At 38.5% G+C, this 144,179-nt stretch overlaps 1 protein-coding gene across 1 annotated transcript; it reads right to left on the bottom strand.

Moving 5' to 3' along the window:
• Positions 1-42,788: 42,788 nt before the first annotated feature.
• Positions 42,789-111,242, bottom strand: efhc2 (EF-hand domain (C-terminal) containing 2). The gene is made up of 15 exons (XM_028799760.2): positions 111,097-111,242; positions 105,912-106,100; positions 97,450-97,600; positions 89,713-89,936; positions 82,024-82,275; positions 80,771-80,878; positions 80,402-80,540; positions 73,813-73,978; positions 69,333-69,475; positions 59,970-60,166; positions 52,425-52,558; positions 50,661-50,858; positions 48,121-48,213; positions 46,546-46,648; positions 42,789-43,012 (listed from the first exon to the last, which is right to left on the bottom strand). The coding sequence occupies exons 1-15, from the start codon at positions 111,136-111,138 to the stop codon at positions 42,917-42,919; spliced, it is 2,235 nt and encodes a 744-aa protein (XP_028655593.1). The 5' UTR covers positions 111,139-111,242; the 3' UTR covers positions 42,789-42,916.
• Between the last annotated feature and the right edge of the window lie 32,937 nt (positions 111,243-144,179).

Genomic DNA, 144,179 nt, shown 5'->3' with positions numbered 1-144,179 from the left:
TAACATTAAGTAAGTACACTGGTGTTGTAATCTTACAGTCCAATACAGGTAATGTAGAGAGTGCATGCAATTATGCCAATGCAATTGGAATTGTGTAAATATTATTACTACCAAAGTGACAGGTGGAAAATAATAATAAACTGACAGATGCTAAAGTGATATAATATTAAAATAAAAATGACTTTAGAAGAGCCTGGAGCATTTAAAAAGAAAATAATATCTTGGGATGAAGGCATTAAATGTAACAAGTAGGATTTTAGGATTTATTCCTTTTGTAAACTGTGCATCAAATTGTGTGAGTTTAGAGCCCGTGAATTTAATTCTGCCATTTATTTTTTGCTGTTCCAGTCCATTTGAAATGCAAATTAATTGTTGGCCTGCCTTTGTTGCTGTTTTGTTTTCTAACTTCATAGAACATGCGATATTTGTCCTTGCAGGTTGCAAGCTGGGTATTGTGATGCAATGGAATTAAAGGTCTTTTAGGGCAATCCTTCCCTATCTGAGCTGCAGGTAAAAAAACCATCCTAATTGATGCATGTTACTAAAATAAATCATAAATTTCAGGTATTTATTTCCTTGAAAGTTTTTTTGATTATAGATCCTCTGTAATCAAAACAAGTGGTATGGTGATCTGAGCAAATCTGTCACATGTCAGTCACACCGATGTGACAAATGTAATAAACAAAAATTTCTCTTTAATGAAGTAAAAAGAAAAATTAAAATGTTACAACTTCTAAAACACTTAATCCAATCCCCAAATGCACCCAAAATTAAGCCTTGCATGAATTTTATATTGTGGCGCAGTGGGTAGCGCTGCTGCTTCACAGTTAGGAGACCCGGGTTCGCTTCCCGGGTCCTCCCAGTGTGGAGTTTGCATGTTCTCCCCGTGTCTGTGTGGGTTTCCTCCCACAGTCCAAAGACATGCAGGTTAGGTCCACTGGTGATTCTAAATTGTCCCTTGTGTGTGCGTGCCATGCAGTGGGCTGGTGCCCTGCCTGGGATTTATTTCCTGCCTTGCACCCTGTGTTGGCTGGGATTGGCTCCCTGTGACCCTGTAGTTAGGATATAACAGGTTGGATGGATGGATGAATTTTATAATGTTTAAAAAATAACAAAATACATACTTTGCTACAGTTACAATAAGTAGTGTGACTAGTAGTGTGACTAGTAGGAGCAATTACATCTTGCCTGAAGAAGGGGCCTGAGTTTCCTCGAAAGCTTGCATATTGTAATCTTTCTAGTTAATAAAAGGTGTCATTTTGCTTGACTTCTCACTACATTCATAATGGCTAACACGGTACAACACCCTAGTACTACAGACATACAAGACATTGATCTGTTAGTATAATGTTATGTAGCCTAGTGTGCATTAAAGATTTCTGTTTTGTCCACATAGTAGAAACCTTTTCTTAAAGAGCCCGAAGGACCAGTTTTCTATGCACAGAACCCTTCCCAGAATGAAATGTTTCTTTGTCAAGCAAGCAATTGTTGTATGAGGAACTACACAGCCCAGTACAGTTCTATTTTAGAACCTTTATTTTTAAGAGTGTAGAAGTAACAGAGCTTCAGATGGCATAGCATGGAAGTAGCATAGATCAATTACCTGTGTTGATCATATAATACATGTAAAACAACATCTTAATAAAGAAACTAGGACAACTGTGTGTAATTTGTTCGTAATTAGCTAACGCTTAATTCAGTATTTACTGAATATATTTATTTCAGTATTTCTTGGACTGCCTTGCACATTCTAAGCATATGTTCACATTTGTTATCTTGTATGGTTCTTGGGTATGTAATTAACCAGTTGCAGTTTGTAATGCGGGGTGCCCGCCAAATATTTTAAAAACTGTACTGAAATTAATTAGAAAATAATCATGAATTAAATTTGTTTATTTGCACAACGTGCCTGGTGTCAGCGCATGTCAACTTGTATTTATTTAATTATTGTGTGACTACCTATATTTCCTAAGTGAAGGATGTCGGCCAAAAGAGAGTGCATGTAAGTCTTTGATCTTTTGACAAGCAGGTGAACTGAAACTGCCTTTTAATTAGTTGCTTTCAGATTTTTCCAGCGATGCAGCTGTCTGCGCCCCGGAAACTCCCACATTTATTGGAAGCGAATTAGTATTGTTTTAGGTTTTTTTTAATCTAATGTGATTGGACAATCATTGAAGCACTATTTCATGTTCATGTCAATGGTTCACAGTTCACTTCTGCCATTAGTGTAACTACAGATAAGCGAGCATGACTTTAGGGATATAGCAACTTCAAGTGTAATTTCAAAAATCAAGTAAAATTTGATTATTCCTTTAATGAAATATTCCTTCATAAATCGTTCTCTTGAAGAATAGAAGCAGATAAAGGAGCTTGGATCTGGATTGACCTGACTTAAGAATTCAGCAGCAGGCAAGTGATCGAGGACAGGCTTACACACTGACTTTTTCCAGGTCTTGGTATGGCAAATGGATTTGTCTAAGTGGAAGTGGTGTAACTAATGCCCTTTTTTACTTTCCCTGTTTGCTATTTCCAAGTGTCGGTACCAACGCATTGTGGACAACGGCAGGGGTACAAGACCTAAAACATCGTTCTGGAAAATGCAAGCTGCATGAAAGTAGCCGCCGTCATCTGGAGCAGTTTTTCAACCAGTGTTCCGTGGCACAGTGGTGTGCAGTGAAAGCTGCACAGGTGTGCCATGGAAATAATAGTTTAATGAACCTGAGAGGGAGAACCTCCTTGAGTGGTCGAGCCATGTCTGAAGAGGACAGGACTACCTTGAGAAGCTGGCATAAAAGGAGGTACATGACCCATCTGCCTGGGTGTGCGGTCACCAGCGTGTCTCTCAGGACCAGGGGCTTTGGGCACATAGGGGTGGGGGATGGAGGTTTGCTGAGACATGCCAGCAAAGTACTTGGTAAGTGCTGTGTCTGTGAGCGCTGATGTCTGAGCTGCTTTTTTACTGGCTTCTCTGGTAGTCCCACCCCTTTGGACAGTTGAGCACATTTATCAGATATAAAGTGTTTGTGGTTAGTAAGATATTGGTGTGTCTTTGGATGTTTTTGGTTACAAAAAGTGTGCACCCAATGAAAAAAGGTTGGGAGACATGGATCTAGACAATAGCATGAGGCTAAATATTTTTGGCAGGCTTAGTGAAATGACTCAATTTAAGCAGAAAGTAACTGAGAAATGTTTAGGCCTGTAGGAAAGGAGGGCAATATTTGTGTTCAAAGAAATGCAGGTATCCTGATCATAATGGCAGAAGAAGATTTAGGTTGAGCTTGTCCTGTGGGTGGGTGTAGTACAAGACAGGTAGGGAGCAAGTTATGTTCAAAGATGTGTCTGTGGATATTACAATGTGAATTTGTGCCCAGGTGAGGTAAGTCTGTCAGACTTGAATAGGACTGGGCAGACTGGCAGCAAGTATAGAATAAAATTAGGGTGGGAATGACTCTGTGGGTGTAATAAATGATAAACTGGAATGCAAAACTTGAGAAAAATCTGAGGACTAGTGATTGTATGATGTGGATTTATGGAATACAGTGGAAATAGCCAAGGACTGGGCACTCTTAGCAGAAGCAGAATAAGATTTGGATTGGACTTATGCTATTTATGTGTTTTATCACAGACTGCAGTACACGTTATTGGAAGATTACAGAGATGGGAGTGCGCACATTATGGTGTGGGTTTTAGCAGAATGGAGAACTGGGCAAGTTGGCAGAGGACTGAGCAATTTAGAGACAGGTGTAGTATAAAATTTGGGTGGCAGGTGCACCTATTCCCTTCCACCTCTATAAGGCAAGTTATGGGAAGAATAAGGCAACTGTGGATGTCACAGACTGAAGTTTTGAAGCACAGTAGAAATCAGAATGCTGGCATCAGATTGGGCAGCAAGGTGGAAAGAGTATAATATATTTTAGCTTGGATTTGTCCTATGGGTCTGGTACTGGATGGGCCAACATGTGCATTGACACTATGATGAGGACAACAAGAGCATATGGAATGACTTGTTAAACAGATGTGAAAGGCACTATATAATAGATAACTGCTACTTCAGTTTGTCCCCTTACAAACTTGCGCCCATGCCCAAATTGTTTTCACCAGCTGCCACGGCATGTAACTATACTTTCGTCATCAAAAAGCAGGAGTCAAATTCCTTGTATTCTTGTATTCACTTTCCCAATAAATGTGACTTTGATTCTGATTTTGATTCTAAATAAACACCAAACAGCTGGCCACCAGCTGATGGAGAGAGAGAGAGTTAAAAATTTTCATGAAAGAGCATAAAAAGTGGACTTTTTATTAATTAATTTTTTTTAAGTGGACATCCATGGGTTTTTGTTCTGAGCCCAATTTACCCAGCACTCATGGACACACTCACATTCACTCCCAGTGGAGTGATTCCATCTGATTACATCTTGCCTGAAGAAGGGGCCTGAGTTGCCTCGAAAGCTTGCATATTATAATCTTTTTAGTTAGCCAATAAAAGGTGTCATTTTGCTTGGCTTTTCTCTACAGTAGTTATTTCAAGATATCCTTATGATTATATCAATTTCAGATATCCAGAAAAATAGATAATTCTATATGAAGTGTCCCTAAGCATTAATTTAAGCTTCTCATACATTTTTACAGAAACACACTTTAAAGCATTCTGAAATCCATTTCAAATATGTGCATCATATGGTATTGCAAAATATATGAAATTTAGTTTAGGTATTTCGAAACATATCATGTCAGCACAGGCCATGAAAATACTGTACCCATACATAAAGTATTATGCTATCGTAATTGTCTAGTACAAGTTACCTAGACTTAAAAGCTAAATATTTAAAGAACTTTGCACAAAGACCTTTACATGATAAGTTCACTGTTTTGTTTATTCAGTCATATTCTAATATTATAACTATTTATTCAGTCTTCCCAAGGAATAGTCACGAGAAAGTTTTATTATGCTACCCAAATGTATTGTATGCCACAACTGAAAAACTGTCAAATACTTCAATTCCTGTTAAAGAGCATTTTCTTACCCCAGACATCTGCACTTTGCTGCAAAGCCTGGTGACAGGGTTGAACACCTGCAGAGCCTTAAAAGTTCTTACTTTGCATGAGAATGTCCAAAGCACACTATTAGCAAGGCACATACGTAGGCTAAGCGGCCAAATACATAATGCAACAAAAAATGTAACAGTGATTAAAAGCCTTTAAAAAAATATGGCTAGAATAACACATAAATGCAGCACAAGTCCACCAGGTGAAACATGGCTTAGGTTTCATTGGTGATAATAAACAAATTTGAAACCCACAGAAATATCTCAAACATCTAATCAAAACCCAGAAAGAACACGTTGTAACAGTTTAAAAGCACCTGGAAAGTAGCCGACAAAAAACCACTCACAGGCACAACTCTTCACATTGCACAGAAATCGGTGCATTCAGTGTAAAACAAAGTCAAAAAATATATTTTATTTTCCAGATGTACAGGGCAGGAAATGGGCACCAGTAAAGAAACTTGCCATCCAAAACTCTTGGAAGAAAATAAGAACATATGCACAAAACAGTAAAGCCCACACAAGAGCAATTTTTTTTTTTAAGATTTATAATACTTGACTACTTTTTTGGGGCAGCACGGTGGCGCAGTGGGTAGCGCAGCTGCCTCACAGTTAGGAGATCTGGGGACCTGGGTTCGATTCCCGGGTCCTCCCTGCGTGGAGTTTGCATGTTCTCCCCGTGTCTGCGTGGGTTTCCTCCGGGCGCTCCGGTTTCCTCCCACAGTCCAAAGACATGCAGGTTAGGTGGATTGGTGATTCTAAATTGGCCCTAGTGTGTGCTTGGTGTGTGGGTGTGTTTGTGTGTGTCCTGCGGTGGGTTGGCACCCTGCCCGGGATTGTTTCCTGCCTTGTGCCTTGTGTTGGCTGGGATTGGCTCCAGCAGACCCCCGTGACCCTGTGTTCGGATTCAGCGGGTTGGAAAATGGATGGATGGATGGATGGATGGACTACTTTTTTGTGTAAATTGCAGTTGCCAGGTCCCTCACCGTTAAAAAAATGGCAAAACCATAAAACTGGCCAAATGAACTAAAAGTAAAAGTACCCAGGAAAATATCTGCACAGTCTCTCTTCAACAATCCATTCATTTATCCATTTGCAAAACAGCTTAGTGCAGTTTAGGGTCGCTCTACCTTTCTCTTTCGCTCTTATAAGATAGATATGTATTAACATGAACATTGCATATCAGATTGTGATTCAGACTACGAATACCATGAATGTAATTACCCCGATCTATATGCTGTCAAATGAATGAACCACACACCGTGGCGCAACGTTAGGGGCTTCGCACCAAGAAGTTGTTTAATTATTTTCTCCTTGTACAGTGCTCCCCAAGCACCACTGCCACCAATAATCAGGCAAAAAACTACAGTAGTAATCACAATTCTCCTCCACACCTCCCAGCATGCTCTGTCCTCTACCTCCCAACTCTGGCTCGCTTGCTGGGTTCCCATCAGTCCTTTGAATAGGACTTGACCCGGAAGTGCTTCTGTCCTTCTGACCATGTAACTGACTGGCACTGACATTTTCTTAAGCCCTGAAGTACTTTGGGGCTTCTGTCCTCATGACTACCTTGTACTTCCAGGCTAAAAGGGAAGTATGAGTCCCCAGGTTCTTCGACAGCTCCCCCTGGCAGCACCCAACAGGGCTGAGAAACCGAACTCCAAATCCCAGGATGCCCTGCGGGAATCCGGGGCACAAACACACCGCAGGGGAGCTGCCATCTAGTGTTTTGGGGAAAGCAGTGTCAGCAAGTAAGTGCCTTCCCCCATCCTTCCATTCCAGGGGCATACTGCAAGATTGTCTCACTCTACTTACTTTATGGGTGAAAAACACTTACTCCATTCCTAGTACCTATGGACCTTCAAAATCATTATTTAGATTCCTAGCATGACTATAAAAATGTAGTTTTTTTCTATCACTTGTAAAGAAACTTCAAAGGAACAATGACTCATTTGAAGTAGTCAAAAAATAGATCATTATTTGCTTGTTTATGTAGACATTTTATAAGAAAGAGAACAGAAAGAGATTGCCAAAACAACCAGACAATAAAACTGCTTTTAAAAATTTAAATGAGCTAACCAAAAAGAAATAAACAAATGGATTCAATCAAGTGAAAAGGGGTGTATTTGCAATACCCTGATTTTTCAAGAGCAAAATACATATATTATCTAAAATTTTTATTAATATACATCTTTATATTATTAGATACATGGTTAGTGTAAAAAAACACAGTTTTAAAGGCAAAGCTCTGAATCATTATAGAAAATCAACAAATGACAATTAAATATAAATATGCAAAACATGCAGCTCCAGAAGACAAAGCACAACAACAAGGGTAAAAATGCACATTTTACAAAATGGAAACAAAATAAAGGTAGGTTTCAAAATGGAAATAATTTTAAGAGTGAGGCCATGTTGGAAAAGTGTTCTTAAATGTTCAAGGATGTTTCCTGCCTAATAACTAGGCCTGAATAAATTGGTTGCAGCCTTCCCAAAAACCTACATTAAAAGGAATAGGTTTAGAAAATGGATAGATACATAGCTGAACTAAACAATTACCTAACGGATGGATGGATGAACTTCAGCAAGGGTTAAGGTTAGTGGTTATGTACCACTTGTGGCCTGTAGGGGGCATACAGGCTCCCCAACACCTGAAACAGACAGACACAGGCACAAGTTCAGCAACACACAGGCTTTTTATTGTTTTGTGGGAAAGTCTTCCTGAAGTGTTTTCCAACCTTCAGCCACAGTTACAAAGCCCTTCTTTCTCTATTCGTCTTTCTCTTTGCGTCTCCACCTCCACTTCTCCTCCAGCAAGCTTCGTCACCTTCCTCCCAACTGTGACTCCTGGAGCAGTGGCAGCTGGCTCCTTTTATGCTCTACCCAGGAGTAATTCCAGTGGCCCAATAGTGTGGTCTGGAAGCACTTCCGGGTAAGGAGAGCATGATGAAGTAGGGCTCATGAATCCCTGCAGCACACCCTGGTGGCACCCACGGAACCTAATAGTGGCGAGCTACCAAAACTCCAATTCCCAGCGTACCCTATGGGAATCCATGGTGCTGTACTAACCCGGGGGGGACTTCCACCTAGCAATAATGCCACACACTTTTAAACTATTATATAATCAATTAAGAACTTAATAATAGAGCACATCAGGCCCACCAGGCTCTCTCTAACATTGCTGAATGGCTGAAGAATGTGTCAGTCCCATCTTGGGCCTCATACTCCCACCTCTATGGCTGTAGCACCCAATTTTGAGCAATGAGGTGCTTATCAATTGGGAGATTGTCAATTGATAGTCAAGTACAGCATGTTTAAATGACCAGAACTGTTTGACTGTGAATATAAAAAGAGGAGACAGTTAAAAGGGTGGGCAGTCCAAAAACACAAAGGCTTATTGTTAAAATAGCATTAAGAGTGCTCCTCACCCTGCTGTATTGCTGGCTGCAGTTTTTCATAGCTAAAACTGATGTAAAAAAAAGTGTCTCTGGTGAAATGCACATTCTGTAAAGCAGGCGTAATAAGTAGTGATTTTTTTTAAGCTGTTGAAGTATGCAGTCAAATTGATTTTGTGAGGAAATCAGTTTTAGTGAAGAATGTGAATAGTCATTAAATCCTCAGAAATCTTGTAGGGCTCAGGCTTATTCTGTATGTGTATATACACTGATCAGTCACAACATTAAAACCACTGACAGGTGAAGTGAATAACTTGGATCATCTCCTTACAGTGGTACCTGTCAATGGGTGGGATATATTAGGCAGCAAGTGCATTGTCAGTTCTTGAAGATGATGTTTTGGAAGCAGGAAAAATAGGCAAGTGTAAGGATCTGAGCGACTTTGACAAAGGCCAATCTTTGCATGGCTTGACGACTGGGTCAGAGCATTTCCAAAATGGCAGATCTTGTTGGGGGGTTCTGGTATGCAGTGCTTACTACCTACCAAAACTAGTTTAAGGAAGGACAACTTGCGAATCGGTAACAAGGGTCATGGGCACAATCTGATGAATGTGGGGAGCGAAGGCTAGCCCATTTGATCTGATCCAACAGAAGAGTGACCTACTGTAACATAAATTGCTGAAGAAACCTAATGCTGGCCATGAGAGAAAGGTGTCAGAGAACACATTGCATTGCCGCTTGATGTGTATGGAGCTGTTGACCAGTCAGAGTGCCTATGCTGACCCCTGTCCACTGTCAAATGTGCCTAATATCAGCCAGAGCTATCTTAACAGCATCATAGGCCACTGGGCAAAGTAGTGTGCTGGGGCCCCTGTTTTGATAGCAACATCAGAAACATACATAAGGCATCAGAAACCTTGTGGGCCCCTGTGCTCCTGGTGCCCCCAGCTATTGCCCGTACGTTAAGACAAACCTGAAGTGGGCACGTGAATAATGTCACTCAACTTACTTAAAGCAATTTGTCTTTTAACAACAGAATACTACAATTTATTAATATACATAAGAAAAGTAGAAATATGAAATTTGCTTAAAATAGCAATAAAAATGGGACACAAGACAGATGAGGCAAACATTTAACACAGAAGGGGCTGTTATTTGTTCATTTTAAAGTTTTCTGAATTTTCCTGGTTTTACAAGCCTTTTCATCTGGGCTTTTACTTTTGGAATTTTAGTGTGAGGTCACAGCAGCTCATCTTTTGCTCTGTTGGACAGGTGTTGGGATGAGGTGGCTAAACTTTTCCTAAAAACATTTCCAAACATCTCTAAATTAGCTAAAAAAAAACTTGAAAAGATAGATGTTCGCCTGATGCTGTGAATCATCAGCTTGGTACAAAGTAACAATTCCATATGAGAAACCAGGACTTTGGCTGCTATCTACTAAAGAGTTTTTTTATTTATCTTGACACAGATACCTTTAAGGATATATTCACTGCTGTATGGAACTGCATGTTGATTATACTGAATTCAAATAAAAAACTTTGCTTATGGTGGTGGGCACTTTTTGTCTTTGCAATGAGGTCCATTGTCCATGTGAATACTGTCACATTGTCTTCCTTAGCTCTCACTGTTAGGCTCTTTACCATGTCCTCTGGAACACCATAGGGAACAGAGTGGCTCTGGCACAAGTATTTAGCTACTGAACATTCTTCTTGAAGTAAGTATAACTGGCACAGAGTTTAAGCTTGGAACTTGGAATCTGGAGACAGCAATTCCTCCTCAGGGTACTAGGAGGAATTTCAGAGCCTCTAGCTTCAGGAGCTCTACAAAGAGTATCTTTCAAGACAAGGGACAGTGCTTTCTTGCTGTGTGATGAATGGTTTTGCTCCCAGTTCTAAGAATAATTAGAGAGATGGATAAACTAATTTCAAAGCAAGATGTATGATTGGATCAGGGTTTCTTCTAGTTACAGACTCAGAAACTACTTATAAGTGCATTATTTTGTCTATCAGTATGAAAAGAATTCAGCTTACTATTAAGTTTTAAAATGAATTTTTATTTTAGGTGTATTTTTGTCTGAAAAGATCTATGCAGACATATCAGTTCACCTTTAATGAACTTCTCTTATTATCTGATGAAACTCAAAAAAGAAAGCTGACCTGGTATGCAGGTAAGCGAAATGTTAATTCTGTTCTTTTCACACAAGACTTGTATTCCACTGAAAGACTAACAAAATGGAGTAAGTCCAATATTCCAGTTCCCTGAAATGCAGAAATGTTCTGTGTTTAAACATTATTATTTTGGAAAAGAATTCAAACATTGCTCATTAATGTCTAGTATACTTCATGTCATACCGGCAAACCGGTAACACTTTATAACTTTTTTTAGCAAATCTTTAACAAACATTAATGCATTATTAGTTCATGTACTGCATATTCAAACAGTTATACATGTCATTAAAGGATTTTGCATGTACTGGTTACACTTCATAATAACTTTGAACAGCAGCATTGATTTGTATAGCACATTTTCATATATCAAAGTAGCACAAAGTGCATTACAATAATAGAACATAAGACATTTGACTAATGAGAGGAGACCATTCAGTCCTTCAAGCTCATTTGCTTAGGTAACAGCTAAGCTGTCCCAATATTTCATCCAGGCACTGCTTTAACTACATGTCCTGGTAGAGTGTCCCAGACTCCCACAACTCTTTAAGTAAAGAAGTGCTTCCTGGGTTCAGTCCTAAATACACTTCTCCAAGTGCAATAATTGTTAACAGAATGACAAAAGAAAATATAAATTAAAGAACAGATTTAGAGAGAATCAAATGCCCAGCTATGAACAGAAATTATGGTCAGATGCCCAGGGAGGACAGGAAAGTAAAAACTCTAGTTGATGGGGTGTTGGAGACAATAAACCTGTGGAGTTCCATGGCCAAATGGCCACTCAGCCTCTAGGTGTTCTACAGTCCATGAATGTGTCCCAAATTACAGGATACTCTTTAGTAGCAGTGGCTAAAGAGTACCGGAAAAAAGAAAACACACAAAAGCAGTGATCAGTTTATAAAACAACAAATAGAACTGCATTTTTATTAAAGTAACCAATTTCCTCCTCCAGTCACTATAAAAGAATACTAATGGTGCTATTAATTTCTTAAGTGATCAAGAAAACGTCACTTTAAAGAGGTGTGGTTTTAGCAGATTTTTAAAGTGTTCAGCTGGACTGGCCCATGGCATATCTAATGGTAAAATATTCCATATTTTAGGTTTGTTTAAACCGAAAGTTCTTTTATGCTTTATTCTTGGAATATTCAGCAAGCTGATTTTAGAAGATCTATGATTACAATAAGAAATGAAAGGGGCATATAATTTGAAGTGCATAACACTGGAATTTTCTATTTCTTGACAGCTCTTTAATAAAGCTTTATTTTCTTTGAATATTTTTTTTTGGTTCTCTGCATCTAATACACTCACTGATCCATTTGGTTATGTTACAGACGCCCAGAACCCAAGTGTTTGCAGAGATGCCAGGGCATGGGGTGTCCATTTTGGTGGCAGTGATGGGATGAGTTGAGGCGGTGAGGAATGAAGAACGGAAGTGGATTAGGTGCTTGACTGTTTTAAAAGAACCCATGGACATTTTAGAATTTTGAGCTTTTTAATGTACTATTACTCACTTGGACAGAGGCAGTGGTGCTGTAAGAATTATGTTTCTAGACTTCTCTAGTGCCTTCAACACAATCCAACCTCTGCTCCTTAGGGACAAGCTGACAGAGATGGGAGTATATTCATACCTGGTGGCATGGATCGTGGACTATCTTAAAGACAGACCTCAGTATGTGCGTCTTGGGAACTGTATGTCTGACATTGTGGTCAGCAACACAGGAGCGCCACAAGGGACTGTACTTTCTCCGATCCTGTTCAGCCTATATACATCGGACTTCCAACACAACTCGGAGTCCTGCCACATGCAAAAGTTCGCTGATGACACTGCTATCATGGGCTGCATCAGGAGTGGGCAGGAGGAGGAGTATAGGGACCTAATCAATGACTTTGTTAAATGGTGCGACTCAAACCACCTACACCTAAACACCAGCAAAACCAAGGAGCTGGTGGTGGATTTTAGGAGGCCCAGACCCCTCATGGACCCCGTGATCATCAGAGGTGACTGTGTGCAGAGGGTGCAGACCTATAAATACCTGGGAGTGCAACTGGATGATAAATTAGACTGGACTACCAATACTGATGCTCTGTGTAAGAAAGGACAGAGCCGGTTATACTTCCTTAGAAGGCTGGCGTCCTTCAACATCTGCAATAAGATGCTGCAGATGTTCTATCAGACGGTTGTGGCGAGCGCCCTCTTCTACGCGGTGGTGTGCTGGGGAGGCAGCATTAAGAAGAAAGACGCCTCACACCTGGACAAACTGGTGAGGAAGGCAGACTCTATTGTTGGCATGGAGCTGGACAGTTTGACATCCGTGGCAGAGTGACGGGCGCTGAGCAGGCTCCTGTCCATCATGGAGAATCCACTGCATCCACTAAACAGTGTCATCTCCAGACAGAAGAGCAGCTTCAGCGACAGACTGCTGTCACTGTCCTGCTCCACTGACAGACTGAGGAGATCGTTCCTCCCCCAAACTATGCGACTCTTCAATTCCACCCGGGGGTGTAAACATTAACATTATACAAAGTTATTGTCTGTTTTTGTACCTGCATTATTATCAATCTTTAATTTAATATTGTTTTTTTGTATCAGTAAGGTGCTGCTGGAGTAAGTGAATTTCCCCTTGGGATTAATAAAGTATCTATCTATCTATCTATCTATCTATATCTATCTATCTATCTATCTATCTATCTATCTATCTATCTATCTATCTATCTATCTATCTATCTATCTATCTTCTATCTATCTATCTATCTATCTATCTATTGCTGCTTTTATTGTCATTTAAAGTTCTTACTCTTACCTCCTGATTTGTAAAAGGGGGCTTGAGTTTTGTTTTAAGTATAGGTTGTTTTTATTGCATTTATTAATTATTAATAAATGCCACCAGTTGCACTGGGATGAGAGAAACATGGAGCCTTCCTGTGCATCTGGGGCCTTGTGGTGGGAGGTGTGTGAGAGACAGTTGGGCAGTTTTAAATAAATAATATTGTACGGTGTTCCAATTGGGTTCAGGTGAGTGCAGGCATGATTCGCTCCATGGCTAATTGGGGGTACTGGGCCAATTGCGCCTCACCAATGTGTAGCACAGGCGGATTGGTTGGGTGCCTCAAATGTGCATCAGAGGAAGTGGCTTGTCACACCCTGCACCCAATTAGAGGGGATAGTTGAAAAGGAGCCTGCACAGAAGGAGAGGGGGGTAAGAAAATAGACTGGCCAGTGAGAGAGAAGATGAGGGGATTATTAGAAAAGTAGAAGAGAGAAACCGAGACCAGGAGAGTGAGAGCGCCCATGCAGGAAGGAGCGAGAGACAGGTGGTCAGGAGTGAGCTTCAGGGATGCTGGAGCCTGAGCCAGAAGAAAGGGCGCTCCCTCCTACTGAGTAATTGCCTGGAAGTAGGAGCGGCCCCCGCATGCATTGTCTCCCACAGACGCCAAGGGACAGGCAGCAGGAGACATATGCAGCTTGGACTGGTGCCCTAGGATTGTTGAAGGCCTAGTAAAGGGAACCCAAGCCAGGATGTGATGGTGGACTGCACCTGTTGGTGGGCGTCTCCTCCTTCTACAAGGTCAAAACAGGATATGGGGAGGAGGCACTAGGTTTAAAAGGGCAGCATTTGGGTTCATAGCTTTTGTGGACTGTCTCAAGATTTTAACCTTATTGTTTTTATGGAATATATTTATTAATGGCTTTTTAACCTCCACATGGACACAAACAGTTTTTATGGGTTATTTACTGCCCATGTCTGAATTCTGTCCAGGTCCACTTGTAATGATTTTGCAGACTGAAGATTATTTGCCAGTCCTTATAGTTTAGTGGCATCTGGAAGTTTAATACCCTTTGCTGGTTAGTTTGATTTTTTTTTTTGACATTTCTTGGAAGGAGACAAGACATGATTGTCTCAGAAAACACTTTCACATCCTGCGAGACGAGTCTTCGTGCCAAGCGATGTAACCGCGCCAGTGCCGGAAGACCCGCTAGACAAGAGCTTATGCAAAGAGATATGCAAAATCCTGCGTGGTTATGTCAGACACATTTCTTGTAGAGAGAAAGAAACGATATTCACTCACGGGCAGTTATACACTGCATTGTCACAATGTAATTCCAAACACGGAATCAAAGTTTAATGCGATATTGATGAAAAGGTCAAAGCGAAAAGAGATCGAATATATAGACATAGGTGATATGACAGAAGTGCACCACATGAGATGCAGCAAGCCAGCAGCTGATCGAGCAAAGAGGAGGTAAAAAAACTGTATGTGTTTCCTATTGTATCACCATTTAAGAGGGGGTGTCGGAGGAGCAATCGCATCTCCTTGGGGTGCGTTTAGCCCCCTTCTTCACAACATGAGTGGCAGAGACGCAAAGTGGTTGATGCATAGCACAGGCAAGCGAAGCGAGCAGGGGTGAAGCCCCCTAGTTTTATATATTTTAAAAAGTCTATAAGTGCTGGTACTGATCTCTGTGGAGCCACATTTACAACAGTACCAAATTCATAACACGTTCCCAGCACTTACTGTGTTTAAGCCAGTTTTGTACCCATGTGCCTCATGCCTGTGTATCCTTTCAAAATCTTTGTGAATCTTTAGCACTTCATTAATATTTCGTATAGTTTCTTGGAAATTTTCAACTTTGTTACAAGTGAAAAATGTAGAAAAAACTCTAAGAATTGAGAGCATTTGCTATTTCATTTTATCCATATTTTATTTTATTCTTTCCATGACATGCACATAATACACTTCCTTTACTCCTTAATTGTTCTGCTGCTTCTGAAATACCAAAAGTATCTTACTGAACTGACATTTTGGCTATATTTAGCCTTACCTGCTTTTGACGTTTCTATTGCTCTCATGGGCTTATAAGGCCTAAGGTTAGCTGTAGAGTTCATTGACTTGTATGCATTTCAAAGCCATTTTTTTCTTTTGTAATGTCTTTCTCGACTCCTTACTCATTCACTGAGGGTTTCTTTTAAATTTAAATTGTCAAAAGAATTGTTACATTTAAATGGTCAAAACAAGTTGAAGAGTTCACAAGATGCTTTTTTATACTTACTGGTTAATAAAATATGTGCTGATCAGCAGTTTAAACATTTCACTCATTTCTTAGTGTAATGAAAATAGTAGTAAATTAATTAGACATGGGTCATCTATTTGGGAACTGTATAATTCTGATGACCTGATATTAGGTGAAGGCACGATGAAAAGATATACAGTATAAGAAGGATTTGGAGTTCATTTTAAAATGACAAATTGGGGGACTTGGGATGAGAGGTCATGTTAGGAAGTTTAAATAGTGCACCAGAGAGTAATATAAGGGATTGTTTGGCTATCACCAGGTGTTTCCATGGGCATAAATAAAACACCAAGAATGTCTTGGATGGGTGATAAACCAAGCAGGGACCATAAATAAAGATGGAAATCCACATCAACAAGTAGAAAGTATAGAACTGGAGCTTTGCTGATGTACAGAGTATGTACTTTGTACTGACATCGTCCTTGTTGGAGGACTGTAATGAGAGCTGCATGCTGTGTGCTGCTTGTGCATAATCCTTGATTAATATTTAGTGTGTGCTCTTAAAATATAGCTTCAGCTTGCCGCCTAAGCAGTTGGGTATTACTTTTTACAGCCCTTTTTTCCATTTACTATTTTTGTTTTTTTGTTGTTGTTGCTTTACCAGCCCTGGAGTAAGGGAATATTATAAATGATGGCTATGTGAATCTCAGTAGTGCATGTGGGTAAAGTTGTAGCAGCACCTTTCTTTTGAAGTCTTTTGGCCAGGCCAAACCATTTTGTAGCCAGTTTAGCAGTGAATTTGTGGGAGGCTTTAGGGAGGAGATGAGTCTTGATCTAGACTTTCTCCCTAACCGAGAATTGCACAGGCTTATGTCTCTGGTTGTACAATTGAGATTGTCTGGACTGGGATATCATCACCCTCCCCTTCACCCGTTGTGAAATATGACGTAAGGTCTGGAGTTGATTATGAACAGATGTGTCTGGTTTTGGTGAATTATGACCGAGTATCCTTTCAAGCAGACCAATTAACTGCCTGCCTAGAGCTAACAATACAGGGGTTTCACCTGTGACCTTGTACACCACCGAATTCAACATGAACCAGAGCTTGGTCAGGCAATTAGTTAATTCCTGATGGTGGTAACCGAAGAAGGATGCGCGATCATTGTCTTCAGGTTCCGGCTCAACCCACTCGATTTGATTTTGGGTGGTATGCCGTTGTCTTCAGGTGGACCACCTATTGCTTCCACAATTCCGTAGCCTCTGAGCTGGTAAAATGTGGACCCCTATCAGTCACACTGTTCCTCAGCACCCCCCATCATTTGAATATCTTGTCTTTCAGGCTGGAGCATATCTTCTTCACTGTTGCATTGGCCATGGGGAACAGCTCCACCCACCATGTGAAATAATGCACAACCACCGTCAGGTATGTCTTTTGATCTTTGCTGGTTGGAAAGGGTCACATTAAATCCACACCTAGGCACTCCCCGTGTGCAGTGATGTTTACAGGTTACAACAGTCCTGAGGGGGGAGTCCAGGTGGAGTCTTGTATTACTGACAGATATTACATGTCTGAACATGGGACCTGATGTCTTTGTGTGACGTCAGGCCAACATGCCACCTCCAAGATCTTAAGCAATGTCTTTCTGCATCCAAGGTGACCACCAATTGGGCTGTCATGATAGTACTGTAGGAACATTTCCTAGTTAACCATCTTTTGCTAGGTTTCTTCTAACTAAGTTTTTTTGTGTGTTGTGTTTTTACTTTGGCAACTTGATTTCTGTTTTGTTTGATATGAACTTGCCCTGTTTTTGACTAATGTTTCATCTCCTGATCACTATTAAACAGGACTTCTTCCTCTTTTCTGAGTAACATAACACTTATACCAGCTCTGCTTTTATTTTTACTGTATGCTTGTACTTTTTCCCCAGTCATTTGCCCTCAATTATGTCTTTTTTGTCTGCTGCATTGAATGAGGGCTTTCTGGTACTGTGATCAGATGGGCTAATGTTATGTCAAGAGTCCTAATGCATATAAAACATCCGTTGTCTTAGCCACTAGTGCAGTGGCATTCATTTTACTCTTTGGCTCCCTTTTGTGAGTTGCCAGCCTGTTTAGTTTTTACAATTTGACAATAAGCTGCTTTAAAATTAAATACCTTAATTTCATTGCAATATATGTATAAACACTTTAGATTTATCTTTTTAGTGGCATTGTGTGAATTTGAAATGTTTGACAGGTAACATGGTACCTTTATATGGTTTTAGCTATACTTTCGTGCGGGGAATGAGTTGTGAAGAGGAAGGAGGAAGGATAGAAAACAGAAACAATGTTAGTGAACAAGAGTGTGTTTAAGAGAGAGACAGAGCGTGGGTATCAAGTGCAGTGGCTTTAACCACAGGTATGTTTCACCAAGGAGTGATACAGGCTTATGAGAGAAATAGCCCCAGATGAGACAGAGAGAACTAGTGAAGTAAGCGGCGTATTCTAGTTTCAAGTAAAGCCGGGAAATTTATCTTAGACCAGTGCAATGGTGTTTTAGTCAGCTAAAACACCAGCACAGCAAGCTGTAGTATCCCCCCATTGCCAGCACGGTGAGGCAGTTTGCTCATAGTTCATATCATTATTTCACCTAAGTTATTCTTCATTGCACCACTCCTCTTTTTCTCTGGCTTTGAAATTTTCATCGTAATAAACTGTTCTTTTTGTTGACTATATTTGTAGACTTCTGTGTCCTACTTTCTTCTACCCACAAAGAGTTCATTACAACAGTGTACCTTATTTATATTACAAATAAAATAACAGACGCAATTTTAACAATCAAAATATATCAGCTGTACACTACTGGTATGTTAAGGGATGGTCTGCGTTGTTTTAGATGTTGAGTATGCTGTTTTATTAATTAGCTAAATAAAAGCTGTAATAGATAGTACATTGTCAAAGTTGATTTGAGAAAAGACTTTGTATTGTATTGCTTGTAGTCTGTGTCTATGCATGTTCTTACGGTGATTGTATACATTTTGTTGCAGAGTCTAAATTCCGGCTGTCATGGTCAGTCAGCAAAGCTCAAGCATGAATAAGGGTGAGCCTAGAATAATGCATGCATAATTATTCATGAAAAAACACTTCAAATAGTAGACAATTTATCAAGCAGTGATTGGTAACAGATGTTCCTATGAAGTTGCACCTCTGCCTCTCACAAAACTTTTTAAGTCTGTCTTACTTTTAAACAAGGCGCTTTCGAAAAGTGAACTTTCTTTGATAGAGCCTCAATAAATGTTTTTAGGGCTGCTGGTGCAATTCATGAGGAAGATTACGATCTCCATGTAAATATTATTACATAACCCACATGTCAAAAGTGTTAGGCATTTGATACAATTTCCAGGTATAATTATATTTAGGTGATTCTCTCCAACATGTCCGTGTTAAAAACAACTTAAGGAAGAAAATAAACAGATAATCTTCAGGCTGCTGCTGCTGCTCCTACCCCAAGAACAATTCCCTTAACTATGTACAATGATATTGAAAATTTAAAGTTCCATCTGTTTGATCTTCACAATGCAGTTACAGATGGTGGCTGTTAAAGTAAAAGGGATGTGGAGAAGGAGAAATGTTTGTTTTCGTTTCTTAACGTCACAAAAAAACTGAGCTTGCGATTCTGGTCCAATACACTGCAAAAACAAGTCCAGCTCACCTTCCCTGCATTTACATTTCAGCCGCCATCTCAGTCTTAAAAGCAGCTGTACATGGGTCGCTGTTGATGCCAAATGGTGTCAATTCATCATGATCTAGCTATCTTCGTTTGTCTTACGAAGAGGTTCACCACTGGCCAATGTGTCCCATGAGCCTTTTCCAGATGCTCACTAGTGGTTATCAGGTTGATTTGTGATTTGGCACTTAATCTGGCCTTTTGTTTCCACAGTTAAACATCACAAATATGTTCACAGGCCTTAAAGTGCATAAACATAGGGGGAGGGCAAGGAATAAACCTGCCAGACTTCTAGATTCTGTCCTCAGCACAAGAATAATTTTCAGATCAGCACAAATAGATGAGGGTGGTAAACAGTAATTAAAAAGTTCAGAAGGGATTTCTGGAGTTTCGGGTAAATATAGTTAGCACACCCTGTAAGTGACTGGCACCCTAATTACCTTGGCCTAGTGCTGCTAGTCAGCATGAGCAACTGCACCTCTTTTGTTTTTGTGTAATTAACTGATGCCATTTTAACAATTACAAATAATTACAATATTGTTTTCATCTACTCATTCATTTTCTGTACCCACTTAAGGTCAATACAGGGTTCCAAGGTACAATAGCCTACCTCAGCAGCCTCAAGTTGAAAAGGTTACAAGCAACACAATAACATTAATATTCACTTACAGTACATGGTGTTACTTTCACTTAAACCAAAACAAGGTTCTGTGAGTCACAAATTAAATTTTTTAAAGGATCATTCATGAGTGTATTACATGGCAGGCAAGAGTAAGTATTCCCATAATTTAATACATACATATATTCTCAAACATGCTTACTTTATTTCATCATCATGTGGGACTGGAGATTACCTCACACAGGGCTAATTCAGAGTTGCCTGTAAATCTAACATGTGTTTGCTGGGGAACAGCACACCCACCACACGACAACCCACATAAGCAGACACTGGGAGAGTGTTAGAACTAAAGCACGGACTGGGCCTAGGTTTGGAACACATTGGATCTGTAAGGCAGCAGAAATTAGAATATTAGAAGAATTTTGAGCATTTTAGCCCAACAAAGCCTGTCAATCCTGTTCACTGAATTTCTCTGAAATGATATTAGGTTAAGTTTTAAAGGTCCCTAAATTAGTCTCAACCACCCGTTGTAATAACTTACTCCAATGTTTATTTAAAGTTTCCTGTGTGAAGGAAAAAATTTCTAACAGTTGTGCAAATTTACCATATCACAACTTTCCCACTGTCTCCCATGTTCTTGTAGAACGCATTTTACGACAACAGATTGTATCCACTGTGCTAATTTCCCTTCAAAATTTTAAACATGTCACTTGTGTTGCCTCTTAATCTCCATTTGTTTAAACTAAAAAGTTCAGATTCTTTAATTTTTCTACATAGCTCATAACTCTCAGTCCTGGAATTGGCCTTTTTAGTCTCTTCTGGACTTTCTCTAGTGCTGCTATGTCTTTTTTATAATCTGGAGTCCAAAACTATGCGTTTTAACTAGATAAAACCATATCACTACTGCATTATATAACTTAAGCATAACTTTGCTTGACTTGTATTCCACACACCCTGATGTATAACTTAGCATCCCAATAACTTTTTAAATGTCTTTTATACACTGTCTGGATGAGGGCAGTGATGAGCCCATTACAACTGTTGGGTCCTTCCCATTAGGAATAGTTTTCAAGTTTCAAATTTCCCATTGTATGTTCAAAGCTAAGATTTTTACTTCCTATTTATATTAATTTACATTTTCTTAAATCAAAAATAATCCTGTTGTTCACTGTATAAAGCTAATACACTAGAATTCCTTTATTGTTTACACTCATTTTAAATTATTCTTATATGGCAGTTTCACTTGACTGGTAAGACAGTGATAATGGTGCTGTGTTGAAATTTGTTTATTGGTTGTCACAGCAGTTACCAAAAGGTGATCAAAATCTAGATTTTATATTTAGTTTTATTATTTTAATTTATACTTCTTATTTATATTCAGTAATGTTCATGTTATGAACTTGGTGCTCAAAGCACTGAAGATTTTCAGAAATGCTTCCAAAAATGTCCACTGTGGGGATTTACCATCAGACCCCAACTAGATACAAGGGCAAACACAGGATCTTTAGAAAATAAAAGGTATATTTCACAGAAATGTTCTGTTACATTGTGAAGCTCCGAGGAACACAAAATGCAAATGCAATACAAAAAGCAACCAAGTCTCAATACAGAAATCAATTGGCAAAGTCATAAAAAACGAGCAAAATGGTCAAAAATCCAGAAAATGCAATAAGCACAAGGCACAGCAAAATTTCAATAAACACTCACCACTCCCTAGCTCCTTTACAGGGCTGAAGGCAGTCCCTGGCAGTTATGGGCAGGAGGTCCCTGCCTCTTGGGGAACCACCCAGAAAAACACATGGTACATAACAAAGGCTTAGGGAAAAAACAAGGAACAATGCAAATAATTAATAAAATTAACATTAACATAAATAAATAACTTAAAAATAAACAAAAAAGACATGAAGAAATTATTTAAAACCCAGCCAGGGAAGAAACCCTGGCTGAAGCTTAGCAGTTCAGTTATGATAATACATTATATGTACTGTATATTATGCCATAATAAGCTGTACCATCCACCTAGTTTAGTATCATCTATGGACTTTACCTTATATTCTTGTCAAGACCAATTTTATATATACTAGGGGGCTGTGCCCCCTACTTGCTTCGCTCGCCCACCCCACAACCCCCACTTCACGTCTCAGCCTCTCGCATTGTGAAAGGGAAGGGGGAGGACTGAACGCACACTAAGGAGAGGCGGACGGATCAGCTGCTGGCTGTTTGCTAGCTGCTACCGAGCTGCATGATCTGCATATCGCGCTGTGTGTTGATCGTTTAAAAGCCTGTAGAGCAGCTGTCCTTTTGTCTCACTTCCTTGTCTCGTGGGACGTTAAAGTGTCTCCCCGAGATGATCACGTCAACCCAAAATTTTTTTATATAATATATATATATACTGTATATATTTAAAGAATCACTTGCCCCATCTCTTATCCCTGAGAGACACCATTTTTAACATCAGCTATTTCTGGAAAAAAACACCCTTCCATCTACACTGAACCTTGATTTCCTGCTATTTTTGTAGTTTGCTCACCAGCTTCTAAAGTCATACCTTATCAAAAGCCTCCTGAATATCAAAATAAATAATCATCATTTGAACCTCTCTGTACATACGTGCTTGTTGTATCCTGATAGAATTCCATCATGTTAATGAAATACAGCCTTCCCCATCTAAAACCATTTTGACTCTTCACTAATACACCTGTCATTGCCATATGTTGCTCAACTCTTGATAATTCCTTGCATTAATTTACCTGGGGTGTAAAATAAGCTTATTGTCCAATAATTATTTGGATCACCACAGCTGATCTTTTCTTATGAAACGGGACAATATTTGCTACCTTCCAATCAGTAGTAATATCCTCCATGTGCAGTAATTTTTGAAAAACCAATGTCAAGGGTTTATATAGATACTTGTTAAACTTAAGGACTTTAGAATAAATGTCACTGCATCGCAGTGATTTGTTTAACTTCAGCCTTTTTTAATCCAAGTAGAACTTGTCTTGTCGCAAATCTAAAAATCAATGACCAATGTAAGTATCAAGTTTTCATAATGTCTTCACTGAATGTTATAAGTGTGTTTTGATTCTTTTCTTCATTTATTGTTTTTTATTTCAGTAATTTTTCTCACTGTTATTAAATTTTCTTATTTTTTGTGACATCATCACCATGCCATTTTGTGTTTGTTCTTTTAATGGGTGTTGCCATTTGGAGACTGTTGTTTCATCGTTGCTATCATATGATTTTATGGCAATGACACATGCTGTTGATCCTGTGGATGTATCATGTGATGTCACTTGGGTGTGACTTGATATCATCTCACTTCCCAATAAAAGATGGCTGTGTAATAGCTCTGGTGTCCAAGCCTTTGCATTAAATTTGAAAGAACAAGGAATAATTTCTCAAGTGTTGGTTTATATAGGGAAAGGATAACAGACATGTTTAGCACTGATGATTGACTTTGAATATTGCCTAGGTTTGATAATATATTTCCTGACTCGATTTTTTGGTATGTGACTTTAACCCTGTCACCTCGGCAGTGACATTCATGTCTCTGTTGGCTCTTCCAATGAAGTCAGTAGATGGATTGGGAGGGCATGGGAGGTCATGAGGTCCCTAGAAAAGGATGTGTGGTGCTCCCCGATATCTATGCAAAAGGGTGAAGGTCCAAGTCTTTAGAGTCCTGGTGCTTCCCGTCCTTGCTATATGGTTGCGAGATATGGATGCTATCCAGTGACCTGAGATGAAGACTGGACTCCTTTGGTGCTGTGTTGGAGAATTCTTGAGTACCACTGGTTTGACATTGTGTCAACTGAGTGGTTGCTCACGGAATCCCGAATGAGCTACATTACTCGCTTAGTGAGGGAGCACCAGTTATGGCACTATGGCTATGTGGCACGATTTCCTGAAGGTGATCTGGCTCATAGGATTCTCATTGTTGAGGGCCCGAATGGCTGGACCAGGCCAAGGAGATGCCCACATCTGCCTGTGGCAGATCTGGAGGGTGGGACGGGACCGCACATCTGCCTAGGGGGTTGCCAACCAGGATCCTGTTTCGTTGTGTGGTGGGTGCAGCAAGGTGCTGTACAAGCACGTGCTCCACAACCAGACCTGACGTGACTTTAACCTGGCTTCTCAACAATATTTTGTATTGCCCCTCAAGTCTAGTTCATCTTCCAGGAGAGCAACCTGAGCACAAAAGAAGCACAATGCCTGAACAAACTCATCAGGAAAGCCTGCTCCATCACAGCACAAACCCTGGACACACAAGCTGTTGTGGAAAAGTGGATGGTGACAAAATTTGATGCCATCATGAAAAATCCCCTCCATCCCCTCCAGGAGGGGCTCTATCGGAGCACTTTTAGCCACAGACTCATTCTACCACCTTATCCTAAGTGCCATTGCGAGATCTTTTGTGTCCGCTGCTATTAGACAATTTAATGCTCCCTCACAATGTCTCAAACTAAATGCTTATACTCTTTAAATTCGTTTTGCAATTTCTGCACAATAAACATTTTTTATTTGTTTGTATCCTTGTATTTATGTTTCTGCTGCATCTAAATTTCTCCTTGGAGTTAATAAACTAATCTAATCTAATGTAATAATATATATTTTAAAACAGAAGAGGGAAAACACACACACAGACAAATGACATTGCCTCACTTTTATTGGGGTCAGTCTTTGGCTGAGATAAGCATTAAGCTCTGTTAACTATAAGCAGCTTAGTCAGTCAGACAGGACATATTGTAAGTGGTTTATCATGATGGAGGAGCAGTGCCTGGTTGAATGTTAGTTATCACCTTAAAGAATTAAGCACATCTCTAGTATAGTTAGTGAAAGGTTGAAAGAGTAAACTGTCTGCTACAAACAACACACATGTCCGCTTTGGGTGACTGCAGGAAATTGCGTGTGCAAACTGTGCCGTAACCATTTCAATATGAAAGGACACCCATCCGTGTTGGACTAATGTTGTAGGCATGTATACTTCATCCATCCATCCATTATCCAACCCGCTATATCCTAACTACAGGGTCACAGGGGTCTGCTGGAGCCAATCCCAGCCAACACAGGGCGCAAGGCAGGAAACAAACCCCGGGCAGGGTGCCAGCCCAGTGCAGGGCGCACACAACCACACACCCACACACCAAACACACACTAGGGACAATTTAGGATCGCCAATGCACCTCACCTGCATGTCTTTGGACTGTGGGAGGAAACCGGAGTACCCAGAGGAAACCCACACAGACACAGGGAGAACATGCACGCAGGGAGGACCCGGGAAGCGAACACAGGTCTCCTAACTGCAAGACAGCAACGCTACCCACTGTGCCACCGTGCTGCCCTGTATACTTCATGCCTGATTCTATATAATGTTTCTAAAACATCAAGCATCTACTCATGACATACTTATGTATTTAGAGAAACAAAACATTAGCTAATTGTTTGATCTGAATGAAGTGAATATGCTTAAATAACGTTGTGCAAGACGCACTTGAAAGGTACAGATCAATATTTTTTTTTTTAGACAAAACGGTATTAGTTATAATTTAAAATATTATATAGGAGGAGCCAAAGCCACGCATCAATCAATCAACGGTTCAATGGCTATTAGAGGGGGTGAGAGATTTCATCCTGAGCAAGTTTAAAGTACTGCTTCCAGTTTCTCACCTAACTGTGTCAACTGCAGAAATTGTGAACTAGTTCACACATTTAAAAAATTACAAGTTTTTAAACTGCTAACTAACATAATTATTCTCACACCTGCTTTAATCCAATTCAAGGTCAAGACAGGAACCAGCGCCGGAAAGAGAGTGCCAGTTTTTTGTGGGTGAAACTGCAGAATGTAAACGTCAAAATGAACGTTCAGCCGTGCCAGTGCTGTCCCTCACTACAGTATTAGTTCTGCCCATTGCATACATAACAACAAAGAGGCACAGCTGGATGTTCATTGCCAGGTGCTGAACCATACACGCTGCTGTTCTGGTACAGCCAGGGTTGTTGCCCTTGCTCAGTTTATTCCTTGTTTAATTAGTATTTTTGTTTGCTGTTTAAATGTAAGTTTTCATATGGTATTATTGATTTTGTTTGTGTCTTTGTTTTTTCCATGTTTTATTTATTTTATTCATTATTAAATGGTCCGCAATTTAGTATTGTTTTATCATTTATTAGTTTGTACTGTTTTTACCAATGGTTTTGTGTCCTATGTAGAGCCCAAGGAGGTGGGGCCACCTGATTATACAGCATTAGAAATTGTTCTCACAACAGTGTCACCATTGCCAATTTTGATTCTTGATTTTTTGTTTTGCTTCTTTTGATATTTGGAATTTTTTCAGTTTTGTTATTGCCTTGTTATTATATTGTTCTGTTTTCGAATATTTTTGAATAGATCTTTAAATATAAGGAACCGGGCAGCACAGTGGCGCAGTGGGTAGCGTTTCTGCCTCGCAGTTAGGAGACCTGGGTTTGCTTCCCGGGTCCTCCCTGCGTGGAGTTTGCATGTTCTCCCCGTGTCTGTGTGAGTTTCCTCACACAGTCAAAAGACATGAAGGTTAGGTGCATTGCCAATTCTAAATTGTCCCTAGTGTGTGTTTGGTGTGTGTGTGTGCGTGGGTGTGTGTGCCCTGCGGTGGGCTGGCACTCTGCCCGGGGTTTGTTTCCTGCTTTGCGCCCTGTGTTGGCTGGGATTGGCTCCAGCAGACCCTAGTGACCCTGTAGTTAGGATATAGCAGGTTGGATAATGGATGGATGGATAAAAGGAACCTTCATTTAGCCCTGAGCCAGAGGTTTACAATTCACAATTCATTCCTTTAATTATCTAAGAGGTTTAGCCCCATTTTGAACATGTGCAGGGCCAGAAAGCCTGTGTTTGGAGTTTGGAACCAGTCAACATGAGAGTATGAGAGTGAGGCCTAATTTGTGTTTTTTAATGGTACTAAAGGTTTTTAGGTTCTTTACAATACTTTTTTTAGTAACCATATAGAAATGCAGCTTATTATTAAAGAGGTAACTCACATCTCTGGGTTATTTGCATCACATCATTTTGTGTGTTGAAGCCTATTTTTGTTTTCTGGTTGCATTGTACTGTATATGAAGCAATGCAGTACACACTTAATATGTTTTGTTGCTTTGTATTTTCACAATAAAACAGCTTAAATCATTAATTAATTTATTTCATATGAATTGAGCAACAAATCAACAGTGACTGCAAAATGTCAACCATACGTTCTTAGGGTACAGAATGATTTAAGAAAGTGAGAAGTCACAAGTGGCAAACAAAATGACAGAGTGCTAGTAAGTCAGTGCTGGCTCTCTGCCTCCATCTGCTGCCAGAAAGATGTTTTGCAATTTTATTTATTTATTTATTTTAACAAAACCAGAAGCTAAAGAAGGTTTGGGACAATCTGATGGCTGTTGTGTTTGTAACCTTTTTTTGAGCATTAAGTTATTATTATTTTTTCCAGTTCTGTGTTATACCCTGATTCATGCAAGGTATGCAATAGACATGCCCAAATATAGCATGTTCTGATATCCAGGCAAGTAGCCTCAACAGACAGCATCTCATAAGTGTTACAGATAAAGACTTAATGCAAGCAATTGTTAGCTCAACTCAGATGAAAGGAAAGTGGACATCTTGAGATAGGGAACCCTGTGCTGTCATACAAGTCTTTCATAGCACAATAAAGACCCAGTAAAAAGTAAAACCCATTCAACAAACACAAGGGGAGTCATGTATAACACTGTGCGTAGAATTCACACTAAAACTAGCGTATGGACAAAACTAGAAAACTGGAAATGTGCGTATGCACAAAAAAATCCAGATGCATAAAATTGTGCAGACACCAAGGTCCACTCGCTTCTCTTTTACAAATCCCAATGAATGTGAAATTTAACACACGTGCACGTGCCTACAGCCCCACCCTGACTCCTCCCCAAATTCTGAATATTTGAATATGCAAATCAATATAAATAGCCCCCTTCCATTCTGTTTTTTGTTAAAAGACAATGGCAAAAGCACATGGAAAAAAAGAAGAATTTCAGCGAATGCAAAGTGGAGGCAAGGAAAAAATACTATTTGTTGGCTTAAGCAGTGGTATAAGCAACACAAGAAAGATGATTGAGTGATACTGAGTGGTGGCGATACTTGAAATTTCAAGTTCAGAAAGTCGCACAAAGTGGTCAGATATAAAAGTCGACATGAAAAGGCAAGTCTCAGCCCTTTGTCTGTATTCTGTTTCAGACAATCTTACAAAAGCTGACTCTCAAGCCAAGGACACGAATCCACGTGGTGATGGTGCTGCTGCCTCTGCCTCAGAAACTGCTGGGCGACTGTCTGGCTGTTTACTGACTGACGCTGTTCTGGAGTCACAAAATGCAATAGTGGATACTGTCAGATATGTGGCCAATGAACTAAGGAATATAACGGCTGTACTATGTAATATTGACCACAAATTAAATGAATTGGTTGAAAAACTTAATGCTGCATCTGATTACCTGTGTTTACATTCTGCTAATTACATTCAAACAAAGTTATAACGCTGTCCGATTTGATTGATCATTTGATGGGTCAGGGTTAGGTTCATCATACCGCATTTCTTCCGGCACAGGTAATCCACAATTGTGTGCCACATTATGCAGCATGCGACACAATGTGACAGACGTTCAGTAGACTATAGAACAGCACATTAGTAGAGTGGAAATGCTCTTTACATTTGACTCTCTGTCCTTAAAAGGAATGCTTGCTTTTGCTGCACTAGTTGGAAAAAAGCGCATTCGACAGTGCAGGGTTGCCGTTTTTATAGGCTCTCCTGCTATAGATGATGTAATGCCAGATTATTCTTTTGGTCCAGCGCTGTTGCAATAGCAATGTGCATGCAGCTTACATATCAGAATGACAAGCGGATAATATCATCCAAGACAGTTGGCATGGCGCAACTCAGTGATGATTGAGGAATACCCGATTGATCAGCAAGTTCACATTGAAAAGCTCCTGTAGCTAAAAACCTGAGAGTCGACAGAACTTATAAAGGAGCAGGCAAAGCAAAATTCCTCAAAGTCTGCCTTTGTAAAGCCGCCGCCAATTCAGAACACAGCTCCAAGAAGTATAGCTCTTGGAAATCGAAATCGAATTAGAAGCCAGTCATCATCATCATCTATAAATACGTGCTCTCTTCTAATTCTTCCATTTGCAATGTCTTCTAACACTAAAGCAACTATGGTAGTTGGAATAGTTTGGCCATTCCTTGCACCATTATATTGTTACAGAATGATTAGTCAAATTAATTAAATTTGTAAATGATTTGCAATTAATTTCAGTGTATTTGATAAATTCTGCATCATGGATGCAAATATGAAAAAGAAGGGAAATGACACAGAAACAATAGCACTGCTTCGATGCTGGGTGCCGCAAGTTTGCAAAACCGAGCAGAAATGTGTGCACACAAGGTGTGGGGCTGCTGTGAAAAAGTGCATGACTTTACTCAAATTTTAGTTTTTATACATCAGTGTGCATGGAAACAGGTGTACACAACAAGGTACACAACATTTCTGTGCGTACGCACTGTTTATACGTGAGGCCCAAGATAATCTGCATGTAGACCATTGGTGGAAAGTTTTCTTATTCTGTTCTCTGAATCAAGTGACTCTCCTTTAATACCTAAAGAAACAGAAATCATTTATTCTGAATGATTCAAAGATGTCAGGTTCTAATAATATTTCAAATATACTTTTTATCATTAGGTCATTTTTTTACACTTTGGGGTGTTGGATATTTACTTATGTCTTTTGTTTTTTTAATGGTTTATGCTCCATGCATTGTCATAATTTACACGTGGCTACCTTCCTCTAGTCTAGCTATTGTTGAGTGTGTATGCACATATTTGCATGGTGTCACAAGGAATTAACAATATAAATAAAAGCAATCATTGTGTAGAATTCAAATGTGTTTTGGCCAAATCTTATTTTTTTTGCTTGAATTTTTATGAGTTTGCTTAATGATAAAAAGTGTTTTCGTCCTTCTATGCACTCATAATACATACTGAATCAATACAATGAGAAACCTGTTTATGGTCCACTCTGTTAGGAAACAAACCCTGCAGAATTTTGGGGATTTCTTACTCAAGGCTTATTTATATCTATCTATCTATCTATCTATCTATCTATCTATCTATCTATCTATCTATCTATCTATCTATCTATTCTGCAATTACAACCCTTTTTAAAAGCAGGCAAATAAATTTTTGCTTTTAACAGGCGGGATTTTAAAGTGGAAGACTGTACAATGGGGAAGGTAAAGCTTCAAAAAAAAAATCTTTGCTATCAGTTCAGCTTTGACATATAAGCCATGGTTACTATTTGTTGGCTGATAATTCTACTGATTTCCACATTCTGACTGCTAATATTCAGAAACTATCACAAGTAACTGTCCTAACAAGCTTTCTGAGAAAATAAATATAACCTATTCTGTTACAGTTCCTTTGTATTCGCTAATCGGTTCAAGTTGGGCAGTTAGATGTGAGAGACACAAATGGAGAGGCTCAGGCAGGCAGGAGCTTTTCCCATTGACTTCTCTACCACATCCCCTTTAGCACAGCATGCAGAAGACTGATACAATGATAATTCTCAGGATCATTTGCACAGGTTCTGCCTGGGGAATTTGCATTTATTGTCAGTGCAAAGTATCAAATCTGTGAGGTACCCTGAGCTGCAAAAGAACAGTCAAGGTGTGTAAATATTGAGTGTAAGTCAAATTTTAGTCCAGCAATACTGTCAAGGGAACAAGCCGCTCTTCAGAGATAAGCTTAGTTTTAGAATTATTTTGATAGTGACACTTTTGTTTTTGTTAGGATCTTATCAATTGTTGTGTGACAGAAGAGTTTGTCACTGCAACCTGAAATGTCATTTTTGAGTATCATTTTTGGATATTGTTTTCTGTAATACTCATTAGGTGAAATCACAGGGTTTTCTGTTTTAATTATTATTTATAGAAATGATTTACCTCGTGTTTTGTCATGGAATCACTCTACAATCCAGATATTTGCATTACGGTAACTGCCAGTGACCAGCTGCTGGTTGTCAGCTACGAATATGCAGCGTTCCTCAGAATCAGCTCCTTCAATCAGTAAGCAATAGGAGTTCTCCCACACTTGTGCAGTCAGGGACTGCATCTAAGTATTGTAATAAGTTGGCTTGCTGGTAATGTCAGCTGAGCTGTGTCTCTCTCTCAGGCCCCACTTGTTTTTCACATTACCACCACTACCTGTGGTGGGCTGGCGCCCTGCCCTGGGTTTGTTTCCTGCCTTGTGTCCTGTGTTGGCTGGGATTGGCTCCAGCAGACCCCCGTGACCCTGTAGTTAGGATATACCGGGTTGGATAATGGATGGATGGATTACCACCACTACTCTTCACCTGTCAACAGTGCAAATCCTGCTAACTATGCCAAGTGTTTTTTGATGAAATCAGTCCAAATCCAGACATTTGCACTGTGCTAACTTCTGGTTGCCATCTGCCAGTGGCCAGCTGCAAGCCCAAAATGTTTTGACTCCAAAGGTCCTAAGAAGAGGCTCTTTTAGGCCATGAGCAATAAGAGTTCTCAAATGATCTTGCAAGCAGGGACTGCCTCTCTAAGCACTGCAAGTGGAGAGCGTCCTTGTAACATCAGACAAGCTTTCTCTCACTCAGCACTCACCTTTTTAGTGGAGCCCCATCACTTCAACTTGCACACTTCTTATGCTTCATTGATTCGCCGCCATTGTAAGCATACATCTTTGTATTTTGTGAAGTTATTTTGCTTGTGTCGGAAGTTGTTTTCATGGTGTGGTTCTGGGAATGTCTATCTACCATACTTCGTTTTTGTCTTTTTCATTGTAATTATGGCAGTCCACATCTAAATTAAAGATGCCTTACTACCACCAAAAGTACTGGACTCTGAGTTAGATATGGCAAATTCAGATTCTCCCACCCAAACTTGTTAGGACTAAACATTCAATGACTATATGACATGCTTAATTTTACCTACTTTTTACTCCTGAAATCTCACTCATTCCAAATCCTTTTGTACTTTACTTTCTTAAATACTCTTTCTTAGTATACCTGTGAAATGAGATGCATGTGTAGCAGATTCTGGTCTTGTTTAAAGTAAATGTTGACTTGTGGGGACTTTATGTAGGGTAAGGTGATTGTGTAATGTGAATTAAAAAATGTATGGTTTATTGGGGAGTAACTATTACAGAATAGTGTTATTTTTTATTTCATAAGTGTTATAAGTGCGATAAATTAAGATAAATGTGATTAATTTATTTTAATGTTCTTCCCTTTTTTTAATATTCAGTCATTTTCTAAACCACTTTTTCTTGAACATGGCTTGCAGGAGGTGCTGGAGCCTATCCCAGTATGCATAGGGCACAAGGCAGGAACAAACCCTGGACTGGGTCCACAGGGCGAACACACACACATACACACACCCCAGCCACACACTAGGGCCAATTTAGAAATGTCAATCCACCTAACTTGCATGACTATGGACTGTGGGAGGAAACCGATCCACCCGCAGGAAACCCACACAGAGGCAGGAAGAACATGCCGACTCCATGCAAGGAAGACCCAGGACATGAACCCAGGTATCCTAACTACGAGGCAGCAGTGTTCCCACTGTCTTATACAGGTCCATGAGCAGCATTTACCATCACAATTCACTTTTAAGGGATATCAAGACTGTGATATGTTATCAAATATAAACTTTTAGCAGTTGTGATGGATGGCCGGCTAAATATTCCGGCCCTCACCCCCAGGCTGCCAGGTGGAGCTCTCCCGACAGCAAGGAGGTTTCCCGAATTCCAGCAGGGCCTCATGGACCTTGTAGTTTGTATGCACAGCCCTGCTGGATACCATGGGGGCCACCGGGAGTCGCTGTAGGGAGGCTGACAGACTGTTATGCGCCCTATAACCTGGAAGTACGTCCTGGTCACATGAACAGGAGAAACGACGTGCTTCCAGGTTGAAGAAAAGGACTTTTACTCTGACCCGGAAGTAATAAGGACTTGTGGTTTGTTGGACAGGAACACCTCCGGGTCAGGGGGGTATAAAAGGACTCTGGGAAAGCCCAGACACTGAGCTGAGCTGGGAGGAAGGGTGGGCGAAGTGTCTGGGAGAGGAGGATTGGTATTTGTAGTGATTATTGATTATTGTATGTATAGTGTGGAGTGGAGAGTGCTCTGTGCACGTAATTATTATAAAATAAATAAGTCTTGGACTTTTACCTGGACTTTTACCTGGTGTTTTACCTGAGGGTTCAAGAGGTCGATAAAAGCCTCTACTGCTACACAGTACATCATCAAAGATGTGGGTATGGGTCATTGATGTGCATACTTTAGCTGCCACTATGGAGCATCAAAAACCGATCTTCAAGTCTTGGTGGACACACTGGGTCAATGTCAGGAAAACTGGTGCAGGCCAAATGCATAAAAATTAGCCACGCAGAGCAGCACAGATCAAAACAAACCCACTAAGGACCCACCAAGAGTCAGAAAACATATGGGACCCTGTGAAATAATAATAATAATAATGATGATGAAAGATATATAACTATTTACAAGGTATTTCAAAAAATGGAAGGAACACTGGTGTGGAGACATGACCTGGCTGAGCGGAATCCCAATTGGTATCAGGGAGGAGTAATGGAATAACCAGTAGAAATAGTGTTTTATGGGCAAATTATTCCCTGGCACGAGAGGTGGCAGTGGTCCTCTGGCTGGCTCCCAGTTCGGACACATGTAGGGGTCCTTGGGTGTTGCCAGAGTCTACCATGGAAAAGGAACTTGTGTGTGCGATGCAGGCTCCATCTGACCCAGGAGCACTCCTGATTTCAGAGTAGGGAGGAAGTTAGATGACACTTGCGAAGGAAGATGAAAAGGGGACAGAAGATATTTGTGTGCTGTTTGATAGATTAAAGACTGAAAATGGTACTATTGTTAATTACTGTTTAAGTTGGAACTGTCTGTGGTCGAGCTGTGTCTGGTACAGGGCACTATGGTGCCCCCTGGTGGTCAAAAGTTATTCATAGTTTTTTTTTTCTGCTAGGAACAAGTCGGCATATTCCTTTTTATTTTAAGATGTTTTATTTTTAGTGTTTTTGGTGACATCATTGCAATGCTATGTGCCATCTGTTGGGATGACAAATGCAATACATTTTATCACTACATGCATTACAAAATACATTCCAGTAGATGGTACATTACAAAAGTTAATGGCGAGGACTATGTCGATTACTTAGATTTCAGTCTGTCTTAGACGGATAGTATAGCTAGCATTAAAATAATACCCTGGCTTTTCAAAGGAGTCATGAACAAATTTAACTCAAAAAAGCTCCAGCAGATTACGAAGTATGCAGCTAAAGTTATTGGGGCTGATGTAGATGATTTGACCAGTGTGTGTCAGAGGGCAATGCTAAAGAAACTGGAAATCATCTCAACTGATGACAGACATCCATTACATGTAGAAGTAAAGTAAAGTAAATCAGGAAAGATAGTTGCTTTGAAAACCCACACAAATCGCTCCAGAAACTCCTTTCTTCCTAGTGCCATATGCCTTTTCAATAAGAAATATCGGAGATAGTGGTTAAGGTTTTGCTATATATCCTATATAACTTTTTTTTTTGTGTGTAAATATGTATTATCTAACTGCCTTACCTTAACCTTTCTTGTTTCTATTTGTCTGTTTTATTTCATTCTGTCTGTTATTAGATGCAACTGAGAAGGCAAATTTCATGTTTTCCTGTGTAAACATGACTAAATAAAGAAACCTAAACCTAAACCTAAACCTAAACTGTTGTCACTGTAACAGTCAATGTGTTAAAAATATCTTTATTGTATCCAATATTTGCAATGTAACATTTACTCACAAAACAAGAAGACAATCAATTTCAAGGTTAGCTCAAAAATGATGATTCCAGAAAGCTATTTCAAATTAACCCACTATTGCCAACTTTTCTCATAGTTTTGTGGGAAATGGCGCAGGTTATAATGTGCAGCAGATGGATTGGCTGTCCTGTTAGAGGATTGGCACAACTGACAGTTCTTGACTTGAATTATTTCATCCATCCCTGGGCACAAATATAGCTCACGAAGACACAAAATGCCTTGGTCACCTTCATGAGCAAGTACAACCGAGGTATGAAATGGGTTAGACAGGAACAATGAGACAAGCACCATGGGACACATGCTCATCTTCTACACTGAATTCATCACACAGTCAGTATGGATGTATAACTGTGTCAACAGCAGTAAAAAAAGACGGTCAACCATGAGAACTCTTAAGGGAAGACAATTCACTGCAACATGCAGAGGCAGAAGCAAACTCACCTGGCAACGGGTCAGCTAAAGCAGGAGACAATAAGACCACAAACTCAGTTTCAGTGTCAGAACTGTCTGTAGCAGCAGCAGGCTAGCAGGACAGGCAGTTAGTAGTGTAATTTTGTGACTTAGAATTATAAGAAGCAAAATATGTGAAGTCTATCGATCACATTGCCCAGTATACAAGCCACATACCTGCTTGATCAGACCCTTTGGAAGAGAGCAGAGTAGTCAACGCCTGATGAACTGTGCATAGTGTAAATTTACAACCCGATATGCAAGTCCTCTTTTTTTTCAACAGCCCACACACACACTTCCAAGCACCACTTTTTCAACTGTAGAATACTTCATTCAGTTCAGTAGCAGTAAGAGTCCTGAATGCCAAGGCAACCATATGACCACGATCAGCAAGGACAGCTCCCAGACAATAAAAATAAGCATCTATTCAAACCACAATCAGTCAGTCAGAATCAAGCAAAACCAGTGCTGGACTGTCAACAGCAAATGTTTTGTAGTTATAAACTTTTACTGAGACATTTTTTATGTGTTAAAAAATGCTTAGAGTATAAGATTATTGTCAGCTTGTGTTTGGCTCCAAGAAATGTGATCATCCAAATAATCAGCGACATTTGGCAACTCCTGTAGAATTGTTGCAAGCATCTTTTGAAAGGCAAACAGAGCTGCTGCTTGGGGCCTGACAGAGCCTAAACAGCCTTGCATAAATAATAAAGGCAATCAGATTATGGCTGTTTTCATATGGCTGAACGTACCGTATGTAGTTTTTAAATCTATTGTGGAGATTACAGCTACTCCTATCAGCAATGCCAACATTTCATGAAATTGAGGAAGACAATAGCTCTCTGTAATGATAGGTTTATTAGGTTCTTGCAGACCAATGCACATGTGAATACCACTAGGCTTCTTTTGGACCTCAACAGTAATGGAAAGGCATCAACCCTTGCAATAATCCCTGCTTGAAGAACTTGAGTTACAGCAGTTCTGCACTGACATCATGTCGAAAAGACAGAGGAAAATGATGCAGTTTTTTCATATTCAAGTGGCAGATTCTAATATTTCAACTTTGTATATTAAACCATTCATACATCTCAAGATAACAGGAAGTGTTGGAGTTGTGGAGAGATGCATCACCGTAATGGAATTTATGGTAACAGGCAGTAAGACAGTACTGACATTAAAGCACAAATGTTGATGCTTTATTAAATCCATGCCCAGCAAAGCAATACCATATTCCACTATGAAGACTGATGAAGAGCAAGTGACATTATCCTTGGTCACCGTGACTTGTAAATTACTGAAATACCTGGACATACCTTGATTCGGAAGCATGTGTGTGGTCCTCTGTTCCCAGACAATAAGGAGAAGTGCATTTTTACACATTTCCAGCCATTCATCTTCCGATGCAGCAGCAACCAGCATGTAATTGTGAGACGTCATCCAGACACAGTAAAAATAGAGGACTACTCACATCAGTTATCGTAATCTGGTATTAAAGGCAAGTAACTCGTCACCAGTTTGTTAAATCCTCAGTTTGTAGATTAAATAGACTTTATGTAACTAGTTGTTAACACAAACATTTATTGAACTTTGCATTTCTTCCCAGTCTCCACTAAGTATGAAACTCTTCCACCCACAATTTGAACATTTGTCACTACCTGACTCAACAATCGATGAGCAGTGATTCTAGTTGGTGAATGAAGACACTCGGCTGTGTGTGTTTTGAGTCTTTTGCGTGTGTGTGAGCTTGAATTTGAATAAATACAGCAAAATCATGCATTTTTCTGCCTGTGTATATTTGGAAAAGAAACTCCACAGTTTTAGAACTACATCAGTTTACCTATTTCCAAATAGCAAATACCTTGAAACATTATAATGACTTCCGCCCTGAAGTTTTTTTTTGTTTAGTGCTTTCCACAATGCCACATTCACTCTGTAGTGGCATCCTGTTGGCCACAGGTAGAGCAAAACTTGCATTCTGTTCACTACAGAGGTATGCACTGCTTAATGTCCACAATACATACATGATATATTCTTTGAAACAGAATGTTCTGCGAATACCATATTATATACAATACTTAGCAAAGCTATATGGAATACTGTAAGCAAACCTGTTTTGACTAAATACAGAGGCATAATGCTACAACTCTCCAGAGGGTGCGATACCCAAGACTGGGTGCTGGCACCCTAGAGAGTCAAAGCATACACTGTTATTGGGTAATGATTTTATTCTTAAGTAAGGAACAATAGAAGATACCGTACAGTACTGGCAGCACAATTGCTTTGTATAAAAGAGACATGAGATACCACGTATTGCGTGTGCAAAGCTATTGCATTTGCTACGTTCTGTTCTCCGATCAGGATTTCTGAACTCTATTATAATTGTATTGGACTTTGGATGTATATGCACTCAGACATTGTCCAAACAGATATTATGTGGTGTGTAGCTGTACATTAAAACATACTGGAGGAAAATAGATCATACATGCAGTCCTTGAAGGTTACTTAACTGTCTATCTATAATAAACACCCCCTACTTCACATATCCATATTTACCTGCAGTTGCATAACAAAGGTAATCACCTGCATACCAGTAAAATCAATTCTATTTATGTCTCTTGTTCTTATTGCAATAGAGGTGTGTGGTCTGTTTTTTAAAAATGCAACATGCTACCCATTCTTCACAGCAAAACTAAGAATGCAGAAAGCTGCGTGTCCCCCACCAGGCTGACTGTTACCTAGCAAATGCCCTTTCCGTTTCCTGGATTCCTGCAGATGAGCTTGATGATATGCAAGTGTGCAAACTCCATGCGCAGTGGAGATTTAAATTTGTTTTCTTTCTTCACTACATCTTGGGGACTGCGATTAACAAGATTTTACCAGTCAAGCAACCATAACACACGGCTGAAGGCTCAACAAAATGTCTACATGTGATAGAAAACTGGTTTAGCCTTTTCATTAGAGATCTTTTAGTTACTAAATGACAAGACAGGCGCATGAGTAATTAATGTAAATAAATGCTCCCAGACAGAACTAAACAACTTTCTTCTTATGTCATGAAATTCTCTGGAAGCGAATCGCAGTTCATTTTGTAGATTTTTGTTTCTTCAAATTGTAATATTGAATTTTGCTGTGAATTGAACTTCACTCATCACTATTAGTGTGGTATACATTCAGTTTTATTTTTCTTTTCAATTTTTATGAACCAGCTGAATTAACAATAAAAAATTTTTATACACTGATTGTACTATAATGATAATTACATAAACAGAAAAAAAATATTATAATTAGAACAACATTTTTATTGGAATGGATATCTTTAGATTATGTATTCTATATTATTCAATCTACCATTCTATTCTTTGCTAAATCTTTGAAAAGACGACACATAGAGTGCATCCGGAAAGTATTCACAGTGCATCACTTTTTCCACATTTTATTATGTTACAGCTTTATATCAAAATGGATTTGTTTTTTCCTCAGAATTCTACACACAACACCCCATAATGACAACGTGAAAAAAGTTTACTTGAGGTTTTTGCAAATTTATTAAAAATAAAAAAATTGAGAAAGCACATGTACACAAGTATTCACAGCCTTTGCCACGAAGCTCAAAATTGAGCTCAGGTGCATCCTGTTTCCCCTGATCATCCTTGAGATGTTTCTGCAGCTTAATTGGAGTCCACCTGTGGTAAATTCAGTTGATTGGACATGATTTGGAAAGGCACACACCTGTCTATATAAGGTCACACAGTTGACAGTTCATGTCAGAGCACAAACCAAGCATGAAGTCAAAGGAATTGTCTGTAGACCTCCTAGACAGGATTGTCTCGAGGCACAAATCTGGGGAAGGTTACAGAAAAATTTCTGCTGCTTTGAAGGTCCCAATGAGCACAGTGGCCTCCATCATCTGTAAGTGGAAGAAGTTCAAAACCACCAGGACTCTTCCTAGAGCTGGGGGAGAAGGGCCTTAGTCAGGGAGGTGACCAAGAACCTGATGGTCACTCTGTCAGAGCTCCAGAGGTCCTCTGTGGAGAGAGGAGAACCTTCCAGAAGGACAACCATCTCTGCAGCAATCCACCAATCAGGCCTGTATGGTAGAGTGGCCAGATGGAAGCCACTCCTTAGGAAAAGGCACATGGAAGCCCACCTGGAGTTTGCCAAAAGGCACCTGAAGGACTCTCAGACCATGAGAAAGAAAATTCTCTGGTCTGATGAGACAAAGATTGAACTCTTTAGTGTGAATGCCAGGCATCACGTTTGGAGGAAACCAGGCACCGCTCAGCACCAGGCCAATACCATCCCTACAGTGAAGCATGGTGGTGGCAGCATCATGCTGTGGGGATGTTTTTCAGTGGCAGGAACTGGGAGACTAGTCAGGATAAAGGGAAAGATGACTGCAGCAATGTACAGAGACATCCTGGATGAAAACCTGCTCCAGAGCGCTCTTGACCGCAGACTGGGGCGACGGTTCATCTTTCAGCAGGACAACGACCCTAAGCACACAGCCAAGATATCAAAGGAGTGGCTTCAGGACAACTCTGTTAATGTCCTTGAGTGGCCCAACCAGAGCCCAGACTTGAATCCAATTGAACATCTCTGGAGAGATCTTAAAATGGCTGTGCACCGACGCTTCCCATCCAACCTGATGGAGCTTGAGAGGTGCTGCAAAGAGGAATGGGCGAAACTGGCCAAGGATAGGTGTGCCAAGCTTGTGGCATCGTATTCAAAAAGACTTGAGGCTGTAATTGCTGCCAAAGGTCCATCGACAAAGTATTGAGCAAAGACTGTGAATACTTATGCACATGGGATTTCTCAGTTTTTTTATTTTTAATAAATTTTTGCAAAAACCTCAAGTAAACTTTTTTCATGTTGTCATTATGGGGTGTTGTGTGTAGAATTCTGAAAAAAAAAAAAGAATTTAATCCATTTTGGAATAAGGCTGTAACGTAACAAAATGTGGAAAAAGTGATGCGCTGTGAATACTTTCCGGATGCACTGTACACCATACAATTTTGTTCTGAGTTTATGTGAAGAATTTGGAGGCCAGAGGAGGCCAGTGTAATTGTACAACAGGGGGAGTCAACCTGGCAGGGTTACATGCTCCCCCGACATGCTAGGTGGCAGCATCTCTGGGCAAGGTATACTGGGAACTGTAGTTCTATAGGGCAGCCTTGCCAGGTTCTGTGAGTGCCAGCAGAGATCTATGATTCCTTGTTTGTGGGTCTTCCATTTGACTCCCAAGTCTAAGAGTAAAAAAAAAAAACAAACACACTCATCCAGGTGCGTTGGAATCATGTGGAAGATGGACAAAGTTCACCTGCAGAAGAGGAAGGAGAAGCAAGAGAGAGTTGTGCTTGTGTTTATTATTACAAACATTTATTTAAACCTAGGACTTGTGTTTCTGCAGCTATGTCTGGAGTTTGGGGTACTGCACTGCCCCCTACTGGTCACAATATATATATAATATATATGTATTTTTTTAAACAAAGCATTTTACATAATACATGTAGTATTTTCTCTTTTCAGTATGGATATATTTGCTGTTTCTACTAAAATATGTGAGATTTCAAAAACCGTGAAAGCCCTGAGAAAAGCCTGACCTTGCTTATAAATCCCTCAAGGGAAACTAACCATTTAAAAATGTCAGTCACAGCATCCTTTGTACTTTTAGAAGTCATATAAGGCTGCTTATAGTCCTGGGCACATAGGCGCCAGTGTTGGGACAAAGTTACTGTGACATGGGTGACCAACATTTTAGTAAGTGTGAAAGCTAAGAATGAAAACTTGATAATGCCCAAGTGATGTAACGTGCTGTTTCTGTCCCAGTAAGGGATTCAGGGTTGATTACAGGAGTCTAGTTACACCATTCTGAACCTGCAGATGATGCCTGCTTTTTTTAAACTACATTACAAACTCTTGACGTCCATGTATGTACTCTTGGTATTGGTCACAATTGCTGTTTTCTCATTGGACTAAGGCGTGAAACCTTAGGGTTAAAGCCAGCTTTTCAGATATGTTGACATGCATCACGGCTTTTCTGGCTGGAAACATGGAGCTGTGAGATTGGTGTCTAAATGCAGGACACTAGCATTCCAACTTATTAAAAGCTTCTGTCCTCAATCTGAACCCTATTCTCAGAAGCTGTTTTTTGTTTTTTACAGTAATAGCACCAATGCTAATAGCATTAAGTCAATCACTGTCTCATTTCTAAAAAGACATTGGTAAAAAGAAAAGTGACAGAGATCTTCTACAGGCACTTTTTTTATTGAAAAAGATTCCTAAAAGAATTTGCTGTACAGTATGGTTCTCAATTCAGTTCCTTGCTCCATTGGTGTGCTGTGCCCAGTAACCAAATAATACACAAGATGAAACATTTACAGGTCGGGGGGGCCACCCACTTGACATGTAATGTTGTTTAATCTTTACAATGTAATGTAAGAAAGAAGGAAGGTCATTCCTTTAGAAGGGTTGTACCTATTAAGGTGGAGTGTTCTCAATAAGAGAAACTAAAGTTTAATAAAAGTGTTAAAGAGTCGAGTTTATTTAAATAAATGATTAATTTGCTCATGGGGCAGAGTGGTTACAAAGTGGATAGGTTTAATGACCTGGAAACTGCATGTGTGCAGACACACATTTTACTTTTATCCAGGGAGTCCAGATTTTTTTTACACCCTAAAGACATGGCGACTCTAAATTGTCCTTGGCTGGGCTGGTCAGCATGTGTGTCTTGTGATGGATCATCTGCATCTCCATCCAAGGTTGCTTTCTGCCTTGAGCCCTGAACCTCCACTGAACATGAATCAGGTATCACGGAAGAATAAATTAATGGATCAGCCACTGATAACAAAACACGATACTAATCCCAACCTTTATTCTTTATTTAGTTTAGCATAATAAATCTTTTGGGAAAGTCATACCAAACAACTTAAAAAATAAATTAATAAGACAGAAAAATATCACAAAGTAAGCACCAAATTAATGTACTCTGCTTGCTTTCTTGAAGATTTCCACTAATGGAACATGGTCTTTACCCAACAGGTCTAGATGGCTGTGTCCCCAACAAGCCAATAAACTAATAACCTTGCTTGCATTCAGACTGTAAACAATACATCTTGATAAGTGTAGATGTAAAAAAGTGTAGGGAAGATGTTCTTGAAACAGCACAAAGATTGAGGATATTTGCTCTCATTGCTCTGAGACCAAATGGCTCAATCTGAACAGACAGTTGAAATAGTCCACTTTAACTTACTTTTACTACAGGCTATAAAAACACAGGGCAACACTGTAGTGAGACTGGAGGTGGGCAACATGTCGGCAGGAACAGCAGGGGATATTCACGTCTGGGTGGTAAGAAGCTTAACCTGACAATTTTAATTTTGGCAAGCTATCTGAAATGTTGCAGGTGCCACCTGGATACATATTATATATTGTACAATAAAAAGAAAGAGAGAAAAAGATATAGAGATATATACACACAGCAGTAAACCATTTCAGGTCAAAATATAGTTTTATTAAATGGAAAATAGTCTAGTAAAAGCAGCCAGGTAATAATCACATCGTTAAAGGTTTTGTGATGCCATTACACAGAAAAACTCTGCAAAAAGATTATTAACAGCTCAGTCTTGTTTTCCAAAGACATCCTCTATTAGAATCTTGTAGCTGATACTTATCACTGCATGAGGGCTGGATTCTCCATTCCAGTCGGGAACAAACTGAAAAGATTAAAACAGCAGGAAGTACGTTAGTGCATTAATGCATCAGAAAAACTGCTATGTGGTATTTTCTTCTTATAAGAAAAATTCTAAGTATGCAAAAGCATGAACCACAAGACCCCTGTGGATTTACAGTTACCATTCATTTGTATGAAATGTCTCAATGTCTTTTGTTTATTTTGTTCTGGACTTCATATTAAAATATAAAAAATAACATCACTTAAATATTATCTACCTGTGCATGTAATTGGACCAAAACTGAAATATCTCTGTCTTTCTTGGTACTCTCAATAAAAAACATTTTGTTGAGATATTATTAGATATGATTTGAACATAAAAGAGATGATTCAGTCCATATAATTTAACCGCTTAGCTAATAGCAACTTTTTCAAAGTAAAGGAACAAATGATGAGAGGTATGGGGTCCACTGGGAAGTCCTGAAGCGAGAAGTGGCTTTACTGATGTTTAGAAATGTTGGGACACATTCAAAGACAATACTGTATTTTGGTTGGTGGTAATGCAGGTGGCAGTGTGGCATAATGGGTAAGGCTTTGGACTTCAAACCCTGAGGTTGTGGGTTCAAATCCTGCTACTCACACAGTGTGGCAGTCACACAGTCACATCACCTACTTGTGCTCCAAACCATAAAACAAAAAAAATATAACCAATTCTATCTCAAATATTGTAAGCCGCCTTGGATAAAAACCTAAATCTTTTGTGTCAAATGTAAGTTAATCTTCAGAAGGCCTCTATATGTACGGTGGTGTGACAACTTCCAGAGGACAGCATCTGAAGAAACACTGCTACAGACACTGACTTTAATGCGTCATCATAGTGTGATAGAACTTATATTTATTGTCTTACATACTGCATGTTGTCTGTTCATGGGTACATTGTTCAGTTCCACTCATTCGAATAAGATACACTTGAATGTTGTCATAATTTAAAGACTGCCCCACGGGTGTTCCACTGACCTAAAGCAGCAGCATTAATATCATTTATGCATCTTGAAGGTAATATTTAGTTCAGAAACTTGGCAATGGTCAATAGAGGTGTACAAGTGTTCTCGTCTTTGGTGTTATAAACAGAAATTAAAAGGCAGTCAATCTCTGTTTCACAAAAGGGTCATAGAAGCAGAACCATCTTGCTTTTGATTTTATTTCACCAAAGATTTATGAAGTTACAGTGAAAGTGAAAAGAAGTAAATTACAAAAAAAACTACCTATTTGCGATAAACAAAATAAATTTATGATATATTTATAAATGATCCAAGTACCAGTAATTTTATCAATATAGGCTTGATTCAATGGGACTGACAAAGAAACACTCTATCTGTGAAGCACGCGGTCTACCCACTAAGTTTCTGTAATTCTACTTCCACTTCTTTCCAACTATTTGCATATACATTCAAGTGGCAGTGCTAACTATTCAAAATAACAAAGCTATCCTGCAAGGTGGAACAATAATCATGTCTCTTCGATCCACATTCCACAAATTGAGAGGCATTACCAGAGGCTATGCTTAATCTGCTTGAGGTTACCTATGTCTATCACTACTTCTGAAAAGATTTTAGTTTGCCTTTTTTTTACATAAAAAGGGAAAACACAATTGAAAAATATCTGGATATCCTGCTTTATTTTTTTATTTAAAATAAGGACACTATATATACTTGAATATCAAGGCTGTGTTACAATAGAAAGTGACCGGAAGGAACGCCACAAAGTGTAATGTAAAGAGGTAAATGCAAAGATAATCTAAAAAGATAGTAATTGGTTATACCATTAATTAAACTGTAACAAAATACTTCTTAGTTTCAGAGTCACCTAAAAAAAATATATAACTATATATATACTGTATATATGTATCAAGGAAATGAGGAAAACATTTCACTTTATACCCTAAACAAAATACTTGTTATCATTAAAATCAAAATTACAACATGCAAGATATTTATGAGCAGATGTAGAAAAGGGTAAAATGAAAATTAGTAAAAAATATATGTATAAAATACCTGGAGTGGAGAAGAACATTACAAGGGTTGTTAAGCCAGAATCTCATACCAGAAACCATAAAAAAGTGAGTTCATAGTCCATTTAAGCCACAAAATCTGTACATATCTTCACAGTTGTTATTATCAGATAATGTTTTTCTCTCCAAACTCTGTGCCAACACAGAAACAGCAGTAGCATCTCCACCTCCTTCAGTGTCTGAAGAAGGCGAGTCTACCACCCAACATTTCTCACCACATTCTACAGGGGCACCATTGAGAGCATTCCGACCAGCTGCATCACTGTCTGGTTTGAGAACTGCAGTGTCTTGGATCATGAGATCTTACACGGACAGTGTACACAGCAGAAACGATCGTTGGCACCTCTCTGCCCTTCATTACAGACATCTTTATAAAGTGTTGCACCCAAAAACCCCCAAACCCCCACCCTGGTCTCTTTGTTCCACATCCATCTGGCAGAAGAAACTGTAGCAACAAAACCAGCTCTGACAGGTTATGTAACAGCTTTTACCCCTTCACTGGCTGAACTCTGGGCAGTTTTAATAATATCATATATAGACGGCAAGGTTATATTAAGTCAACCCCCATATAGGTATTCTGGTGCAGATCTTTGAATTTTTTTTTATTTCAAAGCTCCAGAGTCTTGGGTTTGAATTCCAGTCCAGTCAACTCCCTATTTATTTGTGGGCTTTTCCCTGCTTTTCTTCACCTACTCCAAAATGTAACTGTTAGTTATATTGATGTCTCTAAATTGACACTGTATATGACAATGTGGAGGTGTTTATATGAGTGCACCCTAAAATTAGCTGGCAACCCATCTAAAGCTGGTGCCTACCTTATATCCAGTGCTTCCAAGATATGTTCTGGCTTCTGTAAACCTGAACCGATTTAACCAGGTTGGACAATAGATGGAAATAATACATCTAAATCCCAACCAAACCCAATAAAGTGTAAATAACCTCTCTACCATAATTAAATTAATATATCAGATTTTGCTAATCAACGAGATATATGGGTAACATTTACTGGTGAAAAATACAGTGTACATTAACTTGACATATTCTTTTTTTCATTCTTTTTTCACCTAGCAGATGATCATGTGGAGTCTGAGCATATCTGTGTAGCTTGGGGAATTAGACAGAGCTGACAAAACATTGGTCCTGGTTTGTCTGTATTCATCCAGATACCTATGTTTCTTATACAAGATGATTCTGGAGTCACAGATTAACATAAAATGCATTCTTTGAGATGAGAGCAAAAACAGAGTAATCACAAAAAAGAGAAAGGTTTAGATTGAGCAAACTTCATCCAGACATTGATTGGGCAAGAACTTCACCCAGGTCTGTGGACCTGTAAGGTGAACTTTAACGTGTGCATCCCTGTTTTGCACTTATATATTTCTCTAATTCATTAGGAATGATAGCTGCTGTGAAAAGACAATATTACTGAAAAGAATCAAGAGCATAAAAAAACACAGTTAAGAATACTGACTGATGATCCACAAAGAATGTCACAACTGTCTTACCTTAACTGGTTTTTCTGATTGATAGAAAGGTAAAGGATTGTCCCTCCAATTTATTTCTGACAAAAACACATTGTAATCTAGTTGCTTGTCTTCACTTTCAAATCTAATTTTAAAAAATAAAATAAAAACATGGAACAATTAAATAATATAATTTTTATTTTATTAATAATTCAGTCAAATTCTGTGTTATGCTGCAAACATTTGTTTACAAACACCACTACTAATGGTGCCAGTTTGCCACATTCTTACATGTAAAAACTAGATATGTAACAGACAAGTAAAAATATTAAAATAGTGTTTTTATTTTTAACATAAACAAACAATTGGATTTTCACAGAGAGAAAGAACAAATGTAAAATAAATAAATAAAGGACATGATAAAGAAAGAAGATCTGCTGCCCATTTGGGTCTTCCTATTCAGGTCATTGCTGTGAACATCTGGTGAGGTGGCTTCCTCACACTGCCACCTTCCTAATACCAAAAAGTACCTAACCCTCTCAACTCTCATCTTCTCCTTTCTTAATATTTCTGGCTACCAAATACATAGGTTTCCTTAATTTTTAAGAGACTTCAAACTGTTGATTGTTCTGTGCACAATTTCTAATTGTATTCATCTTGCTTGTTCTTATTTTATTGGTGTTTCTCTAATTTGTTTGTTAACTTTCATCTAATCCTAAAACATAAAATGTAAGAGTAATGGCTGAATCTAATGCTAAACTTTCAGAACCATGTTGTCCCCAGAGGGAAATTTGGCAATTTACGTTATGTGTATAAATGGAAATCCAAACCAATGAGAGGCATCTGGCACACAACTGCCCCAGTGCTTGAGGTCCGGAAAGGAGGACTGGCTTGGGGCACAAAACTGTTATTATTCTACAAAATTATCTTGTTGTTGCTTAAAACCCAATTTATTTGAGAATACAGCAACAGTAACAATTTTGATTTAACTCTCCCAGTCCATTTGGGTGGTATTGGATAGTTGCTTTGTGTAAAGGCATCTGCTAAGTAGAAATGTAAATAATATATTGTATACTTATTAATTAATTTTCTTTTGAAAACAAATACTGGTCTTATTTGTTTCTGTAGTAAAATGCTTCTGAATTAGCTGTTCCATATGTATAACAAATTCATTCATATTAATGAAACAATTGAAATGACTTCTTTCTACTGTCACATAAACAAATATTTTCAAATATTTCTTGCAAAAACAAGTTTTAATTTTATTCTAACTATGAAGGACAGTTGCCTCTTAATTACCCAAATTAACTAAAATTAAATCACAAAGATAAGCCATGGGCATACACCAGGACAGAGCAAAACACCAAATATATTATTATATATTTAAAAAAGACATTTTGTAATATATTTTGTGATATGTTGTTCAATGAATCAATGCATAACCAGTTGAACTCAGCATCCAGGATGCAGTTTACTTAGTTAATTTGTAAGAAGTAATGTATTTTGTTAACTCAAAAAGATGGGTTCTTACTCAAAAAAAAATAAAGAGATATATCCTTGAAATTACATTTCCATAAAAGATAAGAAGTAGGACGAAGTCATGAGGCTTTGACTTACTTTGTCAGAATGGCTCTCAGAAGATCATCAGCTACAGGTAGCTTGAAGGCTTTGCAAATTGTCCTGCATTCCTCAGTGGGAAGCATGCCTTTCCTGTGAAAACATTTGATATAGTCAGTATCAGGAAAATGTTTGCATTCATAATAGACATTATTCTAAGTTTGGTATCTGGTGAGATTACAGAATGACAGGCATCAGTGTAGTTTTTGCCTATTATTTATGATAGATTTTGGCAGAAAATCCCTGAAATGCAGACTAAAAACTAAGAAATTCAATACCAGCTTTGGAAGACAAGCATGGAAAGCTTTATGGCACCAATGTCACAGACTAATTGCAAAGTAGTGTGGAAGGCAGCAATTACAGCTCAGGCATGTACATTGGACTCATTAGAGCAAGCAAGTGTCAGCAGCTCTGCATGCTCCATTAATTGGTCCTCTTGTCCCTCCTCTAAGGGGATGCTGAATTATTATCTCAAGATTCTAAACAAGATAATGCCATGTTGTCTGCTAAATCAACAAGCATATCTGGTATCTGGCTTTCATGTTTGTTTACATAACCTTGTGTACAATGCACAGCTTAGGTTTGTCAAATGTTTTCCTAACAGGCATCCAAGTAAGGTCTGATTTTAAGGAATGTTGAGCTAAGGCACTCTGAGGTACATCTAGGTAAGGACAGAATCATCAAACTTAGGTTCTGGAAGGCTCTAGTAAGGAATTCCTTATAAGTCAATTTTAATAAGACTGAAAAAAACTTAAAGTGCATTCATTTTAGTAATTTTATGCATTAATTCAGACCATCAATGGTAAGAATTATCTTCAAAGAGCTCACTGCTCACTTTATTATTGAATATTTTAAGATGGTTCAGGTCTTTAAGTGCTGAAGATGTAAGTGTGACCAAGATTTTCTGGACAGGGGATTCCTCTTTATTGTATATCTGTCAAAGAGCAGAACATTGCTTCCAACAATGATAGAACATGAGTTTATATATATATATATATATATATATGTGTGTGTGTGTGGGGGGGTGTGTGTGCGTGTGTGTGTGTGTGTGTAAAAAATACCATCTTTAGCAAATGTGATGAGCTATGTACAGTTACTTTGACAGTAAATAGTACATGTTAAAAGAAATATTCTTTTTCAAGGCAGTGAAAGACAATGGCAAAGTCATTTTTCCAAGAAAGTCAAATGTAGACATGTAGAGAGAAATACATTGAGGGGAGAAGACTTATTAATAAATAATACAAACACACATAACTAAAAGGTTTTATGTAGGGGTTTATTTAAATGTATTGATATTAGTAGTTATAAAACCAGCTTATAGCACTCAGACATTTATTAAGAGTTTGTTCTATAATCACTTTGGTGTAAATTCTGTTCTACCATTTACTATTTTTTTGGTTAGGTGGTTTAACTATATTTTCAACAACTAAAATTTACCACATAAAAATATATGCTTGTCAAGGTGAACATATTCAAATGTTTATCTACAAGGCTCAATCATAGTGACTACAAAGGTAAGAATGACTGAAAATGCTATTTATTTCCATACAGTATAGCAACACAAAAATGAAAGCAAAAAATAAGGCGGCAATGTGTTATGGTGTTGCATACAAACAAACCGAGATGAGCTTTAAAATACTATGCTGTATAAACTGTAATAATACTTAATTTGGGTTGGAAGCAACAGATAATTCTATAGTTTAAAGAAATCAAAAAATGCCTAAATACAAATCAATGACTAATTGAAAAAAACTACAGTAAAGGCAAAGAAAAAAATAACATTAACTGGAATAATCACTTATTCTACCATTTTTACTCCTTTTTTATCCATTAAATGTCAACACAAAGAGACACAGACTTTTCAACAATCCAGAATTAACCTTGGACAGGACAGCAGTCTATTGCAGAAGGCAGGAATAACTGATGCTTGTTAAATGTGACATTGTCAAACATTGAATGTTTAGCCTGGATAGGAATGAGGAGAGGAAAAAAAAAACAATGGAAAACTTGAAAACTGGGGTGATGCACCTTGAGGAAACTTCAATGACTTACTGTAAATGCAGTACAGATGATAAAATTAGGTGTGTAATGTGTAAACTTGTAATTGTAAAACAACATATTCAAACTCACAAACCTGACTGTCGTTGGGGGATGAAGCAGCATTAAGCGCAAAGCAGGAATCAACCCTGGAGGGGTTCTAGAACATTGCATGGCCAACTCTCTTTAACAAGGGGGCAGGTAGAATGACCAAATAATAAAACACATGTCTTAAAGATGTGAAAGGAAAACCTGAGTATCCAGGGAAAAGGCCATGAAAGTCTTGAGAAAAATGTGCATATTCTACACAAACAGTGACAGGGCACTGGGGAAACAAAATAGGGACACTAGGTTCATGAGACCTTGTAATATCATCATTGGTTATTTTAAATATATAGGTACTGATATTATAGTACAATGAAAATAACCATTCATACATTTTCCACCCACTGTGTATTCCTGTTGGACGTTTCATTAATCATTTACAAAGCACTTTTCTTTACCTGGTTTTATCTTTGTGTATGAAGTAGTTCAACAGTCTGGGGAAGTCCTCAAAACTTTTTCTCCTCAGCTGCTCCTGAGCCATAGTGAGCAGGATTTTCATATCTATTTCAGGCTGCTCCCGACTACTATAGTGGCGCCCAACAGTCATGATCTCATGTTCACTAAGTTGACCCTCTGCCACCTCTGCAAGGAGATTCCTGTTGACCAATTAAATGGTAGGAAAAGAAATGTCAACAATATTTTACAAGACATAATAAGTGAACTGACTGCAAGCCTTCTTGTCACAATATCTATAAAAGCTGTGTTTTCTTGGCTGATAGATGCACATGTAAAACTTAAGGTTAACAAACACTGGCAGATACAGTATAGTAAAAATGTGAAAACCCTGCATTCATATACAGCCAGCTATGCATCCATAAAATAGTATTTTCATATAGCATCACATTTCAATAATAAAATGGCTTGCACATGCAAAATTTAACAATAAAGCAGTAGTTTAAAAATATTAAAATATGAAAAAGAATATAAACACAGAGTAAGGGGAGCTTGTATTGTGTTGACAGTGGACATAACACATCTGTTTTCAAACCTGTGAAATTCTGTTCAGTGTAACAGGTGGTACTTAATTTAATACTTTATATAAAGTATTTTCTTTTATAAATTTCTTTATAAAATTTGTATGCTAGAGGATTTGAGTTGATTCAGAAGATCAGCACAGTCAAGGACCACAACAGTAAAGGTAAGAAGAAGATGAAGTAAGGCAAGATTGAGCTAATGCTGGAAACAATATGATGGCTCCTATAAGGGTAACGGTTTCAGCAGACCCTATAGGATAACTGGGGTACAGACTAGAAGCAAGGAGGAGCACCATCAACAAACAATGTTAATATTTAGATTTGTTTATATCTGCTGGATCTGCCATCTTTACAGGGCATGTTATTTTCTAAAAGATAATATTAGGAGACCTGTTACACTGAAGTAGACAAAGGACCAGACACAAGAAGTAAAATTTGAATTTGTATTAACAAAGTTGCTATGGAAATTAAAAACAAAATGCTGATGTAAAACTAAAGATGACATTTCATTACACATGTTGACATTATGATTTTGACTGTGTAAAATGCAGTGACAGAGGCACTCTAGCAGTAGGTTTCATGTATACTGTATGTCTGGACTACTGTCTCCATAACTGTGCTTTTGTAAGTATTTTTATTTCTCTTCATATTGCATAAGCAAACAAAATCATACAGAATACTTCTCCACACAACACAGGGGTTTTCTTTTCACTGTTCTGATCTGGTTTAATAAAAATCATTCTTTCTATATTAGTACTACTTAATTATTGTGAGCTGGCAGAAGACAAATCAAGACATTTAGAAGAAGCCATGTTAAGCTTAGACACTCCGCATCTCTGAATTGGATCAAGTGGTTTGAGGATGTTAAGCTATTTGGGAGAGGGACGAATTCCCCTATGTTGGTGGACACTACAATAATTTTTTGTGGATTTTATCTGTGTGAAAGAATGCTTGCAAATTACTCCTTCCAACTATGTACTTGTCCTTCATATCCTGATGGGACATATGGTGCTACTGCAACATTGACCAAGATAATAAGCAGGGAACCAGCACTGGACAAGGTGCCAGTCCATCACAAAACTAGTGATGACGATAAATTAAAATAACATTTTCATCAATTATCCTTAATTGTGGTTCAAATATTGCTAGATAGCTCAGCTGCTTGGAACATTCTCAGACTCATCATACCTGAAAGGACCATATAAAATAGTTCCTGTGTTTGATGGATCGTTCCTTACAAATGATATTCGGATATCCTTCAGTTTTGGTTCAGCAATGTTTTTTAGCTTGCTTATTATGGTAGCTATATCAGCTTTGGGAAACTGTAAAAGGAAAAAAAGTAATACATATAAATAAGTAATGCAGAAACGATTAATTCATTGCTTGTGTTTATTGCTTAGACAGCGTACTGACACAGTAGGTAGTACTGCTGCCTCCAAGCTCCAGAATTTTAGGTTAGAATCGTGGCCTGGTCACTGTTTGCATACAATTTACAGATCCTGTCTGTGTTTTCATCTAGGTACTCTGGTTTTACTCAAATACTCTAAAATCTTACATGTTGATTGAAGGTTAATTGAAGACTTTAAGCAGGTCCAGTCAAACTGAGCATGTAAATGTGTATCGGCCTCTTCAGCTGAGGTTCTAAGTAGTCTAGAAAATACCCATGATTTCTCAGTTCCACGTGAGAAAAGTAAATTGACAGTTTTATCAGTTCAGTAAATCAGTCATTATTGGACAGAAAAATATGCATAATGCTCATCTTCTGAAAGTGTAAAAAATTCACATTTTGTTTTAAACAGCATTTTCCAAGATGCTTAATACTGTGTTGTCAACTGCTTACTATAAAATGAAATGCTTTGATACATTATGCGGTTTACTTATGAAACTGTTAGTTTGCCTTATTTATTAATTGAGAAGGCAATTTGTTAGGCATGGGTTATAGAAAAGCTTTTCTTTTACTTTGCTAAGTCTTTTCTTTCACTTTGCTATTTGCCCTTTGAATCAGATAACTGATGACAGGCTATTAGGATTTTCCCCTATATCTAGTAACTGGAGATGCTAAGTCTTAACCAGGATTAAAATCAAATCTAATAACATGTCATCACTTATCCTGTTTATAACAGTCCTAATTTATCTCCACCATTTATTGTTTTATATTACATTGAAAATATGTTGGGCTAGCAACCATGTTTAACAAAACAAGTGAGTCATCTCAGTTTTGTTTTTTTTTTTCTCAATTGCTCCATATAAAGGTTTGAGGGGAAGGAATACTGAATGGGAAGACATTACAAGACAGATCAGTAGGAAGTCTTCATGATGATCCAATCTCAGGTATAACTTCACATAATGTACATTTACATCAGATCAACTGAAGTTTGGGCATTGTCTTGTTACGATTACTAAAATAAAAGGGAACTGCGGGTCACCATAATTCACTTAGGTTATCTATTACATGTGAGGGTCAAGAAAAGGAATCAAAAATACAGTTAAAACATATAGTGCTGTATTGAAATATATTTTTAAAAAGTATTATCTCATTTATTTTAAATATAGGTACTCTATTTTGTTTTGTATGAAATGGTCTCAAAGTAGCTTGTACTGCTGCCTAACATCTTTCAGCGATGAAGTGCAGACCCTGTGCTTGGTAACTGGGTATGTGGAGTTTTTATGTTCTCCCTATGTTTGCATGGGTTTATTCTGGGTATTAAATTTTTCCTGCTAAATGCCACTGAAATGGGCAAGTTAGACTAACTGGTGAATTTACATTGACCCTAAAGGTGAGAGTGTTTGTACATGAATGTACCCCCTGACTAACTGATGCCTTGTTCTAGGTCTTTTTTCACTGCCTTACTTTTGAAACTGCCAGAATAGATGCCAGCTTCTGCAACTCTATACTGAAATCAGGGTGTTGGAAACAATAAATAAATTAATGGTTGTTACTTTATTCCTTCTCCCTATAACCACCTACTTTACCATTTTTATTGCAAGAGGCACCCTACCAACAATACTTTCAAATAAAAATTTCATTTTTTTCCCTATAAATATATGCATAGATTTTAAAAGAGATACTGTATGGCTGAAAATTTCCATGTGTCGTTCAATGCATCTATGAAAATGCAGTCATATTGCACATTGATTTCATTTTATAGATACTTTACCATTTTTATTGCAAGAGGCACCCTACCAACAATACTTTCAAATAAAAATTTCATTTTTTTCCCTATAAATATATGCATAGATTTTAAAAGAGATACTGTATGGCTGAAAATTTCCATGTGTCGTTCAATGCATCTATGAAAATGCAGTGATATTGCACATTGATTTCATTTTAGCAGAGTAACTTTATAGTATTAACTAAATACTCTCACTCAAATTAGAACTTCTGAAATTTTACAAATGTTCTCAGAACATTTAGTTTATCCATTAAGATTGGTTAGTTAATGACATATTTGTCTTAATATCTCTTCCAGAACTTTTGTTTAAGAGTCCCCAAGGTATCTGCACAGCTTGGTATTTGACTCAGGAATCCAGTTACACTTTATGCAAAGAAGTGCTTCCTGGTTGCAATTGCGAATGACCTTCCATTTCCTAAATTCTTGAGCAATGTATATAGTGTAGAGCTTGGCCCGGACACAGACAGGTGGACACATTGACGTCACCCACAACACGTTTATTATACATATTATTTACACAAGTGCACCTCAAAACCCACCAAAAGTCCCCAAAGTCCTGGCCAACACAATGCCTTATCTCTTCAGACCGCCTCCTTGCCTCCTCCAGAGACCTCGTCCTCCTCCTCACCCGACTCCAGCCCTGAATGACGGGAGGCGGCCCCTTTTATAAGCACCCGGATGTGCTCCAGGTGATTCCTGGCAATCTTCCACCGACACGCCCCAGTGTGGCGGAAGTGCCGGCTGCATCCCCGGAAGCACTCCGGGTGTCCCTGCTTCTCTTCCCCCAGCACTTCCTGGTATAACGGAAGTGCTGAGGCTCAAGGCTGCCAAGGCATCGGGGCGCCCCCCAGCGGTGACCACGGGCCCCTACAGGGTCGAGCTTCAAAGCTTGGTACCCGTGGCCCCCAAAGCAACCAGGGCGGTCGCCCTCTTGTGGTCTGGAGGAGGCGCAAGCCCTCCTCCGGTCCTCCTGGGCGTCCTGGCTGGGTACCACCCCCAGCCGTGTGCCACAATAGTTAACAATTTAATAGACAAAATTATTCATGTCTTAGTCTTGACTTCAAGAAACAGCAACTTTCATCTGTTTAAGACTAAAGTACGATGTGTTCTTTAATTTTAAAATGTATCTGGTTGCTCTTCTCTTCATAGCTTCTAGAGCAGCGCTTCCCGATTGGGGGTGCTCGCACCCCTTCTGTTGCTGGGGGTGCCAGAATCCATCGAGGAAGAAAAATGAAAATCATTACTTGTACAAAATCTTAATTTATTTATCCATTCCTAAATAATTAAATGGGCAGGCCATTTCGTATCAGTGCAATACGCTGCTTGTTAAAACGGATGACTTCCGCTCTTACGCGCACTTAGTGCTGCGTGGGTATTATATAAATTTCTTTATAAAGAACATCATTTCATACTTGTATTTTGTGTGGTTAAGGTGTGGAAGGCTGCTCTGTCCACCCTCTTGTTAGCTGTGAATAAAGTATCCATTATTCATAAAGCTTCAATTGGTGATCTGTTTTTTTGCGTTAACCTCATATTTTTTCATACTTCTTCTAAAACCAAGGTGGTGCGAAATCGGTCTCGTCCGTCACAGGGGGTGCGAGGGTAAAATGAATTGGGAAGCGCTGTTCTAGAGTTGCCATGTCTGCTTTGTATGACAGTGAAAATAAGAAAACATTGTAATACTGTGGAATATGTTTTTCTTTTCACACTGACCCTATCTTTAGGCTTTTTGCTATGTGAGAACATACACTCCAAACTGTACTAATATATACTGTAGCAGCTTCACCTGAACTCTAGAATTGTCAGCTATACAGTAGTATACCCATAAAGCAGTTGGGGCTGCAGCCAGTAAGATAAACCCTTGCTCATATAATGTTGTTTCATTCAAGACTACACTATACACAGACCCTATTGAGAATGTCTTCCCTTACATCTGCTGACCTGGAATTAATAAACAGTTCCAAATTCCTAGGAGAACCACCACGGGAAAAATAGCAGTGAAGGCAAAGTGTTCTTCTATTCAATATAACTGAAGTCTAATACCATAAGCACTACATAAAGAACCTGGACTCTTCCAACTGTAGGAGTTTTAAGATGACCTTCATTCTTTGTCCTGGCGACACATTTATTAGTTACAAAACCTTATGACATTCTCAGGTGGAAAAGAAGATCCTCTCTATGGATTATTATCTCCTATCTATTACACATGTCCATCCTGTGACTGCTGAATTATGTCTTCTAGTTATCCCTATTCTAAATAAAACTTTAAAAATCACTCAATAAATAAAAACAAGCACACTATTTGTATGATGAAACCATTTTTTCAAAGAAAAAACAATGCAATTGTTAAACCGTAACCAGATAAAACAAATGCTAAAACATATCCCAACTGTTAAACCCTAACTAAGTTAAGCAAATCTAGTAATGTCAGTTCAGCATTCCAGTCTACCAGTTTGGCATTTCAGTCTATACAGTAATGTCAATATAATCCCTCCTGTGGGTGTGCCTCCATCATCAGACTAGCATGGAAGAAATTTAAACATAACATAAACATAATTTCAAGTCATGAAAATTTTGTGAGTTCCAAAATTTTTATCCACATATCACACTCAATTTTTTGTTTAACATTAAGCAGTGTCAGAAGTTCGCAATATGTTATAACAATTTTACTTCTACGCATGACACAAATGATGAACTTCACTACTAGTGTGATGTGACATGACAAATCTCAAAACCAAAATTGAATACTTTATTAATTCAAGCTTGTGTCTATTAAATTCAGTTATCCTGGTCAGGTTTATGATGTTTCATTAAATTTGGTATTTTCTATTTGGTACACTTTATTAATACTTCTAGAATTAAGATATAAGATGCTTTTATCTTCCCCAAAAGCACTGCATTTGGATACCTTGTTCATGAACCTATTCCAATATTTCCTACCCTTTTTAGAATAAAGGTACAGAAGAGAAAGGGCACAAAGAGACATTATTTGTATTGACTGGAAGGATGAACCCATTCCTAAATTGTTGTCTGGACTGGGAACTATATTTCCTGGGTCAATAGCTATCCCTTATGGGGTGGACATAAACAACTTGAGCCCTTCAGCATGTTGCAAATGCCGTATCTTCTGTTTTGGCTCAAATGTCTGTTAAAATGCCAGCTATAAGAACAGTTGCACTTCAAAATCAGATGGCTCTGGACATCATCATTGGCTGATCACATCCGCAAGGCTGCTACTGATGCAAATTCACCAGAGTTTGTACTTTCTCCTGGCCTTGCTTGATATTATGAATTTTTTATTTTATATGGCTTCTTACTTGAATGCAGACGATATTTTTGATTTTTATTATTACTCTGGCTGGTTTATGCATTTTACTGTTGATGTTTTGCTGTATAAAGGGTTTATGTATGCAGGTAGTTAAGGAGTCTACTACAGGGAATACCATGTTTCAAATGACCTCTGGTCATCCCTTACCACCTCCCCAGTGCCCTGGACCACTCCTCCCTTTTTATTTTAATGAACCACCATTTCCTCTTCTCCCAATTATTGACCCAGAGTATTATGAATATGTTGCTTTGAGCCCAGCTATTGATGTATTGTATGGCCAATCTCTTTCAATATAGGTTTTGGCCCAAAGCCAAAAAAAGAATGGAATGTGGAGTCTGGTCAAAAGATTCTGGGACTGTTTGGGAATTTCTGGGACCCCCCTGAGGGCCTGCTTGTAAGTCTTTCTGTGTTTCTGTAAATCTTAATCCAAGATGTAATATGAGGACATTCATTAGGTAGCTTATTCAGCTTGATTTTCTGTTATTCACTTTGGGGATGGAGCACCTGACGTTTAATTTGGTAATGCTTAATATAAATAGACTTTAGCTTATGTCTGCATGTGAGCGACTAGGGGGCTTACAGGTACACTCTGAGATAGCGTCTTGCAGTTTGTTGAGGACATGTTTTCTTCATTCCAAGAACAAAGTTTATTTTTGTCAGCATTAATAAGACACATATTAACTAAAGTATAAACTGTTAAAGGATTTGCAAAATGTACATAAAAGCTTCCTTGTTCTTATGCCACACACACACACACGAACATTGCAGCTAGGGTCATTGTGTGTGTGTGTGTGTGTGTGTGTGTGTGTGTGTGGGTGTGTGTGTGTGTGTGTGTGTGTGTAAAATAAAATCCTTGCTTTGGACAACTGACAATTACAGTCTGTGATTTATTCTTATTTAGGTGAATTCTTACTGAACACCTTCAGGTATTAATGAAAAAGCTCATTTAGCTATGGGCACAAGGCTATTAATGTATGTACAGTATCTGATCTATAGTGACTCTTTTGATGTCACTGTCACTTTGGCTTTATATATTACCAATCAATTAACTAACTTTCTAACCCTACCTTTTTCAGTTTCATAACATTAAGTAGAAAATTGCAGCCTGTCCTGCCAGTGTCGCATTTAAGGAATATGCCACATCTGGTCAGGACAACATTCCATGACAGAGCACTTACTTACTCAAGCATGCCCACACACACTCTCTCTCCACATGGACATAAGGTAAACTGGTGCAATCCATACAAACAGTGACCAGGACCAGGAATTGAAGTAACAGTTCTAACCACTCCTCCACCAGAAAACCCATGGTTTACAGGCCATTAATAATTCATCCATGTAAACATTTCCTAAATGTTTTTATTTCTATGCAGTTTTATATTAAATATATATATAAGGTGCATGAGGACATGAAATGCTTAAATAAAAACAGTACACAGATTTTGCAGAACAGAAATTAATTCATGTAATAATAGCCCAAGGTTAGGGAGTTTTATTTTTCTTTGATAAGTTTAGTCTAAATAGAATTTAAGAAAAGGCAAAGTGTTAATCTAATAAAATGTAAAAGGCACCCACTAACATAGCTAAAAACTACTATGATTTGCATTTTCTACCATTAATTTACTCTAGCTATAAACCCTTACCTTAATTACCACTTTCCCAACTATAAAAAATAAAGTTATTTCCATAATAAAATATAAAAGTGAATCAGTGGCACCCACTTTTCACAGTTGTTTAACCTATAACATATTAAACATAACATTGCCATGTAGACCTCATCATAAAAAATAGGATCACTTAAGTGTAAGCCATTTAGAAATATCTGATTACACAGAAATAACAAAGCACCGACATAATTATTCTACTTGTGTATTCACCCCAATGGCATTAGAGTCAATTGTCTACTGTAGCTATCATTTTACTTTTGGTCTTAAATTAAACATACTATACTAAAAATGGATGATTTTGTTTTAAAGAGCTAGACTAAATTAGTGTACATGAATACAGTAGGTGACAATTACAACATAACTATACAGATAAATTCTTAATCCTGGTACCAAATTCCAAACTGTAATGAATTACTAAATAATTTGTGGAAATATCAGCTTTGTGAAGTGACGAAAAATTAACAGTATAAAAATTAGTCTAGCTATAAGTGTGATCTAACTATCATATTATGAACATTATATTGACAAGAAATAAGATGAAAAGGGATGTGATTATTTCACTTGCCTCATCTGGGTGTCTTTCCATGTAGTTAAAGGTATACTCATCAGCATTCATCAGCTGGAAGTTTTGTCCATAAAAGCATACTCTAGCCCCCACATATAGATCCTCCGCCTTAAAGTATTCTGAGAGCTCACTCTTGAAAAGTTCTTGATCTGGCTTCTTGATCCGATTTCTTTCCAAAAACTTTCCTCCAATTACACCTGATGATAAAACCAAAGAAAAAAATGAAGGTAGCTAGTAAATGTGTTATTTTGAGACAAGCCTTATGAGTCTACCTGTTGATAAAAAAAGTACAGCTACAATATGGTTGAGTCCATTATGGGGGGCATTTACTGCAAAGTTCCTAACTTACCAGCTGGCTTACGTCCACTGAATTAAACTCAAACAACTGATCATATAAATTAATATAGTGGGATGTTGCACCTTAATGGGATTTCATCTCAAGTTATAGAGTCAATCTGTTAGTTTTTAGTCTGGAAATAAATTTTACTTTACCCCTAGCCAGGCTCTAAATAGTTTTAAATAAAGACTCAGATCTACCAAAGTGTTGGTTAGTGATTAAGGGCCTAAACTTGACAAGACAGGTGACAAAGAATGAAAAGATTTCCCAAGGACAGGGAGATAAGAGAGAGTGTGAGAGAGTGTGGTCAAAAAGCCAGAAAGGCAAAAATCCCAATTGCCAATGCCCAATATGTACACCATAAACCAAAGTCCAATATAAACATATCAAAAATTCTGACTCCCTAAAATAATTTGAAATAACTAACGCACAATGTTTCTTTTTTAGAATATTCAGAAAGTTGGACACATTTTATATATGGTGGAAAGTAATGGCTTAATACATCACATGACACCCCACATCATGTGACCAGTAGTGTTTCCGGCGATATTCGCTGAAGTGTTTTTTGCAGCAAATATGCTGTGTTCACCAAATATTTTCATGAAAATTTGCCATACTAACTGCTTAGACAAGCATTTTTTCCCTGAGCCCCATGATGCTTTGTGAGGCCATCTTGACATCAAAGAGCTGTAGCAGCCATGCACAGAACTTTGAAGCATATGTGCACTGTAAAGTCACTGCCCATTCTACTTTGTGCATGTGTGTTGTCACAAACCAATCAGTACTCCAGCTGGATTTGCACCCCACATGCAATTAAAACAAAAAAAATAATTTATTTATAATGCATCTTTTGTAAAATATAAAATGAATGCTGCATAATCACATACTTCACAGCAGTGAGTATAGTTTTTCATAGAACTCAACTATTAGTACTAAAAATGTATCTTTTTTTTCAGTTACTAATAATTCCTTTTGTCTCTGTTTCCTCTTTCTGATGTCTTGTGGTGGCACTCTGCACCTCTGCCACTTGGACAAAAAAATCTGCAGATGCCTGTGATGCTGAAATGAATGGTGGATGCTACTGCTAAGATAACACATTCACCAAATCTCCTAGGACCTTATACTTAGTGTAAGAGGAGAACAGGCATCCTGGTCAGGAAGGTAGAGAATCCATTACCCAGAGCAGAAGGACAAATGGATTGGCTGGTTGGACAAGACAATAACTTTGTGTCCATCTGGTATTAAATAATGGATGGACCAGCAATAGTCAGGAATCGGGAACAGTTCCATTCCCCATATGCCAAGTGGCAGTGGTCCTCGCATGGGAACACAGTTGAGACGCTCTCAGGGTTGCTTGGGATATGGAGTCTGGAAATGTAGCCCTGTCATGGTCCCTGCAGATCGACAAAGGGCACTGTCGGGGAAGAACATCCCTACTTTTTCTATGGCTTGGAAATGCTCCTGAGATGACAGAACCTAACACCAGAAGCATTACCGGTTCCAACTTAAAAGGAGTTTGATGCCTATTTTATTTAAGTGTGAGTTGGGAAGCAGCAACCAACACCCTGATTCCAGAAGGAGGGAAGAATTGTATAATTAGGAGTATTCATTGTGTATCGTTGGAGAGGTGATCATTACAAGGTGCTTCGGAAGAATACATTTATTTTTTATTCCAAAAACATCTGGGGCCTAATTTATAACAACATACTCAGAATTCACACTAAAACATGCGTACAGACAAAACTGGAAATGCGTGTACGCAAAAAAAGTCAAATGCGTAAAGCTGCCAAGTTCCACATGCTTCCCCTTTAAAAATCCCAAATGAACATGACATTTAACGTACATGCACGTGCCTACAGCCCCACCCCGACTCCTCTCAGAATTTTGCATATTTGAATAAGCAAATCAATATAAATAGCCCCTTCCATTCAGTGTTTTGTTAAAAGAAAATGGCAAAAGCACATGAAAAACGAAGAATTTCAGCAAATGTGAAGTGAAGGCAAGGAAAAATATTGTTGGTTTAAGCAGTGGTATAAGCAATAAATGGAAACTGATGGAGTGATACAGAGTGGAGGAGTCACTCAAAAGTTCAAGTTCAGAATATTATACACTGCTCGAAATAAAAAAGAAGTAATGGTCAGATGTCAAAGTCGACATGAAAAGGTGAGTCGCAGCCCACTGTCTGATTATTCTGTTTCAGATAATATTAAAAACGCTGACCCCCGTGCCGAGGATGTGACTCCAGGTGATGGTGATGGTGCTGCTGTGCCCAGCACATCAGTGTAAGGAAATCTTATGTATCTGGATGACAAGTAGATAATACCATAATATACAGCTGGCATGGCACGACTCAGTGATATTTGTGAAATACCAATCGGTCAGAAATAATAATAAATAATTCCTCAAAGTTTACCTTTGTAAAGCTGGTGCCAGTTCAACACACAGCTCCAAGAAGATAGCTCTTGGAAATCGAAATTGACTTAGAAGCCAGTTATCAACATCTATAAATATGCGCTCTCTTCTAATTCTTGCATTTGTGATGTCTTCTAACAACGCTAAAGCAGCTATGGTATTTGGAATAGTTTGGCCATTCTATGCACTATTATGTTGCTACAGAATGATTACAATAAAGTGAATTAAATTTGTTAACAATATGCAATTAGTTTCGGTAAAAGGGAAACCGCACAGAAACAGTGCTACTGCTTTGACGGTGGGTGGCACCCGCTTGCAAAACTGGACAGAAACTTGTGTATGCATGGTGTGAGGCTACCGTGAAAATGTGCTTGGCTTTACACCAAATTAAATTTTTATACATCTAGAAGTGAGTATGGAAATGAGTGTATGCAACATTTTTGTGTATATGTACCATTTATACACATACATATATATATTGCATCTTTGCAGTGTTTGCTTTCCTGTCCACTCTGGTCAATGACCGTAGATTTACAATCAAGTTGAACACTGATTTTAACAATTAGTGACTTACTACACATATGTGTAAAAGTGTGCTATATCAATAACTGTTGTTGTTGTTAAAACATAGTTATTAATTTAGCCTCAACCATTCTGTGTGTATCCAACTCTAAGTGAGGGAACCATGATGGCCCAGTGGTTAATTTAGTGCTACTCCCTCACAATACCAGTTGCCTGAGTTTAAATACCCCCTGTCAATATCTGCTTCGAGCTTACACGTTTGTCTATAAGGCAGGACTTTACTTCTGTTTTCAAAGGGAATTGTACATGTACAGTTAGGTCCATAAATATTTGGACAGAGACAACTTTTTTCTAATTTTGGTTCTGTACATTACCACAATGAATTTTAAATGAAACAACTCAGATGCAGTTGAAGTGCAGACTTTCAGCTTTAATTCAGTGGGGTGAGCAAAACGAATGCATAAAAATGTGAGGCAACTAAAGAATTTTGTTAACACAATCCCTTCATTTCAGGGGCTCAAAAGTAATTGGACAAATTAAATAACTAGAAATAAAATGTTCATTTCTAATACTTTGTTGAAAACCCTTTGATGGCAATGACAGCCTGAAGTCTTGAACTCATGGACATCACCAGATGCTGGGTTTCCTCCTTTTTAATGCTCTGCCAGGCCTTTACTACAGCGGCTTTCAGTTGCTGTTGTTTTGTGGGCCTTTCTGTCTGAAGTTTAGTCTTCAACAAGTGAAATGCATGCTCAATTGGGTTAAGATCAGGTGACTGACTTGGCCATTCAAGAATTTTACATTTCTTCTGCTTTAATAAACTCCTGGGTTTCTTTGGCTGTATGTTTTGGGTCATTTTTCCATCTGTATCATGAAACGCCGCCCAATCAATTTGACTGCATTTAGCTGGATCTGAGCAGACAGTATGTCTCTGAACACCTCAGAATTCATTCAGCTGCTTCTGTCCTGTGTCACATCATCAATAAACACTGGTGTCCAAGTGCCACTGGCAGCCATGCACACCCAAGATAATGTTTTACAGATAATGTGGTATGCTTTGGATAATGAGCTGTTCCACGCCTTCTCCATACTTTTTTCTTGTTATCATTCTGGTAGAGGTTGATCTTGGTTTCATCTGTCCAAAGAATGTTTTTCCAGAACTGTGCTGGCTTTTTTAGATGTTCTTTAGCAAAGTCCAATCTAGCCTTTCTATTCTTGAGGCTTATGAGTGGCTTGCACCTTGCAGTGCACCCTCTGTATTTACTTTCAAGCAGTCTTCTCTTTATGGTAGACTTGGATATCGATACGCCTACCCCCTGGAGAGTGTTGTTCACTTGGTTCGCTGTTGTGAAGGGGTTTCTCTTCACCATGGAAATGATTCTGCGATCATCCACCACTGTTGTCTTCCGTGGACGTCCAGGTCTTTTTGCATTGCTGAGTTCACCAGTGCTTGCTTTCTTTCTCAGGATATGCCAAACTGTAGATTTTGCCACTCATAATATTGTGGCAATTTCTCGGATGGGTTTTTTCTGTTTTCGTAGCTTAAGGTTGGCTTCTTTCACCTGCATGGAGAGCTCCTTTGACCGCATGTTGTCTGTTCACAGCAAAATCTTCCACATGCAAGCACCACACCTCAAATCAACTCCAGGCCTTTTATCTGCTTAATTGATAATGACATAACAACGGACTTGCCCACACCTGCCCATGAAATAGTCTTTGAGTCAATTGTCCAATTACTTTTGAGCCCCTGAAATGAAGGGATTGTGTTAAAAAAATGCTTTAGTTGCCTCACATTTTTAGGCAATCGTTTTGTTCACCCCACTGAATTAAAGCTGAAAGTCTGCACTTCAACTGCATCTGAGTTGTTTAATTTAAAATTCATTGTGGTAATGTACAGAACCAAAATTAGAAAAAAAGTTGTCTCTGTCCAAATATTTATGGACCTAACTGTATGCCATGCTTTCTAGGAGTTCTGTTGATTAAACTTGAAGAGTAGAATGGGTATTCAGTACAGCAAGCAGACTTTATACTGTAAGTTGCTTTGAACAGAAAAAAAACCTACAGTGCATCTGGAAAGTATTCACAGCGCATCACTTTTTCCACATATTGTTATGTTACAACCTTATTCAAAAATGGATTAAATTCATTTTTTTCCTCAGAATTCTACACACAACACCCCATAATGACAACGTGAAAAAAGTTTACTTGAGATTTTTGCAAATTTATTAAAAATAAAAAAAGTGAGAAAACACATGTACATAAGTATTCACAGCCTTTGCAAGGTGCATCCTGTTTCCCCTGATCATCCTTGAGATGTTTCTGCAGCTTAATTGGAGTCCACCTGTGGTAAATACAGTTAATTGGACATGATTTGGAAAGGCACACACCTGTCTATATAAGGTCCCACAGTTGACAGGACATGTCAGAGCACAAACCAAGCATGAAGTTAAAGGAATTGACAGGATTGTCTCGAGGCACAAATCTGGGGAAGGTAACAGAAATATTTCTGCTGCTTTGAAGGTCCAAATGAGCACAGTGGCCTCCATCATCCGTAAGTGGAAGAAGTTCGAAACCACCAGGACTCTTCCTAGAGCTGGCCGGCCATCTAAACTGAGTGATCGGGGGAGAAGGGCCTTAGTCAGGGAGGTGACCAAGAACCCGATGGTCACTCTGTCAGAGCTCCAGAGGTCCTCTGTGGAGAGAGGAGAACCTTCCAGAAGGACAACCATTTCTGCAGCAATCCACCAATCAGGCCTGTATGGTAAAGTGGCCAGACGGAAGCCACTCCTTAGTTAAAGGCAAATGGCAGCCCGCCTGGAGTTTGCCAAAAGGCACCTGAAGGACTCTCAGACCATGAGAAAGAAAATTCTCTGGTCTGATGAGACAAAGATTGAACTCTTTGGTGTGAATGCCAGGCGTCACATTTGGAAGAAACCAGGCACCGCTCATCACCAGGCCAATACCATCCCTACAGTGAAGCATGGTGGTGGCAGCATCATGCTGTGGGGATGTTTTTCAGTGGCAGGGGACTGGGAGACTAGTCAGGATAAAGGGAAAGATGACTGCAGCAATGTACAGAGACATCCTGGATGAAAACCTGCTCCAGAGCGCTCTTGACCTCAGACTGGGGCGACGGTTCATCTTTCAGCAGGACAACGACCCTAAGCACACAGCCAAGATATCAAAGGAGTGGCTTCAGGACAACTCTGTGAATGTCCTTGAGTGGCCCAGCCAGAGCCCAGACTTGAATCCGATTGAACATCTCTGGAGAGATCTTGAAATGGCTGTGCACCGACGCTTCCCATCCAACCTGATGGAGCGTGAGAGGTGCTGCAAAGAGGAATGGGCAAAACTGGCCAAGGATACGTGTGGCAAGCTTGTGGCATCATAGTCAAAAAGACTTGAGGCTGTAATTGCTGCCAAAGGTGCATCGACAAAGTATTGATCAAAGGCTGTGAATACTTATGTACATGTGATTTCTCAGTTTTTTTATTTTTAATAAATTTGCAAAAACCTCAAGTAAACTTTTTTCACGTTGTCATTATGGGGTGTTGTGTGTAGAATTCTGTGGAAAAAAATGAATTTAATCCATTTTGGAATAAGGCTGTAACATAACAAAATGTGGAAAAAGTGATGCGCTGTGAATACTTTCCGGATGCACTGTACATGCTGTTTGGAAGGAACACATACCGTTTTAACACTAGAATCCCTGAAGCCCATGAAAAAACTCATAATCCCAGCCCACCTTAAATCCCTTCTCACTTCTCCATTCAGCGGCTTTTGTTTTGTAAATGTGTCTATCAGCACAAGCAGCCTGCTACGCCATCCCCCCACTGCCGCGGAAAGGGCAAAAAGCTCTCTCAGCTCAAGCCTTGTTTATCCGGGAGTGAGGTACCTGAAGCTGTGTAGGGTAAATAATATCTAATTATTTGGAACACATGCATTTCATGTGTGTTCTGTGTTTACAAAGATCTATGTATGTGTAGGGTCACAGGAAATGCAAGAAATGTTGAACACATACCTAAAAGACAAACTTCTTTCATGTTTTAGTACAAACAACAAAATTTTCACATGAAGTATATAATGTGTGAAGATTGAAGTCCAAATATCAAATAAACACTTTCACAAAAGATGGTGCAACTGCATTGTTCTTATATGTGAGTGGACGTTTCTTGCGGGGAGGACTTCTGTTCTCTTTCTCCGATGTAGAACCCTCATCCTCATCTGAGTTCACCTCTGTTATAGCACGTCTTTATTTGAAAACAGCAGTGTCGGATCAGGGGAAGCGTGAACGCAACTGAGAAAATAACACTGAATAAAAAAAAATGCTAACCTTTACAAGTAACATACATTTGCACTGGCTGTTACAGACTCAAATCAAATGTATGTTTTTATTGTATAATAGTAACAATATGAGCAGCTCACTACTCAAAATGTTAATTCTGGGATGCGGCCAGGATTGAAACCGCGACCTGTTGATTATGAGTTAGCAGTTCTTAACGTTGTACTACCAAAGCAGTCATGCTAACGAAATACACTAACCTGATTTCTTTTTCTTTGGTTATATTCATGAATAAAAGCGTACTTGTTTTGTTATATGTTGTTATACTTTGTGAAAGTGTTTATTTGATATTTGGACATCAGTCTTCATACATTATACACTCCATGTCAAAATTTTGTTGTTAGTACTATAACATGAAAAAAGTTTCTATTTTAGGTATTTGTTCAATACTTCTTGCATTTCTTGCATTTCCTGTCATCCTACACTTACCCATATCGTTGTAGACACGGAATACACATAAAATGCATGTGTTCCAAATAACGATTTATATTATTTACCATATGCAACTCAAGGACCTCACACTTTGATAAAGAAGTCTTGAGCTGGGAGAACTTTTTTGCCAAAGATGAGATCCGGCGGTGGGGGAATGGGATAGCAGGCTGCTTGCTGCTTGTGCTGATTGACACATTTACAAAACAAAAGACGCTGAATGGAGAGGTATGAAGGAATTTAAGGTGGGCCGAGATTGTAAGTTTTATCATAGGTTTCAAGAATTCTAGTGTTAATATGAATTTAAATTTGTTGTCTAAAATTAAAGAAAATGCCCTATTCTTTTTGTGTGGATTTGTATATTGTAATGAGTACCGAGATGTAAAATGATGACACCCCCAAAATGGATATTTTAGCCACTCAGTTATTCAGGAATATTTTTTGTTTAAAATTAGACTGCTCCTCAAACTGAGTGAAAAGCCTCAAAAACAAAAAATGTGAGCATTCCATCCCCAATATTGTTCTAACTCTGTCACTTTCTTTCTGTTTCTCTTGGTTTCTCAAACTCTCTCTCTTTTTATGAATTTTATTTTATATTATTTAAATGCATTAAGCTGAAAGGATTTGTAAACCAAGATAAAATTCTCAAACCTGTTTAATATAATTCAGAGTTACAGGGAACCAGAACCTGTTCATGCAACATCAGGTTCAAAAGAAGGTACCAGGCTTAGACAGTGCGAATGTTATTCACAGGTCTGTCACACACATAACCCCACACTTGCACAGTGCCAATTTATTATCTCTAATTCGCCCAACAGTGCATAGACAATGGATGCGGGAGTCAAACCCAGGATAATGGATCTAAGACACAGCAGTGGTGCCTTACAGATAAAGAAAAAAAAGGAAAAAAATGCATATATTTCTCTAGGTTTACTCTTATTGTACTCCACCATTAGAACTTTGTTTGCAATGTTCATCAATTGCATACCACAGATCATAAATTAGTCATATGCTCTGGTTTTGTATTATTTTATAATAATAGGTCGCCTGCTGTGCTTGCTGATTTCCACAGATATTGGGTCACTACTTCTGGACAGAACTATTTTTTGTCAAAAGTAAATGTTTTTTGCATGCTTACTGCTTAATATGCCATTGAATGAATATGTATACATAAAAAATCAAACACAATTTTGTAGTTGAACTTAATCACACAAATCTGCAGATGCCATGAAAAACTGGTAATATTTGTATAGTTACAGAAAACGTAATGTACATGGCAAATGACAAAAATATAAAAATATGTACAAATAAAATGTTTTACCTGAGTTTGTCTGTGGAGGTTCAAACACAGAAATGGTATCATCAGAAAGAAAATAAGATATAATAAATATTCGTTCCACGTCAATTGGAGAATCAGTCACAAGTCTGCCAACAAATCGTAAGACATTGCTCTCCAATCCTTGTCTGCAATGAGAGAGTAAGAAGACAACCTAGAGTAGGATGATAATAATCTCTAAAATATATTAATATTATCCAATCTAAAATGCTAATCTGTAAATTTGTTACAAATCTTTAAATTACATTTATTATAAGTTTCCTGGTTTAAATTAACCCAATATGAATGTCTGTAGGTATTTTCCAAGTATAATTTACAGTGGACTGGCATACTAGTTCAAGAATGATTTCTGTCTCGAGTCTAATGCTGTTGGACTACACTCCACCTCCACAAGACCCAAAATTGAATAAAATTACTTTAGTTAATAAATAAATGGGTGAACCGATTAATTTATCTTTTATAATGCAGTATCATGAGAAAGTACAATATGTGCCATTTTAAGTATACTTCCCATAACCTGATTTACTTGTAATGTATCATTCTGAATTTTGTGTGCAGTCTCCTGTGTTTAATCACCAAGCACTGGACCTTATCAAAGATAATTGTACACATTCTGAACTGCCATTCAATGTTTCCTTTCATTGTGAGTAAATATTAAATTTAGATAAGCTTGAGTGTTTTGTGTTATTTTTACTTTTATAGCTGGTTCAGATAAAAGCCCTACATTTGTTTCTTTGCACTGAGCAGTTAAACAGAGAACAAGGCTATTGCTGATGTCTACTAATCGTCGTCTCACCTTGCAGGCTGAAAAATATTGCATCTCTTTGTCATGAGAATTAACAAGAGCTGGGTGTTATCTGGTTTATTTTATGTCTCAGCAAGGAAATATGTTGACACTGGCACAGTAATCAATGAGCACATAAAACAATCAGCCTAATTTCTTCCATTCTACTTGTATATTATATACAGTATTCTTGTTTTATTTATAATTGCCCCATTTCTTTATTCCTATGCAAAACATGTAATGAACAAATTGATTAATCTGTGGAACAACAAACAGCATCATATGCATACGCACACGCACACACACACACACACACACACACACACACACACACACACACACACACACACACACACACACACACACACACACGCATACACATACCTGTATATATGAGTATATAATGTAAAGTTGACTGACTTACTGACTCACTCACTCATCAACAAAAACTCTATTTTCTGTTTAATTAAAAAGCTGAAGTTTGGTAGGATGGTATATATACAGTGGTGTGAAAAACTATTTGCCCCCTTCCTGATTTCTTATTCTTTTGCATGTTTGTCACACAAAATGTTTCTGATCATCAAACACATTTAACCATTAGTCAAATATAACACAAGTAAACACAAAATGCAGTTTTTAAATGATGGTGTTTATTATTTAGGGAGAAAAAAAAATCCAAACCTACATGGCCCTGTGTGAAAAAGTAATTGCCCCCTTGTTAAAAAATAACCTAACTGTGGTGTATCACACCTGAGTTCAATTTCCGTAGCCACCCCCAGGCCTGATTACTGCCACACCTGTTTCAATCAAGAAATCACTTAAATAGGAGCTGCCTGACACAGAGAAGTAGACCAAAAGCACCTCAAAAGCTAGACATCATGCCAAGATCCAAAGAAATTCAGGAACAAATGAGAACAGAAGTAATTGAGATCTATCAGTCTGGTAAAGGTTATAAAGCCATTTCTAAAGCTTTGGGACTCCAGCGAACCACAGTGAGAGCCATTATCCACAAATGGCAAAAACATGGAACAGTGGTGAACCTTTCCAGGAGTGGCCGGCCGACCAAAATTACCCCAAGAGCGTAGAGACGACTCATCAAAAGACCCCAGGACAACGTCTAAAGAACTGCAGGCCTCACTTGCCTCAATTAAGGTCAGTGTTCACGAATCCACCATAAGAAAGAGACTGGGCAAAAACGGCCTGCATGGCAGATTTCCAAGACGCAAACCACTGTTAAGCAAAAAGAACATTAGGGCTCGTCTCAATTTTGCTAAGAAACATCTCAATGATTGCCAAGACTTTTGGGAAAATACCTTGTGGACTGATGAGTCAAAAGTTGAACTTTTTGGAAGGCAAATGTCCCGTTACATCTGGCGTAAAAGGAACACAGCATTTCAGAAAAAGAACATCATACCAACAGTAAAATATGGTGGTGGTAGTGTGATGGTCTGGGGTTGTTTTGCTGCTTCAGGACCTGGAAGGCTTGCTGTGATAGATGGAACCATGAATTCTACTGTCTACCAAAAAATCCTGAAGGAGAATGTCCGGCCATCTGTTCGTCAACTCAAGCTGAAGCGATCTTGGGTGCTGCAACAGGACAATGACCCAAAACATACCAGCAAATCCACCTCTGAATGGCTGAAGAAAAACAAAATGAAGACTTTGGAGTGGCCTAGTCAAAGTCCTGACCTGAATCCAATTGAGATGCTATGGCATGACCTTAAAAAGGCGGTTCATGCTAGAAAACCCTCAAATAAAGCTGAATTACAACAATTTTGCAAAGATGAGTGGGCCAAAATTCCTCCAGAGCGCTGTAAAAGACTCATTGCAAGTTATCGCAAACGCTTGATTGCAGTTATTGCTGCTAAGGGTGGCCCAACCAGTTATTAGGTTCAGGGGGCAATTACTTTTTCACACAGGGCCATGTAGGTTTGGATTTTTTTTTCTCCCTAAATAATAAAAACCACCATTTACAAACTGCATTTTGTGTTTACTTGTGTTATATTTGACTAATGGTTAAATGTGTTTGATGATCAGAAACATTTTGTGTGACAAACATGCAAAAGAATAAGAAATCAGGAAGGGGGCAAATAGTTTTTCACACCACTGTAGGCCAGTAGGTAGCTGCTAAGAATGGAAATTTCAATATATCACTATTTAGGGTTGAAAACCCCCTCCAATAGAAAAACTAAATACTCCAAAGTTTCAAAAATATCTTGACAGATTTGATTAAAATTTGGTGATGATATTGAAAAATTAAAATTAGCAGACAAGTGGTTAGCAGTGCAATTATGTTTTGCAATGACTATTAACAAAAGTCACTAGGAGAAACAAGAATTGATCTACAGGAACATTTTATTCATAGGCAAGTATGCAGCTTGTTCAAGGTTGGGCAGTCCGGTGGCGCCTCGCAATAAGGAGACTTAAGTATTTGTGTCTTGAGTCCTGCAAGCAGGGAGTTCGCATGTTCTCCCAATGTCTGCTTGGTTTCCTGCCTGTTGCTCCAGTTTCCTCCCACAATCCAAAGACATGCGAGTTGGGTGGATTGGTGATGCTAAATTGGCCATGATGTGAGCATGTGTGTAGTGACTCTGCGATGGACTGATGCCCTGTCCTGTGATTGCTCCTGCCTTGTGCTGGCTGGTTAGGGCCAAGCTCCCTAGTGACCCTGGTCAGGATTAAATGAGTTTACAGAATGGTATGGTATGTTCAGGAGTATGGAGCTCCAATGAACTAATAATATTATCCCCAGGGTGGGAAAAAAACAAAAGAAATATATACAGAATAGTACTCAGTTACTTATGTAGTATGTCTAATATATCCAATTAATTCTTAGCACTATAACCAAGGTCCATTGTCTTTGGAAACACAGCTAGTTTATTTAAAAAGCTCATTTTTATACAAGTGTTGCCCATTACACTATACTTGGTTATATTACTGTGCTTCTTGTCTCCACCACTGTGATGGAAAGGCTAGGGGTAGCCTGTATTTGCCTGGATGCTCCTAAGACCAGCAACATTTACCTCCTTAGCGTTATGTTTACACCCAATAAAACAAGCCAAAAAAGGTTGTATACTGCTGTACTAACGCAGATTTAGTATATATCCAATGTTTGATGACCAATTCATATTGTTATCACTTGATTTAGCTAATGGTCTAGTTTCAGTTTGTTCTAAAACTGGCTTTACAGCTTCTCATTTACATGGCATTTTGTGTTTTGGTTGAAGGATTCACCCTATTTAGGAATATTGATGAGTTAACACAGAGTGGCAAAACATGTAGAAATAGTCATGATTTTTTGTAGTATGATGTGATTTCAGCCACTAGGTGGTAGCAGAATACTATCCCAAGAGCCCGAGGTTAAGCTAAAGGAATTAAAAAAGTTATTAAGCAGTAGTTAATGTATTAACTCAATTCAGTACTGGCCCAAGGGTACTCAATCCTGCCGGTTTTAACTAATCCAGAATAAGAAACCAGTCCTTCACAGGGCACATTCAAAAACACAGACTCAAACCAATCCAGTTTAGGAATGCCAGTGGCCCAGGATTACAAGTTTTTTCGTAGGCTTCAGGGATTCTAGTGTTAAAGAAAATTATTTGTCTGACATTTTTTAGATACAACAAATGAAGCTCAGGTCCATATTGGTGTAATTATAATTCATATTCAAGTCTCTGACTATACCTGTCTTTCTCCATCATCTTCTTGAAATCTTTCTGTGGAGGTTTAGGAAGAAGACCTTGACATGAACAAAGAGAATCTTCTTCTGATCCAAAGCCATTGTAAGGTGGTATCTCTCTCTCTACTTTACGTGTAACAGATTGCTTGAAGGTGAATGGAGTAAAGTTATCTACAATAAAAGTCACAAATGACAATTCACATTTTATTACTTCAATTTGCTTTATCATTAATAATCCATGTTACAACTATTTAAAAAAAAACTTTCAATAAAATGAATGTAAATAAGGCCTATTATACAATTAGTCAAGTAATTAAGTTTTGCACAAATTCCATTATATTGAACACCACTCTAAAGTATATTAATAGTTCAACATGATTCTAGGTTTAGAGAGCACTGCTTCCCTTTTTAATATCCAAGGATGATTAAACAGTGTATTTGAGGGCACGCTACCAGAACATTAACAGCATATACCAAACAACCAAGATACCAAATTATTAGGTCATCTACCTTTATGAAAATCACTTAAATGGTAAATGTTGACATATAATTTCAACAAGACAAAATTTCAGTCTATTTTTTAAAACCACTTTTGCAGCCCAGTGTCATAATTTGCCAGTGTATACCACAGCAGCATTGGTCACAAGGCAGAAACTCAAAGGGGAACACTGGTCAATCACATGCCGCATTCATGTGCACTTACCAGTTACTCAAATGGATTATTTAGAACCACATATTGATCTGACATGTACATCTTTGAGGTGCACATTATGTTTCTATGATAAAAGCATCAGAAAGTAATGACATTATAATCTACTAGCCAAATTGCCTGTCAAAGACCACTTTCACTAACCAGTGAGAGGTAAACTTTGCAGATTTTTAAAAAAAATATTCACTGTTGGGACCGCAGACTCAAAAATAGCATTAAGTGGCTTGAAAGTGAAATTTATTCTGAGGCTTTTCCAAGTGGTCCTCAGCTGTAAAAGGGCTATTAATGCCTTAGAATTTACTGATCAGAGGATATGAGCAAATTTGTCTTTGCCTCGCTCTTCTCAAATTTCATGGCCACCTCAAGAGCTCAACTAACTATGAGAAGATATGTAATACTCACTAATCCTCCTAATCCTCTCAGCTTCTCCTCTGACATTTTCATTTGTTTATCTAGATTTGCCTGTAATTGTCTGGCTCATCTTAAGCCATTCCTCTTATGTGGTAAGGGCTTCCCTTGTTCTCACAAATTTGCCTCCTGACTCTTGATGCTTTTAAGAGTCTTTTCTATGTCTATGCTATTCCTAGTGCAAATCTCACATGACTACCCTATTTCCTGGTCACACTTCAATCAAATAGCATCACCTATTGTGAAAAGCACTGGACGACAAAGTTGCAGGAAATTTTGAAATAATGGGAACTAGTGATTTATAAGATGCTTTGTATAAAAGCAATGCTTAAAAAATAAACTACTGAAATACTGTAAAAATAAGTGATTTAAACTCATATTTCTACCACAACATCTTTTAAGAGCTACATTTTACTCTTAAGCCAATCATCATCATTTTGGTCACTACCTCAGCTCAGGATTAAAGTGTACAATCTTTCTTCCCATATTGACATATCAAGCAGTTTCTTTTATAGATAAGCTTTCACATGTGATCATATTCTGAACATTTCATTCAAAACAGTTTTCATATTAGAAGCTTTTACTGTTGAATATGTTGTGATTCATGTTAATTAAGGTAATTTCTACCTGTAAAGACACCTACTGGCCACACCCTAAGACTTACCAGTTGATATCATTATTACTGCAGTACGTAGCACTAGCGATCACTGCAATCAGTTAATTCTGAGGTAAGTTGTATTATGTTTAACAGTAATATATGTCAATAATCTACTCATTTCCATTTAAGAAATGGAAATAGTTTGGTGAATATAATTGGTTTTGGGTGTATATTAGCAAGGCTGTTAATTTTAAAAGTAAATGTTATTTGAAAATACTGCTGCTTTGCTGCCCTCATGTGATTCAAATAAGGGTTCTCAGCTCCTGTAGTATATCACTGTGAAAATGGAAAATGCATAATTTTACAGTTAATTTAGATGAGTAGATATCTACCAATATTTCTAGAGGACGTATACCAATACTTTTGTATTAGTTATTAGTGCATTTATTTAATAAATGACACAAGTATTAAATATTTCATAAGGACTAAAAGAATTTTAAAAATGCAGTTTACAAATAATATAAATACATATGGTTGGGGATATTCTCCATAAAGTAAGACTGAAAGTAAAGTAATATTATTACACAGGTTTATTCTAAAAATAAAACAACAAGAGAAAGGCTTGCTCCTTTGTAATAATCTGTTTTTTCAATGCTGCAATGTAATGGTTATATTAGTTCTCTCATGCTAATTGCAATAACATACACTACCGGTCAAAAGTTTTAGAACACCTCAATTTTTTTTTTTAAATGCATACAGTTTAATGTTTAATGAAATCAAGGCATAGAACACATAAACAATGGCAAATAAAAATAAGTCAAGGAATCAATAAGTTTACAAAATTATACTCAAATCAAAGTAGCCACCTTTTATTGATATAACAGCCAAACTGTGGTAATTTCATTCAGAATGCCAGTCAGTCAGTGCAAGTGACCAACTCTGCCTCCAGAAAAAGAACCCCAGACCATCACACTTCCTCCTCCATGTTTGACAGTTGGTGTCACACACTGATAAACTATCCATTCACTAAGTTGACAGCATATAAATGCCCTGCATGATGAACCGAAGATTTCAAATTTTGATTCATCAGTTCATTAAGACCTTCTTCCAGTCTGCAGTAATCCACACACAGTATTTCAAGGCCTTCCTTTGTCCTTTAAGGAATGGCTTTCTTACTGCCACTCGCCTTGTTAAACCTGCAGCTCAAAGTCTCCTATTCACAGTAGAAACTGAGACTTGCTTTTTATTCGACCACTGTTAAGCTGTGCTTGAAGCTGTTGTGCAGTGAGGTGCCTTTCACGCACGCTGGTGACCATCACCTGCTTTCTGATTGGGTTGGGACATTATGTGTGCCAGATCTCCTCCTATTAGTTTCTTCGAGTTTCCATATTGCTTTTGGATTGTGTAGGACATCGTACTCACTGACACTGATTTTTTTTTGCAGTTTCTCTAAATGAAAGGCCTATACTTCTAAGGGTAATAATTCTATGCCTTCATTTGTTAATTGCCCTTTTCTTGCCATTATCACTGGAATGTACAACTTTCTACAGTGTAATATTGTCCAAGCAGTACTTCAGAGGGTGTAGTAACACAGTGTGTTCCAACTCTGCTTTATGACAGACAGAGGATTTTTAAGTAATCAGCAGAATTTGGCACAGCTGTGCAAATTGTTTGCTTCAACTTTTAAGGCTTAATTTACTTTTATTGCTGCAGAACATCTGTAGGTTGTAACCTATTACTTGTTCCATGAAGAAGGTCCATTTGTAATATTCTGATTTTTTTTTTCTTTTCAGTTTTTGCTAACCTAAACTTTAAATTTTAACCTCTGGCCATTTACTGCTTAGCATTTTGCCATTTTAGGTTATTCATTGTATTTCAAGTGGTTAAATTTGAAGAAAAACTGAGGCATTCTAAAACTTTTGACCGGTAGTGTATTAATGAATGAAAAAGTATTTTCCGTCCCTCAGCTTACTATTGTATGAACAAGCTTATGTCAACTTAGGATTTGCAGTGCACCTATCTAAGAGGCATTGGGTGCAGTGAAGGAAGTGGTTTAAGATTAGATGTGCTTTTCAGTGTGACCATGGAGAAAACATAATAACAAAGACACGCGCACACAGACACACATTGTTTTAATATGTGGTGGACATACAGTAGTAAACATATCTAGGGGTCTAGCACGGCATTTAAGATAAGAACAATACTCAATATGGTCCCAGTCAAATGAAAAACATTGCTTCTTGATTCTAGGGTGTGGCCAAGATGGGATACCATCAATATATGGTGACATGTTAAGACCAAAACACTAAAGAATTGGGCCAGGATGTCTAATCAATCCACTGGTTCTGTGCCAATATAAAAGTTGTAGAAGAGACAAGCCACTCACTATTGGGTTGACACAAATCTTTCTGCAGGTTTCAGCAGAGCCAACATTTCGATAAGCACATAAATGAAAGAGTAGGCACATATAAACACATAGCATATTAATTTAACACTGGTGACTTTACTGTGTAGGCGACACTATCATGCAAAAAACATACCATATAGATAAGATTTATTAATGATGTGTTAATATAATAATTACCAAGGCTACGAGTAATCCCTTACATTCAAAAAAGTAAATGTGTGTAAGTAGGTCAACCCCATAGTTATTGTAAATATGTAAATATACTGCAGTAAAAGGAGAAGTATTCTAAATAATGCTGATATAAACCAGTACAGGAACAGCAAAGTGCTTTCATTTTAAATATATGCCATGCCACTTGCATTATTAAACGCTTAAACCTAAAATCAAATGCACTGGGGCAATGGAGATTGAATTCTTTAAGCAACATAATAATTTATCAGAAAAGTCCAACTATTTATCTGTTATCAAGTAAGTGTAAATACTCAGAAACAAGCACCTGGTTCTGACAAATTAAAACTAAAATTAAAGTAAATTAAACTAAAATTGGATAAAGCAGGTTGAGATTGTTATGTAATGTGTGGCATTAAAAAAACTGCATGATGCCGACAATATGATGTAGTGGTAAAGTCTGTTGTCTTTCAACCAGAATATTCCTGCTTCACTGTTTCTGCTTTAAGAGAGTGACTCTGAGCTTATCCAGTATGTGTTCCAATCACAAAACAATAGCTGTAACATATCCTATTTTTCTATGCTGTCTTGGACAAAGGTGTCACCTTTGACAGCTTCTTTTAAGCAGTTGATCTGTTTGAGAGGCCTGCCAACTGTAATTTGGTCACCTAATTTTGTGGTTCGGGCTTCTGTCACAAAAGAAGAGTGTTTGTGTTTGGGGGTAGGGGAACAGGAGCGGACTTGTGTTTATTAAAGAAAGGTATGGAGAGTCAGGTTTGGATATGGTATTCTCTTGTTAAAATGCAGTTGTTTTTGTTTTTTAAGACTGCTGTTTTGGTGGTAATTACAACTTAAATTGTATAAACAGAAGTGGGTGTATATCTTTGTATTTATGTTTACCTGCATAGCTAAGTTAGTGTTGCCCTCCTACCTTGCATCTGTTTTGTATGACTGTCTTCATTTTCTACTGAGTAATTCTGAAAAATTAAAATGAAGTTTCTCCTTTTAAATACAGTTTAGTTTGTGTTTCTATGGTTCCCTCTTTTTCTCTGTCAATTGCATGCCGCCTACTTATGTACTCCAGACCTTTAGTAAATTAGACTGGTAAACAACATGCCCTGAGGCTGGTAACCTTTTCTACAAGTTGGCTTTGTTTTTTATGTAAATAATATAAACAAGATTTGCATATCCACCTTAATTCTCCACTTACATATGTATTATTATAGTGCCAGTTTAGCAATTGTAGCTCTGCTTATACAGTATAACAGTTTATACAATGAATGACTGCAGCACTTTCATATACGCTCAATGAAGCCTAAATCTAAAAGTAATTGATGAAAAATTCTGGGGAAAAAGAGAAAACCAGAAAGCAGGGAAATGGAGGAAAATTATTAAAATCGAACACTTAATAACCACAAGGTGTCAGCATTGCTCCATAGTAGAATTTCAAAACTTCTAAGTGTTTCATAGACTAGAAAGAAAATATTGAAAACAGAAACACGAGTGTTTCTGTCTCACCTTGAGTTTACAATTAAATATTTTCCATATGTGAGCAGAGGATCTGGTCCAGAAAAATGAAAAGTTTCAATTAGTACGGTTTCAATGCTTTCATTCAATTGTAATTACTACTGAAAAAAAGTGAGAGGAAGTGACCAACCTAGTGCCACCTGGAAGCCCCAAGTGAGATGTTAACGGCTGAAAAAGGATGTAGTGCTCAACCACACTCCATGGGCTACAGTCTTTAATGGATATGGTCAGACAGGTAACTAGCTTTTCAGTTTGAGTTTATTTTATATGGCCCATTTCACAGCATGCACTCTCACAATGTACTTCAGAAAGCACATTTTAATTGATAGGCCCACATGGAAAAAGAAAAAAGTTAAAGGTTCATACAGCTCCCTTCCTTTTGGTTACTTGCATATGCTGCTCTGTTTTAGTAGGCAACATTATCCTAATCACTGTCTGTGGGGAATTTGTGTATTCTCCTCACGTGTGATTTTTTTCCAGGTATTCTGGTTTTCCTTCTGAATCCCAAACACATATAAGTTAGATTAAATAGCAGCCTGTAGATTGGAATAAGCAGGTTAGAAAATGGATGGATTGTGCTACTAAAATTAATATTTTCTAAAACATTTTGAAGAACTGGTAAATATATTATTTGTAATTGATCAAATAAAGCAGAAAAGAATATTAATTATATGTGTTTCATATCTTTATCTGTTGGTATACAAAAAGAAACAAAACAAAGTTTTTAAATCAGGCTAATTAATAACATATATTAATTACTCCATCATTAAAACTCACCAATTCCAAACTTTGTCCGGTAATGTTCCTGAGTGAATGCATCACAGTCACAGATGATAATTTTCCTTCCCCACACATTTATCGTAGCACCAATTATGAAATCAGAGTCCTTATAAAATTCCTCATAAACAGCTCCAGTCTTTGACAAGAATACAAGAAAACATTATTACTGACTGAGCACAAAGTATTACATAAAGTTCCAGCAGGAGCAGACATATAAAATACATTATATGGCATAATTTGTTAGCTGCAGGATCAAAGTCTGTCTTTTTCATTTTCAACATCCATCAGATTTTCAGCCTTAAATATTTTCTTGCTACAGTTTAATATTTTATGTAAAGGAATAAGCTCAGAACACTACTGGCATACCTTCAGACTATCCAGAATGTGGCGTCCCCCTTGTCCCATAGGGCCAAACACATTCAGGACTGTGCGAGCTGTCTTTTCACCAGGCTTTAGCATCCTCATTGATGAAGGCTTAAAATGTCACAAAAAGAAAGAATAGGGAAAAATACAGGTTAATGGTAACTTAAGGGATTTGAAACATTCCATGATGTACAGGTGTTTGAAACCATTTTAGCAAGATAAGAATGTATGAATTCCTTGACACTGTAATTTCGGTTGCATTTTTGACTAAATTGTCTTTTATGCTAACAGTTGTTTTCCTTTTTGAAGCAATAGAAGTGCTAGAATGCCCAGTGGGAGCTGGGTGGTCTTGTGGCCTTGGAATCCCTGCAGATTTTGTTTTTTTTCCCCAGCCCTCTAGACTTTTTTTTGTTTTTTTCTGTCTTCCTGGCCATCAGACCTTACTTTATTGTTTTTTACTTAGTATTGCCTAATCTTATTTTTATATTTTTTCTTTTTTCTTTCTTCATCTTGTAAAGCACTTTGAGCTACATCATTTCTATGAAAACATGCTATATAAATAAATGTTGTTGTTGTTGTTGTAGATGTAATGGCTGCATATGTCAGGATCAGCCTATACAAACACACATAGGGCCAATTAAGAGTCCTTGATTAGCCTACCGTTCATGTCTTTATGATGAAAGGGGTCAAACTACGTTGTATAAAAACTTGTCTTTTTTATTTTAAAGTAAATTGAATTCATTAAAGAAGTGCTTTAATTTTATTCATTTTGTTTGTATTAAGACATTGACACTGTAGTGCAGTAATATTTGCTACCTTTGCTGCTCTCCTTACCTTTGAGATCAATTGAAACATCAGTTTAGAAAGATTTTTCTTCAAACATGCACTAAATACTACCCATTTTCAAAAGTAACCGAGACCTGAAAGCAGCACATTTTTTCTATAGTTAAACACCTGCCAAAACAGATTTCCTTGCTATTTACACAATGTTGCAGCAATAGTGATGCAAAATTTCATTTTTTTTTTAATTTTAGCAAGTGAAAATTACACTGTAAAGAGAATGAATGGGTGGTTAAGTACTTGGTTTAAAATGTATGGTTTAAAGTACAGCTAATAACAAGCTGATTTTTTTTATCTAATGTGTGGCTGAAGTACCTGGCCAATAATTTGAACCTGTTTGTTCACTTAAGTAACTGATAGCATGGTAGATCAAAACATTAAACAATATCTTGTGCTAAACTTCTTAGAATACATACCTTGGGTAACTTACTCCTATGCAGGAATACAGGTCCAGAGTCTCTTCCAGAATTGGGTTTGATCACCTCTCGAACCTCAACTGTATCATCCGCAAGGAAGTAATGAAGAATAAGCTCCCGAGAGTCCCCAAACATCTCATCTGTGTCATCCCAGTGGCAGAAGAACTGAAGGACTTCCCGGTCATGTTCCAAAAACTGCTTTAGAGTATCAATGCGCTCAAGAGGCCTTAAAGGCTGCATACTGTCCTTCATCTGTATTAAAACAAAAAGTAAGGTTTCTCTACAAGACAAAATCTTCATGAATCAAATAATACTGTTTTATGTAGCAGATGTTTCACAAAAAAAGCTGAAATCTTTATAATTTGAGCAGAAAAATAATTTATATAATTCTTTTACTACTGTATATTTAAGGGTCCTATAATGAAAAGGATTAAGTTGGTTTAAAAAGTGATGGACAGACAGAAGATTTATAAGTTAGGTTTGCTACCTCTAAAACAAACTGATAACAATTTTAATAGTTATTTTTTTATCCCACACTGTTTCACCTGATACTAAAATCAATTCATTTTCTGAATCATCTAAAGCATAACAAAATCACTGAAAGCTTGAGTCTGTCCTAGTAACACTGAACTCCAGTGTAAAAACACTCAGTTGATGTTGTTGACAACAAACAATTATGCATACACAGTTCTAAAGCAATCAGGAGAAAATTGGGCAGAGAAGAAAAAGAAAGCTCAAAGCCTGAGAGGAAAAGAAAGATCAGAAGAGTTAAACATTGTCTTCTCATTCTCTTAGTTTAAATTATACATTCCTCTTTATTAACAATGGAGTTATTTTCTGAGAGATTCATCCAAATAATTTTAAGAACAGTTTTATGAGAGCAGACTCATAGACGAAGCCTGTTGTGCTTCTTAAGCCCCCTTTATTAGAGGGATGGTGGTGATGTGAGACACAGCTGTTGTTAATTAAATGCAGTTAAAGAATAATCAAAACTTGACACTCTGCATTAAATATTAAATGTTTTTAACACAATGGCTAGTCAGGAACATAGCATTTTTTATGTTCTGGGGTACAGGTAAACAAGTATTACAGATAAAGAGATGTAATTTAATATCTCCTTGGTGAATTACAAGCCATTTCAGTTACTTTCATAATTGTTTTTTTTCTCGTGGACCACAGTTATATTCTGTTTTTTGTAATTGTTCTGGCACTCAAGTGCCATGTTTCAGTGCCATTTTCAGGACCAGTAGGGACATAAAAGCTAAAAACACTAACATGCAAAAATATGTTGCTGATTTGCCAAGATTTAGCTTCACAGACAGTAAAAAATGAAACAAATCATGGTTTTCCTGACAGATCCTACCACTGGCCTAAAATACTGTAAAATTAATTGAGAAAGTCTTACAGGTGAACCTGCAAGGATTTAATTCACTTACATGAACTGAGATTAGTGCCAACCTAACATTAAATAGAACAAAAAGTCCCAAACACAATGTGTTCCCAAAAGATATGACAATATGGAAATAAGTGCTTTAAATTCTGGACTACAGAAGGCCAAAATGATAGAATCTAGCCATTCAAAAAAGATCAAATGAGCAGGTGTCCTTATTGTACTATTTTGCATTGTGCTTTTACAGGGAGATTCACTCAAAAGAGGCCTCTGTAATAACTCTCTCTAGGACGAAGCAATCTGAATGAAACAAAGTGCAATATGCTCCTCAGTATATGAAGCTTCAAAAAAGCCAGGATGCCCCTCCGTTGGAGCAATGAGTTAGGCACTGGACAGCCACTGTTACGTTTAACATCCATTTGCAACTTCTGGGTGCATACCGCCCGTACCTCTTCACTCAATCATTTGACTTGTCATCAGGATGGTGGTGTACAGTATTGGGCAGTGCATCTTCATGGTGCAGACCTATTGGGTCACCAATTCATTTAAGCAATGTCAGAATCAACTAGATGATTGTGAGTTAACAGAGGGTTACTTTCAGCAAGATGGAGCAATGTGTCACACATTGGCAAGGAGCATGGCAGAAACTGAGTCCTTCTTCGGCATCAGGGTAATTTCAAAGAGGCTTTGGCCACTACAGTCGCCAGATCTGACACCACCACACTTCTTCTTATGGTTTATGCTCAAAGGAAAAGTCTATCGGAAAAAGCCCCACACTGTGGAAAATTTGAAGGAAAACTTCCAACGTGAAATTGCTGCAGTCCGCCAAGATGCTTGCTGATACATTTAGGAACATGGAGCGCCACGTTGAAATGTGTCTAGCAGAAAACAGAAACCACTTCCAGCATCGCATGTAATGCAATCGATTATACATACATCAAAGTATATAGCGTATTTTTTTGGTTCAGATTACTTCATCCTAATGGGACTTACAAGAGAATATTCGGTGCTTCTTTCGAGTGAATCTCCCTGTATGAGGGGAGAAAATGCCTACCATGAAACCACTCATTGACTCACATTACCAAGCCCATTACATTGCTTAGGCAACAATTACACTATTTTTTCGATTAAAAATGCAGACATTAGTGTCTGTTTTTGCCTTTCTCATACACTACCCCCAGCATTTTTAACCCCAACAACAGAGACTTCTGAAAACGCTCTCCAGAGCCATACACACATGAAAATGCCGGATTGGCCTTGTACAGTAATGTGGACAGGTGATAACGCAGACTTTTTCAAACGCTAACTCTAATCATACTTTGATTTGCCCATAAATGTTTGTAATGTTTTGCTATAGCTTTAAATGTTTCCTTTGCTGTTTTCACTTTTCTGCTAAGAAATGTTAATTATGACCTGACCATGAATATGACACTGAACTAATTGTTTCCCTGTAGCATTCAATGTTGTCATCATTTGAATATGATTAAGGGAGTAAACTCTGTAGAAAATGGAAAAGTATACGAAGATGACAGAGGAAACATTAAAACATTAAAGATTTCTTAAAAATTAGAGTATTTTAGAATATCACAGAATAAGAGAATAGAAAAGCACAGTGCACTAAACAATGAGATCAAATAAAAATAAGAATGATGAATTGATTGTGAAATTGGTTTAAATAAATGTTTGAACCAATGAAATAGAATTAATTGGTTTTACTAATTATTTTTTAAAAACAAGTTAATAAAATGGAAGATCCTATAGCCAGACTGTTATTGCTGAGGTGTAATATATAGCTACTCTTTAAGAACTTATTCATTTTTGATGCAGAAATGGGCTGGGAAATGACAACCTATCTTTAAGGGCAAATGACAGAGTATTCATTACTCAAGAAGAGCTTAAAGTGCCAAATTTCAAAAGCTACAGTCAAAAATTGATGTTGAATAACAAATTAAAGATCCTCTTTCTTCTTCTTCTTCTTTCAGCTGCTCCCATCCCCTGCATTTTGCTCCATTACACCTACTACCTTCATGTCCCCTCACACCACATCCATACACCTTCTCTTAGGCCTTCCTCCTTTCCTCTTACTTGGCAGCTCCATCCTTAACATCTTTCTCACAATATTCCCAGCCTCTCTCCTCTGCACAATCACGCTTCTCTGACTTTGTCTCCCAACCATCCAACCTAAGCTTACCCTCTAATATACTCATTACTAATTCTGTCCATCCCTGTCACACCCAATGCAAATTTTAACATCTTTAACTGCCACCTCCAGCACTGTCTCCTGTTTTTTGGTCAGTGCCACTGTCTCCGACCCATATAACATAGGTGGTCTCACTACTGTCTTGTAGACATTCTCTTTCACTCTTGCTGGTACCCGTCTATCACAGATCACTCTCGACACTCTTCTCCAGCCATTCCACCCTGACTGCACTCTCTTATTTACCTCTCTTCCATACTCCTTGTTAGTCTGTACTGTTAATCCCAACTCTACTCCCTGCATCCTCACAATTCCTCTGACCTCCCTCTCATTCACATACATGTATTCTGTCTTGTTCCTTCTGACCTTCATTCCTCTCCTCTCTAGAGCATATCTCCACCTCTCCTGGGTCTCCTCAACCTGCTCACTACACATCACAATGTCATCTGAAAACATCATAGTCCAAGGGGATTCCTGTCTAATCTCATCTGTCAACCTGTCCATCACCATTGCAAATAAGAAAGGGCTCAGAGCCAATCCCTGATGTAATTGCACCTCTACCTTGAATGCATCCGTCACTCCTACTGCAGACCTCACCACTATCACACTTCCCTCATACATATCCTGTACCACTCTTAAAATACTTCTCTGCCACTCCCGACTTCCTCATACAGTATCTCCACTACTCTCTAGGCTCCCTGTTAAATGCTTTCTCTATGACCACAAAGACACAATGCAACTAGGGATGCACCGATACCGAAACGGGTATCTGGTATCGGCCTCGATACCACATTTTCTAAAGTACTCGTACTCGTTAAAAGTCCCCCGATACCGGGGACCGATACCACGGTCTGAGAAATGTCTATGTTTGAGCGGCGTGTAAGGGGTTAATCACGCGCCGAGTGCCCGCCCCCAGGCCCCGGCTGCAGCTCAGAGCGGGGAGAAGGCGAGGCGAGACATGTCAGTCGTGTGGAACTATTTCAAAGTGAATGAAGACGACAAAACAAAGGCGGACTGCAAATTGTGCTCAGCGAAATTGTCCAGAGGAGGCTCAAAAGGTAGCGCATTTAACACAAGTAATTTAATCAAGCACCTAAAATCCCAACACGACAACGAGTACAAAGAGTTTACCCACGCTTCTAAACCAACACAACCCACGCTGCAGCAAACTCTTGCAAGACGAGAGAAAATGTCCAGAGACAATCCACGTGCTGTGAAAATAACACGGGCAATTATCGAGTACATTGCATTGAGTGACCAGCCACTCTCGGAGGTAGAAAATGTGGGATTCCTGCGTCTCCTCCATGTTCTGGAGCCCAGATATGATGTCCCAAGCCACCGCTACATGACTGACACGGAGCTGCCTAAACTACACGACTCCGTGAAAAAACATACCCACAGCCTACTGCAAGCCTCCTCTGCGTTTAGTTTCACCACGGATATTTGGACAAGCAGTGTTAGCCCCGTGTCGCTAATTAGCCTAAGCTCCCAGTGGATAGACGAGAGTTTCTTGTTTTTTTTTGTTAAATTATATGACTAAAGCTGTTACCTGTAAATTTAAATCATGTTTTTATTAAGTACTCGGTATCGGCAAGTACTCGGTATCGGCGAGTACTGAAATGCAAGTACTCGTACTCGTACTCGTTTTCCAAAAAAGTGGTATCGGTGCATCCCTAAATGCAACTCCTTCTGGCCTTCTCTATACTTCTTCAACATCCTCAGAGCAAACATTGCACGGAGTAGTGCTCTTTCCCAGCATGAAACCATACTGCTGCTCAGTAATCATCACCTCCCTTTTTAACTTAGCTTCCACTACTCTTTCTGATAACTTCATGCTGTGGTTCATCAATTTTATCTCTCTACAATTACTACAGTTATGCACATCTCCCTTATTCTTAAAAATTCGGTATCAGTACACTTCTTCTCAACTCCTCAGGCATCCTTTCACTTTCCAAGATTGCATTAAACAATCTGGTTAAAAACTCCACTGCCATCTCTCCTAAACACCTTCATGCTTCCACAGGTATGTCATCTTGACCAATGGCCTTTCCATTTTCCATCCTCTTCATAGTTATCCTTACTTTCTCCTTGCTAATCCTTTGCATTTCCTGATTCACTATCTCCCCAACATCCACTCTTCTCTTTCTCTCATTCTATTCATTCATCAGCCTCTCAAAGTACTCTTTCCATCTGCTTAACACACTCTCCACGCTTGTATGTTTCAGTCATTTTCCTTTATGACTCTAACCTGCAGCAAATATTTCTCAGCTCAGCCCCTCTGTCTAGCCAATCGGTACAGGCCCTTTTCTCCTTCCTTAGTGTCCAACCTCTCATACAACTCATCATACACCTTTTCTTTAGCCTTCGCCACCTCTGTCTTCATCTTATGCTTTATCTCCTTGTACTCCAATCTGCTTTCTGTATCCTTCTGACATACCAGTTCTTCTTTGATGAAACTCTTCCTCTGTACTACCCCATTCCACCACCAGGTTTCCTTATCATCCTTCTTCTGTCCAGATGCCATACCAAGCACCCTTCTTGCTGTCACCCTTACTACTTCTGCTGTAGTTGTCCAGCTGTCTGGTAACTCTTCACTGCCACCCAGTACCTGCCTTACCACCTCCATTAACTCAACCTTACAGTCTTCCTTTTTCGGCTTCCATCATCTGGTCCTTGGTTCTGTCCTCACTCTCTTCCTCTGTTTCAAATCTAACATCATCCTACAGACCACCATCCTATACTGCCTAACTACACTTTCCCCTGCCACCACTTTGCAGTCTCCAATCTCCTTCAGACTGACCCTCCTGCATAAGATATAATCTATCTGTGTGCATCTTCGTCCACTCTTGTATGTCATCCTGTGTTCCTCTCTCTACTTAAAAATACATATTCGCCACAAAAATGTCCATCTTTTTTGTAAAATCCAATACCATCTGACCTTCTGCAATCCTCTTCTTGATACACCATACCTACCCATCACCTCCTCATCTCCTCTGTTCCCTTCACCAACATGTCCACTGAAATCTGCTCCAATCACCACTCTCACTCCCTTGGGTACACTCTCCACCACTCACTACAGAAATCTTCTTTCTCATCCATCGCATACCCAACTTGCGGGGCATATGCACTAACAACTTTCATCGTCACACCTTCAATTTCCAATTTCATAATCATTGCTCTTTCTGACTGACTTCACCTCCAAAACACTCTTGGCATTCTGTTCCATCAGGATAATCCCTCCCCATTTATCCTCCCATCCAAACCATGGTAGAACAACTTGAACCAGACTCCAATACGCCTGGCTTTATTCCCCTTCCATCCAGTCTTGTGCATGCACAATATATCAACCATCCTTCTCTCCATCATATCAGCTAACATTTTTCCCTCATCAGTCATACTGCCAACATTCAAAGTTCCTACTCTCACTTCCACTCTCTTTACCTTCCTCTTCTCCCTCTGCCTTCAGACACACCTTCCCCCTCTTCTTCTCCTTCTTCGGCCAACAGTAGCCCAATTTCGGCCAGCACCCTACTAGCTAACAGTACTGGCGGCAGCTGTTGTTAACCTGGACCTCAACTGATCTGGTATGGAAATCTGTATTGTTGTCCACCTATTGATCTTGCAAAATGTTACACCAGATGCCCTTGACGTAAGCCTCCCCATTTATCTGCACTTGGGACTGGCATTAAGAAACACACTGATTTGTGCATCCCTTATGGCTGGGTTAAATTAAAGATCCTAATTCTGACGAATACTCATTTCCCCAATCAGTGACAATGACATTTTTTTCATTCACCTATGTGACTGGAAATGGGTGTTGAAAATAACAGAAATTCTAGCAAAAGTGTAGAATAAATGTCAATTTGGTGACATCAACAGCATGATGCTAAAAATAAATAAAAATTAAATGAATAATCAATATAATAAAGCAATAATAAATTCACACTAATTAGGAGGTCCTATAATAGATATCATAGTTAAACATCTCTGATACTAGTATGATATAAATCTAAACTCTTAATACTTGAAACATTTTACATAAATTTACACAGCTGTCATTGTTAATCAACTGAAATGTGCACGTGTACTGCTTTAGACTCACCTGTTGCCGTATGGAATTGTAAGAATCCCCAGGAGGAAAGACTGGAGAATTCAAGCGCACACCAAGCTTTCTTAAAAAGTTACTGGTAAATTGGTCACAGTTGATTATGTTGAAGGCTCTGGAGTAAAATTCAACTTTAATGTTTAGGTTGAAACACTCCACTGTATAAAACTGGTCATCGTTGGGTGGTGGAAGAGGGATGCGATGCCGCCGAATTAATGTTCCTGAAATATAAATGAACAGATTAATTTGATATAAATATCCACAGAAACTGTTTTTTTTTATTTATAGCCCATTTCAAATAAGAACTTTTGTCTTTTATCCCCAGAAAATGCAATTAATTAATTAATTAATTAATTATAAAAATAATTATACCTTCATCTCTTTCTTCATAATCTGAAATCTCAAAAAAGACAACTCAGTGGTTCGTTCTACCTACATAAATTTATAATTGCTCAAAAACCCTGTCAATTTACTCCTGTGTAATTCCACTGAAATCCACAATATAAATATACACATTTAGGCTGTTTGCTAAGAAACACATGCATTTGGTAATTAACATTGTGACCCTGTAATAGAAAAATACAAAAGAATGGCAACATTTTGGATCACTGAGATTTTCTGTGTTTATTTTTTTTTTCCTTTGGTTTTCAAGTTCAGTCCTGGGGAGTCTCATGCCTGTAGGTTTTTATTCCAACCAATTTCACAATCACTCCATTACTCTTACTTTTAATGGAGCTCAATGTTTAGTAATCTGGTCTATTCATTCCTTAAGATATTCATGTGTATTTGTGGTGTTTGCGATAGCTTAAAATACTCACATTTCTTTTGTCATTTTTACCCTTTTAATCCAGAATTTGCTTCCCTAATTTTATTCACATTTGCTGAAGTGCAAACAAAGGTTCAAAAAGCATTAAATGGTAAAAGACAGCAGTCACTTCACTGCCATTTTCAATTGTCAGTTCATTAAAAAAACATCTGATACAAATGAGCAGACAAATGAATATGGTACTGTAATTGCTCTCTTTTAACATTAAATATTGTCAGCATTTGTTACAAATAAGGGTGCAAGAAATATAAAAATGTGTAAATTAAAAGAAAAATGACTAAGGAAACTTTAGCATTTAAGGTTTTGGGAAAAATTCAAATAGTTCACAATTTGTTCTAATTTGTTAGAAAAAGAGAGTAAAAAAACGTTGGAATAAAAATCCACAGTCATATGGGTCCCACACGACTAATATTATAAACTATAAATACTGCACATATTGTATACATTGTCTGCATCATTACTAGAACCCCCTCTATTCACCATATCACTACCATCTTGCAGCAGCTTCACTGGCTTCCAGTTAAGTTCCGCATTCAATTCAAAATTCTTCTGTTAACTTTTAAGGCTATCCACAACCATGCCCCTCAATATCTGTCCAACCTGCTCCATGTTGCCATTCCCTCCCGCACCCTTAGATCCTCTTCATCCATCCACTTGATTATCCCCTTCATCCATCTTACCACCATGGTGAGTAGAGCATTCAGTTGCTCTGCTCCCCAGCTCTGGAACTCACTACCACCTGAGCTTAGAAATATTGAATCATTCTCACTTTTCAAATCCAAACTTAAAACTCATTTGTTTAAGACTGCTTTTTCTCTTTGACTACAATTACTCTGTCTGATTTTAAATTTTGTATTTTAGTTTTGTTTATAATGCGTGTTTCATCTATTGTTCGGTGTCCTTGAGTGTTTAGAAAGGCACCTAGGAATAAATAAAATGCATTATTATTATTATTATTATTATTATTATTATTAATGATATACATATACTAGATGCTCTACCTGGCTTCACTCAGAAGAGTGATAAAATGCATGTTACGTGCGTAAAATAGATATGACACTTACGACCTCCTCTTTGCAGCAGACTTGTGTTATTTGTGTTTTTTAGCATCTAGTGCTTGTATTATTTGTGTTTTTAACAACTGAGTGCTTCTGAGCTTATTAAGCCCTTACATATTTTCCTGTGAAGTTAGGTGTAAGAGTTAGAGAAATAGAAGTCATTTTGCAGCAAAGAACAATCCATAGAACAGTAGTAATTCTCTCAAGAGTGTGTAGAATGCACCAGAATCGTAACATACAATTAAATCACAGAAAGATAAATGAGGTTTGACAAGTGCTCCTTACAAATCCCCATGAATTATCCACTCCTTCTCACTCTCGCCGTCACAACAGACTTTTGTTACTTTAGCTCACGCACAGATCTTATGACAAATGGATTGCTTATTTGTTTGCCCAGGCAAAAATTAAATGGCATCTTTTTTGTTCATCATAAAATGAGCATTCCGAAAAGAGAGAATGGATTTTTGATACTATCAACCATTAAAGAGTTATTGATTGGAAAACATAACATTTATATTTACTTATTTGGCTGACATTTTTGTCTGATGTGACTTAAATCATTTATGATAAAACTGGATAAATTTCTTTTGGTGCTCCAGGCAAAGCACAGGCAGGTCAAGTGACTTGCTCATGGTCACACAGCATCAGTAGCAGGGTTTGAACCCACAACTTTCAAGTCCAAAGCCTTAACCATTACACCACACTGCCTGTTCTATATAAATACTCTTAAATGTATAAACATTCTCAATAATTATTGTCGTCATCATAAACACCTGAAATTCACTTTGTTTTGCTATGCAATCATTTCTAATGACATTAATATCATACGGTGTTCTGGAGATGTTTAGGTTAAAATGTACAAAATATCCAGCAAATATAGCAACTTCTAGTGAGGTTGTGTCAGTTTTTATTTTTTTATTTTTTTTAAAGATTTTCTTAGACTACATTCAAAGTTAAACTATACCAGTAGTAATGGAAAACACATTACTTATACTTTCCACCTGTGTATTTAAACATTTGTTTCATTCTTTAGATAGACAAAAACAACTTTGAAAATTTTGAGAATTCAGAAGGTGCTGTGGAAGAGATGAAATAAGAATTTCTGCTCAATATAAGACATCTGCACAGAATGAACCCTAACTAATTAGCTGTCCAAAGGAGAATACACAGCATCTTGCAGTCAAGGTTTGCATGAGATCCAGACCATTACTGTTAACAAAACACACTGCATAAAAAGGGCATCCTCACACATCCTAGTCATTAATAGGTTAAAAGGCCTTAAGATATATATATTAAGCATCACTAAATATGCAACCAACGAATATGTGGGTAGGTAATGGACAAATATTGGTAATTGTACATTGTATAATCTAACAATAAACTTTCTTGCAACCGTTGTTCTATTGATAACATCCATTTTATCTGTTGTTTCCTTGAAGACAGAGATACAAAAAAGTTATTTTCTCCCTCAGTCCATTTGACTGTTTATTTCCATTCAGCAGTAAGGTTGTGAACATCCCATCTAATGATGGGATTTGATGCCAGAGGAGATGAGATATCCTGACTGAGTGTTGGGCAGGGTCGTGGTGTTCAGCGGCTGTGGGGCACCTGTTGGTGAAGAAAGATTCACTGATCTTGACTTTGCTGACAATGCCGTGATCTTTGTTGAGTCAATGGAGGCTCTGATTGGGGCACTCAAGAGACTAAGTGAGGAGTCTAAGTGTCTGGGCTTGCGAGAGTCCTGGATAAAAAACAAGATCCAGGCCTTTAATGACCTCATGGGCACAGCCATCAACTGTGTGGCTGTCTGTGGAGAGAGTGCCAACCTTGTGGAGAGGTCTACTTACCTTGTCGGTGACATTCATGTCTCTGGTGACACTTCCTATTAAGTCAGTACATGGATTAGAAGAGCATGGGAGGGTTGTGAGGTCACTGGAAAGGAGTGTGTGGTGCTCCCAATATCTATGCAAAAGGACGAACATCCTAGTCTTTAGAGTCCTGGTGCTTCCTGTCTTGCTATATGGCTGCAAGACATGGACACTATCCAGTGACCTGAGACAAAGACTGGACTCCTTCGGTACTGTGTGTCTTCAGTGAATCCTTGGGTACCGTTGGTTTGACTTTGTGTTGAATAAGCAGTTGCTCACAGAGTCCCGAATGAGACACATTACCTGCATTGTGACGGAGCGTCAGTTATGGCACAATGGCCATGTGGCACAATTCCCCGATGGTGATCCGGCTCACAGGATCCTCATTGTTGATGACCTAAGCAGCTGGACCAGGCCAAGGGGATGCCCACTTAACACCTGGCTGCAGAAGACAGATGGTCATTTCCGGGAGTGGGACTGGACCATGTGTCTACCTGGGGGGTTAACAACCGGGTTTCCGAGCTGTTTCGTCATGTGGTGGGTGCAGTAATGCGCTGTACAAACCCATGCTTCCCAAGCTGACCTGACTGGCAAACCACTGATCTCAGTTTAGAAAAGAGGAGCAGACTGAGGGTAGCTACCAGTGGTGTTGTGAGAGAGGGGCTTCGTAGGCTTAAGCCCTTGATATATTGTGTCATGCCCATATTTTATTTATTCACCAACCCGCTGCTTTTCACAACAGTACATGTTTATCAGTGAGCTGTACAAACCCAAGGGGGAAAAACTTTCTAACCAACAACCCCCCCCCCCCCCTTTATGATATTATATATGTATTTTAACATGCTCTACGCTCACAGGGACTAAGTCACAAGAAGGACCAAGACACTGATAAAACAGAGTATTGGCAGAAATGTAGCTCCAGTTTAAGCGCAGATTACAATATAAGCTTGGAAAAGGACTCCCCCAGATATCCTTAATGGGGGCTAAGACCCCGTTACCATCAAATCCTAGAAACACACCTGGTAGGTACATGCAACAAACATATCTTATATCATATCATATATGAAAAAATATCTATTATATTGTAAAAAATAACATGCTACGCCACATAATTATGTATTGATGGGTGAACACTTCCTGAACAACACAGTTGTCCAAATGGGGTGGGTTTGAGGATTCGATTATGAGTGAATGAAAAGATGGAACTCTGGAGAGAGCAACATACAATTGTCCATGACTGAAAACTGGGTTTGGCAGATACAGGCATATCGTTTTGAAAGTTTGTCCCTGTACCTTATTAATTGTCATTGAAAAGGCCAATCTAACAGGAAATTGTCTGTGTGTAAAAGTAAAAGGCAAATTTGAATCTGATGGGGTCAGGGATATCAGGGGAATACAGGAATCCCTCCTCCATCACGGGGGTTGCGTTCCAGAGCCACCCGCGAAATAAGAAAATCTGCGAAGTAGAAACCATATGTTTATATGGTTATTTTTATATTGTCATGCTGGTCACAGATTTGCGCAGAAACACAGGAGGTTGTAGAGAGACAGGAACGTTATTCAAACACTGCAAACAAACATTTGTCTCTTTTTCAAAAGTTTAAAATGTGCTCCATGACAAGACAGAGATGACAGTTCCGTCTCACAATTAAAAGAATGCAAACATATCTTCCTCTTCAAAGGAGTGAAGCAAACAAATCAATAGGGCTGTTTGGCTTTTAAGTATGCGAAGCACCGCGGCACAAAGCTGTTGAAGGCGGCAGCTCACACCCCCTCCGTCAGGAGCAGGGAGAGAGAGAGAGAGAGAGAGACAGAGAAAAATCAATACGTGCCCTTTGAGCTTTTAAGTATGCGAAGCACCTTGCAGCATGTCGCTTCACGAAGCAGCTGCACACATAAGGTAGCAACGTGAAGATAATCTTTCAGCATTTTTAGACGAGCGTCCGTATAGTCTAGGTGTGCGAACAGCCCCCCTGCTCACACCCCCTACGTCAGGATCAGAGAGAGTCAGCGCAAGAGAGAGAGAGAAAAGTAAGTTGGGTAGCTTCTCAGCCATCCACCAATAGCGTCCCTTGTATGAAATCAACTGGGCAAACCAACTGAGGAAGCATGTACCAGAAATTAAAAGACCCATTGTCCGCAGAAATCTACGAACCAGCAAAAAATCTGCGATATATATTTAAATATGCTTACATATAAAATCCGCGATGGAGTGAAGCCGCGAAAGGCGAAGCGCGATATAGCGAGGGATTACTGTAAGGACAGTTTGTGATGTAGGAGCTGCGATAGTTTTACACTCCAGTACATTGCGGTAAATGCTGGTAACAGTCAGGTGGGCGGGTGGGCAGGCATTCTCATCCCATGGTCTTAGAGTTGGTGAGCGTGGCTCTGTGAGTTGTCGTCGTATCCCATGGTCTTAGAATTGGTGGGTGGGGCTCTGTGAGTTGGCGGGCGTGGCTATGTCGTGCATATCCCATGGTTGTCTTGCGTGCCCTGGTCGGCTGCTTAGTGAATTATATATATATAGATATGCTCATTAGAGCCTGCAAATTGCTTAACTTTGAGGCCTGGTCATTTTCAGGTTTTTATAGTATTTGAGTCTTGTGCCCCCTCCACAATATTATGTGTTTCTTTAAAAGCGCAGATATTAGCCTCAGTTTCCGTCTATCGTTTACACTACCCTGACATGTTCAACCACCAAAAACTGTGACTACTGTAAAAACACTGCAGAGCTGTATACTTCTGAAAATGTCAGATCAGTATTTCACTGTGGACAGGTGAAAATGCAGCAAACTATCCAGCCATCCATACATTTCCCAACCCGCTGAATCCGAACACAGGGTCACGGGGGTCTGCTGGAGCCAATCCCAGCCAACACAGGGCACAAGGCAGGAACCAATCCTGGGCAGGGTGCCAACCCACCGCAGGACACACACAAACACACCCACACACCATGCACACACTAGGGCCAATTTAGAATCACCAATCCACCTAACCTGCATGTCTTTGGACTGTGGGAGGAAACCGGAGTGCCCGGAGGAAACCCACGCAGACACGGGGAGAACATGCAAACTCCACGCAGGGAGGACCCGGGAAGCGAACCCAGGTCCCCAGGACTCCCAACTGCGAGGCAGCAGCGCTACCCACTGCGCCACCGTGCCGCCCCGCAGCAAACTAGGAAGAATTCAATATAATACTATACTAAACAGAATTTAATACAACTATGGATTGTAATGTGAACCTGAAAATACTGTGATTTCACAGACCAAGGCCAATAACCATAATTCCCTGGCAGGCAATACCTGCCCCAAGATGTAAGCAGAAATACGTTAAACAACAACTGCCTCTTGACAAAAACGAAAAACCCTTATTGCCTTTACTACACTATTGACACGTGGACTTGTCTTGCTCAACTGAAAGAATCCTAACTCACCTATTCTAAGTCAGTGGGTAACTGATGTTATATACTATTTGAAACTGGAAAAAATCTAATTCACACTTAGAGGATCTGTACAAAACTTTCTCAAAACCTGGGAGAATCTAATCAATAACATTTTAGAATAAGTATTTTAATTGAGGAAGCTGGTTCTCTCCCCTCTTTTACTCCATTTATCTCTATTCATTTATTATTTTATCTATGCATTTGTCTTTACTAGCATAAAGTTTTACACTGCTGGCCTAGCTCTCTTTCTCAGGGGTGGGGGTTGATTTGTTTCAAACCTTTTTCTTTTTTCTTTTTGTAAAACTCGAGTTATGTGTATAGAGTGTTATTTGATTTAAAAAAATTCAATAAAATTAAAATAAAAAAAAACAAAAGGAAAAATGTTTTTGTTACCAAGAGGAACCAGGAATGCTTTTAAAGGACTTATTGTTAATAACTTCATAACTAATCACATTCTTTCTTTCTCACTCAAAATACTAACATGGTCATATACAGTACGTACACTACAGCAGTGTTTGCATATTTTTTCCCCTGTGTTACCTTGTGGGATCCCGCTGTTTTGAATCTCTGGCTCAACAACTTGAATAGTGTCATCCTCCAAGTAAAAATATATTCTGCAGTATCTGACTCTGGAGAGCTCTTCTCTACTTTCAGGCACAGACTCTGTAAAGTAGGCATCAAAGCAGAGTACCTGTTGAAATGGCAAAAGGTGTGGATTACTATTTAAATTCTTTTTTTTCCATGGGCCAGAAAGACAATGTTATATTATATAAAATAGGCTATAATATAATTGAATGTACAGTAGACCCCCGCAAAGACACGGTTCAGGGTTCGCGACCTCAGTTGTTCGCAGATTTTTCCTTAGAACCTAACTAATAATTGTTAGCGGAAACCGCAAATATCCTCCACAATTTTTTATGGCTTTTTTCGTGGCAATACTGCACTATAGAGAGAACAGGAAGCAACCGTAGAGGAAAACGCGGCTTGGGATGGTGAAAGTAGCCAATCCAAGAGTGTTGTACTCTACTAGAATTTGAAACTGTAACTCCCAGCAGTCCCTGCAGTGGCTCTGATTGGTCTTCTGCTGAGGGTGCAGGGGCTGTTGGGGTCAAAGGATGTCAGCGTGGCTTTTAAAAAGGAGGCTGGTGACCAAAAGAAAAAAAAAGTTTTTGTAATTTGTGTTTCAAGTTCCTGTCTCTCTGCCTGCCTTCTGTTGGGTTACCTGCACTTATTCGTTTTGGCCTGGATCGTTTCGTGGTTAGGGTCTGGAATGTCTGCTGTCTGCCTGTGAACATGACAACTGTAAGTGGATTCATGGCCATCCTGCAAAGAAAGAAGCACTCCTGAACCCGTCTGCACCATTTCAGGAACTACCGGTAGGACTATCTTTACATTCTCATTCAACATGCAGATCTCTGGACTATCTATTTTCATCATTACATTTCATCCGTTGCCGTTTTTCATGGACTTTACTGTGTGTGTTTTGCTGGTGCTTTGTTGTATTTAATGTACTGTATAATCGCCGTAAGGGGAACAGGGGTGGTATTGTTGTTTTCTTTTGTTTTAATTACATTCTTTATTTGCTGTTTGCTTTGTTTTTGTCTCTGTTTGTGAGTGTGTGCGGGCCGGGTCAAGCCTGGGTGCGTCCCTGGAATCTCCACCATAAATATAAATAAATCACCGTCTTCTCGACGGTGTGAATCTTAGTGGCACCGGACCGCTACAGCGTTATTCATTTCTCCTTGCTGCTGATTGACTGCTGCCATGTGATGCATCTCCAGCTGAGTGCTCTCGTGTTTTCCGCTTTGTTCTTCTTAATCCTTAAACCGCTGCAACCGGCTATAGTCGTTTCCCAGTGCCATTTGCCAGCACGTAGAAGCTGAGTATATTCAGCAACGTATATTCATTGAACGCCACAACCGGTTATTGTCGGTTCCAAGTGCAATTTACCAGCACGCCAAAGCTGATCAGTCAGTGCCATACATTCATTGAGCAGCCAGCTCATGAACACTGCTGGTCCCTGCAGCACTGCAGCCTCACTGTCTCTGGGACTGAGCCGCTGCACTAGACTAGCCTACAACCATCAGCGTTTACCTCTGTGTGCTTGCATGCAGCCAGTTCAAGCGCAGTTGGCTCTGTGATTTACTGAATTTCATCAATGGCATCAGTTGCACCTTGTACATATTGTTCCAGTCATTTTTTAAATAGTTTTTACAGTTAATTAGCAGTGTGTAAAATGATCAGTGTTGCAGTAACTGTGATGCTCTTTGCATGAAAAAAAATGTGTTCCATTAAAATTTCACTTTTTCTTTGTTTTCTTTACTTAAAAAGTGCAGCAAAAAAGTATTTGGCGTCCAGGGATGCATTAACCCCCAAGTATGTGACAGTTTAAGGATTAAAGCCCCAAGATGCCGCTGAAACGCCCTGCACCTTCTAAGGCTTCTGGCAATGAAAATGTGCTTGCATGAATTACAGTATATATATCGGTAACATCTGTATTTTACATTCTAGCACTGTGGGTGACATATCAGTACAGTATTGTACAGTATACGGGTTTATCTTTACATTCTTTTTTTTAGGTAATGTATTAAGCTGAGGTTGAAATGAAATTAAAGTGTTTTGGGGCACATTTAGGGTTTAAACTATAAAAATAGGCATTTTTTTAACCACATCCATAATTCGCGGTTTTTCACAATTCGCGGGTGCTCTAGGAACGTAACCCCTGTGAATTTTGGGGGTGTACTGTATATGGCTTCAGAATGACAGATTAAATTAAAAGGCAATTTTAAAATAGATATTTTGTGCTGTGCATAGCCAAAATATATCACATATCTTGTATAATCCATACGTGAGTGAATTAATGGGGGCACAGTGGCATACTGATTAGTGCTGGATTTGAGGATCCTGGTCCGCACATTGTCTTTGTACAGTGTGCACATTCTCCCTGTGTTAATGTGGCTTTCTCCTAAATATTCCACTTTTCCTCACACATTCGAAAGATTAACTTTAGGTTAAGTGGTGACTCTATATTGGTCATGTATGAGTGTTTATAATTGTTGGGTGTTTTCTGCAATTGACTAGTACCCCGTCCAGGACACTTTCTTGCCTTGTACTTGCTGCTGTGGAAATATTACATCGCACCATTGACCAAGAATTAAAGTAAGTGGATTTGATGATAGATGGGAGGCATAGACAAAGTATACTCTTTCAAGGATATACTATTTCATATCTTTCTAGTAATCTCACACAGCTAATGTTTAAGCACTCTCTGATGTCCTGATGTTCTCAGCAATGTCTTTTTCTGAGACTTAAATAGCAGTCTGGCTGATATTTATAAAATTCCTAAAACTGTTCAGGATCTTGTCTTTATCATTACTTTGACTGTGTAAATAAACAGCAGACCTACAGATTTTGTCCAATCCATGTGTGTTACATGTATTTTTCTGAACCTACAATCAGTGTAACTCATGTGGGGTATTAGGTTTAGGGCAGAATGGTGGCTCTGAGGCTAAGGATCTGCGCCGGAATCTGGGAAGGTTGCTGGTTCAAATCCCCATTACTGCCAAAAGGAACCCTACTCTGCTAGGCCCTTCAGCAAGGCTTTTAACCTGCAATTGCTCCAGGGGCGCTGTACAATGGCTGACCCTGCACTCTGATCCCAAGGGGAATGCAAAAACTAACAAATTCCTAATATAAGAAATTGTATAAGGTGACATAAATAAAAACAAAAAAAAAAGTTTGTTTAAGGAAAAAGCACACATAAGCAGTTTGATGTTTGATAAGCAGATGATAGTTTGGAGTTTCTTTGGTCAGGTTAGTATTCAACATGAACTTAAAAGTACAAAAGATGCCCAAAAATGAGTGCATTGACAGACAAAGAAAATAAATAACACTGTTTTCGATCAGGATGTAGCAAGTAGGAAGCCGAATGTATAGTCAGTAGAGATGGCTTGTGCAACTTAAAGCTTCTCTTCACTCTGAAAAGCACAAACCTGCTGTTAAGGTAGAGAGCACACCAACTGGAGTGACCGACTATTTGGAGAGGCTAGTCTCATTATATTCCAAAGTGTACCATTAAAGAACCAATGAGGATTTCTCCTAGGCTGTAATGCATATAGCTGTCTTCACTTTTACTTCAGATATTAAGATGTCTGCTGTGCCAAAAAGAACATTTAATACTATTAAAAGAGTCTGTGTGGTAAAGTTAGGTTCACGGCTGATCGACGCCATTTAAAATAAATAATCACCACACTCATGGCTTTAACGAGGGGGCGTGGTAGCATGGCAGGAGTGGTTCCTATGCGTGATGTGGGCGGTCCAGTACTTAAGTTCACAGATGCGGAATCGCCCGTGGCCGTAATTGATGCCAGGAGCTGCTAATTGTCACACAAATGCAAGGTTCCCCATTTTAAAATGAAGAAGCACAAGTTTTGGGGGGAGGAAGGAAAGAGAATGGAGATTAAAGGAAGAAGTAGGAAGGAGGAGAAAGTGCCGGTGCAGGAGTGAGCTAGCGGATCGGAGCAGAGAAAACAGGCAGCTGGGAAAAGAGCCCCTGAGTAGGAGTGTGAGGCTTGTACATAGCCATGGGACAGAAGGCAACCAGACTTGAAGGAAGGTCAGCTGCGTCTGCTGATGGGTCTCTCAGCAGAGGAGTCGCACTGTTAGGGATAAGCAGAAGAGCTGCCAGATAAAAGGAGAAGGCACTGGGCTTTTAAGAAGGACTATTCCTGCCGGTATTTTCACATTGTTTTTAACAGATTTATTTTTGAATTTTAACCTACAACAATTCATCTGTTTTTATGGATTATTTATTTATTTATGGAAGACTCATTGCACTATTTATTTAGACAATTGTTTTTGGATTGTTTTAATAAAAGCATTTAATACTTTTCCACCAACCTTTTGGCTAGAGTGTTTTGTTCCCATTTGCCACATACATCCGGTTATGTCACCAATGGTGTCGGGTTCAAGAGGCTTCCAAAACTGGAAGAGGGAGCATGGAGCAGGACCCGCACCGTTGCAGTATGTTTCAGATTTTTTCCTTTTTTTGCAGTTATGGAAAAGAAACAACAACCCTGAAAGTCCTTAAAACGTAACATACTAAGTAGTTGAAGGGCAGAGTGGTGGCTCTGAGGCTAGGCATCTGCCCTGGCAATCAGAAAGTTGCCAATTCAAATCCTGTAAATGCCAGAAGTGACTCAACTCCATTGGGCCCTTGAACAGGGCCCTTGAACAAGGCCCTTAACCTGCAATTGCTTTGTCCCGGATATGACGTTAAACTGCTTCCAGCCCAGCAAACAAGTCCTCCAACTTGCAGGGAATACTCAGGGGTTGGTGGCAAGATTGGCACCCCAGCCACCATAAAATACTTCATGCTGTTCCAGTGTGGTGCTGAGGTGTCACCCAGTGCACTCGGGTCCCAATCGAGGTTCTTCATTGTATGGTAGGTGTAGCAACATGCTATCAGCACATGCTCAAAACCTCTCTCTCTCTAAGTAGTTGAATATAAACCAAATCTTGGAGTAAATTGTTTGTTATTATTAAAGAACCAGTGTATATGAAGGCAGGTGGTATGGTTGGTATCCAGGCTGCCTTTGAAGCAAAATGTTGTGTTAAGTTTAAAAAACATGAGGCATGCACTGTATGTTACTGTATGTACAAATTACAATTCCTAGCAATATATGGAACAAAAAATAACACAAACTGTTCATGTAGCAATAACATCTGTGAAAATATATATCACTGACTTTTTGATTCCTAATAAATGATGAAACCTACTTCAGTCTACAGCAAAAGAAACAGCCAAAGCATTGGAAGAATCAGTTGTCACCCCCACTTCACCCACATAAAATTCAAGCCTCCAGCTTTTTTCTGGAAACTGTTACAAACTATGGGTCAAGTATGTTATACCACAGGGCAACTATGCCTAGAAGATCTGTGATGTATCTATCATCTGCTTCAGAGGTAAACTCTCTATTTGAAATTCTGCCCTCAGGTATCGCTCTGTTGTATTAATTTCAAATGCAAAATTCCTGAGTTTTCTCTATTCTGCATCATAATTTCATTTACAGCCTGGAAGAACACGAATGATTTTGCTGAAAACAAATTACAATGCAAAATGCTCTGTGAGAAAAAAAAATCATACACAAAGGCAGTAATCTAATGTGCATTATACCTTAGAAGAAATATCAAAATGGTCAGATATGCACATGATTAGGTTTGCATGCCTGATATGTTCATGACTGCTATTAGGGGGTTGAACTTTAAGCTAATCATAAAAAGGCAACAACCAGAATTTTTTTTGTTGATCTTTATCAGTAGAATATTCAAACCAAACTCTCCTAATCTATTTACAGCAAGCAATGACACACACACTGAGGAAAGGTGGTAACTTTTGAAATTTCACATAGACATTTGTGCTATAACTACATGACTTATGCTAAAAGAACCCTAAATGACCTGCTTATTAGTCGTATAAACAAGCTGCACTAGTCTGACAGTATTCCTGGATTATCAAACGGGAATTGCCTTGAACCATTATTGACAGAGGTTGGACTTTTCTGAACTTGTCTTGGAATGTCAAACACTAATAATCAATAAAAAGATGATAGAAAAAGAGCAGCACATTTTGGCTGACGACTTATGACAGGTATTGGGTCCATTTTATGTAATCTTATGTATTACACAGACAGATGTCTCCAATAACTTGAATTATATATCAGATATCAGGGTTCAAATGATAAGTCTGACATCATGTAAGGCAGAGCAGTCTATTAGGTGCTTCAGTCACTTTTTCAAATTTAATAGAAGTTGTTGTGTTGTTTTAGAGTCTACATAGATAAAACAGTGTAAATCTATTTTAAAAAAGAATTTGCCCTGCTTTGTATTGATTTTAGCAGGGTAGTTATTAAGAACACATTTCTACATCCAAAGATAGCAAGAGCTCAGGGAACTATGCTTTTGTTGTTCTTGAGATAAACATTGTATATATAATACAAAGAGTACATGACACGTGTTTCACCCTATTTGAGGCTCATCAGGTGTACACAATTTTGCTTCCCCTTGCAAGGGATCAAACCTCGGATTTCACCTCTGACATTGTGCCACGATGGCTGGTTCACTTTTTTGACACGGTCTAGATCGGAGTATTACATACATAGGTTTGATCACAATCTGATATTTGGGTGGTTATCTACCAGGTAACGCATGTTGTTTATATATATTGGTCTAGTTGTTTTGGTCTATAAGAAGTGCATTCTAAAAGGTTTTTGATTTTACTGGAAAAAAAAAGAAATTGAAACTTGGTGTAGTATTTTAGGAAATTGGTCATCTTCTCTAGCTTCCATCAAAACAGTTCTCTTTCATTGACCTAATTCAACTAATAGTTTTTAATAAAATTATGCTGGATAATCACCTAGGCCTGCAGATTCCTCTTTTGCAGAAATTCAACTGCACCCAAGATTTCACTGAGTAATGAGTCTATCCAGTTCATCTATACAAGATGCCTGGATCTGTGGCAATTGTATTAAATTTAAAAACTAAGTAGTTAAAGCTTTATTTTAATTACATGTAGATAAGTAAAACTTTTACAGTATTCCTTATTTCTCTGTATTCAGTAATGTTGGTTTAAATAGCTTTCTTTATTTCTGCAATGGCATTTTGAACTTTGGTCTTATTTATTTGATAGGCCAATGTTATATCAGCCTTTTCTCTGAGTTCATAATAAGAATGACATAATTACAGTCCTAGTTTCTCTGTTTCTTTTGTAATATTTAAATTAAATTCTGTTCGCAAGGTCAGTGCTTTTATATAGAGCTCAGTGTTGGGTGATTGCATATTCATAATTGATTTTTGACTTGTAACTAATTACGTCTATTACCTTTCTAGTTTGCAAATGTAAGAAATAATTTGTGACACAGCAGCATAGTGGTAAGCACTGTTATGGATCCAGCATCCTAGGTTTGAAACTCACACCCTATTGCTGCCTATATGGAGTCTGCATGTTCTCCCCATGTCTGTGTGGCTTCTTCTCTGTATATTCTTGGTTTTCTCCCACGAAAACAAAACATATGCAGGTTAGAATTATTGATGACTTTCAACTGGCAACAGTGCCAGGTATAAGTGGGTGCACAAGTGGGTCCCGTGATGGACTAGTGCCCTGTCTAAGGCTATTTCTTTCCTTGTACCCAGTACTGCTGGGTTAGGCTCTGGCACCTCAACCACCTGAGACCATAAATTGGATTTTCATATTATATATTGTTTCTTTGTCCAACTAATTCTCTCTTCAGCTTTTGTTAACCTTTAATATTCCATTCATTCTCCTGTATGAATGCTAAAAGAGCAGCCTGGATGTTATGAATTAAGAGCTGATCTTTTTTTTTTCTTTTTAGTTCTTGATGGAGACTGTTGACATTCCCGTTTACAAAGTTTAACAACTGATTAAAACTTATCCATGTTTTGTGTTTACCAGTGATATCTGAAAGTAACTTTATGAGTGACCATAACAAATTGAGAATTGATTAGCCTTTATAAATTTAACAGTTCATGTTCTGAAGTCATGTATAGAAGAAACCAAAACATACAAACATTTCTTACTGTTAAACTGTGATTTCAGTTTGCTGAAACAGTTTATGATCAGCTTAAATCATACACAGATTTACATTGGTAGCACTTAAAGTTTCCACTTCTGTAAGAAGATGTCTATATCTAACATTAACTGGTTTAATTCATCACAGAATTTCAAAGATAATTTTCTACATTAGGTATAACAACAACAACAACATTTATTTATATAGCACATTTTCATTATATGTTTTATATATGTAATGTCCACAATGCTATTCCTTCATTGTTTTCCATTACATAACAACATTGTCAAGGCAATTTACATAATCTCCCACACAGATTTCTTTTCTCAGTTGTTCAGTTAAAACACAGACAGCCCAAAAAGAAATTATTTAAACAATGAAGTTATAGTATAACAATATGAAGTCATACTCTACCTGTTTATCAAAAGCAACCCAGGATGGAAGAGCACTGCCATCTCCCTTGGGGTAGACTGAGAATTTAGGTCGAATCGTTTGCCCAGGCAGCAATTCGCCACCGATGCCCGGCTTCTCCTCGCCTACCATCATCGGCGTTCCATTGGAAATATCAAAGTGCTGTGACTTGTGGAACTTCTCTTTCCCCAGCTATAACAAAGAGATACATTATACATTTATTTTACTGAATAATAAAATAAAAGACCTGTCTTTAATATAGTTTGCACTTATTATAACTATCTGTAGTGGTAGCTACTGATTAAATTACTATTAATAGTAGCATTATTACAAATATTAATTATGGTATTATTATTTCTGTATATTTAGCAGATTCCTTTATCAAATTTGACTGAGATCAGTATACATTGTAGCTGTTTACATATATTTATTTATTTAATACCTGTCCTACCTATCTAAGACGGGTTAAATTCTAAGTAATCAATGTAGACCTCACTGCTAATGTTTGCAGTGCAGCATCTATTAGGATGTATTTTGTAATGCATGTAGTAATAAAATTCATTGCATTTGTCATTCCAACAGATGTCACATCATAAGCATTTCCATCCATCCATCCATTATCCAACCCGCTATATCCTAACTACAGGGTTGGAGCCAATCCCAGCCAACACAGGGCGCAAGGCAGGAAACAAACCCCGGGCAGAGCACCAGCTCACCGCAGTCATAAACATTTGTAGTAATGAAATGCATTATTACCAATGTTTGAGATGCACAGTATGCTGAAATGACAAGTGCAACATATTATATTATTACAAACCAGTAAGCCCGTGATTCTGGAAAGAATCGCAAATCCAAAAATGGCAATCAGTTTCTGTTCCCTCCAATATTTGGATGGATGAAATATCATGGAGGGTGGGTGCGTCTGGGGAAATGTCATTTAATTAAATAAGCACATCTGTACTAAAGCGGTTTCATTTTGTGGGGCCATGATTCCTTTGCCTCTGCTGACACTGACTGCTGGCACAGTGGATTACAGCAAGTTTAGTTTACAGGTTGTGTTGTTCGGGTGCCACCCACTGACTCTGGGAAACCGCTGGGCTTGACGCTGGGGCGCTGAGGGGCTGTGCGCATGCGCCTCGGTGCGTCCTGCGTCCGGAATGAAAAGTGATGGGAGGGTGGGAGCGTCCTGGTAAAGTTTTCATTGAATTAAATATATATATTTGTCCTAACATTAACCAATTTATTAAAACAAAAATGGAATTGTAATTGTCACATCATGTAAGTCCAAAATGTCTTTGAGTTGTTGCACTTATAAGTAAAACCAATATCGGAGTGTAAAGGTTTAAATGAAGTATTTTGGAAAGTAAACATTCATAAAATGGTAAAAACAAAATCAAATATCTCTTTATAAACAACATTTTGAGTAAAGATGGCTTGCTGTTCTTGAATTAGTTGTCCCTGGTATGGAGTAGTTACAACCTTCACTTTAATGTCACACGAACGCCGAACTCTTGAAAAGGCAACATAAAGTTGTCCATGTGCAAATACAGGCTCAGATAGGTAAATGCCCACTTTGTCCATGGTTTGTCCTTGGGATTTGTTGATGGTCATGGCAAATGCAGCCTTAATGGGAAATTGCCGTCATTTAAGTTTAAAGGGTAATTCCAGGTCAGAACTTGTAAGGTCAATTCTGGGAATCAAAGCAGTATTGGTAGTATGGGATCCCATTAGCACTTGTGTCTCAATAACATGTTCTGTCATGGTGTTCACGACTAACCGTGTACCGTTAAATAAACCATGTTTAGTATTAAGGTTTCTTAATAGCATGACTATTGTCCCCACTTTAAGGTTAAGATTGTGATGTGGTAATCCGGCCGGGTTAATAGTGTTTAAATATTGTAATGGGAAATGAAGATGCTCAGTTTCGTCGTCAGAATCAATACTGTCAGTACTTAGAAAGACGTGTCTATCTCCAGGAAGTAATGCAATCACTTGGTTATTTATGTGATCAACGTCAATATTCTTTGGACATAATATAGCTCGGTGCGTCAAATGTGGTATCTGGTCTAATGATATCGAATCACCAAAAACATCCGTTACCAAGTTGTCACAGATAAAAGCGTGAGGAATTTGAATAATATCTGGGTGAAGCTGAAACACATTGGTAAGGTTTCCATTTCCTAGTTGGTTGGTTCCATCAGGACGTAAATGCATGACAATATCGTGGTGAAACGGAGGCTCGCCGTCTTTACTTTGAAACACAATTGCCACTTCATTAACGATGGGAACATTGCATCGTCTCAGATCGTGTTCTTTGTCCTTTATTAGCACTAAAGCAATTTTAGTTGGTGCTACACCGTCCGCCTGTGCTTTTGTATTGGCTTCTTTTTCAACCTCATGTAGCATCTTTATAGAGTTTGCTAATGGGTGATTGTTTATGACTTCAGCTACGTTTCTCATTATGAGCTCTGTGCATTGCTTGTTTTCAGGAAGGTTCATTCGTTGATAAACTGCGCCATCTAGATCTAACACGTACATTTGGGCAAATTTGCGTTGCTGATTTGGCTCAGGGTGCACTGTTCCAATCCGATGCAATATTTGTCCACACACGCGAAAGCAGTATGGGCCATTCCCAGGTGGTGGCTTGATATTTACCCCGGTAGATGCATAAGCAAATGAACTATTGTAGGATCTAATGCATTCCATAAAGCTTTTACTTTCGGGTACATTGTTAGTCAAAAGCTTACGTAAATATTCAGGATATTCATCCAAAGCAGGCAGCTTAACTTGACCTTTTTGACAACAACGTGTAAACTCATCAGTTGTACTGCCAGTTTTTTCTTCAAGGAAGTTAAGTGAATGACAATGACAGCAAATGACAGTCATTAATCCCAATGAATTTTCATGAACAGTGGACTCATTATACAGTAGAATGCATTCTCAGCTAACTGGCGGAATTGTTCAGCGTCTGTCCGTCGTTCCTGTCTTTGGCTATTTCTTTGTTGGAATACTGAACGACTTTGTAGCCCTTGTGCAGTTTCTTTTTGGATCTGTGCCTCTCTTGCAGTTACTTGAGGTGTTTTGTTTTGAAGCCGTGAGTTCTTTGCTTCTGGTATTTGTGAAGTGCGTTGTAGGAGCCTCCGTTTATTGTTTTTATCCATGCGGTCTCATTTTTGTTTCTCTGATACTGAATGACCATTATGTGATTCAAACATGCCACACAGACTGCTGGCACAGTGGATTAGAGCAAGTTTAGTTTACAGGTTGTGTTGTTTGGACGCCACCTACTGACTCTGGGAAGCCGCTGCGTTTGACTCTGGGGCGCCACGGCGCAGTGCACATGCGCTTCGGTGCGTCCGCCGTGCATAAATTAAACTGTGGTTTAGTAATATAGATGAACTCCTAGGCTCATGTGACCCTTCCTTCTGGCAGCCTTCTAAATGACACAATAGTGAACTTGTTGTTTTACTATCAGTACCCTGTAATGTCTCGTAAGTGTCTGGTAGTTGTCATAAGGGTCACTACTTGTCCTATGTTCACACTACATATTGTTTCATGCCTAGCACCTGATTAGTAGCAGCAGCAAGATTGGGCCTAAATTTGTCACAAGAGGGCCTAATGTTATTTTTATTACTGTTTAAATATACATCCATTAAAAAAACATTTTAGAAGTTCAGCCATACCATTGCAAACTTCACCATCTGTTTTTTTAATTTCTAGTTGAATGTGTAGTCTAAATGATTTTTGTTAATATGAATTTAAATTGTGTGCTTGGTGTGTGGGTGTGTTTGTGTGTGTCCTGCGGTAGGTCGGCACCCTGCCTGGAATTGGTTCCTGCCTTGTGCCCTGTGTTGGCTGGGATTGGCTCCAGCGCAACCCCGTGACCCTGTGTTCGGATTCAGTGGGTTGGAAAATGGATGGATGGTTCAATTTAAATCCACTTACAAATGGTGAAGATTAACTGACTGCCTATTTTTTCTCAATACGTAAGACATACCAGCTCATCGCAAGACACACACACCTAAATAATACCCATTCAAATTTTGACCTCTGACCAGCAGCATTATTTAAAAGTGAACAGATTACTGTTTTGCCATTTCTTATAATTTCTGTATACATGCCTGATGTGTGCACTTCAACTCTCTGAATACACATGTGAATCAGCCCTAAATTATATTATTACAAAAATGCCAGAGTTGCATCTTTTGATATCCTGTTTTCCAGCCACTTGCTGTTACCTGTGGTACCAAAGAGCTGTAAAGCTGCACACATTTGAGTCTGTGGCCCTTGAATATCAGACAAACCAGTGACCTGCCTGATCCCTCAACATTTGCCAGCTGGGTTGGTGTAGATTATCAAGCACACACAATAGTAATGCTAATAGCAAAATCTCCCCTTAAGTGAATAAGGCCAGTGGTAAGGTCTTTACTTGACACAGTCTCATACAGGACACAGTCTCACATGGCAAATGCATGTACACCATGTTTGTGAAGAAATTACTTTGACTTGAAAAATACCAAACTTATCCTTTAAATATAAATTTAGAAACAATGTGAACTGACTTCATCAGTTTTAAAGACAACAGTACTGCTCACAGAAATAATCGTTGGGTTATGTTGCCATTACCTAACTACCTTAGGTGGATTTCATTTATAAAGTACTGTATATATTTAAACGTGCCTTTAGGAAAATCTGTGATTACACAACGACTTTAAGTTGATTCAAATGAAAATATGCATGCTCCTCCCATGCTTTACATATGTTTGTAATCCAATTGATATCATTTTGCTGAATTTCATAATCAGTTCATTTAAGTTAGGCAAACACATCTGAGGAGCACAGAATCATATCAGAATGTCACACAACAAAACTGCCAAGGGGGTAGTTCCCCCTTCCCAGCTCCTCTCTTAAGACCTCACTGTCCGACAATTACAGAGCCGCACTTATCCCCACATGGCTAGCTGGCGGTTTGGAACAGCAGTTCGGTTTCACAAATAAAAATATATATATTCACGCAGAGGTAAAGCTTCATCATTCGCAAGCTGTTAAGTTTGTTAAGGACATCAAATTATCCCAAGACACCGCAAGAGCTTGAGCGCTCAAAACACAACAGAGCATGGAGCGAAAGACATCTAACTAAAAAATCATCTATGGCCTGCTCGAAAATAAAGAGTACGGCAGAACTTACATTCGTGTTAAAAGAATAACCGGGGAGAAGCGGTAAAGCCATGTCGACAAATTGTGCTTTTTCCAAGGAGACTCCGGAGCCCGCTGAACTGCTGCACTCTGCCTCCAAGTTAACTTTCTCGTTGTCATGGGAATGCGTCGTTTGTATAAATGCTGCTTGGCTACAGCAGCGGAGTCACATAGAGAAGCGCATGCTCAGTGCGACCTGTCTGCTTCCTGCGCAGCTGCAGACTGCTGATCTGCGTAGAGAAAAGCGAGAAGTGGGCGGACTGGGTTATTACTCAGGTCTGATCGTGTTATTTATGAGTTAAAATGACACCAAGACAGGGCGACAAACGAGGCACGTGTATTAAGATACCTTCGTAAAGTTGCCAGACGTTTTACCATTATATTCTGCGTGGGGATTGTTCTGAGCTACACAACACATTAATGAAAAAACAATACTGTGAACTGAAATCGAAATTAAAGCTGCAAGAGGTTCACACAGCAAAATGTAACATTACATGCTCATGTATATCCAATTCAGTGATCCAGGGAGTCTGTTCCGGCAATGGGGTTCGTCCTCAGCCGTCGTGCCACTCTTAAACAAGTCTGAAAATGTGGTTTAGTAGCAAGCTAATCTTGGTCTTGCGGACCAGACATCAAAACAAAAGAATGGAACGCTTTTGGAAGCATCAGACTGCTGGGAAAAGGGACCCGTTAAACTATTTTCACAATTTAAATCGGCAGAAATTAAAAAGCAGAATCTGCAATAGCCCTACAGTGATTAAGAATGGAAATCCCGATTCAGCTATCTGGATATCTTCATAACGGTTTGCGTTTGATGCCACTTTTATAAACTCAGTAATAACTCAGGTAGAAGTGTACTAAGATGGGGCAATTGAAACAAGCCAAATGTGTAAATGTGATAGATGCTGTGCACAGTATTTTGAAACCCTTGTGCGTGCAGTATTAGTTTTCCAATTAATTCTGATTGGAATACTTTGTTTAGGGGATAGAGTTTCTGGCATTAATAAGTAATCAAACTTGTTACCCTTTGTTTTGTTACTAAGGGCATCACCATACACATAATAGGGTCTTTGTGATTTAAAATATAAAATGGTGCACCATAAAAAACTCCATAGCTGCACAAGTGTATCTAGTGCATGTTTGGATTTCTGGATACAAAACTGAACTATGCCTGTTCTTATCAGCAGAATCAATAAACATCAACTTCTGTAGCAATTAAGTTGCATTTTTTGTTGATTATTTTTGGGATTAATTTTTACAATGTTGAACTCCTGGCCTGGAGAGCCGGTGGCTGCAGGTTTTCATTCCAACCCTTTTCCTAATCAGTAGCCAGTTTTCACTGCTAATTAAATTATTTTCCCTTCATGTTTTTAAGGATTCAGTCCTCTGAATTGATCCTTTTCTTCATTAAATGACAACCAGACAGAATTGAGACGTGAAACGAGCCAACAGCTGACCGGGGCGTACACCAAGTTCCATGCACTTCCACTTTGTAACTCCCAACGAATGTAAACTTTAACGCACGTGCAGCCCCAACACAACTCCTTCCAGAATTTTGCATATTTTAAAATATATATATATATATATATATCACCTTCCGTTCAGTGTTTGGTTAAAAAACAATGGAAAAGGCACATGAAAAAAAGAGGATTTCGGTGAATGTAAAGTTCAGGCAAGGAAAAACATACTCTTTGTTGGCATAAGCACTTACTTAAGCTTAAGCACTTTGTTGGCTTAAGGCTTAAGCACTCTGTTGGCTTACTATTATTTAAGCAACAAAAGTGTGGCAGAGACACTCTAACGTTCAAGTTCAGAAGGTCACACAGTGCACGAAAGAAAAAAGAAGTGGTCAGATATCACAGTTAACGTGAAAAGGCGAATCGTAGCCCACTGTCTGTTTATTCAGTTTCAGACAATATTACAAAAGCTGACTCCCGTGCAATGGTCAGCCGGTGATGATGCTGTTATGTTGAGTCTGCCTCAGAAATACTGGGAGGCCATCTGAATGCTGATTGACTGTTCAGGAGGTAAAAAAATGCAATAGTGGATGCTGTAAGAGATTTGGCCAGTGAACTAAAGAATAAAAGGGCTGTACTATGAGATGTTGATCACAAATTAAATGAATTGGTTACAAAATAAATGCTGCATCTGCTTACCTGTTTTTACATTCTGCTAATTACATTCAAACAAAATTGTAACGCTCCAATCTAGCTGATCATTTGGTGGGACAGGGTCAGGTTCATCATACCGCATCTCTTCAGGTATGGGCAAGCCACGATTGTGGGCCACATTATGCAGCACACTACATGCTTGCAAACTGTGACACAGTTTCTGTGCACATTAATAGAGTGGAAATGCTTTCTATTTACATAAGCAAATTTATTCTCTAAAGGCAGCTTAATAGCATAGCGATGGCTCCGAGCACCACACCAGACCAGTTCTCTGCTCTTTACTTTGAGGTGACTCACTGTGACTTCTTGCCTTTTGATGCACTAGTTGGAAAAAGCACCTGTGACTGTGCCGAGTTGCCATTTTTATTGGTTCTCCAGCTATATATGATGTAATGCCAGCTCATTCTGTTGGTGAATCATCCCTGGCTGATGCATGCAGCTGAGTGCTCCGATTACATTTGAAAACCGGATGTTGCTGCGAATTGTGCTTTTATATTTGCCAGTTCAACCAAGGTGTAAGGAGATCTTATATATCTGGATGACAAGCAGATAATACCATCCTATACAGCTGGCATGGAGCGACTCAGTGATGATTGTGAAACACTTGATCGGTCAGCAAGTTCAAGCTGAAAAGCTCCTGTGACTAAAAACCCGAGACTGGACAGAACTTGCAAAGGAGCAGGTAGTGCACAATTTCTCAAAGTCTGCCTTTGTAAAGCCGGTGCCAATTCAGCACACAGCACCAAGAGGATATCTCTTTGAAATCGTAATCAACTTAGAAGCCAGTCATCATCATCTATAAATATGCGCTCTCTTCTAATTCTTCCATTTGCAATGTCTTCTAACAACACTAAAGCAGCTATTGTAGTTGAAATAGCTTGGCCATTCTGTGCACCATTATATTGCTACAGAATGATTACATTCAAGTGAATTAAATTTGTATACAATATGCAATTAATTTGTGTGTTTGATAAATTCTGCATCATTGATGCGATTATGAAAAAGAAATGTAAATGACACAGAAACAATAACACTGCTTTGATGCTGGATGCCGCCAGTTTGCAAAACTGAGCAGAAATGTGTGTAAACAAGGTAGGGGACTACCACGAAAATGTGCATGGCTTTATGCCAACTTTAGTTTTTATACATCTCAAAGTGTGCGAGGAAACGGTGTACACAACGTTTTTGTGTGTACACACCATTTATACATGAGGCCCCTAGTCCTGTCCCACTCAATTCCACTTCCTCACACAGAGTGACTGGCCACAAACTTGGCACCAGTGAATCTGTAAGCTGTTTCTTATATACTGTAAGTGAGTGAAAGATGAACTCCTTTAGTAAAGTGGTAGTAAAGGATTCCTTGCAATCCCAAGGCTATGAAGTCAAGTCCTGTTGCTGTATTAGGGAAGCTGAGTAATGGAAATTGGGGGGAAGTTGTGCTTGCCCTGTGCAGATTCCTCAGCAAAGATGCTACCGCATACTTTAAACTTTTATTTTCTTTTTACACTTAATAGGACTTTCCTCATAATACACAGAGGTGAGCATTGGCCTTGCAAACAGAACAAATGCTTACAGAGTGATAGCATCTGATATGTTCCCATTATTGAAAACAGAAATGTTAAAAGTGATTTTTAGCCTAACTGGTGACCTGACCCACCATAAAAAAGCTTGACTGTGCAGTTTGATGAACTGACACCACATCATGTAGATTAAAAGGCTTTAGTGGATGGATGGATGAAACTTTTAAAAGTTAATTAACAGTTTTAAAAGTGAACATTTTGGTATTGCCAAATATTTTAATATTTATTATTACTATCGTAGTAAATAATTTTACTTCTTTTTACTAAAAACAGTATTATGTACTGTATATTCTGTGATGAAAGTATGAGGGTTTTTCAAACATAACCTCATACACTCATATAAGTTTATTCAAAGGCTTGTACATTTACAAACACAACATGAAGTCTTAAAGTACTTTTCATATAATCTCCAAACCTTTCTAGACATTTCTTCTGCTTGCACTAAGGCATCCATTCTCACACAATGTCAATGTGAAGGAGCTGCAGCCACATAGTTAGTGTTTCAAAAATACCTATGAGTTGAACATTACTTACCAGCCCTTTGCTTTCTCAAAGAACCACAGAGACAGATGGAAGACATTTAGTGTGAGGTTCCGGCTCTGAGGTGGTTGGTCTAGCATCTCCTGTATAAAGCACCAAAACAGCTTAAGAGTGGGCCTACCAGGTGCAGTCTGCCATCACCATATGGCACACGTTTCAACCTGTTGGTGATGTATTTCAGCTGGATTTGTGATCCTTGGAACGCCAAGATCCAATCCCATTACACACACTTCTGTTAGGCCTTGTTTTGAGGCATCCTGCCATCTTCATTGTGACGTTTGCAGCAGTAGTTCAGTTGCATTCCCTGATGGCCTGAAATAACCATACACAGTTTGTTAACAAGTAGCCAGACAGGTCACTCAGTGTTTAAAGTCAGAGGATGAGTTATTTTCATTTCTGAAGTTCCCAATTCTTTATTTACTTTTATATATTTTGGTAATTGGAAAAAATGTATTTATTTTTATGTAACTGAATAATTCTCTTTATTTTGTGTCATTCATTTAGTTAATGTTTTAATTATTATAAAATATATTTGTTTGAGCTCTTCATTTTTTGTTTTTTCTGAATATTGACATTTGAGATTTTCAGTTATCATATGTGTACGTGGCAATTGTAGTCACGTCAATACTAGCAACATTTGTTTTGTTGACTTTTTTGAGGGCTTTGGTATACTGTGACTAAGGAGGGTGTGTCAGAAAGCTGGGACAGATACTCAAATATACATGTGTCCATCCCAAAGCACAGGGGTGTCTTTATTTGGGTTGAGTAGGACATTTTAAGTCTAGTTAACAAAGGGGATCTCCTTTGTGTAACACCAAACCTCATTCTAAGATAGTTTACATCTCGGTCTTGTTTCTGTATTCACTCAATAAGGTACTTTGGCCTATTTTTCATGGGGTATTAACCGTCTTGTTCTGCTTGGATCCTTCTTTTATCTTGGATGGCAAAATTCACTCAGGAGTTCTGGCTGGAAATTAACTTCCCATTTAACCAGTCCCAGGACCATCTAACCAGATTTTACAGGCCATCTGTTGCACAGTTTGTAGATCGTGGATCTTCTTGGGCAGAGTCTCTCTTCTCTGACTTCTATTCTGCATCTGAAAGAAAAGAGAACATGCTGAGATATAAACAGTTCTTGATTGTCACCTCAGGTTTGAACCTCACAAACCAGCAGAGTGAGCCATGACAACACATTGTATAAAACCCATATTTTCTACCATCTGTTCTCATGGTGTTGACTCAAAGATCATTTATTGAGCACCTCCCATAATTTTTATGCCTCGATGATTAGTCCTAGTGATAAATGTTATTTTGTTGTTTGCAAACTACTATAGTTACAGTATATGATTTTGCTCTCTAGATGATAACAACAATGCTATTTTCTTTTTAAATATCAAATAAAACAAAATCTACATTTGTAATCTTCGTGTTTTAAATTTTGCATTATCTGCTTATAATACAATCGTTCTTTGCCATGATATGTATGTTTTAGTTGTGATCAGATCTTTTCAGTGTTGTCATAAAATTCATATTGGCTTCTGTGATCATTTAAATAGCTCTTTATCTGCACGTCCTGTGTGTTATTATCTGTAGCTAACCGTGTTTCAGTTAAGTAAATAATGTCCGCATATTGAAATCTCTTATCAGCTTCAGTTGGTGTTTTTATTCTTTATTATAGATGTTAGCTGCAGTGTTCCTTAGTGCTTCATGAACCATTTTATTTGAATAACTAGTTTTTTTTGTTGAAAACTTTGTTTTTAAGAGCTTTTCGGAGCAGGATATGGTTGTGTTTTGGTAAACAGTATAATTTAATGATGCCCCACAATCTTTTCTACTTTTAAACATTCAACGTAATGAAAATGTAAGGAAAATATGATCACCCTATTTCATTATTTGTTTCTTATACTTCTGTGTCACCATATCTACTTAGTTATCACTTCCTGTCTAGGGTTGGTGCCTTCTTAGCAGCCAGTGCTGCTGGGTAGTCACCAGCTCCCAAAACTCTGAACTGGGTGTGAGGGCTAAAAAAATACATAGATGGACCTCTTGTTATGTAATTTTGTTTGTTCTTTCCTTTTTCTTTCTACATTTCAGTGATCAAATAAAATGTACGTGATTAATGGGAAGATTTAATCTAATTCTTTTTCTTTTGCTTTATGTCATTGTTTTATTTTTTAATATACTTACATCTAAACAGACCTGCAAAGGACTGGCTCCCCATGTTGGAGTTGGTTCCTGCCTTTCCCTTGCTGCCAGGAATAGCTTCAGCATGTCCTGCCCTTGAATTGAATTAAGATGATTTGAGAATCTTGTTTTTTCTTTTCATACCTCTCTACCTCTCCTTGTGTTAAATGCTGCATTGAGGGACACCACAATAAAGGGAGATAAGAGGTCCAGATACATCAGGGCCTGTCCTTATTTCTTAAGCAGCCAAGGCAACTGAATTTGCCTAACAACGCTGAATTAATGCTTACATATCATACCTTAATTGGTTAAAAGACATGAGTATTTTAGCATAGAGAGAACCAGCCTAAAATAAGTCTTTCTCTCCATTATATAATTGTTCTTCCATATCTTTTGATTTCAGCTCTTATTCTGTTATGAAAATTGTATATATGCCAAATAGCCAGTTTCTTGAACCATACCCCTGGAACATTGTGCTTTTTAACTTGACCATTTCAGCAGTGTCTTCACGGCATCAGAAATACAAATGCTTATATATTTCACTTTCCACTGCAAACCAAAATATTTAAATACTGTTACCTTAATATGGAAAGTATCCTAAATGACTCTGTGACCCCTAAGTCTAATATTTCTTCCACATTGCCCCCTTTGGGACTTCTAGAAATCCCACTAAAACTGAAAGGTCTAGTTTCCTAATTTAATTCTATTTCTCAAATATGCTCCCCACTTTTGGAGCTAAAAAGTAAAATATCCCTGGCCTGCCGAATTTGGGGAAGAATAGAAATCAGTGTAAATCATTAATACCTAAGATGATCGAATAAATCAATAAAATCAAATAAATCAATTATATTAAATATGGAAAAGCAAAATCAAACAATAACATGTATCTTCTTCTTCTTCTTTCGGAAGCTCCCGTTAGGGGTTGCCACAGCAGATCATCTTCTTCTATATCTTTCTGTCCTCTGCATCTTGTTCTTGTTACACCCATCACCTGCATGTCCTCTCTCACCATACCTTTTCCTCTTCCCTGGCAGTTCTATCCTTAGCATCCTTCTCCCAATATACCCAGCATCTCTCCTCTGCACATGTCCAAACCAACGCTATCTCGCCTCTCTGACTTTGTCTCCCAACCGTCCAACTTGAGCTGATCCTCTAATGACAATAACATGTATCAAAGTCCTTTTTTCATATTGGCATTACATACATTACATTACCTCTATAAATCTCAGATATGTGTCCCAAAACCTTATAACTTTTAAGTATGATCAGAAAACATTGTAATCAACTACTTAAATCAATGGCATAGTTTCCCTTTTCCTAAAGTAACTATTTGATTTCACCATTATCTATTAGACATAAGCTGTGTTAGTTCATAAAAATGTACCTAATCCTATACAGTGGAATTTCGGTTTGCGAGCATTATTCGTTCCAGAAACATGCTCGCAGTCCAAAGCACTCGTATATCAAAGTGAATTTCCCCATAAGAAATAATGGAAATTCAGATGATTCGTTCCACAACCCAAAACTATTCATATAAAAATGATTAAAACAAAATAAAAAGTAAAAATACATAAAACAAATTAACCTGCATTTTACCTTTGAAAAAAATCATGACTGGTGTGAGTGAGTTTCTAAACTCTTGTGGGATTCCACCCAACAGGATGACACGCGGAAGAGCGTCCCAAAGCAATCGCAGTCTCCCAGCACTGTAGCAGTTCGCCGTAAAAGTGAATCTGAAAAGATCGTGGACATGCCATAAGCGCCTGCCGTCAATGGGTGATACAAGGAACAAGGAACATTATAAATGCGCAGGGCACAGTACTACTTGGCCACGGCCCTGCCTGACTGCTCTGTCTGTGTATAGGAGAGTGGCAGATCCTGCTACAATAAATAACCGCGCTGTTTCTGTTTCAAGCTGAATAAAGCTGGTGTTGCTAAAGTACTGAGACTCAGCTTCGTGTTTTGGGGTGCAAGACGGGGACTTGCATGTCACAGCACACACGCGCACGCACACACATACACACACACACACAGAGTCAAACTGCTGTAGTAAACAGTATATGCTCGTACGGATGTTGACTATATGAGTGAGGCACGCCGACTCAGACAGAGAATAAGAGACGATTGCCCACAATCCCGCAGCAAGAGAAAGAGAGAGAGAAGAACCATCAGCTCAGTTGTGATCACATGAAACTCAGCAGACAAAGCGTATACATACTACTCGTATTGCAAGACCTCGCTCGTTTATCAAGTCAAAATTTATTAAAAAATTTTGCTCATCTTGCAAAACACTCGTAAACCAAGTTACTCGCAAACAGAGGTTCCACTGTATATTTGTATGTGATCAGACTAATAGTACCATTAGTAGCGACACAGACAACAGAAATACTTACTTTAAAACTTCAAAAGTTACTAGTTTATGTTGCCAATGATGTGCACATCAATGACCAAAGATAGAAGAATCTTTATACAAACAACCAAGCTCACATCCTCATGCTCACATCCGCAGAGTCACTCCATTCTACATCCATCTGTGTTCTAGGCCGTTCCATTAAAAGTAACTAGTCATCTTACTGAAAGTAGGTGTCAGTCCTCCCTTTGGAAGATGTCAGCACTACTCTCATTAATGCAAGCCACTGGCTCATGTATTTAAAATGCAAGGGTTTCACCCATGCTTCTTACTGATGTTAACATCTTCTGCCGTCAGTTGGACTCAGAAGTTTTATCTAAATTTTCAAGTTTCACAAACTGCACACTCACAACTCCATGCATAAGACACTCCATCTCTGTTGTGCCCAATTATTACTTTGTTTGGCTATTTTTCTATTGCTTAGGCCCAAGAAGCCATAATATTATATGCCCTGTATTGCCACCAACTAGTTCCATCTATGTGACCCTAATTACCTCAGTTCCTAAAAGCAAAACTATGTTAAGTGCTATTCCTCAAGCTTTATTACCCTTATACTTTGTTCTACTAATTTTAAAAGGTTTGTACTCTATGCTGCAAAAACATTTATCAAATTTAGCTTGTTCAATTTTAACACCCAATATCAAACAATTTGTGTCCTAATGTTGCATCTAATCCTGATGCAAAGTTCCCAATACATTAATACTGAAATTTGTTCCATCCTTCTTTATCAATTACTGCTACACAAATAAAATTTACATCCATCACAGAAAATAATAGTTATCAAACAAATGGTACATTTTGCTTGTGTCAAGAGTGTTTCGTTTAAACATATTTTCAACTTATACTAATGGATGGATGTTTTTGTCCTGAGTGCCCCTCTTCCCAAAAGTTGTCATTTATTTATACTGTATATACCATTCCATAAGTTTACTTTTGTTCCTCTCAATTAACAGATTTTCCCTTAATGTTAAGCTTTAAACTATTCATTCTATTATTACAATCAATAACCAATAATGCTTAAATTGGACTGACTTTAACTGGCAGTGTTTGTTTATGCTAATGTGATGATAATCACTAATGTAATACTAAATATAACAGTCATATATTAGATTCTGATTAACAGTCCAAATTACATAAAAAATGAATCCTTAAAGGTAACTTGTCTTTCCTCATCAAGTATTAATAAACTTATTAAAAACATCTATCCAAAAATAGTTACTCTTACACTTTACACTAAGTGTTATGCTAATCATATTTTCTAAACTATTCAGTTATATTAGCCCAATTGCTATGCAAGTTAAACCCAAAACAATTTAAATTCATAATAACCGTGCAGTATTTCTATTAATAAAACAACAGTTACAAATATTCAATAAATGTTGCTTATGAAAAGAGTTCACTTGCTTTGCTGTGTCTGCAGATAATTAACTTTTCCTCCTATACCTTCCATAACTCAATGGTTCAAATCTTCCTTGAAAGATGTCACTGGAGAAAAGAGAAGGAAGAATTCAAGTACCTGGTCAAGAATTGTCAAACAAGTGGACGAACTGAAAGGCAAATCAAGGATAATTAAAGTGGCAAAGAACATTGTAGTGTTTTTGACAAAGCGTGACAAAATTTGTTCTCTGGTGAGGATTGAAGCAGGTCTTGGGGTCCAGTACTCCAAAGCAAAAGAGACAATATATAGAACTCTTGATGAGAGGCAGACGGATATCTACAATTCGGGACCCACAATGGTCTTTTGCACCTTAAGCTCTAGAAACCCATGATCCCTTTACCTTGAAGTTGATAATGTTGTCCATTAGTCAATAGTCTGTTCCACGGCTTGATCCCCTCCCTGGTATGGCTTGTTTCCCCTTGGAGTTGGATAATTCCTTTGTTTGCAGAGACCTTTATTACAGCTCAGTGCCTGAGTTCAAATTCAAGTGCTGTTGTATACACAACCTCACACACCGATGGCATTTTTACTCTTGAAAGAAACTGTCTCCCTTGTAGTTTATTATTATTAAAAGAACATTTATCCTTGAAACATGATCAGAGTTTGAAGGAAAGATGTTTTTTACATATTTACAAACCTTTTACGCAAAACTGGAAATGTTTTTATTTCCAAAATTTTTTATTTTACCAAATATTATACATATTCAAAAACCCATATTTTAACTCAAATTAACTCAGACCTCTGGAAATTTAAATCAGACATTTAGAAAATTGTGTGCACAATAAATTTTCAGTCATTGCTAGAATATTCAGTTCAATCTATATATATAATTCACTAAGTCCATGGCAAGCAAGACGCACGCAAGACCAAGCCCCATCCACCAACAATTCACTAAGCAGCCGACCATGGCACATGCACAACAACAATTCGCGCAAGAGCGAAAGCATTTGCCAAGAATGTTTTCATTAATCAACAACGAAAGTCGGAGGTTCAAAGAAGATCACATACCGTCATATTTCCGACCATAAACGATGCCGACTGGCGATCCGGCGGCATTATTCCCATGACCCGCAGGGCAGCCAATCGGGTAACCAAAGTCTTTGGGTTCCGGGGGTAGTATGATTCCAAAGCTGAAACTTAAAGGAATTGATGGAAGGGCACCACCAGGTGTGGTGCCTTTGGCTTAATTTGACTCAACACGGGATACCTCACCCGGCCCGAACGTGGCTCAGAGGTGCGTATGTTGCTCTCTCCAGAGTTCCATCCTTTCATTCACTTACAGTCGTATCCTCAAACCCACACCATTTGGACTACTGTGTCTTTCAGAAGTGTTCACCTATCAATACATAATTATGCGGCGTATGCTACACCGCGGGTTGGCTAGTACAAGTATATTTCAGATGCCTCCACACTGGGAGGACTGGAGGAGCAAGCATGACCACAGCACGCTAGATGGCAGCTCCCCTGGGTTGTAGCAGTGCCTAGGACTCCCACAGGTCTCCATGGGAGCTGGAGTTTGGTACAGCCCTGTTGGGGGTCCGTGGGCACTGCCAGGGGGTGCTGCAGCAACTGCTGAGCCCTCATGGGCAGTTCTTCAGCCACACCCGGAAGTGCTGCCAGAAGTAGGTCATCAAACACCTAGGTTCCTTGTATAAGGGGCCAGCAGACACCACTCAGTGTGCCAGAGTCAGGAGGAAGGAGATGAAACTTGCAGGGAGGAGTGAAGGAGAAAAAGAAAAAGTAGAAGAAAGGAAAAGAATTGAGTTGTGTATTGTGCTTGTGATTGGGGCTGTGATTGGGCCTGTGTTGTTGTGCTTGTGTGACACGGGGAAAACGTTTCCCACAAGGGAAAAGAAAAATAAAAAGCCTTGTGTGCTTTGGAGTTGTGCCTCTATGTCTCTCTGTGCCGGGTTGGGGCGGCGATGCCCACCTTAGATGTCCACAATTTATATAAATAAATGTGTGTGTATATATATATATATATATATATATATATACAGGGGGAAATTGTTCTATGCATCTTTCATATCACTACGCTCACTTTTTTCTCAATTAGAGCAGTCACAATGCTCACACTCACTCTAAACAACAGAAATCCTGACAGCCTCTGATGATGCAACCCTCGATTTCAGCTGCAAGCTCTGCAAACGCTACAGCCACAGATTCTACTCTACCACAGAGAGAACACACAATTTCTACTTTATTTTTCCATGGGATTCGCCTTTCCACTGGTTGCAAACTGTGAGCACTTAGATAGTCTGACCACACTGGTATTTTAAGCACTTAGCTATTTTACCACACAGGGTTTTTAAGCCACATAGGCTATTTGGGATCCCTTTAATCTTTGCAGTGTCACAAAGAACACCTCCTATTTTCCCCCAAGAAAACCTACATGGCCACCTTTACCAACATTACTCTCAACTGAGACCTTTTGCAAGACCCAGAGTTTGATCTGGGTGACTCCCCCAGATAGTAGTGGGTAACTTCATCTGGATGGCAACACAAAATAATTTGCCACGTGGCGAGGACTCCTACTCAGCACCATTTCATACTCACCTGCAGTTTCAGATGCTCTCTCTGGCAGGCAAGAGGTCTCACAGAAATTTCTCTCCCCATTCTTTCTTTGACCTTACCTATTGTAACACCGCTGGCAAACTAATTGTGCCACGGTCTACAATCCCTAACCTAGCTACACTAAAACTAACACTAACTCTAGACACAAAATGTAGGCAAGTGTGTCCTGCAATAGGCTGCCATCCCATCTGTGGTCAATTTGTTGTAGTGGTGGTGGTATTTATATGTGTACATAGTACAGTAAATTCTTCTTCACGTATTGAATCAACATGTATCACATTGTCACTCACAGACACCATAGTATACAAGAATGTATTAAAATACACCACTTAATATTATTCAGTAAAAGCACCTATAATATGAAAGCAAAAGGTAATGGAACGACTTCACGTTGGCTACTTCGTGCACACACTCAATCTGGTATCGCTGGCTGGCATGAAAATTCCAACAACTGCCCACTTGCTAGGCTAGGTGAGGCATGTTGCAAACTTTTCACTGTGGCAGTACAGCTAGGTTGTTGGTACAACAGCGAGCCATTTCAGCAGGTCTGCATATAAGTAGCAAGGTTGCTTTTGGTGTGACTGGCATGCAGCACTCTTGTCTGCAACACATCTCCCATACGTATCCAGTCATTTTTAATGCAGTGACGTGTGATTGTCACATAGTAATCTGCTGCCCTTGATGTCCAGCTGTTTCGAGTTAGGGCAACTCTCTCCATTGGCCTGAAAGTTGTGGCAATGCTTTGCTTAAGATCTTCATAAAGCTTAGGTACAATAACTTCACTCTTTTGCTTTCTGCTTGGTATAGTATGCCACGGTTCCAAAACCTGTATCATTTGCTGAAAGCCCTCGTTTTCAACAACAGTGTAGGGTCTTATATTTGTACACATAAAAACTAGTATAGATTCTGTTGCTTTTTTTGTGCGTGATGCTAATTAATTGGAAGCTTGGAGCTATCCACCACCTCCACTGTAGATTGTTTAGGCCCCACTCGTTTGGATGTCAAATGAGATAACGTTTGTGGGTGACGTCAGGATAAATGATTACTCTAATTTGTTGTGATACAACAATATTTAAATTCTGAGTTACACAGCTAACATATGGCTTTGCTTTCATCCAGCTGTTCTTTATCAATGCTCAGTTTGAATCTATACTATGTCCACACATCTGATTTTAACTGATTTCAGTTGAGGAGTACACCTCATTTTGTGCGCGGTAGTAAAGTGCTTTTTTCTGTATTAAACCTTAACAGGTGCATTAGTGACATCTACTGGATCAGACACCAAAAACAAAGATAAGCAAAATCTTCATATAGTAATAAGAGACAGAAAGAGATTTACAAGATCGATGTTGAGACTTTAAGAATCGATATCAAATTGGTTAAACAAAAAATAACAGCGAGAAAATCGATATTTTTACCTAGGCCTACATTGTATAGGTAAAGTGTGTGCATTCTTCTTGAGCCTGCATGAGCTTTCTCTGGTTACTCCATTCTCTTCATAAGTGGGCATGCTAAGTTAATCATGGACTTTATATTGTCTCCATGTAACTGATTGCGCTTGTGTGTATGTGTGCCTTGTGATGAACTGGAGGCCCTGTAGGACACACTGGCATTATCCATTTTGCTATGCCTGGAACACAAGTCCTAGCCTAACAAAAGCTGCTGCCAGACACTTAATTTCAGATTCTTCTTGACTGGGCCTCTCTTTGGAATGCAGCCTCTACACCTTATCTGATAAAATGATCGGATGACAGGTGACAACCCAGAGCAGTTTTCGTAAGGTACAAATTAAGCATTCAGCTCAAATAAACAGCGATAACTCAACAACTTGCAACCCTGAATGACAAAACTTTGCTCCAGTAGTTAACCAATAAGGAATGGCTTATGTGCACTCAAGAAACCAATGGCAAGATACATATTCCTTCCTTTAAAAACCCTTGCACATCCCAAATCTTTGCTCTCTTCATCAGTTTCACTGCTCTCAACCTGGCCATAAGTTCTGCTGTCTAAAGCAAATACCCCACACCCTCTAGACATGGCTATAACAAAGGTTAGAGCAATTATTTTTACTCCAAAGGGCAATCTGGTGAAGGACTTAAAGGGTGAAAGATTTGTCTGTGCTGGACTTGGACACTTAAAAGCCACATGTTCATCTTGCTAACAATGGAAGCCAACTGATCACCAGCTGACCCAGCAGGTGTGACTTTGCTAGCAACCAAGGCCAATGTGTGTAAAACCTAAAGAGAAAACTGCGGTACCACCTGCAACCGGAAGGTGCTACAAAAAGGTGACGAAGAAAAAGAGGTCCTGAACAAAGAAAGAACAAGCACACAGAAATCTTTCCATTTACCAGAGAAAGCCAACCAAGAAAGGAACAAAGCATCACCTACACCGATCCATAAGTACACCTACATTGTTTCCGGGAACAAATTATTTTTTAGGATAAAGCCAGCTAATCTATATATATAAAAATGGAATGGGTGGGTCGTCGGGTGGGCCTTTTTTTCATTCCGTCGTTTTTTCGACGTTTTGAAAATGTAGAATGATTATTTGATTTTTTTGTTTTTATTTGATCGTGTCTATGTAGCCGCCGTCGTAATAAAGTATCGCTAAAATCGTCATTTATCGTAATTTATTTTTGACGTATAACGTCGCCGTCGTCGAGGTCAGTGATACCAGTGCAAAAAATCTGCTTACGGTTGAAAGACACGCCCTACTCACTGGACAGTTAAAAACACCAATCAAACTAACGATGACATCAAGTATTACCCAATCAAAAGTAGGAAAGGAGGCATCTTCATAAAATGCGTGTGGGATGATTTGCATGAGACGCTGCTTTAAAAAAAAAATGATAAAAAAAATACGGGATAAATCCCGTCCAGTATTGATTCAAAACGGGACGCGCAATTTCATTCTCAAACGCGGCACGATTCCGTATTTTAAAGGACGGGTGGCAACCCTACAGTGCCAGGTAACCACCCATACAATCACATTGTGATTCAGACTAGGAATGCAATGAATGTAATTACCCCGATCTACATACAAGGCGAAAGTCTTGCAACATTCAAAGATGATGGTTTGGGATAATTAGTACTTATTAAGTACAACATTGAACATAAAAGAGCTTATGAAGCCTTGAACCGAAAAAAGCAAGATCTCAGAGATCGTAAAAAAAAAAAAAGGAGGTAATGTCGTTTTACTCGCTGTAGATTTTACTCAAACATTACCAGTTATTCCACGAGGGAGACCAGCAGATGAACTCAACGCGTGTTTAAAATCCATGCTTCTCCCACGGTCGGTTATATGTCGCGTGTTCTCGGGTAGGTACACCAAAAAATGTATACATTTAAGCATGTAATGGGCAAACAAAAAATGAGGTATACCCGAAGGCACTGCAGTAGTACTCAATGTAACTTTACTTCTTAAATGTTAATGTTTTACTGTTTAATAATTTATACGCTTCTTATATGTTGTTCAAATTCTTTTATCAAAATACCACTGACAGCGCAATGCACGATAACATCGAGTGAATACACCATACGCATCCGCCCACGGCTGCCCTGCTGTGCGCAGATAGGACTTGATTGTACAATAAAATAAAATAAAGATAAAAAGACTAAAACAATCATCACCCATAAAGCGGATAGTAGACGTGACGTACTATATGTGTACCACATTTCAAGTGTATAGGTGCAACGGTTTGCGAGCTACAGGTCATTTAAAATCCTGGACAGACACACAAATTGCCACGGTAGCAAATTACAGAAGAAGATTTTACTGTTTAATAATTTACGAGCTGTATATACCCGGCGTTGCCCGGGGCAGAAGTAACGTAATCGGTCAAACACTTACATATATACCAAAGTAAACCTAATCGGTCAAACAGTTACATATATAAAAAAACCGAACCTAATCGGACAAACAGCTTCATATATACAGAAGCGAACCTAATTGGTCAAACAGTTATGCATGTGCAGAATGATTTTACAAACATTATGCGTGTTAACAATCATGAAAAAGAAAAGATTGAGGAACTGTTCTTCTATATGTGATGAAGCCACTAATAAGACAGATTTTTTTCAGGACCCAGCTGTTTCATAACTAAACTACTGCCACCCCAAAGTAATGCCTAATAGTGGTTTTTGGGGTAGCTGTGGAATAAAAAGGGTGTTTTTTAGTCAGTAAGAATCTGACAGTACCCTTCAGTACGGGCTGAAGGGTGCCTATGTAAGGTTTTACATCCTTCCCGTATGGAAAAAAAAACATACTAAACTTTTTTTTCATCATTACAGATAATCTCAGTCAAATGGAAGTACGCATTCTCAATTTATTTTTATGTAATTTTTACTTTTTCACAAAGCCATCCCATTCCAATTTGTATGAATAAACTTTTGCTACAGAGTTAGCAAAAGTTTATTCATGCACATATTTTAATACGGATAATCTATCTCTAATCAAGGTTCTCATTTTCATTCTAATTTAAAATAATAATAGATACTCATTTTTTTCTTCTGTTTTAGAAAAACCAATCTATGCCACCTACGTCTTCGTCAAGTCAGCTTCATCCAGCTTCATCACATATACAAGAAGAGTTCCTCAATCTTTTCTTTTTAATGATTGTTAACACGCATAATCTTTGTAAAATCATTCTGCACATGCATAACTGTTTGACCAATTAGGTTCGCTTCTGTATATATGAAGCTGTTTCATCGATTAGGTTTGCTTTTGTATTTATGTAACTGTTTGACCAATTAGGTTTGCTTATGTATATAGATTAGCTGTTTGTCCGATTAGGTTCGCTTCTGTAGATATGAAGCTGTTTATCCGATTAGGTTCGCTTTTTTTATATATGTAACTGTTTGACCGATTAGGTTTACTTTGGTATATATGTAAGTGTTTGACCGATTAGGTTACTTCTGCCCCGGGCAACGCCGGGTATATACAGCTCGTACATTATAGTATTGGTAGCACGGCAAATGAAAAGTAACAACATCTGTGAAGGATTTGTCTTTAGCTGTTATAAGCTTCTTCCTAAATCCAGTAGGAAAGTTCAGGGTAGCAGCTCACACACACAGAGAACCTGTGTGTAAAGTGGGAGGGGGATAAGCTAGTGCAGACTAGCTGCCAGTAAATCAACATCACCTTCACAGTGCAGGCACTAGAAATTTTGTGACTAGTTAAAGAACTTATCCATCTTGACCACATGAATTGAAGATCAGGATTCATAAATTATGTGCCTTTTTTCTCCAGAGAGAAAAAGATTGATTTAAGCCAAGAGATAAAATTTATAAGTTATGTGTCTTTTTCTAAAGGAGAGAAAAGGTTCAACAAAGATGTCATAATTTAATGTTTTGCGTTGTTTGTTATGGTCCTTAGTCTATATATAAGACAATATACACTGCCTGGCCAAAAAAAAAAGTCGCCACCAAAAAAAAAGGTCACACACTCTAATATTTCGTTGGACCGCCTTTAGCTTTGATTACGGCACGCATTCACTGTGGCATTGTTTCGATAAGCTTCTGCAATGTCACAAGATTTAGTTTCATCCAGTGTTGCATTAATTTTTCACCAAGATCTTGCATGATGGGCGCATCACTTCATCTGCCTCTCTTCTTACCCTGATGTGCCCATCACTCTGGAACAGGGTAAATCTGGACTCATCAGACCACATGACCTTCTTCCATTGCTCCAGAGTCCAATCTTTGTGCTCCCTAGCAAATTGAAGCCTTTTTTTCCGGTTTGCCTCACTGATTAGTGGTTTTCTTACGGCTACACAGCTGTTCAGTCCCAGTCCCTTGAGTTCCCTTCGCATTGTGCGTGTGGAAATGCTCTTACTTTCACTATTAAACATAGACCTGAGTCTACTGTTGTTTTTCTTCGATTTGATTTCAAACGTTTAAGTGATCGCCGATCACGATCATTCAAGATTTTTTTCCGGCCACATTTCTTCCTCGAAGACGATGGGTCCCCGCTATCCTTCCAGTTTTTAATAATGCGTTGGACAGTTCTTAACCCAATTTTAGTAGTTTCTGCAATCTCCTTAGATGTTTTCTCTGCTTGATGCATGCCAATGATCTGACCCTTCTCAAACAGACTAACATCTTTTCCACGACCACGAGATGTGTCTTTCGACATGGTTGTTTAAGAAATGAGAAGAAACTCATTGCACCAGTTGGGGTTAAATAACTTTGCCAGCTGTAAGATAATCGTCCATGCAGTAATTATCCAATAGGAGGCTCGTACCTATTTGCTTAGTTAAATCCAGGTGGCGACTTTTTTTTTGGCCAGGCAGTGTATATAGTATATACTTGCTTATATCCAACTTCTGTTATCCTCATGTTATTTTTTTTTATTGCAGCAAGCGTGTTAGGATTATTTCTTGAAAAAAAAAAAGTATTGTCACATTTGAACTACAGCAGAGAAAGGGAAATTATTTAATGGAGACTTTAGTCTATTTATGAATTTCGTTTATAAAATATTTAGATCTCTTCATAAATCTGAGATCCTTGGGTGGGCAGAAGTTAAAATCCTCATATCTCCTACATTAATTTGGTGCCCCAGGGTGGGCATCTTACTAATTTTTTAAAATGAATTACTGGTATTGCCAAAGTCAGCACTGAAATTAACTGATCAAGTAACATCAATCAATCAGTTCTTCTTCTCACACTATAAGAGCCATTTCCTAGTTACATAAGAATCATAAATGTTTTACTAAACGATAGTGCATAATCTGTGGGAGGTTCCTGTAACCCCCATAAGTTGAATTGAATTGGTATATTCTAGCTACAGTATTTCTAACTTCTCTGACTAAACATTAATCTCAGCTAGTGACCAGCCTTGCCATGTATAAGGGGCACATGGTTTTAAACCGTGCCTTTCGTGCCTTGCGTACCTTGTGTGCGTGTTTTGTGTGCTATGAAACATGTAAGACAAAGCACTTAATTGGAAGTGCTGTGCCGTACGTTTAAAGCGTACAGAAGAAGAAGTTAAGAATCTTTTAAGTATAGAAACAACTAAAGTTTTACAAGAAAAGCTAAGTTTAGAGAAGATACATTTTTTCTTTTTTTTTGCATTTTATTCTACGTGTGTAACAACTTTTTTCTTTATTCTTGTACTTTGAATTTTCACTAAATATTTTAAAACAAACTTTTGGACTGAGAAATTTCATTTCGGCATGAGATTTTCCCATGCTTGATCTCGCCTTACACTCCTGCGGCTACACACACCTTACAACCCCCCAGGGTCATTTCTTGTGTTCTTCCCGATGCTTCCAAGGAGGGTTCAGGCTTCCCACATCCCAGTAGCTGCTCACAATATTTTTATTGGAGAGACAAAAATACATTTGTATACATTTTGATAAAACAACAGCACAGGCCTGCTTTTTACTCTTAATATATCTTCTGATGGGTGCATTCATTCAGAAGTGAGAAAAAAGGGGCAAGTTTGTACTTCATACAATTTTTACTGTTTGGCAACATCTGAAATACACAACTGTATTTGACATTAAACATCAGCCCAAAAATACTTTCTTTATGAAACTACACTGAGAAAAAATTAGCTAATGTCTGAATGTGACTTGTAAGTGATACTTGACAAACACTGGCCCTAATCTAATCAAAAAACATGTTAATTAACATCTGTATTCAGTCATCTTAGTTTTTTTCCTGCTTCACAAAACATACTTATGATTTTTATGAACTGTCATATCAGAGTCAAGCAGTTCCTTTGACTTCAAGATATCTTAAAAAAATTGTTAATAACAAGCCACTTTATTGATTCATTCACTCAATGCTTAACTACCTACTTCTGACTCCCTAATTATCCAATTCAATTAATTTTCTTTTGTTCCTCGTCTTTCCTTTACAACTTGCAAGTGCAGGCAGTTCAGTGACATCTGCTATCTGTTGGAATGAAATGCTGGTTTTTTAATATACTTTTTTTATATACTTTGTTAATCCCCAAGGGGAAACTGTCTTTTTGCATGACCACTGGGGGTCAGAGAGCAGGGTCAGCCATTGCACAGCACCCATTTTGCCAGCTAAACTAATGTTCTGTTTATGAAAGTGTGTTTAATTCCTTGATGACAGTTACACCTTTAGAGTTTTAGAATTGCCTGACCATCTTCTGGTAATTATGCAGGCTGAATCTCTGGAGCCAGTTTGGATAAATTTAGTTTTGGTATAGAATAATCAACTTTAAATTCCTGCCTTGTAATCCTCTACTGCACATAAAGGCATTGATAGTGTTACTGCCAAGAGCTCTCAGAATCTCTCTTGGTTTTCATTTGATGTGATAACCCATTAAGAGCAGACTGGATTGTATTTCTCCTATGTATGTAAAGAAGGGACCCTCAGTCTACTCTAATGACTTGAGTAAACCCCATCACACTATACGACTATTTCAGTCATAGGCTTCATTTTCTTAATCTTAGTGAGTTATGGACAGTTGTGGCATGCGGACTTGAACATCCCCAAGGACCCAGTTCACAGAGCTCTGAGTAAAGGAGTGACAACCTTATCAAATCAAGGAAAATGAGTGTTCTGAACTGTACAAACAGTGAAGTGTCTAGTTAATGTCTAGTCATTGGCAAAGTTTCTCCACATTGATCGGCTTCCAAAATGTGTCAAACTTGCAAACTTCCTATTGCTTTTCTAAAGTGTTACATCTGTACTGAGAAGTGATGAGAAGGCTGTGTAATCGGACGCCCCAAAGCCAACAAGATCCAGTTAAGTGCATCTATTTTTTTTAATATATTCACGTGTGTATGTATGTATGTATATACGAGGGTTGTTCAATAAGTTAGTATGAAAGAAAGTAGCAAGCATGTTGAAACATGTCTCAAGGTTACTCATGCACAGTTGTGGCTCAGTGCAAGTCTAACATTCTAAGAGAGAGGATGTCAGGAGAGTTGTTGTGCGAATCAAGTAAAAAAATGCTAGATTTGGAGCAACGTTCAGTGATAAAATTTATCACAAAAGAAGGGAAAAAGCCAAATAAGATCCATGAGTGCATGACTGCAGTTTATAATGAGTCTGTCCCATCATCCTACAAAGTAAAATATTGGAACAAGCAGTTTAAGTGGGGTAGAGAGTCCACTGAAGATGACACTCACACTGGTCAGAAATGTGCAACAAAAACAGACAAATTAAGGCTTCTTGAATAGATGAAGGGCATCTCATCAGGTACAGCTTGGAAAATAATTCATGAAAATTTAGGCATGTCAAAGGTCAAAGCAAGATGGGATCCAAGAATGCCGACGCCATGTCAGATGGTCCTGAGGCTCTAGTGCTGTCAGGAGAACTTGGAGATGCTCCATGAAGACCAAATGAATTTTTTTCATTGTTTGGTGACTGGAGATGAGACTCAGGTCCATCACAGAGATCCTGAGCCCAAAATGGAGTAAATGCAGTAGAAGCACAAGTCATCCCTTACCCTAAAAAAGTTCAAAGACAGAAAAATCTGCAGGCAAAGTAATGGCAACGGTCTTCTGGGATATTGCAGGACTTTTCCTTCTGGAGTTCATACCATACAAGACAACCATAAATAGGTAGAGTTAATGCCAACATAATGATCATTTTGCGGGAGTCAATCAAGAAGAAAAGACGAGGAAAATTTGCAGCAAGCATGCCGTTTTTTCACGACAATGCGCCAGTTCACATGTCACGTCAATCACAATCTGCCATCTTAGAATGTGGGTTCCAGCCTCTGAACCATCCACCCTACAGACCTGACCTGGCTCCCTCAGGTTATTTTGCTATTCTTTTTCTAGTGCATGAATCAATTCTCCTAAAAATAAAGAGATTTATGGATTATTAAGCCTTTCTTAAAAAAAAGGACTTTATAGTGAACTGTAGCATTTAAAGAAAAGCAAATTCTGCCAATATAGTCTGGGTAGAATACTGTACATTAATATTTACAGTACATCTGTGCAAGGGTATATTCTTGCATTGCAGCCAGTTCTCCTGACAGAAAAGCACTGAATTAAGAAAGATCATAAAAGAATAATGTAGAATAAGTATTCAAAAAGCTAGTAAGATATAATAACAGTGAAAATTTGTTATGGACTCTATGACACACTGTTTGGAGAAATAGAGTATGTAGAAAGCCACCAGAAGCTGGCCAGTAGACAAATCGGAAATAGGCCAGCAAAAAAACTGGAAAAATGCTGCATTTACACACAAGGAAAATTTTTGGAGTTACCATTTGTGACATCACACCTTCCCACTCTTTTGCATTTTGGGAAAAACACAAGTTTGTTGTTGATTTTGCTAGTGGCTAGGCACAAAGAGCCAATTAAATTTTAGCAGGTTTTTTATTTCCCAAAATAATAAATGTAATTTCTGGATGACCTGGTATTTGTTGTTTTAATTTATATAGTGAAATGAGGTAAGAGGTCAGCATCACATTACAACAAAGTTGGCAGTTTGTTGAAATATGGAAACAAGTTTATATTTTCAGTATTTCTCACTAACACAGTAAAATAATTTTAATAAATACATAATCAAACAGAGTAATGTGAAAACAAACTATATTGGGACACTGGGGCTCCAAAACATTCCTGATATTGATTGACAACAATCATTAAAGTTGAATTACTGTAGATCAGGGGTAGGCAATGTCGGTCCTGGTGAGCCGCAGTGGCTACAGGTTTTCATTCAACCCAATTGCTTAATTAGAAACCAATCATTGCCAATCTCAGACCTTATTTAATTTTATGGCTTGTTAGTCTGTGCAATGTAAGGCTCTTATATCCTAGATTTTTTTCCTTTTCAAGGATATCATCCAAATAATTTGAAGCCTAAAACAGATCATTTTCAGTCTGTCACATTTTTCTATTAAGTGTTTTATTAAATCAAACAGTGCATGATGAACACACACAGATGTAATTGGAAAAAAGCTAGCTGGAGAACTGCTGGCTGCTTTGTCTTTTACATCTTATTGCTAATAAGGAGCAATTAAAACACTGAATGCAGCAGTTTAAGATTGAAATAAGCAATTAAGGTTGGAGAACCTTAACAAGCGAGACCACTAAAATGAAGCATCAAAATGTCACTTAAGCAATATGTGCTTCATCAGCAATAATTGAGTTCTCGTTAAGGAACTGGGTTGGAACAAAAACCTGCACATACTGTGGCACTCCAGGACCGACGTTGCCTACCCCTGCCTTACAGATTCAGTTCTGGAGGGCCGCAGTGGCTACAGCTTTTTGCTCCAACCCAATTGCTTAATAAGAAGCACTTATTGCTCAAGTAACACTTCTGCTTCACTTTAGTTGTCTCGCTCGTTAAGATTTTGTACACTTATTGCTTATTTTAGCCTTAAACAGCTGTAGTCTTGGTTTTTAATTGCTCCTTATTAACAATAAGATGCCAGTGACAAAAGAAACCAGTATTTCTCCATTTAGCTTGTTTCCATTTACACCTGTGTGTATTTAACATGCACTATTGGGTTTAATTAAATACTTGGAAGGAAAGGGAAGAGAAAAAAGTGAAGCACTGAGAATTACTCATCTGTTTTAGACTTCTAATCATTTGGATGATATCCTTAGAAAGGAAAAAAAATCTAGGATATGAGAATGACTTGACATGGCAGAGTTAAAGCACTAACAAGTCATGAAATTAAATAATTGACAAGGATTGGTTTTTAATTAAGCAACTGGGTTGGAACAAAAACCTGCAACCACTGTGGCTCTCCAGGACTGACTTTGCCCACCTGTGCCTTACAGGATGATGTGGAAGGTTTAAGAAGAATTAAGTATGAATTGAGGGCGGCGCAGTGGGTAGCACTGCTGCCTCACAGTTAGGAGACCTGGGTTCGCTTCCCGGGTCCTCCCTGCGTGGAGTTTGCATGTTCTCCCCATGTCTGCGTGGGTTTCCTCCCACAGTCCAAAGACATGCTGGTTAGGTGGATTGGCGATTCTAAATTGGCCCTAGTGTGTGCTTGGTGTGTGGGTGTGTTTGTGTGTGTCCTGCGGTGGGTTGGCACCCTGCCCGGGATTGGTTCCTGCCTTGTGCCCTGTGTTGGCTGGGATTGGCTCCAGCAGACCCCCCCGTGACCCTGTGTTCGGATTTCAGCGGGTTGGAAAATGTATGGATGGAAGTATGAATAGAAGCCACAGTCTATCCCAGATATTCCTTCTTGGTAAATCTGCTGCTCATGTAGAATTTTCTGTTTAGAACTTCAAACAATGGCTTACTTTAGAATATCTGGCAATCAATTAAAATCTAAGATTATGCAATGTGTGGCAGGTAAACATGTATTGGCCACCTAGAGCTTTACAAAAAAGTGTCAAGATGGTTCAGTGCGATGATGGGTGATAGCTAATTTTACCCAAGAATCCAAAGCAAACAGGGGAAAACACAATGTGTACAATATATAACATAATATTTTGTAACCTGCTCTATCCAACTCAAGACTGGGTGCTAGAGCTTATAATGCCTTACACTTAGTGCTGCTTCAAAACAGCCCTGAGCAGGGCACGCGCTCACACACACACACGGCCAATATGGAAATAATGATCACACTAGTAAGCTGGCCCTTAGGAATGTACATGTCTGGCCGACATTGTAGACAGCTTCACCTGCCAAAAGTGTTTAGTTAATTCAGAGTTGGTCAGGAAAATACGCGAATTGGAGGACCGCGTTAGGAATCTGATAGCGATTAGGCAAACCGAAAATTGGATCGACTCGGTTTGTTTAGACAATTCGGCTACTTCTGATTCGGCTTCAGTCTCTCCTGGTCCCACTGTAGTCAGTGCACGGCCAAAGTCAGCAGCACCAATTCAGCCACAGGGCGAGTGGGTAACAGTAAGACGGGGGTCTAAGAATCCAAAATGTAGTCCCCCGGCACCCAGGTCACCAATTCGGACCCAGAACAGATTCTCAGCACTCCGCAGCGCGCCTGTGGAAACTGAGAATAAGAAAGTGCTCATAATTGGCAATTCCATAGTGCGGAATGTTAGAATTCCAAACTATGTTAAACCAGCAGTTCATGTTAAGTGCCTCGCAGGGGCCAAGATTTCTGGCATAGAGGCCGCATTGGACCGTGTCGCCGACGATGAAGTATCTACCTTATTGCTGCATGTCGGCACTAATGATATTTATTCACAGCAATCTGAGGTATTAAAGAGGAACTTCATCTCTCTTTGCATCAAAGCTAAAAGAAAATGTCGGAATTTAGTTGTATCTGGCCCCTTACCAAGATTATATAGAGGGGATGTGATTTATAGCAGATTGCATTCCCTTCACTGCTGGCTAGAAACCTGGTGTGCAAACAAAAGCATAGCGTTTGTGAACAATTGGGATGATTTTTGGGAAAGGCCTGGATTTTTCAGAAGAGATGGTCTTCATCCTAACTGGAGGGGATCTTATGTATTATCCCAAAATATGGCAGCAAAACTGCCTGGTTGACTGATTAGAGCACCATCCAGGCCGCAGTCATGTGATCTTAAATCACAGGCTGTTGTTTATCCCACCTGTTACTTTCCTGAAGCTGTTACCCATAATCCTTGTCTTGGGGCATCCAGTAAATTTAGTCTTGATACAAACCTTAAATTAATTGATAACCAAAAAATAAGGTGTATAATTAGACCAAGGGATAAAACCAGACCCTCCACCGGGGCATCTGTAATAGAAATTTACTACAAATTAAAACAAAAAGTATATCACCAATTCAGAAAGAAGCATACAGTTTTAAATGCTGCTTATTGAACATTCACTCTCTTGGCACTAAAGCTGTTTTGGTAAATGATATTATATTAAGTACAAAATCTGATCTGTGTCTTCTCACCGAAACCTGGCTTAGTAAATGTGACACTGTCCCCCTAGCTGAGGTGTCACAAGATGGCTACTCGTTCCTTCATAAGTCTAGAGATTCAGGTCGAGGAGGGGGCCTTGGAATAATTCATTGTAACAAAATGCAAATCACTTCTAAAAATTTAGGCAACTTTACATCCTTTGAGGCATTCATTTTAAATATTAAAACAGATTCCAACACAATTATAGTGCTAGTCTACAGACCACCAGGGCCGTATTCATTGTTCATGTCTGAATTTAGCAACCTTTTATCTGACTTGGCTATAAATTATGATCACGTAGTACTGATGGGAGATTTTAATGTACACATTGATGTGGAAACTGACACTTTTAGCAAATGTTTTACTTATTTGTTAAATTCAGTAGGATTTTGTCAGAATGTCAGAGGTCCAACTCATAATCATAACCACACATTAGATTTAATTATAACTTACAAAGTTGAAATTCAAAATTTAATTATTACTCCATTAAATGAAGTTATTTCCGATCATTACTTAATTACATTTGATTTAGTCCTGCCCTTGCCAACACACTCCCAGATTAAAACAAAGACAGTGCGACATCTAGATTGTAATTCTGCTTCAAAATTTATAGATACTTTGAGTAAGTCGAGTGTAATTGTGGAAAACCATTTAGATCATTTAACATCAAATGTAAACATGGAAAACAATTTAGATCAGCTAACATCACATTATAATGTGACCTTGAGAGATGCTCTGGACACAGTGGCTCCCCTTAAAACAAAAGTGATCAAAGCACATAGAAACTCTCCCTGGTTTAATAAAAACACGTGAGCTCTTAAATTAGTGTCGAAAACTGGAGCGCAGATGGAGAACAACAAAGCTACATGTCTTTCAAATTGCATGGACAGAGAGTGTTAATAAATATAAAAAAGCCCTCTTTAAAGCTCGGTCAGAATACTATTCTACATTAATAGATAACAATAATAAAAATCCTCGGGTACTGTTTAGAACAGTGGCTAAATTAACAAATGGAAATTCAGATCAACAGTGCAAAATACCAACAGACATTAGCAGTACAGACTTTATGAACTTCTTCAATGAGAAAATTAAAAATATAAGATCCCAGATCTCTGCATCACAGTACAAACCAAATACTAGCTTAGCAGACCCTGTCTCACATTGCACTCAGCACCTTAGTAATTTTAATCCTGTAACTGAGCAGGAAGTATTAAGTTTAATTTCTAGGTGGCGCAGTGGTAGTGCTGATGCTTTGCAGTAAGGAGACTGTGGAAGATTGTGGGTTCGCTTCCCGGTTCCTCCCTGTGTGGATAGCGCTTTGAGTACTGAGAAAAGCGCTATATAAATGTAATGAATTATTATTATTATTTAAAATGAAGCCCACTACTTGTTCCCTAGATCCAGTGCCAACAAAACTAGTAAAAAGTGCAATGGATGTTCTTGCAGCGCCTATCCTAAACATTATCAATAGTTCATTATTGCATGGCACAGTACCTGATACACTAAAAGTGTCAGTCATTAAACCATTACTTAAAAAGTCAGACCTTGACCCACATATACTAAATAATTATAGGCCTATTTCAAATTTACCGTTTCTCTCTAAAATACTAGAAAAAGTATTCGCCAGTCAGCTTCAGTCACACCTTACGCATTACAATTTATTTGAGAAATTCCAGTCTGGTTTTCGCACTGGTCATAGTACAGAAACGGAACTAACACGGGTTGTAAATGACATTCTGATATCCTCTGATGAAGGAAAGTCCACTGTAATTATGTTGTTGGACTTAAGTGCAGCATTTGACACCATCGACCATTCTATTTTACTGCACAGGCTAGAAAATGATGTTGGGCTTACAGGCACCGTTCTCGTTTGGTTTAGTTCTTACTTATCAAATCGATTCCAATATGTACAGAAATGTGCTGACAGTACTCCATCATTATACACAGAAGTTCAATATGGTGTCCCGCAGGGCTCAGTACTGGGACCTTTACTGTTTTCACTTTACATGCTTCCACTGGGATCTCTCATTAGGAAACATAATGTTAATTTTCACTCGTATGCAGATGACACCCAGTTATACCTTTCATTTAAATCAGATGAAGTTTCTCCAATGTTGTCTTTAATTAGTTGTGTTAGTGAATTAAAGGAGTGGATGAATAAGAACTACTTGTCTTTAAATACAGATAAAACAGAGATGTTAATTGTTGGAGGGAATGATGCTGATCACAACAATATTTTGTCATCATTTAACTCAGTTGGAATCCCAGTCAATTTTACTGAATCAGCCCGCAATCTAGGAGTTATCTTTGACTCTAGCATGTCATTTAAAGCGCATATTACAAAGTTGTCCAAAACATGTTTCTTCCATCTTAAAAATGTTAGGAAATTAAGGCGCTTTTTAAATAAACAGGATTCTGAGAAACTAATTCATGCATTTATCTCTAGTAGGATTGACTACTGCAATGCGGTGTTCACTGGATGTTCAAACTGTTCTTTATACAGCCTCCAGTTAATCCAAAATGCGGCTGCGAGAATTATTACAAGAACAAGAAAATACGAACACATAACTCCAGTTCATAAATCCTTACACTGGCTCCCGGTTAAGTTTAGGGCAGATTTCAAAATCCTTCTTTTAACATATAAAGCATTAAATGGTCGAGGTCCGGCTTACTTGTCTGAACTTATCATGACTTACAAACCTGAGCGCACATTAAGATCTCAAGATGCCGGTCTGCTTATGATTCCAAGGATTAATAAAATAACAGTGGGAGGTCGAGCTTTTAGTTACAGGGCCCCTAAACTGTGGAATGGTCTGCCTGCTACTATAAGAGATGCCCCTTCGGTCTCAGCTTTTAAATCCTGGCTGAAGACTCACCACTTCAGTTTAGCATATCCAGACTAGAGCTGCTGATTAACTGTACAGACTGCATCTCTGTTGTTAGTCATTAGCACTTAAACATAAGTAACATGACAGTTATAATTGTATAATAACCCTCACTTATTCTGTTTTTCTTCTCGGTACTCAAATGTGGCACTTGGTGCCATGGCCCACCTGCCAAGTTGTTTTGCCTGCCTAAGGAAAAGTCATCCCAGATGGAGGATCGCAGGAATCGTGGGAGAGAGGGGTCCTTTCGTCAGATTGGCTGGCCCAGCACTGTTTCAGCCGTGGAATGGCCAAATGGGGGAGGCAGCTTGAAGGATGAGGTCTCCAGGACTCTACACAAATCCAAATCTTATCATGGGATATATCATCTACTCTAAATTCTGCTCTGTACTTCTAAAATTTATATTTTTTATTTCTTACTATATTGAGAAATTGTTCTGTTCTGTGTACTGCATTGTATTGTATTGACCCCCTTCTTTTGACACCCACTACACGCCCAACCTACCTGGAAAGGGGTCTCTCTTTGAACTGCCTTTCCCAAGGTTTCTTCCATTTTTTCCCTACAAGGTTTTTTTGGGAGTTTTTTCTTGTCTTCTTAGAGAGTCAAGGCTGGGGGGCTGTCAAGAGGCAGGGCCTGTTAAAGCCCATTGCGGCACTTCCTGTGTGATTTTCGGCTATACAAAAATAAACTGTATTGTATTGTACAAGGAAAACTCCACTTGGACAACAACCAAGAGTAGGATTCAAACCCTGGGCGCTGGATACATGAGGTGGCAGCACTACCCACCGTGCCTATAAAAAGTATTCATCCCTTAGAGGTTTCCACATTTTATTGGGATACATCATTGATTCACAGTGGATTTATTAGTTAACACTTTAGTTTTGTACTGCAAAAATCCATCTATTGCACATTTACTCTTATGGAACAAGACCGTAACAAACACTTCTTTTGGTGACAATACACTTACAAAGCAACAGCAAAATGATTATTCATCTATGCAATGTAGCCTACTAAAATAACTTCACTTTGGAAGAGTCAGAAGTGTCTTATGAGAGACTTGTGTCTCTTAATATTGCATACTTCATTGTAAGACTTGTGAATCCTTAATATTCATAAATAATTTTACCAGCATATAAAATACCAGACTGCACACAGATGTATAGCCATTTTACTGATGCTTTGTATGTGTTATGAATACCAAAAGATGCCTATTGATGAGGTCTTGTTACTTAAGAGTAAATGAGTAATAGATGCATTTGTGCTGTGCCTAAAGTGTTACCATTTGTTTTAATTCTTTTTGACCCTGTTCAACAGAAAAAATATTTTTTAATGTCAAAGCAGTCTATTTTAATTGCAAAAAAAAATCAACAAATAATTGATCACAAGTATTCATCCCCTTTAATTTGACACACATAAATCCTCATTGGTGGAGCAAATAATTTATAAAAGTCATATGTTAAATGGAGATCACTTGTCTGATGTCAAACAGGTTAACTGACTGTAATATAGATGCACCTTATCTAGAAGGTGTTGTAAGTCAGTATCATCACCTAACAAACACAATGAAGACAAAAGAATACCCTAAGCAAATCAGTGAAAAGGAAACTGAAAAGTGCAAGTCAGGGGATGGAGGCAAGAAAATATCGTAATCACCGAATATCCTTTGAAATCCAGTTAAATTATTAAGAAATGGAAAGAGTAAATTTGCCAAGAGCAGGTCGTCCACATAAAACTAAGTGATTGTGCAAGAAGAAGATTAGTGAAGGAGGCCACAGAGACAGATAAAAACTCTGAAGGAGGCACAAGCTACAGTGGATAATACTTGAGAGACTGTGCATGCAACAAACAATGCACATCCTATCTCGACTATAGTTTTTCAGAAGGCACATGGGAGAATCTGAAGTCAGCTGGAAGAAGGTTCTATGGTCTGATGGAGCATCTTGCCAAACTGATAAGTGCAATGTTTTTCATAAGAAATACTGCACAAAATCATGAATGCAGCATAATACAGGGGAATCCTGGTGGATATTCCTAATGCAGTCTGCAAGAACCTGCACCTTAGCAAATGCTTTGTTTTTCAGTTAGACAACAACCCCAAGCGTAAATAACAGAGGAACAGCTTATAACAACAATGTTAAAGTCCTGGAGTGGCCAAGTCATAGTCCAAATATCAATCCAATTGAGAATTTGTAGCAACACTTGAAAAAGGCTGCTCACTCACAATTCCTCTATCCTACACCAGTATTCCTAAGGACAATGGGGAAAAACTGCAGTATCCAGATGTGTAAAGTTAATAAGAGGGATACCTGTGTATGCAGACTCAAGCATAGAACTGCTGTCAAAGGCGCACCTACTAAATATAGATTTGTATGGATGCATACTTACAACATCAGTTACTTTGTTTTATATATTTATAATAAATTTAGACCTCTTTGGAGATGAAATTAAATTAGTCTTTTTTCAGCCTTATCAACATAAAAAAAACCAAATCAAATCCACCGAGATTCAATGTTGTATAACAATAATATCTGAAAACTTTCAAGGGGTAAATACTTTTTTTAAGCACTGTATACATTGTGACTGCATTGACACTCAACCAACAAGTGCTCAAACTGTTTTAATAAAGTTTCCATTCATAAGCAAAGAAAATGCATTTAATAAAAATAAAGAAAATTCTCAATCATACACACACAACATTCTCAAACTCACTTAAACCATTTTAGGGTAGTGGGATGCTGAAGCTTTTTGCGGACAGTCCCAGACCTGGTGGTGCTACAGCATAAGGACCAATCACACAGATACCTGAAACTCACACCCAAACAGGGCCAATCCAGAACAGACAATGAACATAACCTGCATGTATTTGGGGATGTGAGAGGAAAACAGGAGTACATGCATAAAAGCCAAAGAGACGTACAGAGAAAGTGCAGATTCAACATGGATAACAGCTGGATGCAAGATTTTTAATCCAAGATGCTAGATTTGTTAGGCTGAAGCTCCACCACTGTACCATCACGCCACACAGCTAGCAACAGGTTAGTCAAAACTGACAAAGGTACGGGGAGTACAGAAGCTTATCTTGTCACAGAATTGTTTTTTTTGGTGTTTTCAAGTTTTGCTTTATTATACTAATTATTGTTATAACTTACACTAGCTATGCTTGATGCCTAAATTATAACATAAGGTAATCTTGCCTGCTAATTTTATAGCTCAAGGTATTTGTTATTGAGAAATTATTGTGTCTGACCCATATTTCAAGAGGTAATGGTAGGTTAACACTTGAGAATATTTCAACTTTTACACTTGCACCTTTTAATTATTATACTGGAGCTAGAAAATATATAATTTGTTTTCATTCTTTAAACGCTTGGTGTTTATTGCTCTCTTAATGCCAAGGACAAGATTTGCAGTCTGTGTGACCATGAGGAATATCTGTTGTTATGAAATACACCGATTACCCCAATACATAGTTTGGTCCTCTTTGTTAGCACATTTTG

The sequence above is a fragment of the Erpetoichthys calabaricus genome, chromosome 4, assembly GCF_900747795.2.
Source record: "Erpetoichthys calabaricus chromosome 4, fErpCal1.3, whole genome shotgun sequence".
Lineage (NCBI taxonomy): Eukaryota > Metazoa > Chordata > Cladistia > Polypteriformes > Polypteridae > Erpetoichthys > Erpetoichthys calabaricus.
This window is presented reverse-complemented; position numbering and strand designations above follow the sequence as displayed.

Bases quoted from the DNA above. Each gene is read 5' to 3' on its own strand.
- efhc2 (XM_028799760.2), bottom strand. From the start codon at position 111,138: ATGGCTTTACCGCTTCTCCCCGGTTATTCTTTTAACACGAAT. The intron at 97,601-105,911 runs GTAGAGTATGAC...CCATTTCAACAG, and splicing joins GGGTTGCTTTTGATAAACAG to GTACTCTGCTTTGATGCCTA. The intron at 80,879-82,023 runs GTATGTATTCTA...TGACATTTTAAG, and splicing joins ATAGGAGTAAGTTACCCAAG to CCTTCATCAATGAGGATGCT.